The 134803-nt window shown below is 37.8% G+C and overlaps 5 protein-coding genes across 21 annotated transcripts in view; 1 reads left to right on the top strand and 4 right to left on the bottom strand.

Moving 5' to 3' along the window:
• Nucleotides 1-3449: 3449 nt before the first annotated feature.
• Nucleotides 3450-11998, bottom strand: sncga (synuclein, gamma a). The gene is made up of 5 exons (XM_060872855.1): nt 11685-11998; nt 8535-8576; nt 6763-6890; nt 5406-5462; nt 3450-4747 (listed from the first exon to the last, which is right to left on the bottom strand). The coding sequence occupies exons 1-4, from the start codon at nt 11803-11805 to the stop codon at nt 5406-5408; spliced, it is 348 nt and encodes a 115-aa protein (XP_060728838.1). The 5' UTR covers nt 11806-11998; the 3' UTR covers nt 3450-4747.
• Nucleotides 11999-20808: 8810 nt separating this feature from the next.
• mmrn2a (multimerin 2a) lies at nt 20809-38478 on the top strand. 3 transcript variants are annotated; one of them, XM_060872851.1, is made up of 8 exons: nt 20809-21236; nt 26411-26533; nt 26627-26733; nt 27067-27117; nt 27862-28020; nt 31320-31759; nt 32655-34152; nt 36938-38478. In XM_060872851.1, the coding sequence occupies exons 1-8, from the start codon at nt 20851-20853 to the stop codon at nt 37327-37329; spliced, it is 3156 nt and encodes a 1051-aa protein (XP_060728834.1). In that variant the 5' UTR covers nt 20809-20850; the 3' UTR covers nt 37330-38478. The 3 variants fall into 3 exon arrangements, with proteins under 3 accessions (XP_060728834.1, XP_060728833.1, XP_060728835.1); XM_060872850.1 differs by having other exon boundaries at nt 27862-28023; XM_060872852.1 differs by lacking the exon at nt 27862-28020.
• bmpr1aa (bone morphogenetic protein receptor, type IAa) lies at nt 37717-63572 on the bottom strand. 2 transcript variants are annotated; one of them, XM_060872853.1, is made up of 13 exons: nt 63279-63572; nt 54051-54154; nt 48026-48309; nt 43044-43203; nt 42846-42948; nt 42646-42742; nt 42352-42445; nt 41661-41799; nt 41364-41556; nt 40785-41082; nt 40262-40437; nt 39557-39687; nt 37717-39383 (listed from the first exon to the last, which is right to left on the bottom strand). In XM_060872853.1, exons 3-13 carry the CDS (start codon nt 48093-48095, stop codon nt 39258-39260), a joined length of 1587 nt encoding a protein of 528 aa, XP_060728836.1. In that variant the 5' UTR covers nt 48096-48309; nt 54051-54154; nt 63279-63572; the 3' UTR covers nt 37717-39257. The 2 variants fall into 2 exon arrangements, with proteins under 2 accessions (XP_060728836.1, XP_060728837.1); XM_060872854.1 differs by lacking the exon at nt 63279-63572 and adding an exon at nt 56885-57082.
• A 3622-nt stretch (nt 63573-67194) lies between these two features.
• ldb3a (LIM domain binding 3a) lies at nt 67195-118841 on the bottom strand. 14 transcript variants are annotated; one of them, XM_060872837.1, is made up of 16 exons: nt 118708-118841; nt 112324-112497; nt 102539-102690; nt 99194-99269; nt 94329-94351; nt 93279-93482; nt 91808-91837; nt 90659-90822; nt 89529-89565; nt 75712-75902; nt 74254-74304; nt 72888-73371; nt 72593-72773; nt 72369-72489; nt 70175-70290; nt 67195-70074 (listed from the first exon to the last, which is right to left on the bottom strand). In XM_060872837.1, exons 2-16 carry the CDS (start codon nt 112417-112419, stop codon nt 69985-69987), a joined length of 2016 nt encoding a protein of 671 aa, XP_060728820.1. In that variant the 5' UTR covers nt 112420-112497; nt 118708-118841; the 3' UTR covers nt 67195-69984. The 14 variants fall into 14 exon arrangements, with proteins under 14 accessions (XP_060728820.1, XP_060728819.1, XP_060728817.1 ...); XM_060872836.1 differs by lacking the exon at nt 118708-118841 and adding an exon at nt 112691-112747; XM_060872834.1 differs by lacking the exon at nt 118708-118841 and having other exon boundaries at nt 112324-112684.
• Nucleotides 118842-123488: 4647 nt separating this feature from the next.
• opn4a (opsin 4a (melanopsin)) overlaps nt 123489-134803 on the bottom strand; it is a 17706-nt gene continuing 6391 nt past the window's right edge. Inside the window, 8 exon segments of the mRNA XM_060871510.1 lie at nt 123489-123533; nt 124117-124312; nt 125717-125824; nt 126272-126433; nt 127734-127905; nt 129553-129756; nt 130707-130840; nt 131386-131528. Coding sequence (XP_060727493.1) covers nt 123489-123533; nt 124117-124312; nt 125717-125824; nt 126272-126433; nt 127734-127905; nt 129553-129756; nt 130707-130840; nt 131386-131528 — 1164 coding nt within the window.

The following is a 134803-nucleotide window of genomic DNA, read 5'->3' as shown; positions in this document are numbered from 1 at the left end:
AAAGAAAGACGTCTGCTCGAGTCTCCATAAATCTCATATCTCCTACTGAGTTTCAATAGAGATGTGTTTCTGTAGTCTGGACCAAATAAATAATAAGTTAAATTTCTTTAAATATAAGGCAAAATGACGAGAAATTACAGTTCATGATACGATAGCATTATGACAGCTAGAAGTAAACTGGTTGGCAAAAATTCAATTCAATTTTACTTGTACAGTATAATGCTCTTAACAGTGGACATTTCCACAAAAAATTCAACTTCTCAGAAATATTAATATTTAAATTTATCCTTAATGAGCAAGCCAGAGGCAATGGTGTGAAGGAAGAACTCTCTGAGATGATAACCAAGAAACCTTGAGAGATGACAGACTCCAAAGGGAACCCATCCTCATCTGAATGACCCCGGAGATGTGTAATTAAATACTTCCTTTCCAGACTCTATATGATCAAGTGGAATTGTGTAACCAGGAGCTTTTTTTTTTGAGCAACTCAATTTATTATAGATGAAATATATATTACTTCTTGCTGAAGGCATCAAATATTCCATGATGGAGACCTGAGCACGGCAGCAGCAGCTTAAAGTGATCGCCATGGTCTCCATGTGGTATTATGCACAGTAATCCTATTCCACATAAGCCACAGTAGTCGATAGTCCACATGGGGCTATATTTGAACTATTATTTTAATGTTGAAAAATTAGTAATTAATTAATTGATTTATTGAGTTTCATTCAGTACTCTAAAGATTTATGTCCAAAAAGACTCCATTTTATTCATACATCATATTGATTTAATTATACTGTGCAGTTCAACAGCAAAACTAGTCATAAGATTAATACCACTGACAGGTGACATTATCTTTTTACAATTTAGTTAAGCTGAACAATCAGCTCTTGAAGTTGATGTGCTAGAAGCAGGCATAATGGGCAAGTGAAAAGATCCAGATGAATTAAAAAGGGGCAAACAAGGTCTAGGTGACTGGGTTAGAGTAACACTGAAAACAGCAGATCTTACGGGGTGTTCCCAATATCCACTGGTTAGTACCTGCTAGCATAAGGAGATAAACAAAGTGGCATCAGGGACATGTGTCACTCATGCGCATGATGAACGAAGGCTTTCCTGTCTGGTCCAATCACACAGAAAAGCTAGTGTAGAAGAACTTGCAGAAAAAGTTAATGCTGGTTATGATAGAAAGGAGTCAGTGCACTCTGCTGCATATGAGCAGTGGCAGAATGAGGCTGTGGGCAGATCTGTTCTGCAGTGAAATCTTGGATCCTGGGATTCACGTGGATGTTATTTTGGACACATACCACATGCCTAAAGATTGTCGCAGACCAAGTACACCCTTTCATGGCAACAGTATTACTTAATGGTAGTGCCATTAGGTGGCATAGTGTTGTCTTGTCAACTTTAAATCCAGTTGATTTTAAGCTTCCTCTCTGTTTTGCCTCATTTTATCTCAGAAATATGTGATATGAGACATTATAATGGAATATAAGTAGAAACATATCTGACTGAAACATAAATAAAATTCCTTAATAAATCTCAAAGAGAAGCTTTTCAGCAAATACCCTTTCCTCTATTATTATTCTCTGTGATTATACTGAGCTTTTCTTACTGAATAACTAAATTGTATACATGTATATTTAAAAAAAAAAAGATCCTACTGTATCATCTCACATGGTCCTGTGCATTACGATGTGTTTGTTGTGATGATGATTACGATGGTGACAGTGAAAGTTGAAAGGTGTCCTCAGGGCAGGGTGTTGATTTGCTCTAGATCTCTGTACAGTATATTCACATCATGCCTGCACATCATATTAAGAACGAGAAGTGACGACAGTCGGTTTGGGTGTAAGCATGGAGACCTGTCAGTTTATTGCTTTGGAGAGAACATCTATTTATTGATTTTTACAGGCCAGGCCAATTTCTGTAACAGTCTAAATTAAAATTAAATTTATGTGTCTGTAGATTCATAGAAATGCCATTTGGGAGCATTTTACTTAAAGGGAATGTTTACTGGTTTACATAAAAACTTTAAATCCTCCCCGACATCCAGGATAACCTACATAAACATATAGAATTAGGATTATCGATCCATCCGTACATCTTCTTTACTGCTTATCCTGCACAGTGCCATGTGGAGCATGCAGCCTCTACAGACAGTTTAGAGATGACGATCAGCCGACAGACCATGTCTTTGGACGAAATCCAGAGGAAACTCCAAGTAGGCAGGAATCAAATCTAAATAATCCAGTGTGCTGCCCTAGCAAACATGACAAACTCCTAAAGATTGCTTTGTTCAATTTTGAATCAGATTTGTGTTGATGTTAGGTTTCCATGCTGATATACGCTTGTTTGTAGGTTAGTGTGTATCTCTGGTATGTCAGAGTCACATGATGATTCAAGCCCTACACAACCATTTCACTTTCATAAATCCTTATAAAATTAATAGAAATAGTAAACTAAAACACAATTTTGTTAAATAAATTTTAAAGAACAGCCACAAAGTAAATTGCTGTTTGTATTCAGAGTATGTTTTGTTTATTGGTACAATTAACTTTAAGACATTTACAGCATTTAGCAGACGCCCTTATCCAGAGCGACTTACATTTTTATACAACTGAGCAATTGAGAGTTGAGCCTTGCTCAGGGGCCAAGCAGTGGCAGCTTGGTGGACGTAGGAATCGAACTCACAACCTTCCGATCGGTAGCCCAACATCTTAACCACTAGGCTACCACATCCCCTTAAGACTGTTTGCTAGTTTAATGTAAATCAGGCTGGAACATGTCATAACAATATTTCTCTCAGGAAGTGGTAATGATTAAGACAGTAGATTACTGATCAGAAGATCATGAGCTCAAATCCCACTGCTACCAAATTCCCCCTGCTAAGCTTTTGAAACAAAGCCTTTATCCCTAAACTGGTCAGATGTATAAATGAAATAAATGTAAGTTGCTCTTGATAAGGCTGTCTAAAAAATTCTGTAAATGGAAATATTATATTGATACATCACAAAAAATTCAATATCTAGTGTAAAATATCTCAAACATAATCTTGATCTAATATCACTATGATATTGTGATGTATCAAATACATAATTATTAAGAATTTATTTCTTGATATTTGGAACTAATTTCAAGCTTGAAATGGTCTTATTTATGGAATTCATACTTATGGCCTTACTAAATAATCTTACTATGATTATGAAATGATTATGAATTATAAATGTCTTAAATAACTTTGCAATCTTGTAATGTTATCTCACATTGATAAATATTAGATGTAACCAAATCTTTAAATAAGGACTTTATATTTTGCACAGCATTATGTTTATCAGTTGTCATAAAGGGTTTATGTACTGTAGGTTTTAAATGTATTATATAAAATCCCTGATGATATATGTTTGATAATCTTTATTGTTTAAAATAAAATACAATACTAGTAGGCATTTTAGTTTTTAACCAAACATTTATTTCAGGTGCTATTTTTGTTTAGAAAAGGAAAAAAAAAATAGACTGGAAAATAATTTGCGGATAGTGCGTCACAGTACTAGTCAGTTAGTGAGTTGTGTTTAAGGCAACATGCATAGCTTCTGAAGAATGTTTCCATTTTTAATATTTCAATTTCGACTTATTTGTGTAGCACTTTTAACAATGTACAGTGTCACAAAGCAGCTTTACAGAACAAGTGCTAGGATAATTAAGAAAGGGTTGCCAGAGCAGGCAGATTAATACTTCAAGACAGTTGTGATTGTTGTAACCTCAGCTCACTAGCATTACTTGTTCTCAGACAGTGAACTGAGCCTGAGCTTTCTCTTATTATATTCATCCAGTCTTGTTTTATGCGTTCAATTCAGAAGCCCACTTCAATCTGTGAGGACATTTGTTTTACATTCCAAAAAAGGCAGAGATGTTTATAACTTCCTTTCTGAAAACCGAAAGCTTGACTGCTCTGAGGTATTAGGCACTAGTACATAGGGTTAGTAAGACACGTGGGTTCAGGAAGCCTTTAAGATGATACAGCAAAATACAGCAAGTGTATAACACTGAGTGTGCAAGCTGACTCAAGAGCGAAGTGTGTGCTGTATATATATATATATATATACGTATATATATATATATATATATATATATATATATATATATATAAATATATCTTTCTAGATTATATTTATATGTGTGTGTATATATGATAGAACCCTATGCATAAGCAGTTATTGATGAGGCCGATTGAGGACAGAGAACAGTGTAGATCTGTATGTGCTTAGTGACAGAGGACAATTACATGTAGATGTTTTACACGAAGTCCAAGAACACGCCTTCATGAAAGACAAAGAGGGACGAATGATAAAGGCAGGTGGAGTCGAATGAATTGATTTGGAGTTTCTAGAAACCATCTTCTAAGTGACTAATGGAACTGGGAGGAGACGCTAAGTGGAGTGTACAAATGACTGAAATACTAAATAGCTCTTGAGGGAGATTTGTGTCTTGATTTTCATCAGATGAAAGGCATTCAGGTATTATACAGTAGTACTACCAGTATTTCATCCCAACTCCAGCCATTTATAGATGCTATCAATATTTGGGAAGTGCTTTTCAAGTCACACTAAAAAGCTTTGCTGTTGGAAGGATAAAAACACAAGTAACAGTTGGGAACTGACTGCAGTTAACATGAATTCTCCTCTTAATATCCTCTTGAACACCCAACAGACCATGTCAAGAAGCCACTGGATTAGAGATAACAACTCTGCAAAACAAACAAGGAAATACTTTCAGTAAGGAAATGAGAACATCAGCAAAACTCAGACAAAGTCAGCAACTGTGTAAGGTTTTGATAAGGCATTACAGCTTAACCCTAGTAGTGCGGTATGATACATTAGCACTCTCTTTCTTTACTTTCATATAGCTGTGCATCCTGTGTGCTTTATTCCTTTACTAATAATTTATCTAGTCTTTTGTCTCGCTTTTGCAGTTAATGAGACGAAAATTAGCAGCATGTCATATTACATGAGCATATGAGTATAAACCTGTGATTTACTCTGCAAACCACACTGTTGGAACTGCTGTTATGTACATTAAAGAAAGAAATCGATCAGATTCGAGAACTTTCAAGAAAATTCTGGAATATAAAGTCTCATAAATAAATCATATAACTCGTATTATATGTAGAAAGGCTTCACTAGGAATTCTTTCATGCTGGAAGCAGTTCATGGCTGCAATCCTATGTCTCTCTAGTCCAGCAAGCATGTAATGAGCTGAAACAGAATTTAATAAAAAAAATTCCTGTAGAGCCTACAGCTGTGACATGTAGTATATGATGGACAGGTTCTTCTCCTATGTAGACTTCCAACAGTTTCACCCTTTCACTTTCACCAGCATGGTTCCTCCTCGTCTCTCTCGCTTACCTACTTTCCTACATCTGAAGCTGGAGCTGCTGCTTCTTCAGTTTGGGATGGTTCAGCCTGAAAAAGTGATGGAGAACAAGGGATTAGATATATTATCTGATCTTGAGAACTGTTCTACAAAACAGGATATTAGAGCATTTGCCTAGAGAGTTTAATCATTTTAACTAATATTACTTTCTCTCTCTCACACACACACACACACACACACACACCTGGCTGTGCTATAAAATAATAAAATAAAACCATCAGTGTTGTTGTCTGCAGAGTTTGAGAGCATTTCCTGGTTAGATGAAATGACACATGAGTTTAGAAGTAAGTAGAAATACAAAAACAATTCTATATCAAAACCCATGCATATAGATGATTAGATGATTATTACAATGGATTGATCTGTGGAAGAAAAAAGCAATGAGAGTTGAGGAAGAAATGAGAGTTAGTCTACAAGATAATTCAATCATGGGAATAATTTTGATCTCTTACTGTTTCTCTTTCTTAAATATATTTTTATGATGAAATCCCTTTGCTGAATGACTGAAAACTGGTCGGCATCGTTATAGTACTGAAGAATGTCCTCATTACATTCTGGAATGATTTTATAGTCTTGTCACACTGGTTAAACAGGGGTGTGGCTTTGTGTTGGGTTAACAATCTGCATATTTATATGACCTATATTTCTCAATCAAAAAGATGTCCACGCTTCTGGGACCTGTCTGGTAAGAAGTCATTTTTATGAAAGCAGCTTATCAGACAGCTACTTAATACAAAATAACTTCTGGTCGTCAAAACAAATCCAGAATGTTCTAAACTTTGCTATGGCATTAATGCCCCAAAGACCTTAGTGTTTACTTTTTATTTAAACCAGAGCTAAGCTACCAAACTGGACATAACAGAAAGCCAGATGGACTTCGCTCCCACTGAAATGCAGTTTCATCATTGACTGAAAGTCTGTATCGTTATTCTGCCAGGGGTCAGCTTTGTCCCTGTGTGTCTGGCTTCAGAGGCAGGAGAGGAAATTATTTTGTACTTCATGAGTTTCATCATCTAATTTTACTAAATAAATCTATCATCCTCATCTAAAGCTTAGACGTCCTTTAAATTCTTGAAATATCTTCTGTTGAGGGTATGAAATGGTTTCACGCTGAAAGCTTGGGAGCAGGAACATGAGATCATGCTGATTGTCTGAGCCCATGTGAGCACCTCTGTGATCAGCTGTTCATCCTGGCCACAGCCACACAGGAGGGAAAAGAATCAACATTATTAACAAAAGAAGTCCTTACAAAAGAAAATGCAACAAACTTGCTGAATTCTTACAGTGAGAAGTTTTACGCAAATCTTATTCTACAGTAGGTGTGTTTACCGGGTTGACCATTCCAGTAGAAGCCACTACAGACTCCAGACCTTCTACTGCCTTGCCTGACACCTCATTGGCTCCAGCTACTGCAGCTTCACCCACGAGATTCGCCTGATCAGTCGTCTTCTGGGCAACTGTAAACATGAGACAATACCTTCACTCACAATGTTACTACTCGTGCTATCAATAATAATTAGATTTATATACTTTCATCTAAAAGTTCATACTGTTCCAAAAGTTTTAGAGGTGTGAATAAAACCAAATCATAAAAAATCACACGCATCAAACAATTCATAATAAGAAATAATAATTTTTTTTACTTCCTTTACAGTATTGCTCAGAAAAGTGGAATTTCTCTATTTGAATAGAAGAAACACCAAAATATGTATATATTATGTTATTAAACTTTATTAAACCAAATTTAAAATGAATTATTAATGAATCGTTAACATACAATAACTATGAGAAGTAAAGCTTAAAAATAATCAACAATAGTATATTATAATGCCATTACCACCCAAAAGTTCTTTTCCTATAATATAACAGCACATTCCTGAAGTGTTTTAATTTTATTATACAACTTTATTACAAATTATTCATTTATAGTTCATATATTATCAGGCAAGTTTGTTGCTGTTATCACTTATGCTCTATAAAAAAAAATCCCTACTAGCATCTCTTTGTTTTTTCCATCTTATGAGGCAAAAATGTAGCTTGTCCTGTTCCAGAGAATCCCTAAACATATCCAACCCAGGAGATTTTCTACTTTTACCTCTGACTCTTACAAAGAACTGACACTGGGGACTGGAAATCTCCAAAAATGCTAAACAAACGTTTCCTCTCTTCCCAGTGTAAATGATTTCTAGAGAAATTATAATAGATTAGAAGGAATAGACATAATATAAACTATAATATCGGTTGTAGCTAACAGTGCTGCTCGTACAAATAAATAAATAAATAAATAAATAAATAAAAGGTTTATCAATACGTCCTGACCAAACTGAATCAATCATTCAACAGCACCGAGTTACAAACAGCTTTATTAGATACTTAGGTAAAATAGATTTGTGCTGAACAGGAATTTTATCCATAACACTGGCTTCCCATTATGCTGGCAGAATGGAAATCGATTTTTTCGACTTTGCTAACCAGTACAAACAAAAGCATTATTATCTGGCTGCAAGTCTGATATAAAATGAGTCAGGACCTGGTGGTGTCCAGTGTTTTTACGTCTGTTGATATAACCTTAGACAGACTTTTAGTGGTTGAAGATAACTACTTCAAATTAAGATACTTATCTCAGGGAAAGAAATGGGTTTGATATCGCCATTTACTTTGAAGATATAAACATTGGTGTATAAACTAACCTTTTTTTATACTAACTAACTTTCCTATGAATATCTTGCCTCTGTTAGGCTCGTTAAAATCACTTGAATATTCTATAAATGATACATTTCTAGCCAAAGTCAAAATACACACCAATGTGGAATGTAACATGACTAGGAAATTCAGAGAAAAAATATTTGGGAAAAAGAGTTAAAGTAAGTGATGGAGTGTGTGTTTTTATGTGGGGAGTGGGAAGTGGTTGCACTCTAGTTAAGGTTTTGGACTGCTGCTTGGAAGGTTGTGAGTTCAAATCCCAGGGCCACAAAGCTGCCACTCCTGGGTCCTTGAGCAAGGCCCTTAACCATTAATTGTTCAGCTGTATAAATGAGATAAATGTACATCTCTCTGAATAAGGGTATCTGCCAAATGCCGTAAATTTATGGCCATCTAACCTGTGTTCACGCTAGAAACCACACCTTCCTTTGTCTTTGTACCTGAAAGGAGAACAGAAGAATGAAGATTAAATACAAAATTTGCAAATTCACATTATTTAAAGTCAAAAACTTCAATGCAGCAGATTTTCCTATTACATGTCCAGATGCCACTCCAGTGTTCTGTTTATAATATGAAGTGAAGCCCTGGTTTTTATTATATAAGTAATGCAATGCAGGGGTCGTTCTTTCTGCACTTCTCTAAAGCTCACTGCAGCCTCCATTCTCATTGAAGTGTAGAAGTTCTGCCTAGCCTATAAAAGTAAATATCAATTATACACTTCCTCCATTTTACCCAACATGTAAGATGAAATCTGAACATGTCCCCTGATAATGTCTAATTCAAGACAACACTCGTGCAAGCCTGTGAAATGTTCAGATTCTCCGTTTCTTCTTCTGAAACTAAAATCCAGGGCAATGTAGGCCACATTCTTCCCCATATCACGAAAATTACAAACACACACGCAAACACACGTCAAATAATGCTTTGTTCTTGTTCTCCGGCACAACGGACTGATTTAGCACCAAGACATGCACATTCCAGCACTGTCCTGACTATCGCTAGGGGACAAACACAAAGGCCCGGGCTTTATAAGACTTTATAAGAATGCTGCAGTGATCACTAGCAAGAGACGTTTGAAAATGACTGGCACGATATCAGATGGCAAAATTCTGTAGTTTGTCCACAGATTACAGAAGGCTCAGAGAATTTCATTCTTGACAGAAATTCAGTAGTTTTCTGGTGTTTATAATAAAATTCCACTATTATATAATGTAGTTAAGAAAAAAGAACATTAAATTGTCTAGTGAGGCGTGGCTTCTTTTTTTTCTATTGACCCCAATTTTTTACTTATAATTTGCTCACCCTCTACTTCCCTCCATCCATGTAGCTCTTTCCTAGCATCCTACAAGCTACAGAGAGTGAAGGCTAACATGTGGGTCCTCTAACACTGGAACACCCTCGGAGGAAATTGCTATCTGCCCCCTTCCTCATACCTGATCTCACAGTCAGACAGAATTGGCTAGTGTCACTATAATGGAGAGACATCTATCCTCTCTAGAGATCACAGATTATTTAGCTCCGTTGTCTCCTGGCTACAGATGGCTGTGGCATGTTCTGGAAGGACACTGTTCTGTTTGTGACAGGGCTTGTGTATAATATAATAAACAATTTGTGTGAGTAATTCTATGTGTAATGTAGTTCAGGATGATTTATGGGGAATATCCTGCTTGTGTGTGTGTGTGTGTGTAGCATTAAATGGCCCTGTGGATAACAAAATACACCCCAAATGTAAATATATAAATATTTTGTATGTATTCAAAATCAAATGGCAAAAATACATGATTTGGTGTTATATAGAATATGTATCCTATAATAATCTAGTGTTTAAAATATATTTTGTAATCAAACATGAATTTGAAATGCATTTCCTCTATGAAACTATATTGTATATGCATGTACTGTATGTTCAGAGTTGTCTGAACCCAGATGCAGGCAGTATCTAAAGCTTTTACCTCAAAAGGTCTAATGCACTCACTCCACCACCGCTACATTCACTCGATCTATCATCTCTTTTTTTCCCTCTCCTCACACAGCTTTGTCTTTAGTCTGAGAAACCACATGCACACAAGCAGACAGCCTACACAAATCTGAAAGAGCAGACTCGAAGCAGCCAACACTGTCAGTGTCCTGTTACCTTTCTCTCTTGAAACTAATCTTCATGAAAAGGGATCTGTATTGCTCTAAAGAAACAGTCACAAGCTTTCATACACATGTGGATTAAAATATAACTGTTCTTTTACATGTACATGTGAGTTAAAGATAAAAAGGGTTAAGGGTCAGTATGGCATAAAGTACAACAGAATTTATTTGAAATGAATAATTTAAAAATGAATGTCTTAATATAAAATGAATACAGTAATATTAAAAGACAACAACTTTTGAGCCTTTAAAGCCTTAAAGTGGATAAAATAAGTTTAGTTCATTAAAATCTGATGGGAACAATTTGATTAATATTTTAATATCAAATATTCATGACCTGAGAATAAGTTACTACAGATATAGAAAAAAGTAGGTGCTGTATACATGGCAGCAAAAATATATAAAATGCAAAACTGTGGTTATAAACTTTTACAACTATTCTGACTTTTATATGTCATTGAAGTAGAAGTGGTTGATTTCTCATTTCTGCTCATTTATTAATGAACTAAATGATTTGAAAATGATACATGAAGCATCCTAATGTCAAGTATAAAACAAAGGAGTGTTTTCAGCTTTAGGATGCTTTGTATAACTTATTTAAAAATATTTTATAACGCTGCTTAAAAAAATATATTTCTTTCCTAAGTATAGTATGTGTTCAGTTGAAGCTTCTGGACTTTGCAAATCCATTAATTTGCTGCACCCTGATCATTCCGGCATGAATTGATCGCATCTCCCTCTGGTTCCCACCCACTGCGGTCAGTGAAAGTACAGACAGAGCTACAGGGCTGTACAGAGCCAGCACACTGAACATGACTCAGGGACCACAGCAGGGCTTTTTAATTGTGTATGTGTGTGTGTGTGTGTGCGTGTGTGTGTGTGTGTGTCAGTGGGGGGTGCTGATTACTAGGTTTGATAGATGAGCAGGTGATCAGAGTGACAGGCAGGTGGGAGATGCTGGTAAATCCACAGGCTTTACAGCTCTGCTCACATCATAACATCAACTTTAATAACGACATCAAGGACTGCATCCGAAAAACCTCCCAATTTATAGAGCACTAGAGCTCGATAATGTTTACACAAATGAAGACGTCTGAACTGAAATAGCTTTTCAGTTCTCATCATCTATTTATTCTGTATAAAAAACTGGACTCCTGATATCACAGATTCATACTTTGGCATGCAAGTTGTACCAAGGACTATTTTGAGGAGAACTGTTAATAATGCAAACTGATTCATCTACTGCTTTAATATTGAATTTGCTTGATAGAAATGTTAGAAAACTGACCACATCATGATACAACCTAAAATTGCTTTTTAATAAATGTTAAACCTACACATTTCAGGTTTAAATCTATAACTGATATACAAAAAAAAAAAAGACAAAAGCAACTTTATTCTGGACGTACCAACGTACATGACCCCCTCCATGGTTTTGGCAGCGGCTTCCTCCACCCCTGCTTTGGTCTTCTCTGCTGCTGCTACCACTCCCTCCTTGGCAATGGAAAATCCCTTCTTTAGAGCGTCCATCCTGATAGCTGTGGAAATCTGTGACTGACCTTCAGCTGCTGTGGACCGTGTCTTATAGCTGCTCACTGACGCTGTGTGTGTGTGTGTTGAACTGCTTGTTGGGTCCTGGAAGATTGTGTAAGAGAGTGTCTCTTATGAAAGCAGGCTTGGCACTGAGAGCTCAGACAGATTGAGACACCCTTAACAAGGAGGGCAGTGGAGTGGAGTGGGGTAGAGTAGAGAGGGAGAGAGAGAGAGAGAGAGAGAGAGAGAGAGAGAGAGAGAGAGAGAGAGAGAGAGAGAGAGAGAGAGAGAGAGAGAGAGAGAGAGATGGCAACTGAAAGCAAGGGAGAGAGAAGAAGGCAAAAAAGTGGGTGAAAGTCCAATTAAAGCAAAACTAATTAGAAAAGAATCAGATATTGTTCCAGCAGATGCTTGTAATGAACAACTGTTAGCTAGAACAACAATAACACAGCCATGCAATAGTCATTCACAAGTATAATATAATCATATAATATCTTATAAAAAACCCAATAAAATAATTTTGCCTTTCACCATTTAATATTAAGTCGAGTTTCTGTTCTTTCTGTTGTGAATCCCATTATTGGGTCCTTCAACAGATTGAACAGAACTGAACATACTGATATGATCTTCTTAAAATAAAGAAGTGCTTTAACAAGCAGAAAAATAATGCAGTTTTAAATGTTTTATTTTAATTTATTATTTAATTTTGTTATTTTCAAATTTTTTTTAAAGTTCTATTTTAATTGGTTATCATTTTAAAATGTAATTATTTGGATTATTTCACCTTTACATCTTGTATATTAAATTATTACTGTATTACTGAACATTTTTCTCCATGTTTTTTTTTTAAACATATTTTCTACACTGTGGTGACCCTGAACAGGGAGCAGCTGAAAGAACATTTTTCCTACTTGATTTTACATCACTTTGCGCTCCCATGTGTATGAAAAGTGCTCTATAAATAAAGTTTATTTTCATTCTTAAATGTACAAAGGTTTAAATTATAACTTCATCACTGCAAGCATGAGGATGAGTCAAATAAAAACCTTTTCCTCTGGAATTTTCCCCCAGACGAATCTAGACACTCATTAAGCTTTATAAGTCATAATCGCAAAAAATAATACAAAAAGTAAATAATGCATTTAATTAACTAACCCTTGATTGTATAGACACTAAATTTATAAACTAATAACTAAAGCCCTTGTAAATACTACAGCTGATTTTTAATGTTCTACACTGCTGTAATTAGATGAACTCTACAGTATGAAGAGCATGATGAAGAGCACAACCGAGGAAAAGAGGATGCGCTGAGCTATAAATAGACCAGTAGCAGCTAAACCTAAAGACTGTTATTTTAAAACATTTCTTTATTGGTTGTATAAGTTAGAGAAATAGAGAAATTAAATGTGGATATATGTAAATAACTTGTATATGAGGCTACATCTATGATGTATACATTCAGTTGAGATTCAAGCTTGGCATTTATGACATTGCTGCTTTTGATTATATACGTATTAAATGATTGGAGGATTATTTTGCGGTTATTTCTATTAAATGTATGTTTGCACATTTTGACATTTTACTACCCTTTTAATCCTATTGCATTAGTCTCTGCTATTTCCACTCTGACTGCAGATTGAGCATCGATGAAGCATCGAGCGTCTGTGTCTCTCAGCCTCTACCACGCCCTGTTCAAACAAACTGGACAAATGCCAATAGCTATATATAGAACGCTGCATTTGTCAGGACAATGGCAGAATGTAAGCTGATACCAGCTCCTGCATGGCTGTGCGCATCAGCCGCATGGATATAGACCTCAGAGGTCCTTACAGGCATCTAATATAGACATGAGAAAATTTACCTCTATAATGCACCTATGTGACATACAGAAAATGTCATCCTTCAGTAATGAGAAGCACTATGACAATGTGGGATGGGCACAAAAAATGAATTGAAGAGAGATAAATCTGCCATGGAAGAGTCAGGTGACTCTCATAAAAGGCTTCTCAGAAGTATCTGGAGTGTTGTCCACACCCTGCAGCATTTTCAGCATTTTCTGTAGTCTTTTATATGTACAAAACTGTTTTATGAACTGCAGCAAACACACTTTACAACAATGATTATTTCTTTTAAAAAGTACTATTATAAAAGACTTTTAACCTCCAAGACAAAAGAATTATGCCAGTGATTTTCAAACTAATCTCTATCCAATGTTTGTATATCACATGTTTGATTACCATAGAGCAGAATCTTCTGACACATTTCTGGGTACTGAAGAATTCAAGTCAACTCAAGCCAAGCCAAGAAGCTTTTATTGTCATTTCAAACATATATAGCTGTACACAGTGATATGAAAGGTTTCTCCAGGACCACTGTGCTACAAAAAAAAAAGACATAAAGCAACATAAAACAACACAGAGCTAAAGACTTACGTCCTAGCTATATAAAGTGTAGCGTGCAACCTAGTGCAAACAAAAAGAACTGAAATATAGACTAGATTTGTAAAGTTCGTCGCGACAAACTTTGATGTTGGCTTTGACAATTCAAGTATTCGCAAAGGGCGGTGCGTTTTGGAGGCGAGTGGACATAAGGGTCAGTGTTTTGTCACGTGACGTCATCAGAATACACGTGAGGAAGTTCCCCTCATTGTGCTGATTATTTTGATATGTCACATGTCCATGTTGTAAAAAGTTTTTTGATTTTGCATATTTTGGGGGCGGGGCTGCGGCACAACCGGAAGGCCAGTCGGTACACCAATTTAAAAGTTTGTTCAGAGTATCACCCTAAAGGAGCTGGCCGAGTTTGGTGTAGATAGTTCAAAAGCTTGCCGAGTTATAAACCTCCAAAATTTATAATGGGAGTCTATGGGAAAAAAGGCCAATTTGTGACCCGGTACCGGAAGTACCGGTACTCGGATCGCTTAAAAAAAGTAATAGCAACAAACTTCAGACCAGCGTCTACAACATATCCGAATTTAGTGCATGTGGCTCGAAAGCCCTAGGAGGAGTTACTCTTGATACATTTTTGTCTAAGCTTAAATAGGAAAACAGAATGTTGGCTTCTACAAAGCCAACATAATTACTCAAAATGTATAATAAATATCTCTCTGTAATTCTATCACAAATACAAAAAAAGGATAAAAATAATAAATAAATAACTAGCAAAAAGTCCAAGAAAGCATGTTCTTATGTATCTTCATGCCAGTAACTGTTCCATTTACTTTTACTTTCTCTTCACTTTTTTTGTGGTATCCATGTGTAATCAGGCAGAAGATACTGTATGTAATACACAACCAGATCTTGTTTGTGTTCCTCCACTCCACGCTTCACAAACCATTTCTTTATGGATCTCACTTTCTAAAGACAAACCTTAATATAACAGCAAACAAATACAGTACATCCTGCACAGTTCTGTACTTCCAATTTTATTTTATTTATAACAATTTAGTAAAGAACCATATACAGATGTGATGGCCAGGTTTATGTAGAGACCTGACTATCACACCTCTTGGTGGTTCCTCTACTAAACTGTCACCACAAATTTGAAGCACAGAATTGAATGCACAATTTAGTGACTGCAGTGTTATAGCTTGCCTTCATTGGAACTAAGCTTGTCTATATTCTAGCATGACGATACCAATGTGCATAAAGTGAGGTCCATATAAATATGGTTTGTGAAGCATGGAGTGGAGGAAAACAAACAAAATTCACTGAACCCTGACCTCATCCTCACTGAACAGCTTTGGAATGAACTGGACTCGACTAGACCCCAGTCTTCCTCTCCGGTCATCAGTGCCTGATTTCACTAATAGTCTGATGGCTGCATGAGCACAAATCACAGCAGCTATGCTCCAAAATCTAGTGGGAAACCTTCCCAGAAGAGTGGAGGTTATTATAACAGTAAAGGGAGAATAAATCTGGAATGGGATGTTCAACAAAACACATACAGGTTTGATTGTTAGGATTCCATACAGTATAACTCAAGTCAACTTAACTCAAGCTTTGTTGTCATTCTTCCACATACACAGTATACAAAAGGACAAAATATTCTTACCACGGACCAAGGTACAGCGGTAGACAACAAGTAACAAACAACAGTAAACAATAGAAACCTTTAAGCATCATAGAGCTATGGTGTTTTAAATATGATGGAGGTTTGAAATATAAGTTCATAAAATAGCATAAAAAATAAAAATTCTATTAAAATTTTTTGTCAGTAAAAAAAAAAATCACACATAGAGAAAATCTAAAAGATGTTACTATCTGTTGTTAATAATTGTTTTTTGCCTTCAGAAAAAAATCATGCCTCTGTTCACATTAGGACCAATTAAATCTCAGTCATCTTCAAGTACTGAATAACAGGAAGCTATGGGACAGATCAAGTACCTCAGCTCACAGCACTTACTGTAAGAGTGTGGCGAAGCAGAGAAAAACAACTGAGATGTTTAAGACACTCAACTAATATGAACCAGACACTTGGTGAAGGATCACTAAAGTGAGCGCTAAAGATTTAAAGTTCTTTACTTTTATTCCTCAGTGGATAGAAGCATGAAATAATCGTTACTCTCTTACTAACTGACAAACGAGAGAAGTATTATAAACGTTAATAATTTGATAGTCATAGAAAGGACCATATATTTCAACCTCTTATTTGTCTTCATTTATAACATTTTCTCCTTTTTCTTTGACAAAATGACTAAAATCACGACCTATTAAAGTTTCTTTAGAGTAAATATGCATTATTGTTTATAGATAAAGAACTGAGACTAATACAGTATACAGAAACAGCACAAGCTCTTCAGGGGAGTGAAACATCAATCAGGATTAAACATTAATTAGCGGAAACATGCTAAAGTACACAAGACTGTCACTTCGGTGTATTCAGAAGCCTTCGCTAATTATAATAAGAGCTGGTCACATGACTGGTATGTTTGTGAAAGGAGGTTTGTATTGTGTTTCGATTGCTATAATGTAATGCTAATTGTTTACTCTTTATAGTTTAAGGCTCTTGCAAGAGAAACCTTGACATCAAATAATTGAAATTCTATTAAAACCTGAAATAATATGAGGTAAATAAAAAAAACTTTATTACAGTGATTCTGCTCAGTAATTCTAATATTAGAATTAAAAACAAGTATAAAAATGTACATACACAGATTTAATGTTCCTGACCAAGTCTTATTGTTCCTTCAGTAGATTATCTCTTGTATGGAATAGATGTGTTCTTAATAACATCATAACCAGGATCATAACCATCTGATCATCCCAGGACTGCTCATACTGTACCATCCTTTCAACACCTTCCAATTCAACCTTTATTTTTTACATACAGGACCATACACAGTACAGTAAGTAGTAAAATGCTTTGTCAACTGTGAGTCATAAAATTGAATCAATATAATATATAAAGTATAAAAAATAAAATTACAATAAAATATAGAATTAAATTTATTTCAGTTTTAATTGTATATCGCTTTTAACAAAGGACACTGAATCGAAGCAGCTCTACATAATACAGAATTTCAAGAATAATATTAGATGTTTGATTAAATGTTTGTATTTATTCCCTATGAGCAATCGTGAGGTGACTGAGGCGACTGAGGTCAAGGAAAAACTCCCTTAGACTGAAGAGGAAGAGACCTTGAGAGGAACCAAAAGGGAGCTGGTACAAGCATAAGCTTAATCAAGAATTAACCATAGAGGTTAACTCACCTATCCTGCTTAGTCCTGTTCCCATATTATGCTTCCCATAAGTGTTGCAGGTGTAAACGCATCCTAGCAGGGAAGTTTAAAGCTTTCTCACCATGGTGTTAATGTGACAGGTCCAGCATGATGTGAACACCCAGGTACCTAAAACAGTTCACTGTCTCCACTGGGGTCCTGTTGATCTTAAAAGGATGGTAATTCCTCTCAGGCTTTGTGCTGAGGTCCACCATCAAGTTCTTTGATTTGCTGGAGGTTCAGGAGCAGATTGTTCTCCTGGCATAAGATCTCCAGGCAGGTTTCTCATTGTTGACCCGCCACAACAGTGTTGCCACTTACTGCTGTCTGCATTTCCTCTTCTATACTGTAAGAATTTATATTAACACTGTTCCCAGAAGACGACCATGTCTGGTCTCTCTCCTCTTTTGTCACCTGCAGCTTGCTCATTAGGGATCTATATATTAAATCTGCTTCATCCAGATTTACATTGATTTTAAATAGTTCACACAAAAATAGTGAATTAAGAATATTAACATAATTACTTATTTATTTACACTGAAATTCCTGTACCTGGTTCCCAATGAGTGTGTGTGATGTAGCCAGAGAATGACCTGCTGAGCCAGAGCAGGAACAAAGGAAGCTTGTTACAGAAAATCCTAAATGTTGGAAGAAATCCTTGGACACTAAGCCTGGGAAAACTGCCCCTCAGCTTAGTAAAATAAAAACAAAACACTAGCACATGTGGGGTATTCAAAAGATTTCCTCTTCATTTTCAAATATTGTTTCCAGGTGTGTAATTCTGCAGAGATTACTGGATGAAATGTACAGCAGTGGTTTCATCTACTGAACAAAAGTAAAAGAACCAGTAATAGTGTGCATGCACTCCTGCACACAAAAAGAGTGTTACATACCTTAATTATGCCAAAATGGAGCTTTAAAATGCTTCCAAAACAATTCTGCTTGGCTTTTAATCATCGCCCAGCATGTGTTATTAATGGCACCACAGCGTGGCTGAGGTTTACTGCTAACTTCCCTCACATATCAGGTCTCTAATGAACCATGCACTAATGAAAATATGGCATATGCTGACCTCAGTCACCCTCTGTGCACTATATCATCTGGTTTCTTACTACTGTGTGACTCTGAACTGTGATGTCTCTCAAGGTCTCAGTAAACAGACTGCAAAACAACTTTTAATATTGAATATAATGTTGTATGTTAAAAGATAAAGCACGCAGGGTTTAAAATAAAGGTGTCTAATTATTGTAACTGTCTACAGCAGTAAACAAAGTCTTTCTGTTTGTAGATATTTGTTTGTGACTGCTCTTGCTCTCAGACTGGTCACTTCACTCCCACTGTTTGAAAGTGCTGCCACCTACTGTCCATTATGTAGACCAGGGGTGTGTTAGGCCTGTCCTGGAGGAAGACTTAGTGATTTTACTTTTACATTTACATTAAAGGCATTTGGCATTAGTGGTACTTATCCAGAGCGACAAACAAAAGTGTTTTGAAGGCTCTATGAATGAATACATTAACACTAACTTAACTCTGTTCTGTTTTTAAAATATACACAAACTAACAGGAAAAATAAGTGCTAGTTTAAGTGTTTCAAGAAGAGGTAGGTCTTCACCTGTCTTTTGAAGAGATAGTGATTTAGATTTGATTGACATCTAGGGGTGAAGTTGTGGCCTAATGGTTAGAGAGTTTGACTCCTAACCCTAAGGTTGTGGGTTCAAGTCTCGGGCCGGCCACAAATGAGGTGCCGTTGAGCAAGGCATCGAACCCCCCGCCGCAGCATAAATGGTTGCTCACTGCTCCGGGTGTTTGTTCACGTTGTGTGTTCACTGCTGTGTGTGTGCACTTTGGATGGGTTAAATGCAGAGAACGAATTCTGAGTATGGGTCACCGTACTTAGCCGTATGTCACGTCACTAGGGGAAGTTTATTCATCCATCCTTATTTTCTTCTTCAGGAACTGCTTTATCCTTGTCAGAGGTGCAGTGGACCCAATGCCTATCCTAGCAACACCAGGCTCTAGGCTGGGACACCAGTCCATCACAGGACCATGTACCTGTGTACTCATAAATCACAGCCAATCCACATACAAGCATGTTTTTGGGAGTTGGAAGGAAACCCCAGAAGTGACACAGAGAGATCAGGTAAATCTGCACACAGACAAGAAACAATCAAACTGAGCACCCTGGATTGGGTTCTGAAATCCTAATCACTGCTTGTGAGTCTGAATCCATGTAACTTCCAATGAGCAGGAGACTTAACGCTCAACTACACAACTGTAAATAGCTTAGAATAAAAGCAAATGTAATGTAAAGCTATTATCAGAAATCAAGAAATCCTGAATTTTAACTCTTGGTCTCTTATCCAGATCATATCCCCACATTACAGATCCACAGAGCAGGATAGAAGAGGTTACAGAAAGTGACAAAAATGAGTGAAGGGTTCCTTTAAAGCCATTTAATAGTCCATGTTAAAAAGATGTTAACATTTTTTATGGAAATCACTCCGAAATAATGCTCCTTATTTTGGTGTGTTTATCTCTTCGGAAAATGTAATGCAGGCCAAAGTACACAGTCACAGGGTAAAGCTGATATAGTCATGGACTGTGGGAAATAACCGAAAACATGTTTCTGTGTCAACTAGTGCATAACAACTAAAATACCTATACAGTTACTTCCTGAATCATAATGAAAGTAAGCAACCACTTTCACTTTACTCTATACTGCAAAATAAGCTTGATTGTCTTCTAACCTTTTACCCCACACTAAAACACACAACCAGACTCAATAAAATACTGCATTTACATGACATTGCCTCTATACCTACCTGTAGTACTGTACATATCTCAACATTACTAAATGTCCAATCCTGCACTTGTCTCTCAACATCTTTTTCCTGATCCTAGCCAGATTGGAGCAGAGGAGAAGTGATGAGGACAGAAATGTTATTGAACTGCCAAGAGAAATGACCTGTTTCCTCATTGGCCCAGCAGTCCACCATGTGTGTGTTGATTATGGGGAAAAAGACAGGCTGCAGGAATGAAACCAGCTCAGTTGCATTGTTTCAAGTTCTCTGACCTTTCCAGGGGAGGTGGGTTGGTGGGAGGTTCATTTCCGTGGATTGTTGCAGGACTTTGAAACCATTAGAAGGAGGAGGAGGAGAGCAAAGGAGAGGAAAGGGGATGTGGAGGAGTACACATTGGGGCCTGACAGGAGGCAGGAGGTTACAAAAAAAAAAAAAAAAAAAGAAAAAGATTTTTGAGATGTGGGAGGTGTGTCCAAACAGCAACAGCTTTAAAGTATCTATTGCTCGGACTGAGGCACCAGATGCTGGAAAGACGGCACGTGTGTTTGTGTTTACACTGGAGAAGCCGTGTAGACATGATAGTGCTGAAAGTGTTTCTGTTCCTGCAGGGCCTGTTGCTGGCAGCACGGTGTGAAGTTTGGCCCAGAGACCAAGAGCTGAAAGATGGAGAGGACGAGCAATTAAACCAACACCAAAGTGGTTGGGATCATGGCAATCCATATAAACATTTTGGAACTGGTCATGACCGTGCTGGAACACAAAAACAAGGTCCGGTTGTCTCTGAAACTATCCATTACCCACTGGAGCATAGGCATTCTAACCCCAAACATGGGTCTCCATCTGAGGATGTATCTGTGGATGCAGAAGGTGGTTCAGCAGATATCAATATCCATCCAACGCGCACAGGGTAAGTGTACAATGATGAACTCTTTTGCAAGTATCTACCATTCATTCATAGTTCTTTCATATAAAGAATTCATTCCTGAAGCTACAAAGCATGCATGCTAACAAAAGCAGCAATGTGTTGCTTTTACAAAGAATTCAGAGTGGGCAGATTAGAAAAAATGAAAACAAACATTTATCTGAGTGATCTGTTATGATGTAGGTCATAAAAGGTGGAAATACTGCTACAGATCTTTGTTTTGGTTGGAGAACCACTCAGCTAGCTCTAGAACTGCTATTCTAGAAGCCAGAGCTGTAAAAACAAACAGAACAAGGGACAAACAAGCAAATCATGGGTGCCTTCTGAGAACACTTCCATCAGTCTGACCCTCTCACTCTGCCCTGCACAGGCACACAGTAATCTTCTTGATCTCTCTTATAATTGCTGCTAGGCTGACAGGGAAACTAAACAAAAGCTTACAGTTTATTAAACAAAAGCTACAAGCTTTTCCAACTAGCATCTAAAATTACCCCCCCCACAAAGCCTTGGCTGAAGTTTCCTTAAATACAGCTGTTTTGAAAAATTGTGCCTGGGACAGTTTTGGTCTTTGGTCTTAAGACATGAAAGAAAATCTGCATCCCAAGAGTGTCAGAAGTGCATGTGTTTCCTCTTAACTTAAGCTAATGAATAGCAATTCAATCCTCACTACTCCAAAAAAACAAGCAGGTTCCTTTACGTTTTGAACCATGTTGCTGCTGGTTTTTAGCACTAGACTCTGGATTCTGGCAGACCATCACTATCATAACTTGAGCACATCCATCATGTCACTGAACACTCTGTAACAAGACAGACTTTCTCACAGCGTGCTCCCAAATGGCTTTTTGCAAAACTGCTACATTTAGAGTTCATCAGAAGACAAGCAACTTGGATGTCTTTGACACTGTTCAAAAAATTAAGACCTTCTACGTGTCCTTGAAATGAAATGCAGGCTTAAATTTAAGGGCATATGGTTCATGACCTGTGCTGGAGAGCTAAAAAACAAATAGGATATTCCCTGGTGTATAATGTCTGTCAGTGACTATGCCAGCTCAAAGATTAACAACTAGCAAGATCTTTAAGTGTTGATGGCCCCATGGCAGAAGGTCTAGGTGATTGCAAAAGGCTCTGTTTTTGAAAGGAAGGCATTTTTGGCCCCGATATTGAATAAACTACAGTCTGAGTTTCAATATATCATTTTCAAACTAAGCATAGTCTCAGACTTTAAAGCCTTTCTAGTGCAGTGAAACACACTGAGTGTAATTTGAAACAAAATTTGCCTTCAGAAAACTGAATGTTTATAATAAAAGTTAAGTGTTGTTGAGGAAGAGCCTATTAAAGAACAGATGTGATCAGGGGAGGTCCAGGCATATGGGGACAGAGAGAAAGGGACTTTTCAGCATGATGTTCAGTATTTGCACGCATGGGAATCTCTGAATGAAAAAGTAAAGGATGGGGACAGTGAGGCAGCGGATTGCAGAGCATAATTACAAAAAACTGCAGTGAAAGATTGGAGGGTTTTATTGGGTGACTGCGGGAGGAAGTAGTAACTTTTGTGCAAATACATTCACATTCTTCATTTCCAGTGGATTGGAAAAGTGAATAAAAGACTTCCAGCTTCTGAGGGAAAAAGTCAAAACATGGTGGTACAGTATACACCAATGAAATGAAATGGTCAAATAATTTGGTGAGCACCGGGTAAATCGAATACTAATACTGGGCAAACCTGACTGCACAAACTTCAAACTTCACTTCTGCCTTTCGTTTGCCCCAAATTGAACTCTGGTCTGCCTTCTCTTTTTTTTTGCCCTGTTGCTATGTTCCCAATCCCTGCTTCATTCCCTCAATTTCTTGCACTGGCTTTATTTAATCTGCTTTCATTTAAAGTTACATCCCTATACATTTCCCCAACATTATACAGAGCCTTTTGGAGTTTATTTTCTTAACCAAGGCCTGAACATATCACAGTTGGTCATCTAGGTCTAACTGATCTTGTAGTTAAACCAACATTAGATCATCATGTGCAGCAATTGAGTTCAACAAAATAAAACAACCTGATTTTATCTCTCCAGGATGTAGATATCTGTTCTAGCCAGCGATCAAAACAATGGCAAGATTGTAACACAAAAGCTTAAATACTAGTACATTGTGAAATGCGTTTTTCCTTATGACATAACTAAGAGGTAAAGACACAGGCAGGAAAAGAGATCTGTGCACGTTATGGCTTGTGATATCCTCCTATGAAGGTATAATGCCTGTTACTACAGATTAGATGTCAAGTTTTTTTTAGTGACTAAATGAGGGTCATAGGCTTGTAGGTACATCTAAAAGACAGACACCAAAATCCTCTTCCTTCCTGTGAGGAAGCAATGCATCCAGAATAGGATGATCTGACAGAAACACAATGCCTATGACGATGTACAGTATATCCATGAGAGCAACAGCAAGCAGCAGGAAATGACTCACATGGATATAGAGTAGCATTCTCGGGGGTCAAGCCAAAACATATAGATCAGATACAAATAAAAACTATACAAACTTCTGTATATTGTCCTTGCTTATATTGTCCTTTATAATCAGACGTATAGGAAGAACGAACGTTGCTGGAACATTTTTCCCATACAGTTTTTAACAAGAAAATGCTGCCAAGATAAACTTTCCTAGTGTTTTCCTGCTGGATAGACTGCTACTTATAGAAGTAGCTCCTGATTTGACTGGGACCATATGTCTCCATTCAAATCTCCCTCATGTCTCCCGGGTGAATAAACCAACATGTCATTGGGTAAAGGAGGTACATATGATTATTAAATCCCTCTCAGGGTTTAAACATCAACAATTACACAATGACAATGAAGTCCAGGTGTACTGTGTTACAGAGATTAAAGCTGCCCTGCTAGAGGTCATTACGCATCTTAAACAGATTTTCCTAATAAAATAAAAAGATTCAGGATAGCTGGACTTTGTAAAAATTGGTAAATTCAGAGTTCTCTCTCTTAGGGCTAAAGGGAGGAGGACATATGGTCAATATAATGACTTCATCGCTTTATGTTGTGACATTGAATTTCAGGTGAAATTCAAGTTCAAATGAAGTCATTAGGTTTTAATGAAAGATTATTCAAAAAACTTTGAAATTTCATGTTACATACTTAATTGCATACTTATTGATTAAAGATTTTAATGTGTCTGTTGCAAGAAGAATCAAGATGGTTATTATTTCGCTCGATTTTAAATGAGTAACAATTAGCAATAATCAGTTGTTCAATCAAAAAACAAACAAACACAAGAGTGAGTCCAATTGCACACAAAGTGTCACACATGGCTGTTAAACTACACACATATGACACAAAGATTAGTCTGAGTTCCTCACACTCCCACACATAGAAAAATGAGAAAACATTTGAGAAGGAACTAGAGTCCTACTTAAAACAAGTGGAACCACAGTGGACCAGCGGATTTGGCTGATGATGACAGAATGGATATTAGCTTTCTCGTGCTCAGAGAGGAGTGAACAAGTAAAAACAACAAGTTGTTACTTAATTCTCATCTCCCATTACTCTCACTGTAAACACATCAATAAAAGAGGTTTGTACACACAGCACTTAGACGCTCACACATCTATGATATGACAGAGCCTCCACTCAGCTTATCAAAAGACAGAACTTCCATCTCAACTAACATAAATTACCCGCAGCCAGAATTTACGATGAACGCCAGATAACTCCCTAATGACCTCCACTAAGTGGAGAAATAACCCCTCGGCAGTACCATTCTGATTTCTCAATGAAGTTTTTGGACATTAGACAAGAAGCATGAAAGGCTGTTTTTCTAGTCAGGCCGAGAATCTTCCTGGAAATCTGTGAGCATGTACTACTGGTACATAGTTATCCTAATTGCACAGGTCACAGCTAGTTAGAGTCACCTGTGTGTGGTAGCCAGGGAAAATGTTTTTACATAGTGGAATGTCTACATCACAAAAGAGAAAAAGAAAAGAAATGCTTTTGGTAATGGTAGCTCAGTGGTTAAGATGTTTACCTAATGCTTGGAAGATTGTAAGTTCAAATCCCTATGCCACTAAACTGCCACTGCTGGCCCCCTGAGCAAGACCCTTAACACTCAGTTGCATAAAATGAGAACTTTTCCCAGGTCATCACACATTTAAATCAAGAATACAAAACTTGTGAATTCTATCCTTAAAGCCCACACAGCACACACAGATCCTCCAGAATTTTTCCTCACATCATATATTATACATAATATTTACTTCAGATCCTGCAGAAACTCAATTCCGACACAAGCTCCAATTTCCAACTAGATTTGTAAAGTTCGTGGAGACAAACTGTGATGTTGGCTTTGACGAGGTAAGTATTCGCAAAGGCCGGTGCTTTTTGGAGGCGAGTGGACATAAGGGTCAGTGTTACTTTTGGAGGCAAGTGGACAGAAAGATAGGGTGCCAAAACATTTCGAGGGAAGTGGAGACCAGCATGTGACATCATCCAAATACTCCTGAGGAAGTTCCCCTCATTGTGCTGATTATTTTGATATGTCACATGTCCATGTTGTAAAAAGTTTTTTGATTTTGCATATTTTGGAGGCAGGGCTGCGGCACAACCGAAAGGCCAGTCGGTGCACCAATTTAAAAGTTTGTTCAGAGTATCACCCTAAAGGAGCTGGCAGAGTTTGGAGTAGATAGTTCGAAAGCTTGCCGAGTTATAAACCTCCAAATTTTATAATGGGAGTCTATGGGAAAAAAGGCCATTTTGAGACCCGGTACCGGAAGTACCGGTACTCGGATCGCTTAGAAAAGTAATAGCAACAAACTTCAGACCAGGGTCTACAACATATCCGAATTTGGTGCATGTGGCTCAAAAGCCCTAGGCCGCATTAAATTTTATAAATTTTTGTCTAAGCTGAAATAGGAAAACAGAATGTTGACTTCTACAAAGCCAACATAATAATGCATCTGAATTTCCTGATATTCATCCAGAATCGTGCTGCTCGCTTGGTCATTACACCCTGAAGTGTGACCCCCTAACTCAGGTCACTACACTGGCTTAGTTTATCTTTATCTTATTCCAGGTAATACATCTCTCTGCACCACACACACTTGACATCCAAGGGCTTTCTTTCTTAATCTAAATAATTCTACTGCTGTTTTCTTGCAGAAACTGGTGTACATTTGTGCATAAACGTGTAGTCACCAAACCAGTGGCCTGTGGCACTGAGAAATACGTTATCAAGTCCCAGAGTCCCTGTCCTAACAGGACGCCAGACTGCCATCTGATCATGTAAGTGAGATACAAAACTTTTTATGGTGTTAATGCCAAATGCTTCAAGAACAAATGACAACAACAATCTAAATTTGCGTTTTTGCAATGCAGGTACAAGCTGTCTACTCGGCTAGTGTACAAAGAGAAGCAGATGATTCACACAGCGCTCTTGTGGAGATGTTGCCCTGGTCATGCTGGAGATACATGCGAGGATACTGGTACTAAATAGTTCTATGAGAATCATGAATTTTCTTTAGATTATTGCTCTAGATAAAAAAAGATAACGGCATATTGACAGATTTTTGAAAATACTTTGCTGTAGCACAGATAAAGTCATGACATGCTGGATGCACATCAAGACAATCTCGTGTTCTTGTCTGAATGCTTCCAAAAGTCAATGTGGAGTTCATCTTTCATCAGTTAATTTAGACCAGATTTTTTTTTTGGGGGGGGCCTTAAATATAGCCTTTAGTTAATCCATGGGAAAAGGTCATGTTTCCAAAAAAACCTAGGCAGGAAACCAATTCACCTTTTTCCTTTTTGTCCTCCAGTGGAAAATGGCCATGTCCCAGAGTCAGGAGATTCTCAGCTTGGCGATACAGGTATTTGTCCATGATTTAACCTGCCATTTATTACATGTTTACCTGCTTCAAGCAAACATGTTACTGAGAGCCCTGCTTACTCCATTGGCTGTCCGAGTTGCTGCAAAACAAAGTGAGGAAACGATGAAGCATGAGTCAGATCGTTAGCTGACTGTGGGAAGGTCATCACCCACATGGGAGAAGGAAAAGGGCGTGTGAACAACAAGTTCGACCAGGACTTATAGCAAGGCCACTGAGTAGGGTGTGTGACTGGCCTGCCATTGCTCCTTTGGAGAACCCAAAACAGAAACATCTCCAGTAAAGTGCACACAAAGTCAAATAATAGTATGTTTCAGGGCATTGAAAATATCACAGATCTAAAATAGGCCTAGGATTTTGGCATGTTACCATACAGCATACAGTAAGTCATGCAAAACAAAAGGCTTACTATGATGTCATGGAATGCACCAAAATACTGCCCACCATCTCTACAGAACACACTTTGTTTAAAAAAAGATCAAGACGAGACAAGACAAAAATGTAATGTTATTTATCCAAACAAGACTGATGTCATTTTCCAGACATGCCTAACTTTGAAATGTTAATGAATTAGGAAGGGTAAGAAATTCCTCATGTGACAATATAATTCTGAATCTCGTTTTCCAAGTAAAATAGGGAAAGGCATCAAAGTTCTAGTGAAAGTGAAAATAATTGCAACTTTTCAGATATTCTACTAAGCTAGCAAGCTGCTTGTATTCTCCTCAGGAAATGAATGGATTACCCACAAGAAGCAGAACGACCATCAAAAGACCAAACGCTCACTAATCGAGTCCCTGATGTCTGAGGAGAAACAAACGGATAAACAGCACAGACAAGACTACCCTCCAAGCTCACACACTGGTCATGAGCCTCACTATGAGAAAGGTGGTAAGAGATAGATTAAAATTATATTATATTTAGGACATATTTCAAGTAGACATGTTTAAAAGTTCCCAAGGGACTCTGAAAGGCCAAAAGTTAGAAAGGGCATTATCTTAAGATTCAAGTGCAAGAAATAAAATTTTGCTGGTTTATTTGTTACTTGCTCTGAATATCTATTAATCTGACAGATCACTGATGGAAAAAAGTATTTGGACACCTGACCATCACACCTACTCTATGTGTGTTCATGCCGAATCCATAGGTATTAACATAGAGCTGATGCCCAATTACTGATCCAACAGACTCCACTCCTCTAGGAAGGCTTTCTACTATATTTTGGTATGTGGTTTGTGGGGATTTGGACTTACTCATGCACATTAGCGAGGTCAGGCACTAATGTCAAGTGAGACGCTCTGGTGAGCAGTCAGTGTTCCAGTTCATCTCAAAGTGTTCAGTGAGGTTGAGGTTAGGGCTCTGTGCAGGACACCAGAGTTCTTTCACACCAATCTTGGCAAACCATTTTCTTCCATATTTTATGGATCTTGGTTAGTACACAGGGGCAAAGTCATGATGAATCCGGTTTGGGGCAATTTAGTTCTAGTGAAGGGAAATTTTAACACTATAGCATACAAAGACATTCCTGGACAATTGCGTGTGTGTACAACTCTGTGGCAACAGTTTGGGGAAGAATCACATGAGTATGTGACCATATACTGTAGTGTACATCAAGACTAAGTATTATCTGATTTTCACTAACTCCTTATTTTAAGATTATCTAAAATTAAGCATTCAGTATTTAGTTCCCACATGGGCAAATGTAAACACACCAATTATTCAGTATCTTATTAGAACTCAAGGTCAGGAAAAATAACTTGCAGTAAGTATTATCTATAATCGCTCAAATAATTGCTCACCAGTTTGACACCAGTCTTTTACAGGGCACTATGCACAAGTGTAAGTTAGCATATAGAGTCCAGTATCATGTCAAACATGACACTTAGCATGATGTTTGGGGAAGTCGAAGAAGAAACCAGTTTTCTTTTCACAACATATAAAACTCCATTAAAGCTGCCTGCTGCATGGAACCGTTCCTGAATGTGAAATCTTCCTTAATGGTTTCATGTAGAATCCTTTAATTTCCTTAGACAGGTAATATCAGGGTTCAAACATTTTAGGGCATTGGATTTGAAGCAAGCTTTTAGATTCATTAAACACACTGATCTAAACATGGACTCAAGGAAATACAACTCAGAGCATTTTACTGTCATAACGTGACTGAATACATGGTGGACATTCAGACAAGGATGAACTTTTGGCTTTATCCTTCTCATATTCAGTGAGGTTACATAAAAATGTTGAAACTTCCAAAATGAAAATAAGCTAGCTGAAGGTTTTTATCTGATAACAGCTGGAGATGATGAAAGTGAACAGTACAGTTCACCAGCATGATTTCCCTTTGTGCCTGGTGATCATCAGAACATCCAGCAGAATCGTCAAACTTAGAGGTGGTCAAAATGTATTGGCTATTAATGGATGATTACAGAGAAAAATACTGTTTTTCGATAGACTGATACAAATGAAATGTATAGGATATCACTTTAACTAGCCCTTTAATAACAATGCAAATGATCTCAGCTTGTCTTGATCAATAGTAGCTACAAACATACGATCACTAAAGGCTTATAGTTGTTAGCATTGTCCTGTTGTATACTTTTGATCATAGAGTGTCTGGTCTACAGCCTGTTTCCTGTATATCCTTACAGACACAGAGTTCCTGCAGAAGTCAGTACACGTTTTGGTGCCTTGTTTAGTGCCTCCTCCTGCTCACTGTCTCCCTCTCACGGCAGCTTCCTGCCCAGGATATCCGCTCTTTCTCTGGGAAAAAAAGTCTCTAAATGTATTGTACATAGAGAATGATGTAATGGGGTGTAATTGATATGCAGGCTGCGATATAGAATGAAAATATGTTCCATCCTCAAATATAGGATAAGCTGTGAGAGCATTTCCAGAGCAGCCAAAGGCATGATGTAATGGTATAGATGCACTTATGCAGAATGGGAGAGTAACAGTGCAAAAAAAAGTAGTTACCAGATTTGCTACCAGAATATGTCTGAGGTTGGATTAAACCTGTCTGAAGATTACTAGGAATCCAATGAAGGCCCTTATGAAAAAAAACATAGCTGGGTAGAGAAGAGTTTGTCATATGCCAAATTTAGAAAAATCTGACTTTGTTGTAATTATTTGGAGCTTTCTTTTTATTGGACTACAGAAGGGATTTATTTATACTATGTGAAAATAGAAAGAAACTTTGTGTTACAGAAAGTAAAAAAAAAAAATCATACGATTTTCTCTTACTGATAACCATTTATTAAAAATACATATTAGGGCAAAAGCTAAATATATGACAATATCCCATATTCTAATTGAAAGACAGACAAAAATAGAGCCAGTATCACAAAAGTCCGGTTTATTTGCCATTATCCGATACTTTTGTAAACATACCGTTCTACCTCACTGTAACTATAGATATTCATACCCACACTTCTATAGTATGTGTGTGTGTACGTGTGTGTGTGTGTGTGTTGCAGTGGCCAGACTGCTACACTCTATGGGAAATGCCTAGTCTCTGATTGGGAACAGGGGATTTCCTCTTATGCTGAGTTGTAATTCACTTAAATTAGAAAATACCCACTGGCTGACAAACACTTCCCTGTCAGATGCATGACACTTTAATGTGAAAGGAAATGCTGCTGGTTGGGCGAATGAGTCTGTCCAGATATGAGAATGACAGGACTTAAAAATATGGAATCCACCGCAGGACCCATTGCCCCACTCCCTGGAGGGTAGATCACTATTTTTTGCATGACTGAATAAACAAACACTCATGCCCATAAAATTTAACTTCTCATTTCACCTCATCGGTCTAAGGTTGTGGGATGACCTCTGGAAGACTCAGAGTGTGAAATTATTCTTGCATGAAATACCATGGAGATAAAATCACTGTTTTGGCAGCTGTATTTCAGAACAGATTCATTTGCTGGCATTTAACTGTAACTAAAAAATCATATGAACTTTTGGTGAATTTTCCTTTGCCTCTAATAGCTTTATTATGTGATACATAATGAATTTTCATGATGGTTAAATGCCAGTAACTGTTTTTACAAAGCAGTGGTTTTGCATTCCGTATCTGATCTCAAACTCGATTGCTAGCAAATGCTTTTTTTAGGCTCAAAACCAGGAGCTGGACTATTGATGCTATTGAGGTTGCTGAGTGAATTCTTAGACGTTGTTTCTTATTGCAGCACACTACAGTGTGGATAATGGTCATGGAGGTTCTCCAACAGAGAAGCATCACCCAAATTCTGGACTTGTACCCATCCATTATTTAAAGGATGTCATGATGTCTCATCTACAGCCAATATTTGACAGCTTCAACCTGACACTAGCACGCCTGTCTGAAGAGGTGCAGGACTTACAGAGGGACATGACCCAGCTGCAACTTGACCAAATGTTACAGGGAGAGTCCAAAACAGCAGGAAGTGGAATAGGTGAGGAGTTAAAGCAACATGAGGCAAAGACAGAGACCTTGCAACAAGTGGAGGAACTGACTATGCAACTTGACCTTCAGCGTGATGAGATGGAAGAAAAGCTACATGCACAGCAGGCCATGCTGCACTACAACCTCACCAATCTGAAGGCTGGCATGGATGTCCAGCACAAACGCAACCAGAAGATGCTACAGGTCAGGATGTAGTGGGAGAATATAGTTGAATAATTATTGTAATATATATATATTAATTGTGTCAGTGTATTTTAATAGAAATATGTATTAGAAGTATACAGTCATTATTGACTTCATTAGCAACACTTGTACATCCATGCAGTTATCTAATCAGCCAATCATGTGGCAGAAAGAAAGACAGAGAGAGAGAAAGAAAGAAAAGCAGCTTTTTTTTTTATCTTCAGCTGTTCAGTATTTAAGATGGTGTGCACAGCCTCAGATTCCTGTTCTTCACTGAAACGAGTGGATCTTCTGCTGTTGCAGCTCATCCTCCTCAATTTTGATGTATAGTTTATGCTGAGAATCTTTTCAGCTGATCACACTTATATGTACTTATTTGATTCGCTATAACAAGTCTGTTCTGACTTCTGTGGGTAGAAATGCTTGGTTGTTAAGAGAAATGTCTGTCGCTCAGTATTTCCCACACCTTTCTGTGTAATCTCTAGAGTTGGGTGTAAAAACCCCATTGAGTTTCTGCACTCCTCACACCAACTCATCTGGTACCAACATTCATGCTGCCAAACCTGATGATTTTTTTTGCACTGCTGGCAGATGATTGGTTGATTAGATACTGCATAAAAAAGTGGACCATGTGTAGATTAGATCAGTAAAAATACTAACATTGTAAAATTAGATTGTGTGCTCTGTATAATGTCTATAAATTGTCACACAGGAATTTTTTATTTCCTAAATCCAGAGTTCTTTCTTATGTCCCATAAGAAATGTTCTTATGTTCTTATGCTTTTTTATGTCCCATTCTTGGACTTTCTCAACAATATTAGAGAAATATAATATAATTTATTGCCTGTTTTTTTTTAAATATGTTCTTCTGACAGGATTTTTTGTTGTTTCATAGACGAGCCTTCATTCCATGAACTCCTCACTATCAGAGGTAAAAGACAAGCAAGAGCAGCTGGAGGAGGAGTTCCAGAGGGTTTTGAGACTTGTAAGTCAAATGCCAAGTCCTGAGAGACAACCTCAGGAGGACACAGCAGTCTGGGAGGCCATTAATCGTCTGGACAATAAGGTGGTCAATAATACTGTGCAGCTCAGTATCCTAAACGAAGACCACGTCCGAGCAACTCGGACGATAGAACAGTTGCAAACGGGCTGGAAGGCCTTAGAAGAACGTGTAACCAAGAATGATCGCAAGAATGAGGACAGATACATTGAGGCTTTCCTTGAAGTGGATGCAGCAAAGGAGGCAGTAGGAAAGAGTACTGATGAGCTGTCAAACAATGTCACCCTTCTCCAAAGTACAGTCCAGGAACTGGAGGAGGACCTGGACCATTTATTCATCCAATTCTCTAAAAACATAAGCATCGGTAGCAGAGACTGTGACTGCAGCGGCCTCAGCAAATCTGTGGGTCATTTGAAGCTGGCAGTAGCTAATATATCAGTAATTGCAAATGAAAACAGGCTAGCTCTAGACAGCGCAGCAGAAGAGAGGGTGAACATTTGGGAAAATGGTGGTTGGGGCCAACCAGTGGAAGAGATCAAATTGGGTTTACATAGTGTGCAGAACCTGCTGGCACTTGAGCAAGAGAAACGCAGGACACTGCAACAAACCTTAAGAACACTGCAGACCTCTGTTTTAAGCAGTCAGACAGATATTGAAGCTCTACAGCAACAAGACAGTCAGAAATCTGGTGAGATAAAACATCTTTTCAACTCTTTCAGCTCTCTGTTGCAAGATGCCATACGCCATTCCAGTGTGCTGGAGGTCCTGCTCGGTGAAGAGGTTTTGGAGTTTACTGAATGGTCCTCACAAGTCCAGAAGGCCCACTCCATCCCTACGCTGAAGATGATGATCAGTGACCTGCAGGAACAGATTAACAAACACAGCCAAAGCCTGGCCTCCATGCTTAACTCCGAAGACCCCACTGCAGGTGAACCATCAGAGCTGGCAGACTGGATCGCAGAGGATCTCAAAAGGAGACAAAAGGAACAGAAATCTGAGCACTTCTCAGGGAACCCTTCAGGATACAAAGATTTCTTAGCATTGGAGAAAGCAGTGGAACAGCTCAAAGCACAAGTCATCAAGCTCAGAGATCAGCAATGCCTGTCCTGCTGCGACTGTACCAAAGACACCACTTCCAAAGGTGTAGAGGAAAAACTACAAGCCGAGTTGTCCAGTGTGCACAAGAGCCTTGATGATCATCTCAGGCTTTTTAGTAGAATTTTTAGTAATACTGATGGTCTATCAGCATCTGAAGCAACAGTAAATTTGGATCACTTGCTTGCATTAATGAAGAAAAAAGAAGCCAAACTTCAAAGAAAGAAGCAAAAGAAGAGAGCAGAAAGACAGCATAGTGCACAGCGTAGCAAGCGGGATACCTCGCTACAAACGGCAGGTAAGAAATAGGAAGGAAATTATTTATAATGGGTTCCCTATAGAGTCTATTTCCTCACAAGGTTTCTTCCTCATATCTTCTCAGATGTTTCAACCACCTTTGTGTCAGGCTTGCTCATTAGAGAGAAATTAAAATTTTATTTGCAAACTTTAGTATTTTTATTCAGAAGCTTTATATTCCTGTAAAGCTCTTTGCAGCCAAGTCCATAGTAAAAGGATATACAAATAAAAGCGAATTGAAAAATAAAAAACAGAAAAGACATTTATACAGAAAGAGCACAAATGTCAGAAATAATGAACAAGTGAAATCTAACAGGTCACATGTTAACAAAAGCTCTACATGATTGAAGACAAAAGCCTGATATTTTATATACAGGTTTTTAAATCAAATGTAGGCCAAGGGACTAAAATATTCAATGTAAAATCTTGATTCTGTGGACAGTGAGTCATGTTTGTGTGTGATCTGGGACTTGACAGAAAATCATCTGTCCAGCTTTCGACTTACGGCAGTTTCAACCAGTTTTGTACCAACACAAGTCATATAGCATTTTCAACGTTAAGCACAAGCAAAGAAAAACAGCAGCTGAGGGAAATACCGCTACAGAACCTGAGACTCTACAGCCATGAAAATGACCAATAGTGTTGTCATGGTGGCATGATAACAGCAATATCTGTTTATGGCCTGTTTTGGTAAATACCTGCCAAAATTGGCAATATAATATTCTCAGACAAAAACTATATGTGTATATATATATATATATATATATATATATATATATATATATATATATATATATATATATATATATATATATATATACATACATATATATATATATATATATATATATATATATATACATACATATATATATACATACATATATATATACATACATATATGTATACATACATATATGTATACATACATATATGTATACATACATATATGTATGTATGTATGTATGTATGTATGTATGTATGTATGTATGTATGTATGTATGTATGTATGTGTGTATATATATATATATATATATATATATATATATATATATATATATATATATATATATATATATATATATATATATATATATACATACATATATATATACATATATATGTATGTTTGTATATATATATATATATATATATATATATATATATATATATATATATATATATATATATATATATATATATATATATAAATGTAAATATAAATATATATATATATATATATACACATATATATGTATGTTTGTATATATATATGTATATATATATATACATATATATATATATATGTATATATATATATGTATATATAAATGTAAATATAAATATATATATATATATATATATATATATATATGTGTGTGTATATATATGTATATATATATATATATATATATATATATATATATATATATATATATATATATATATATATATATATATATGTATATGTGTATATGTATATATAATGTTTATATATATATATATACATTTATATATACATATACACACACACATATATATATATATATATATATATACTTATAAACTATAAACTTGTAAACTATAAACTACAATAAACTTGCTATATATATATATAACAAGACAAGTTGCTTAAACATAGTCTGTTTTTATGGTCTGAGACATGTTGCTAGTGTTGCATGTTTTTTATTTATCCTGTTGCAACGTGTCCCTCTAGTGAACAGCAGTTCTAACTGCAATGTCCAGCTGTCTCTACTTTTAATAAGATAGAACAGAAGATGGAAATCTGGTTATTATTTATACAAACTATATAATTGTTAGCAATGCTAATCACAACTCTCAACAATTTAATCTGAACGTTAGCCTAAGACACAAAATCTGGCTGCATGTTTCGTAACGCTTTGCTTAACTGGAATGTGTGTTGCTCCGTAAGGGTTACCAAAAACTCATGAGAACCGACAAGCCTTCATAGACATTTATAAAATTTGACTCATACAGGTAGCCAGAGTTAAAAAGCTTGCGTTTTCATTTTGATGTGTAGATGACATAACATCTGAGTCATATGTGACACGTTGACTTGAACCAAAAGTTCTAAGATGAGACATAAATCCGACTTAAGTCGTGTCATCGGTGTCAAGAAATTCAAGTCAAAATATCCTCTATTTATCTGAGAGGGAAGATAGACAGGGAAAAGCACAGGGAAAAGATAATAAAGACAGGGAAAATGCACAGCAGTGTGTCATTGTGGATTTATCACATTTTCAGCATCATAATGCATAATAATGAATAACTATCTCTAACAAATGCTATAAGCATTCTTAAACAGGAATAAAAACATGACATTGCCTTACATATTGATATTGCCTTATTAACATTGCGTTACCAACATATCAGAAGTGCACTGAGCCACAAAGTCATGATGGTCTAAAGCATTTCAGCCTGGGGAGTGTCATAACAGTATCATGTCATGTGTTATGTCAACTTGAAGGAAACGTAACAGCTATTTAACAGCTTATGTAGGTGCCATTTAAATACCTTGTTATTTGATGCAATTCAATAAATTTTGATGTGTGTAAAGCTTTTAACTATAGACTGGCACAATGCAGCTTTGTGGCAACTCAGACAGCTCCAAAGCAATTCCTAGTAAGCAAGCTGGAAGTTTGCATGCTGGAAGGAAGATGACATGACATGAATTTAAACACACTGCCTGAATGCTGTCACACTGCACATTTACATTTAAGCCCGAACATCCATAGCAAATCAGTCTGTTCTGTTTCTTGTTTTAGTACACAATAAGCTTCTGGAGAACACACTCATGTTTGCAGTCAGCAGCAGAGACGGTGTTAACACACCTGGTACTGTCGTGTTTAAATCCACGTCGATAAACCACGGGCAAACATACTCACCTGAAACGGGCATGTTCCGGGCGCCTACCACAGGGGTTTACCTGTTCGTGTTGACACTGGACTTTGGGCCTGGGCCATCTTTAGCCCAGCTGAAGAGAGGAGAGAAAGTGGCAGCGTCAGTGTATCAGAACATGAGAGAGCCATCAGAACCTGTTACTCGTCATTGCCTGATACATCTGCAACAGGGTGAAGAGATCCACCTAGAACTAATGCAGGGAACATTGAAGCAGGAGAACACCTTCACCGGACTGCTGCTCCAACAGACCACATGAGCACACGGTCACCTCTGAGAGTAAAACACACACTGCACTGGAATGAACAAATGAACAAGCTTGATTCTTGATTTTCAATACAGCACTTTTTCATTTCTCCTGATCACTGATTAGTTACAAGCAGCATCTTGGGCAGCTTCAGAATCTTCTGTATTTCGATGTAATTGAAAATCAATACTATGAGACCTTTCCAGGCTTAGACTCTGTGTGTGTGTGTGTGTACAGTATGTGTGAGAATAGATATACTACTTCAGTGAAATTACTTACCATTTATCTGTACATTTCAGCTGCAACTTAAAACACAACTGCCAAAGTTAGGTCATTGTTACTGCATGCTGCTCACACACTTCTCACACACACATTTCAAATGATCCACAAGCACACGGATTCATATAGTAAATATTTACTTCAAATGAATACATTGGACAAATATCGTATGTATGGTAATTGCATTTTCTTGGCAAACTCATAAGGCACCCATTCAAACAGAAGTTACTGTAAAAAGGTGTGTAATAATTATATACCAACTGTTACCTTCTATTAGCACAGGGCAGGGCAATGCAACATTTAAATATCTACATCATGTTAGAGGTGCTAGTTCATTATGTTAAAGTGTGTCATTTTAATTGGAAAAACTGAGGTTTATTAAAAAAAAAAATAAAAAAAAATTATTATTATTTTTTTTTTTAAAGTGTCACGAATCACAGCTCAATTTTCGTGAGCAAATTAATAATAATAATGATTCAAGAAAAACTTTCTGCTTTTCCAAAATATCCTCTTCTAGCCACAGAGTGCACACGTTGCTTACACAGCTAATGTTTCCTGTAATATTTTATTGCATTGTGCATTGAACTGGTTTTTCTCGAGTTATCCCAATCATCTTTTACCTATTTATATTTTTAAAACAAATGTATTTTTTGAAGAGCATTTTTATGACCATTTTTATAATTTTTTTCAAAATCAGTTATTTTTCTGTAATTGTACCTTTGTATAACTTCATGAAATGTTGGCAAACTTTGACAAGGCATATTAGTCTGGCACTAAACTGAGGGCTGTTGGTTCATACTTCCTGTACGTATAAACCCCATGTCATAGATGTTCACTGCTTTTTCAGTGGCACGGAAACCAATAAAGGTAAATTAAGGCTGGTGTTTTCTTTCGTATTTCTGTTCACATGGTCTATCTATGGTCTATCTATGGTTGATTATTCCAGCAGTAAGTCCATATAAGGATTCCTGTAGTTTTCCATGAGACTGACATCTAAAAAAAAAACCCAGCAATTTACGAAAATAAAAAATTAAAAAAATCTAAATATTCCCTTAAAATACTGAAAAATACAGAATTTAGACTTGTTGTAGAAGAGCATTTCTTGATACAAGTCTAATAGCAGCCGGTGTGAACTCTTTGACTGCTATGCACTATCTACATTAAAGTGTTAACATACACGGGGAACTCTTTCATGACAGTTTTAAAGATTGAAGTGTTATTAGAACATTTCTTATTTTTTAGCTTGTGCAGTCTAACATTACAATTTTATTTACAAGTCTATATATAATTGCGCTTGGCAAAAAGTCACAAATGTTTTTCCGTATGGCAGGAATTGAGGTTCATCCCAGACAAATACATACACAGCTGAGACAGAAACAAGTAGCTTGGTGTATAATGCATTGTCCGTCCCAAGACTTCTAGAAGATTCACAGCTGCAGTCTGAATCTGTTCAAAGCCTGTGATCGTACAGCTTTCACAGAAAGCAAACAAAAACAAAACAACAACAACAAAAACTGGCTCTGTGTGCTCTCCAAAGGTCAAGCAGGGAAGGAGCAAAGATGCCATGGAAGTTCACGAAGAGTTTAATCTCTCTCAGCCCGTGTCTCTGTTTGATCCTGTCTCTGACTGGCCTGGTTAAACAAGCTCAATTCGGACATGGCTCAGATTTTGATGTCCTGCAATTCCACCATTTTAGCTAATGTCTTCTTGACTCGTAGACCAGTGAGGCGTGATTGTGGATTGTGGGCCCAGCACTCTGACATCAACCTCAACATAGCCCTCAAACACTGAAAATAAAAAAAAAAAAAGCCTTCATCACCATTTAGGTCTCAAACATTTTTTAGGCATTTTATATAATGATGCATAATTTCCAGTGTGAGTAATGATTAAATCAGATCAACATTAAATCAGAAAGAGAACAGAAAAGACCTGCTCAAGTAAGCAGACTTTAAACGCTCACCTCGTCGCTGTTCCACCTGTTGGACACTGTGGGCCGGAGGCCTTTCACACACACTACCTGCAACATGTCTTCGTACGAAGGGTCTGAGGGGACCATGTCATAATACGGAAGCTGGTACTCCTCAACTATCCCTGAAAAAGGGAAGAGAAGTACAGTGTTTACTTGGGTAATTCCTTGGGTTTAAGCCTTTCACAGTGCGTAATTTTTGTTCTTTTAACAAGTAAGAATGAAGCCTTATGACATCATACATTGGGCACATGCTGAAAAATAATCAGCACCAGGGTGGTCTGACATGACCCAATAAAAAGACCAGTTATTGCTGTTAAACCTAAAATGCTCTTTATATTTGTTTTAATTAATTAGTGAATAACACCAACAATTTATAGTTTAACTGTTAACTGCATTTGCAATACAATTTCCTTCCATTAACTAACTAGTTATAATACATCTATAACCAGTTCACTCTTATTGAACCAGGGGTGATGATAGGTCTTAAGTTTATTGTTCCAGGAACTTTTTGGTCCTGATACAGACCAATTTTCTCATCTGTAAAACATCTACTAATGTAATGAACGTGTTTTTTTTACAGAGCAAGAACAAGGTATTAATAAAACACTTATCGGGTGCAGCGTTGCACGTGTGTCCATTACACTTTCTTTTTGTAAAGAGATCTCTAGCTTCAGCAAATTCCATTAAAATCAGTACCTCCTGTGACGCAGCGCCTCGCCATCTCCCACATGACCAGTCCGTAACTATAGATGTCGGCCATGACGTAGGCGTGAAAGTGGTTCTTACACAGACTTTCGTCGAGGACCTCTGGGGCCATGTAGCGCCGGGTTCCTGTACGAGTACTCAGAGGGATGTCGACTTCATTACTGTCACTGAGAGACAAGAGAAAGTTGAAGATTAGATTAAAAATGAACAGATGTTCAGTAATTACTCAACTGGTCATTGATAAATATTACCAAGGACAATATGCTCAAACAATGCTGTTATATGCTTAACGTAACTTTTACACACGTTTTTAGATCACTATTACAAGAAAGTGTCTCGTAATTATTTGGCATCGGGTAGATAATTACTGCCTGTGGCATATCCGTTGTTAAGCTCAATCTATGATACCATTGGACCACCATGGATTTATTTAAAGCCTGTGTGTTTTAGACCAGTGCCGACTTCTGACTCAAAACCTTCACTATGCGGGGCAGAAAGTGGATGAATAAAGAACCTGTTAAATTTGACAGCCAATCCCAGGTCGGCGATGCAGCAGGTGCCGTTTCTCTTGACCAGGATGTTCTTGCTCTTCAGATCCCGGTGAGCGATGGCTGGTTTGCCATGTGTGCCATCGATCTCGGTGTGAAGGTGGCACAGACCGCATGCTGCAGAGTAGGCGAGTTTCAGCAAGGCCTGTGTGTCCAGGGTGGTGAACTTCAGGTAGTCGTACAGAGAACCGTTTTCATGGTAGTACGTGATGAGGTACATCTGGGAGGAGGCTCCTGTACCGTTTATATCTGCTGCTATAAAGCCTGTTGGGGACAATCAGTAAGATATACGATTAGACAAGAGCCATATAATGTGGATTTATGACCAGCTTAAAGACAATGAGACATTAGGTCATGTCTGTCAGCTCACATTATGTGCGACAAAACAAACTATGATTCACTGGTCATAAAGATTTTCACACCTGTGCCAATGCTAAACCACATTCCTTTAAATGACTATTTCTTCTTATAATAACTTTTCATCAGCCTAAATTCTGATTATAAATGAAGGGTATCTGAATCAATAATTTATTGGCTACACCTACACAAAATGTTTTCATGTCTCATAAGCACGGTCTGGTAGATCTCGGTCTCTCTGAACCAGCTGGCCTCTTCACGAGTGCAGAACACTTTCACCGCCACCTTCTCCCCCCTCCAGCGGGCCAACCACACCTCACCACAGCGGCCTTTCCCAATCAAACGCACCGTCTGGATCTGCTTGGCAATGGTACGCTGCACCTGAGCATAGCGACAGAAAGCCTTCAGTGTAAAAACAGTATTGTGCAGTAGCAGATCCCAGTGCTATAGGTTTATAACGATCGGGTGCATTTAATGCTGCTCACCAGCAGGGGGAGCCCAGAGCCACTGCCTGAGCTCTGAGACTGGTGGATGAGGTCTTTGATAGATTCTCCGGGAGGAATGAAGGCTTCGGCCTGCTCCAAGTCTCTGTGGTAGTGCTGCCTTTCTGTTTGCCACTTATACCTATAATACAACAAATATGTCCACAAATGACGTCACAACCTCACTGCCCTTCATCAAATCTTCTGGCCAGTAGGACACATCTAAACTAAATCTTCTAAGGTGTTACGTTATGTGTATTTCTCCTCTACGAGTTCGAAATATTCAAACTCACTTAAAGGGTGGAATAACAACAAAAAACACACACAGTTTCACACAAACACATCAACACAAAAACACCCCTATAACCTAAGAAGTACACTCTGGGGTCAACGTTTATTTGTTTTAATCTTCTGATTGCATTTTAGAGAGTCAATTGTCTGTAGCACAAGTCGTGACTACATAATTAGTAACTCAGTAAACACAACACTGCTGCAAAGAGTCTTCCTTCTGAGTCTTATATTCAGATAACAATTACTCCTCACACTTATTCAGGAACACATCCAGCACACCTTTAGTTTAAATTCTACTCTTTAGAATGAATCTATCTTTCTAACTTAAAATCTGAAAGCCTTTTTAAACAAGCACTGCTTAATCTGATGGATGTGATGAACACTGGGTAGATGAGGGTCGTACCTGTAGTAACACACCACAGTGATGCAGACGAGAGTACAGCAACACACTGTAACGGAGATGAACAGGGCCAGCCAGTGAGGGGCAAGAAATACCTCTGAAAGAAAGAAAGAAAGAAACAAACAAACAATAAACAGGGTGCTTTAAGGGATATATTATGCAGTAAGTAAAGTCAGTTTTTGAAAGCTAAAGTGTTTAAACTGCAGAATTGCCCTAGTGTCACAGCCCTATGTACACTGGCAGTGCTGTGATGTGTTCGGTTGTTACCCAATGTTATCTAATTGGGCAGAAGCTCACCTGACTCTCGTGGAGGCAGTTCAGGCTTCAGATCATGATTACAGAAGTCAGACTGACAGCACTCAATGGTTCGTCTCGCCTGGGCATACTGTGAATCCTGGAAAACAGATTTAATGTATTATTTAATGTGGCACTACATCACGAGTCGACTTTACACGTATTCAGACGGTCAGGACATTTTAATAAACATCTAGGTTTACCTTGCACTGAAAATGGGACCCCTCATACTTCATACAGCCTGAGCTTAAGAACACTTCTCCATTTTCATCTTCTTCAATGATGGCAAAGCACTGGCCATTTGTCCTGTAACACCAACAGGGCTCATCAACATTAGAGCACGTTTTCTGCCAACTACATCTTCTGTATCTTTCAAACCGTGCCGGGTGAAAGTCACTCACATGCAGGTGTTGTTCTTGGCATCCTCTGGGCAGTGGCCTGAGCAGTAACAGCTGAGAAAACGGGGTGCGTCCTCGGGCTCCACTGTCGAACCTGGTCTTCTGGAGTCTGAGCTGTACTTGCCACCGGCCCCCTGCAGCACATGGTCTGGGTTCTGACCAGCTGTAGGACCAAGAGCAGAGCACATCTAACTAACCACATAAATCGGTTCACTTGACAAATAACTAAAGCTGTGTATGGACACACCAAGCAGTTTCCACACACTTACGCACCTAATCGGTCATACGTCAGATAAATATGTTCACCACTAGGGGGCAGCTCACGTCAGATAAATATTTTTACCACTAGGGGGCAGCTCACGTCAGATAAATATTTTTACCACTAGGGAGCAGCTCAGCACCAAAATATTCCATCTTGACAGATAGTCTGTGCAATGTTTGCGATCTCATAGCAGCTCCTTACAGAAATCTTACCACATCAATGATTATACTTTTATCAGAACAATTGTTACCCAAGATTACTCAACTCTTTCTGCTCAGAATTAGAAGTGAGAAATCAGCACTGGTTGAACGCACTGCGCTGAATACCTGAAACCGTACGCTAATCCTCTTCTTAAATCCAACACAAACTCATTCTCAACACATTTCTCATTCACAAGATCAAATCTCACATTTCTTGAGTTGTTGTTTTATTTGGCTAAATCCTTAGTGCCCAACAGTGTGATTAATGGCTCTGTATATTGACCTAATAATGAACTTATTACTTTAGGTGGCTGTAATTTCACTACAATGTATAGCAGTGACTCCACGACACCTCATCTTTAACCATGTCTATGTGACCATCTCTATATTACATATGACCACATACAGTCCTGTTCTGCTTAGCTAAACCACTAAACCTCACCTCCTGTTAGCTGTGTGTGTGTGTGCGTGTGTGTATATATGTGTGTAAGTAAGACTGCTGCAGGCACTTCCTCTAGCGCATGACTCCACTCTAGTCTTTCCAGTCCAGACATGTCGGTAAGACAGCAAATCACTCCCTACTTGACTCTATAAAGAGCTTGGAGGCATAGCAACATGGTGCTCTGTTCCTCCGTTAAACTCTGCTCTCAGATCTCATTACTAGCCTGTCTGCTGTTTTTTTTTTTTTTCCCTGGCTCTCTACATCCATGTGTTGCTGCTGCTGATCTGGAATTCTGTTCGAATTCTACTCATGGAGCTAATTTTATTAGGCCTCAGTGATTAAATTGCGACCGGGGGAGATAAAAGAGCCTCTGTTGTGCTTCAGCTCATTTTATGCGCATGCAGAGACTACATTTGATGGTCAGAGCTCAATGGCAGTAAATGTGCTATGGTTTGGTAGACACCTTGTGCAATAAGCTTAAATAATCATTACCTAATGCAAATTCTGCATGAGCGAACCTGGAGTCAGTAAGGCAAGGTGAGTTTATTTATACAGCACACTTCAAGCACAAAGGATTTACAAAAATAAATGATAGCAGTATAATTAGGGTGAGTATTGTGTTCAAACTGAATATAACCAAAAAAAAACGAAGTGTGGAATGCCCTCGACACTCGCAGCTTCTTGCCCTCGACACTCGCAGCTTCTTGCCCTCGACACTCGCAGCTTTGTTTTACATAGCGGGAGAGGGGCGGAGCTACTAGGTACTGACACAGTCTGAGAAATTTTTCAAAATGTCTTACACAAAACCGGGTCATGTGATTTCTTTTATTTATTTTTTTTAAACATTTTATAAAATTCTCTGCATTCTGCTAAAGCTTGCAGCGTCATGCCACAAGTTTGTCGTTTGTCGTCGAGTTGGGAAACGTTTTACATTTCCGGTTAGTTTTAAACGTGACTGTGAGCTAGCCTTCAAAAATTTATACACTACAGGACAAAGTGCATAGTGTAAGTGCAGAGGGTGTAGTAAGTCATTTGGGATGCATTTGGGAGTTCAGTCCAGATCCATTAGCTTGGCTCCCATATCGCTTATATAACCAGGCAAAAAAGACTGCAGGAAAAACAAAACTGGACTAAAACACAACTTTTTAATTAGTTGGTGTGCAAATACATTAATGTATAACAGACTAACACTTCCTCACTGTGACTCTAGTTATCTTATGAAATACTACAAGAAATTAGCCCAGCTCATGTTGTCTCGAACGCTTTCCAAGCACTGATAAAGATCTAATCATGAACCTGCAAGGTGAGGCATCTGAAGTACACACAACATCGGGTACAAGTACAGCTAGACTGTCTAGACTTCACATAAGCACTCAGGGAAAGTAAATTAGGTTACTTCTATAATTTGAGCTAGCCAATAACCCTTACACAATAGGTGGGCTGGTCCTGATGCCAGGCTGAAGCAATTCAACTTAAGACCCGAGCACTAAAGTGAAGCGGAAAGCTCGAGTCAGGAACAACCTGGATAAGGGATTAAAAAGAACCAAAACTCAAATAAAAACCCAGAAAGGCCTCCAAGTTTCCCCTCGCTAGCTCAGACTCCCACTCAGTCACAAACCCAGAACTGTCCTGAAATAAGCAAAGCCTCTGTGGCTTCCTCTTGTATCTCTGTGTCATATCAACAGCTCCTGAATACTGAGCATCTTCCTTGTTCCTTTTAGTAAGGTCATGCCCGTAAAGCTCAGTTCAATTTATATGCGGATACAAGCGCCGGTTTAAATACCAAGGACAGCTCTGAATGAGACTGTCAGCGTTCGAAAGGACGGGATCTCTGTACAGCACAAAGCCAATGGAACTCGTCATGCTGACAGCAATGAAGACATTTTACTTCAGCCAAATGGCTGTTCTGTGATTGGCTAGAGGTCGAGTTGAAAGGAGCCAGGAAACATCTGAGCACACACACACACACACACACACACACACAGACACACAGACACACACACAGACACACACACAGACACACACAGACACACACAGACACACACAGACACACAGACACACACACACACAGACACACACACACACAGACACACACACACACAGACACACACACACACAGACACACACACACACAGACACACACACACACAGACACAGACACAGACACAGACACAGACACAGACACACACACACACACACACACACACACACACACACACACACACACACACACACACACACACAGACACACACACACACAGACACAGACACACACACACACAGACACACACACACACAGACACACACACACACAGACACACACACACACAGACACACACACACACAGACACACACAGACACACACACAGACACACACACAGACACACACACAGACACACACACAGACACACACACAGACACACACACAGACACACACACACAGACACACACACACAGACACACACACACAGACACACACACACAGACACACACACACACACACACAGACACACAGACACACACACACACACACACACACACTCTCTAACACATGTGGGCTTCATTCGGCTGCAGTCATAGTGGAGTCTGAGGTCTGGCACAACACCCTTCCCCCATAACGAGCCTCTCCATTTACTGCCAAACAGACACGCACACACACACGTGAACACACACACACGATAAAATAGCATTTGGGCGCTCTAAAACTACAACTTACAATGTGAGGTTCATGAAGCAAAGCGGGGCTCAGCAATTTTACTTAAAATTTAATTAAAATTAATTTAATTTTAAACAGTTTTGTTACAGTGGTGGAAAAGCACAACCCACTATTATAATAGTTATGATGTCGTTATTGCAGTCTTCAAGTTAATATCCTATTGGTTTACCTAAACTACAAACCTAACACGAAAATATTAAATCTGTTTGTCCAAGTGACAGATTTTTCCACCGCTGAAGCAAAACAAGCCAATTTGCAATCATGGAGTTTCTGTAAAATTATCATCAGGTAAAATGACACCCTGCTGAGTACTAAATCTTCATTATCAAGTGAGCAACACCACTAAAAGTGAATATTTCCTGAGAACAATGGTCTGGAAATGTCCGTGCCCTGCAGCGAGTCGCCCAGTGTCATACAGGAAATAGTCAATGTGCAGATAGGAAGAGAGAGTGACAACAATCAGCACAACAGCTTCCTCTAGAATGAATGGTGGGGGATTTAGAGGAAGACGTGGTTTATTAGTCAGTGAGCAGGACTTCAAGAATATCTTACTGACACATTGAGAGTTTTCACGCTTGAAATTGTGCAACTTTACACGACATGACTTCTGGTGTGTGCACTTTTTTTTTTTGTAAAATATATAATGGCTAAAATCACAGGTCTTATCAATAGAACCAGGCATCTTCATAACAGCTTATCTTGTTTAAGGTCGTTTAAACACGGCACTCAGGGCAATCGGCTCTCACAGACTGTTTAAAGGCTTTTATCAGGAGCACAGGTTCATCTTTACAGCAGTTCCAGGTGTGTTTGTGGTAACTAGCGAGTGTTCTAGTGTGCATTCCCAAAGGCAACAGCAGAACATGTGCTCTTTATGGACCTCTAGCAAACAATGTTATCAGTTGCGCCACACATCAGAGCGCACCATCATAAAAAAAAAGCACTAAAGCATAAAAGCGCATCTCAGACTTTACAATAGCTATTCCACTTTAACAAGAGACAAACACAAAGTATCCCAGTATTTGGTTTCAGATGCTATATTGACGTGAAACTTGAACGTATACAGATGAAAGTCTAATTGTGTTGGCGACTGTTTGGCTTCTAGTTTTCGAATCATGTGATAACTTAATTACACTAGGATGACCCTGTGTTATTTGATTATCTTTTAGAAAAGGACTCTACGATACTCATCTCGTCGTGCTCCTACTGGGCATCATCTAAGGACATGTCTAGATTAATTGTACATTAGAGTTATCATTAAAGACTGAATGCACAGCACTATCACTACAGCAGTGACCTGGTTTAATCTGCTACTTTAACAAAGTGACTCGGAGTCGATTTATTTACATTAAAAAAAGGTGTCCTTACCTTCGGTTAAAGGGAGGTAGAGAATGCAGACTTCAAACAGCACAATGGCGTATAAGTGAAAGCGGTTCATTCTCAAACAGCTTGGTAGCTCTTTTGGGACAAGCTCTTGGAAATGCAGATGTTCCTGCCTCTGTACACCGGTGCTGATGGAGTCGTCCAAGACCGTGTAGGCTGAGAAGCGACAGTGGTGTCCCAGGCAGATGACTGGAGAATGTGAGCAATGAGGGTGGAATTTCACTCGAATCTTAAAGCTTTGTTCTTACAAGATCCTCTAAGCCATGACACTAAGAGACACAGAAAAGGTACATAAGAGGTGTGTACATTAAAATGTGGAATATGGAAAATGCTTTTTTTTTGCACCACTCAGAAGCACATGCATACATTTTGTTACATTTATACATTGAAAGTAGCTTACAATAACCACTGCAGGGACAAATCAACACTGAACAGGTAAGGAAGTAAACATGAGTGTTCAGACATGAGCAGACACACTCTCTCTGATCAACAATCAAATGCAATGGAAGATGCGTTCATCACTCCCTCACCTTTAATTTGTATCAATACAAATTGCTGGCTATTGGTGTTTTCCAGACTTGACCCCACAACCCCTTGTCAGACTGGCACTATTCTTAAAAATTATAATATACGCAAACTATTTGTTCAAGGATATTCCACAATTAACAGCACTAGCACTATCCAGCGTTAATAACATGATGTGTCTGTTCCCTTGTAAGCGTCCATGTCTCTCTGCAATTAGTGGCTCTGAGCGGAGCCTCAGCCAAGCTGACCGGGTGCAAATTAGTGGCAGAGAGGGCCGGTGTGTGTCACTTTTAATTTGCCCAAGGGAGACAAAGAGCCCCGACCTGTGCTCCACTTTTCACACATCCCTGACTGGATAACAAGGGAACAAAGTAGGCCTCCTCAAGGCAGGGGAACAAGGCCACCAATCCCGCCATGAGGCACCTGTCAAGCATCATGACTGGATGGGCTTAAGTGTGTTCTACAGTATTAACACAGATTCTGAGGGTTACCTCTAGGAAGAGTTTTAACCTCCTCAGAAAAGCCCTAGGGATAAAAATTAGGATTTACAAACCCCACAATTTTAAATGACCTTTTGCGCTGTGTTTACACTTTGACCGCAAAAAACGTCAGAGCATGTGGTGGTGTGCAATGGCTGAAGATTTTTGTGGTTAGCTGAGGAACAAGACAGTTAACATCACTGTGGTGTTTTGGCAGGGAAGAGCTTTATTTTGTTAGATGGCACTGAATGTGGAAAGGAAGGTATTAAAAAAAAAAGAATCTTTACAATAAGGAATCTTGACCATTTTCTGTGTTGTCACATCTACTGTTTACTCCATGTTATTCCCTTATCTCCAATTCATATCCTGCTCCCTGAAGATAAAACATGTCTAAAGTTTCAAAAGAGAAAAACAACAATGGGAAATCACCAGAGGATTCAAGTCCATATCTGGCAGAGTGAAATGTATCTACAGGTCACATCTAAGATTTCTGAGTGTTTCCATGTTTTTCATTATTATACAGTATAAACGGAGCAGGATTGCATTGTCACTCTATTTACCCTGCAGCATTCAGTGCTGGATGAAGCATGACACAGGAACCAGGATCTGAATTTAAAAGAGCAACAGGTCAGATATACTGTATTTGTTCACAGTAACAATAAGAGGAAGTGACATTTCAGGTTTATTCTGCATTAGTTACCTTTTCAAAGTATTGAGTCACTCACTTTAAAGCTAGGGTCTCCGATTTTTGAGAAATGCTTCAGGAAACTGAGTCAGGACCACAAACTAAAAATCAAAACAAACGTGTGGCCAATGAGCAGAAAGGGGCGGGTCTTGTCAATATGCGGCGGAGAGTGTTCAGTGCGCATGTGTGACATTAGCAGAAAGTGGTTTTAACATTGACATGGAGGATAAAAACAGTAAGAAAGCGAAGAAAGGCTTACGATAAGGCAAGAATTAGGACCATGTTAATATAGGATCAGCTTTCCAGCACTGGAGAGGAATGAAGGAGCGGGAAGTTGGCCACATATACACAGATTCGAATTTCAATAGTCAATAACTTCTGAGCTAAACGCTGTTACTACACAAATAACACCTCTTTTATATCGTAGTAATGTAGAGAGGCAGCTACAACCGCGTTTTGTGTATTAACAGCGTTTAGCTCAGGAGTTATTGACTCAGGAAACTCGAATCTGTGAATATGCGGCCAACTTTACTTAAGACGCCGAGGCGCTTTTTTCCTTCTCGATAGGTGAGTAACGTTGGTTTTGCTTTGTTTCACAGAACTAATATATGCCGTGCTTTGCATGATTATGCTTGTGTGTGATGTTTGCTTGTTTGTTTATCTGCAATCGTATTGTTCTTCCCTTCAGCTATGATAGACACATTTCTTTCCATTAGTTGCCAGGGTTACGTAAGTATGTGTGGGCGGAGCTATCAATACAGGGGTGGGACCCATTTGGGTTAGGGGCGTGTTTCTTTTGGTGATTTTATATGTCAACATTGGCTTTCAAAAATCGGAGACCCCACCTTTAAAACGGGAAAAAAAAAAACAATAAATCCCTCGTCAAGCTCCTTTTATTTCCCACTTGGCACTTGTCATGTTCCTGAGAAATTCACCGGCTACTACAAACCACTCACAATGGAGTCTCCTTTAAAATATGCTACATAAACATCTGAATAAAAAAGAAAAGAGAGAGACAGAGAGAGAGACAGACAGAGAGACAGAAAGATAGAGACAAAGACAGAGAGACAGACAGAGAGAGAGAGAGAGAGAGAGAGAGAGAGAGAGAGAGAGAGAGAGAGAGAGAGAGAGAGACTGTAGCACAGTATGTTAACCTCAGCATGATACATACAGTATGTGCATGAAATACGTTTGTTTGTTAAATTAATCACATACAAAGTACCAAAGCAGGTAAAGTCTGGTCAAGATTGTTGTAATAAAAGAAAGCCATTTTTATGTTCAGCTGAAATATTGTGGCTGGCCATCAAACAGGGAAAAAAAAGACCTCAAGCCTTCCAAATGAAGCAGCGGAGGTAGACTGGGTAACAAGAGTGATCAGTGGCTACCGGGGCTTCTATAGCCGAAGCTCCAGATACACTGGTTCAAAACATGTCATTGTTGACGGTGTGTGAGGGGAACCTTCTGTAAGCACAGAAAACGGTCGACTTTTGCCGGTTTCAAGATAACATGACAAGTTGTACTTTATTCTTATTAAGAGATTGGGGAAGAAAAAAAGTTTATAACTGCTTTTAAATAAGCGATAACAGGAACCTTAATTCTCCATGCAACATTAACCTACACCATTAATTCTGTATTTAATTAAAAATACTACCTAATGCTACCTAACCCATACCAATTCCACCGCCCGGGTGTTGATTATTTTCATACAACCACATCATGTTTCACAGCATCATGGACCACAGATTTAAACAAAATGATCTCAGAAAGGAGAACCTGATGAAAAGTAGTGCTAGGTATCATGACTGAAGATGAGTATAATAAATAAACAATTTGTTTATCACGGTCTCCCTTTTATTTTTAGATTAAACATAACACTATTTACAGAAATCCTAGAAATGCCTTTAAATGGTCTTGATAAGATACTTAAATGTCCTATTGCACACCGCTAAACAAAAGTAATCTTTCCATCACATCACCTTCCTGAACGGACCGCGGTGAGGACGCACAGTGTTAAAGATGGAGTTTAGCATTTCATTGAAAGTTCACTGGCGCCATATGTTTTTGTAAAAAGCTCCACAATCAAAGAGGGTATTGTACAGAGTGCCCAGGGTTCACCTGTGGAGAATCTTATAGCCAGCCACTGATGCCTAGGAATCCTTAGGGAAGAAATATGTTCTGTGTGAAAGGATATACTATACAGGGGGAGCCTGAACCCGTTACCCCCTTTTTAAGTTGATTGTATATTCGCCATGCTAGTCTACACACACGTATGAACAATCACCAGTGAGCAGGGCAGAATTAAATGGCTTCATGACCCACAAGAGGTTTGCACATTCAAAAATGAAAGATTTCCATACAGATTTGTATATCTCTCTCTCTCATTACTACCTAGCATGTTCTGGTGTTGGTCTCCGACCTCCTCTCTTTAGCTTGGCTTGGCATGAAGCCCTGCTCCCTCCTAAGGCCCCTCCTCACAGGCAGCGCTCAGTGTCCTCTCCTCCATGGCGGCGTCTTGCCTCACATGCCTTTCAAGGCTTTGCTGTGCTTCATGGCAGACTTTCTGGCTCCGCTGCCATTGTCCGTTTGCCTGCTTTGCTCCTCATCCTGTGATTGGATTAGCATTAGAATACCGAGTTGTGCCCCCTGACCGGCCCTCACTCCATCATCACCCACTTTTCTTTCTTTGGCTTCTCCAAGCCAGTGCAATTAATCACCATAATGCTCCCTCCTGAAGAATTAATCACAACGACATGCTTAGATAATGAACAAAGGTTACTTTGGAAAGATCTCAGATGCAGTATGAGCTCTCAGTCAGCTCAGTTTAAGAGTACACTGAAGGCCACCGAGGACCCAAACTGTACCTAAGTGCATTTCCACACTTGGCCTGAATACATAGAGTTCAAATCCACTAAATCATTCTGGTCTTGTCTGAGGGAGTTACTTATAATTAGAAATTACTTCCTTGGGTTGATTGTGCAATTAAATTGGCACTTTTTTGTGCAAAGTTTCACAAAACGATAGCTACTACGTTATGTGCTGAAGAACAAGTGTTGAAGTATAAAGCTTTTGGAACTGGGGCATGCCATCATGCAAGAATACCGAAAAAGAGATAAGCCCTTTAAAATAAAAGCTCTTAGGTCATGCAGGACGGCATGAGACCTTTTATACGTCAATAAGGCATTTTGTCTCCATTGACCATAATGTTTCCCATGACACCATGAAAGCTTAAACAAGAATTAACGTAACAAGTTGAACAAATCAGGGTCCAGGGCACGCAGTGCTGAGGGGAGAGCATCCAGTCCTGATGAGGAACACACCAGAATTTGGCTGAAGCGATCCCCATGTTGCCATTTTAAAGAGGATCAGGAATCAGATCTCTGGAACACTCCCAGGCTTGAAAACAACTTCTCACACCTCACCAAACAGACTGAAATCTTGGGCACTTAGTGGCACTGAGCAGGAAAAAAAAAAAAATCAGATTTCTGCTGATGTTCACCAGTACAGAACAATCAAGTATCACCATCACCTCAAGAAAGAAAAAAAAAAAAAAAAAAAAAAAAAAAAACACAGCCAGCCAGACACACACAGCTTTTCTCTAGACATTGTGATAGCTCTGGTTCAGGAAACCAGAGATGCTTTTTAAGAATCAGTCTGCATTTCCACTGATTTAATAAGCAGGTGTGGGAGTAGACTAGAGAATATTGACTGTTCACTGCTAGTGATTTTTCATATTAAAATACCGTGATGAACTGTTCAGTCATCCAGAACCAACAAGAAGACATGAAAATGAGTATTTCCACCTTTTCTGCTTTAAGGGGAGGAGTGAAAGGGAGGTGCAGAATTATTTTCAGTGTAATGTGGACGCATCAATCACAACACTCAGTTGGATGACGGATTATTAGCTCATTGTGCATCGGTGTACAGCAAAGACACATCGTCTTCCACGTCATACACATGGCCGATATTTTAAAGAGTGAAAGACTGAAGAATGCCAATCCAAACAGAACCCTGTACCACCAACACCACCAACATTATGTAATCACTTTCTCAATATCCCCACCATTACCAATTATAAGTGTTAGATTTACGTAAAGACCTTCACTGTTATTCCTCTCCTCCTCGATAGCCGACATTACATTATAATAGAGATAAAAACTCATACTGTTTTGTTTGATGCTGGAACGCAAGGATATCATGATGAGTAGAACAGGCCTCTGCACAAAGGACTTTTTTTGTCCAAGACCTTTATAATATATATTAAAAAAATTATAATGTATTATTATTTCTTCCACTCACAAAGACACTGCAGAAATCAACGTACCATGAAGATGCCTCCATTTTCCACATCGATGTTGGTGAAGCACATTGTGAACGTTGAGATCACTCAGGTCCACAGAGCAGAACATCCAAGTGGCATTTAATTTCCTAAACAGAACAGAAAATCTGTATCAAGTCAATGAATAAACATAGAATCATTTACACCTTGTACACTCCATATGTACACGTGTAAACACATTTTGGCATAGGTTGCCAGATCTGCCAAAAAACAGTCTGATGTCACAAAACCGGACAAATACCAAAACGAAAACAAAGTGTTTATATTTAGCTGCTGGATGACATTTCTTAATTAAACCACTGGGTGCTCAGACTGCTCGATAAAAGCGTTACTCGCACCGTCATCTTCCTCTGTGGCATTTTGTGCAGCTTTTGCTTACCTAGTCATGTTTTGATGTGCATTCAACAATCACATGAGCTACAATGGAATAAAACATGAATCGAGAAAATTGTTCAAATGAGTTCAAATGTTGAAAAAGAAAAAAAAAAATCTCTCCTTCACAAATGCAGCTGTAACAAACTTGAGCAGAGTGCATATGTAACATTAGACGTTATTATAGTATTATGGGTTACGTATGTATGTGTGGGGCGGAGCTATCAAAACAGGGGTGACACCCATTTGGGTTAGGGGCGTGTTTATTTAGGTGATTTCAAATGTCAACATTGGCTTTCAAACATTGTGCACCCCACCTTTAAGTGTGTGAACAATGCCAGACACTCGAAAATTAGTTGTGCATGAAAAGTTAACCTTATATAATATTTCCTAACTATTCTTTGATGGTGTTTTTAAGGCACTGCCGTTCACACTATATAAGTAACCTTACCGTATGATAAACTTTATGATATATATTTATATAGATATGCTGGGTGGTTGAGCAATCGTGTAATCAATATAAAACAGCCAGAAATACATCAAAACGTTCCTCACAGGCAGCTATGCATATGTCAGCCAGAAGGAGAAAAAAAATAAATCAGCTAATCTAGCACTCTAGTCCAAACGTGCAGGAGGCATGAGCCGAGACTGGCACATATCACAAACATGACGCTGAAGGTGTGTTTAGTTCTCAGCTGCAGGAGTTCTAGCTGTTGGAACTTGCCAAAACTGTGCATTCCTTCCATCTGTGGTTGGTGCGGTTCTTTAGACGCGTCTGAATGATTGAACAATTAGCAAAAAACAGATCTGATGTGCAGGATCGCCACACGATCAAAATGCTAGTTATAAACATGAAGCGTTCGTACAGATGAGTTGATTGACAGCAACTGAAAGTGTAATCAACAACTTGGAAGTCATTTCAGTTTCAACATTAATCAGAAGTGTTGGGTTTGTTTTTGGCTCAGCTTAATGACAACTAGGATCTGCCGTCCGCTTGCATTGATTGATCTCATTAATCGTCCAGGTTGCTGTCCGTTCTGTAGTGTAACAACGTACACTCGCATATTTTAATGGGTAACAGTACAGGAGAATCAGACCAATACTCCAACACTAATAATGGTACTGATGCATCCTCAGTTTGGGTCCCTGTACACCAAAACCCCGTCAGTATCACATTAGTTAAAAGGTCACTTAAAAGCTCTTCCATGAGAAGATCACATGGGTTTTCCTTTAAAACAAAAGTACACGATCAATTCAATTAGGCAAGGACTCCGCAATCAGGGAGGCATCCCGAAATAATAAAATAAGTCTTCAGAGTTCTTACAAGAGACAAACATCTCTTTGGACTGCTCCAGGTTCCAGCTTGTCTTTGCATTTGATATATCTGGTGCCGCTCTAAATAATTTACTCTGATAGCTGAGAGTATTTAAAGCAGGATCAATACCATTAAAGGACAGCTGGGGGCTTTGTCAATACGCTGTGCCCATTCACATCGCAGGAGAGTTCGCACTCTGAGGGGCGCTGGGCAGAAAACAAACAAAATCACTCTCGCATCCTTCTCCTCCTTCACCACAAAACCGTCCTAAATCGCGTAAATCTGCTCGTGTAATAACGGGTTAGGCTCACGACTCACGCTGCGCAGGAGGCTCCTGAGCGGAGGTGGATGTTACATGTGAGGAAGGGAGCAAATGCTTTCGGCTGCTGCTCAGCCATCCTGTCTCCAATGTTAGTCAGAGCTGAGGGGGCTGCCTTTAAAAGGTGCAGCGGTCTAAACAACGCAGGCAGCCATGAGAAACCTGATCTTGCCGGCTTCCCCCCTCCACCACCACAATCGCCACCTCCTCCTATAACCACCATCCTGCTCCGTGCCACCACGCTGCAGGCTCCCAAAGCAACCTGATCCTTTGTGCTGCACAGATTGAAATACATTCCTCTAAAACTCCAAACGACGCTTGTTTTTTTTTTGCCCAGATCAGATTGGACTGAATAGCAAAGAGATAAATGGATCTCGTTTATCAAACTGAATGAGAACATATTTGTTATTGCAGCGTTTGTAGGAATATTTAACCATGAACTGTCTCTGTGTTTAAGTCTAGGCTGAAAACATGCTTGTTTAATTCAAAACTTTTGTGAATATTTTTTCTTATGCTAAGGAGAATATCTGGAAGAATTATGGGCAAAGGTTTGTTGTCCCCCTCTCTCATGCGTTCACTCAGGTTTGTTGACAGTAGAATGGCTGGATGCTTAACGTCTCAAGGCGCCCTCACGGCTGAGCTAAATTCTGGCTCTTACTTTTAATTATGTTACCAGAGTACACAATGTGCAATGTCCTTAACCATTAAGTTAAAATAAACATACCTAATATTCTTTAAGTCACACTGTCCAGCTATACAAGATCCTAGTGAGCTCTGAGAAGTAAAACTGCTAACAACAGTGTTAATTATTACCTGTTCAGCTGCAGCTCTCCTTTAGTTAACATCCGTCAGCAAGCTTTGTTCTGCCAGCTTTATTTACTTCACGGCTGCATGTTTTGCATATAGCAGTGATGTTGTAAAGACGTCTTGCTGAGCGTTTGTCCAAATTCTTATTTAATACTAGACTAACACACTCTCTCTCACATTTACATGAAGGCATGTACTACGAGTGAAGTCCTGCCTCTTCCTGAAACACATGAAATAGCACTTCATCAGTTCGTTGGATGTATATATTTATTACAAAAATAAGTAAATAAATAAAAAACACACCCTGAACTGAATTTTAGGTTTATGGAGGTTTATAAGTTTGTGACCTAGTGAAGCAGTGTTAATGTATAATGATAGAGCACTTAAAACTTAAAAGCACTTTTGTATGTCACTCTGGATAAGAGTGTCTGCCAAATGCTGTAAATGTACTACATGTAAATAAACAGAGTGACAGACACACACACACAGCGACAAAGACAGACATACACACACACAGAGACAGCGCCGCAGACGACAGCGAAACAGACAGCGCCGCAGACGACAGCGAAACAGACAGCGCCGCAGACGACAGCGAAACAGACAGCGCCGCAGACGACAGCGAAACAGACAGCGCCGCAGACGACAGCGAAACAGACAGCGCCGCAGACGACAGCGAAACAGACAGCGCCGCAGACGACAGCGAAACAGACAGCGCCGCAGACGACAGCGAAACAGACAGCGCCGCAGACAGACGCAGACAGCGCCGCAGACAGACGCAGACAGCGCCGCAGACAGACGCAGACAGCGCCGCAGACAGACGCAGACAGCGCCGCAGACAGACGCAGACAGCGCCGCAGACAGACGCAGACAGCGCCGCAGACAGACGCAGACAGCGCCGCAGACAGACGCAGACAGCGCCGCAGACAGACGCAGACAGCGCCGCAGACAGACGCAGACAGCGCCGCAGACAGAGCCGCAGACAGACGCAGACAGCGCCGCAGACAGACGCAGACAGCGCCGCAGACAGACGCAGACAGCGCCACAGACAGAAGCAGACAGCGCCACAGACAGACGCAGACAAGTTTGTATCAGATGGAAGAAACAACCCTTCCAATTCAGAGCCAATCAGAGCCTGTTTCTTCCTTTACACACATTATATTACACAAGTTATTTTAAGGTTTGTAATTAGCGTCCCAGTACCATCTGTATACTGATAATGAGAAGAGATTGATAAGTTACTTATACATGTGTGGGTTTGCACGCACACGCATTTAAAAATGTATAAGTTACCAATGGCTGCCAAGGCTCCAAACAATATGTGCAGACTGGTGCTGTTATTAAAAATAAGCACATGTACAGTGTGATGAAATGCTTTGCCTTGAGGGTCATAAATAAAAGACAGTAACCTGAGTCTGTACAGAGGAATATGGAAAAGTAGTTGAAAGATGTGTCAGTAACAGAAAAATATATAAATGAACCGTCGACAACAGCAGGAGGGTTGAATAAAACACGCTTTATCAGATTTCTAAAAGACTAAAAAACTTGCAGACATTCCAGGCATGTCTCCATTACAGAGCTCAGGAATTGCGTGCTGAAGAACTATTTTCTCCCAGAGACCCATGTTGTCTGTTGTATCGTCTGCTTCAAATACACTGCTGAATGGTAACATACCTGACTAATTCGCTTGTTATTGAGTCAGTTAAGGTTTTCCATGAAGCACCGGCCGAGTCTGTCCGCTTGAGACGGCCAAATCTAAAGGTGACTTAACTGGTTGCGATTTAACTGGTGTCTTGGGTTTGGCACTAACTTTTTTCACTAAAGAAACTCAATAGAGTACTCAGTCGTTTTAAATCAACTCCATTCTTTCATTAAATTGGACGTTTAAGTTAAAACACTGTACACAACAAAACCAATGCTTTACCTGACTAATAAAGCCTGCCATTAGCCAGGGCTGTAAAATTCATTCAGTAATAACAATAAGCCAACCAAACAGCATACTAAACTGCTGTGAGTTATAATGCTTTGTGGATTAAACAAACAGAAATCAGTTCTGCTCTTTTATGTTGTGCCATAACAGTCATTGCTTCGGCTGGTTTTAGGAAATAAAACGGCAAGTCGATAAATAAATCCAGCCCAATGTTGCAACGAACATCATCAATGAGGTTGTCTAAATGATGTTACGCATAACTCATGCATTTAAAGCATGTAGCAGATTAACGGAAGCACTTTCTAGTCCATCGATATAATATCCTCAGGCAAGTACTAATAGGCCAAGGGGTATAAATACCATCAAGGAGTTAGCACAAAATACAAGGGCTGTTTTTACAATGTGTTTGTACTTAGGACACCGTCAACTATACGTCTGGATGCTGAGCCTGAATCAGATCAAAAACGGTCACTGTGTGTGGATGAAACTGTGTGCATAATGCTCATTCAATGATTGGTAAGAAACACGATGACAAATATCGATGTCAAATGTGCCTAAAATGTCTATAATCACATGGCGCATGGAGAACACAGAGCTGCACTCAAGATATTTCTTAATAATTAAGGAAATGTCATTTTGCCTAATGCTTAAACGGCTTATTTTCTCTTTTTGTCTAAATCCAAGTTAGTTCAAATCTCCAGAATGCATCACATTAGCTTAGTCGTTGGGTGAAGTTTGCACCTCGCAGCTCAGTTTAGCAGCAACAAAAAAATGTCGCTTACAGACGAGAACACAGCGTACGCTCGCTTCACTTCCTCTATCAGCATCAGAATCACGATCGAATCGCTTTCTCACCACAACCAAACTATAGAGTATGCCTAGAATCAGACCTAAGATGGTCTCAGATCCATTTGACTGGCTTTCAATATTTAAAGCCCTTGAAATAAACAAATCAACATGAGCTTCTTCGCGACCGAATTCTACCATATTTTGTCCGAATTGACACACGTCACGTGTTCACTTTTTCACGTCTGTGACTCATGGCCACACTTTGGCTTGTGTGATACTGCTTCATTATATTGTACACAATATGGACACAGAACAAGAGCATTGTCTAAGCAAAGCACAAAGTTTAGTATTTAAAAAATAATAATAATTTTGTCAAAATGTCTTATAACTGAACACCTTTATGTCCTATAAAGAAACAGTTCTTCCACGAAGAGTAAAATTATATCCTGAAGCAACATGTGAGACGCTCTCCACCACCACCACAATCATCATCACCACCACACCAGCTTTGGAAATATCTACTGGATCTGTGCCATGTCACATTGAAGCTGCTCTGGTGACCGGAACGAGACTCCGTATTGGTTTTCCTTTAATTTGTCACTCGTCTCCAAGCAAGTAGAAATAACATCTGGAACGCTACAGCAATGCTTGAGAAGCGATTTTGCAATAGCATATGGATGCAACTAGTGATAGTGCAGTGAAGTTTTGACTGTGATCGAATAATGATAGTGTTTTGCATGCAAAACTCTTGAGGAGGAAATATGGAGCACATTTAACAGCTATAAAGCACACAGACTACAGACATTTGCATCATATACTTAATAGACAGAACACAAGAAGTCATGCCTGATTCTAGAAAGGTACAGAAAGCCTACAGAAAGCTACTCTTAAAACCAAGACATTCACGCTCATGCATCTGTATCACTCTAGTGAGAATGTCAGCTCTGAAGAATGCAGATAGGTCCTGTGTTTCAGCATTACACGTGGCCTGCTCTCACCTCTGCTTTCTTTTGTTCATTTTTTCCAGCGCTAATGCTGTTTTTCCCCAAATACAGACTTGCGAGAGAAGCTGTGGAATGTACAGCTGTTTGGCACATGTATACAGCCAAGCATCTAACTTTCGCTTTTGTAAAGGACTCTAACCTGCTGCCTGGTATTAGGCCTCATCTGGTTTTTGACCTTGTACCAGCTCATGCTTTAGGCATGGAACAGTAGGTGAAGAAGCAGATACACACAGCTCCCTCCCGCAGTCTCTACAAATTAAAACCAGCTTTTAGACTGCAAGCAGGAAAGGCCGAACCTCAAAGCATTAACGCTGCCTATCTAAGTCCTGTGGGACACACACTTTTCTGAGTAAGAAGGAATTAGCTTTAATGCAGTGTGTGACACACCTAAATGGCACATCACTGAGTAATCAAAGCACACCTGTGGCCAACTCTTAAAGCAATGAGTCAGAAATGGACAAACGACATAATTCAGTTTCTTAATCTTAGTTCATACAGTGTGTTGGACCTGACAGGGAGATTTTTAATAACTAATCAAATCTACAGCAAGAATAACTGCAGGGTTAAAAAAAATTATAAATTGCCTAGGTGAATAAATCAAATTTCACATATTTTTTACTTTTATTTTCCCCCTATTTAGGTACTATAGCTATGTCATCATGGTGGTGGGAGACCCACAATGCTCTAACTATAACACATACATCTGAATCCCACGTCCTGTTGCACAACACACATCGGATAAAGCAGGGCCTGTCTGACAGAATGAGCTTTACCTTTTGGATTAATCAGCTTGCACAGATAACAGACCAGAATCAGGAACACGGGTATGAAGAAACTAACAAATCTGATAAAAGTTGTCAACTTGTGATTAAACAAACCAAGATTAAATTAAGACTTTAGTCAGACGTAAATAATATTTTATATGCAAGATGCGGAGAAGTAAAAACATCAGCCGACAACTTGGCTTTATATCGAGGTCACAAACATTAGAAACATTGAAACATTGATACATTAGAAACTTTGATCATAAACGCATTAATTTGCATTTGCAATCTGTATTAATGCATATAAGCAGCCGTGTAGCCCGGTGTACATTACACACATCTCTGCACCGCTATAAACTTTATGTTTATTTACTGTACATATGTATACCTATACATACATACATTATATATATATATATATATATATTTTTTTTTTACATACTGTATATATGCTACATATTTGTCTGCACTTCTCTATTTGCACAATTGTTACTCTTTGCACTTCTGGTTGATGCCAAACTGCATTTCGATGCTGTGCACCTGTACTATGTAATAACAATAAAGTTGTATTTGTCTGTCTATTTATCCGTGTTTGTCTATTTATCTGTCTAGCTATCTTTCTATCTGTCTGTCTTTTTTAAATCCATGTCTGTCTCTCTCTATCTATTAGATTTCTAGGTAACAAAAACACAACTGGGCAGCACACAGGAGCTTCTACTTGTTGGGCCAGCCATTGTTTGTCACATATCCATTACATTTACACATATCCCAGTTAGATAGGAGTCGGGGAACGGTATCAGACGGAACACAGCATCCCTGGAGCAGGGAGGGTTAAAGGGCCTTTCTGGGGCTTGAAGCCCCAACCATCTGATCAGTAACCCAGAGCTTCGATCATTAAACCATCGCTGTCTTATAAATGTATTTATTTACAAAAATTAGGGCTTTTTTCACCAGTATATAAAAAAGGCTTAAACCTTTAACGTCAACAGCTTTTATATTCTCATATAGTTTATTAAATATATTCAGCAACATTCAAGCCTAAACACAGAGGAAGTGCAGAAACAACATTACTATCCAAACCTTCCTGTTTATATTTCCTTGTTGTTTGAAGATGACAGACACATTTACATATTCATCATACTGTATTTTAGCTTGTTTGTTTTTTAAGAAGTTAATTTGTACAAATGGTGAAATGTTGTTTTTTTCTCTAGGAAGAAAATAAGTACAACACTAAACTATACACCTGCACAGGTATCATAAAAACAAGCTGAAAGACGAAATATAACATAAAACGATATAAAATATGTTACAAAATGAAATATAAAGTGTGGATTTTTTTTTAACGAGTGGTTAAAGTAAACTAACTATCTGCTTTTGAACAAAAAATAATAAACCATCATGAAAATAAATAGTTAGCTAACTTAGTTGCTAGCTGGTTTTAAAAAATGTTAGCTATACGACGTTATAATACGATTTTAATCGTAATATATTTAAATGAGATGTTTAAAAAAAAAAAAGTATATTTACAACCGATTTGAGAAAAGTTAACCGTAGCTAACTAACTAACTAGCTAACTAGCTAGACTTGACCAAAGTTTATTTACGTTAGCATTAGCTAGCTCTCCACAGAACAATAACGTAGCTTAGCTTAGCTACCAGAACAGATCACACGAATCAACTTTGTTAGATGTAGAAAACAAAATAAATATAAATATATTAAAAAAAAGTGGTTAAAAGTAATAAAAAAAACAAAAGACGGTTCGTGAAAGAAACAGGAGATAAGTAGCTAGTTCAGGTAAGATGACTAGCTAAAGATAGCAAGGTAAACATAAAAATATAAACTTTCTCCGTCACTCTGGAAAAAACGACGAAAGATTAAACACCAAAGATTAAAAATAAATCAGTTTTAGTCCTCACCGGTTTGTTTTTCTTTCTTTAAATCCGTCGTGTTTCCAGGTGCATTCGGTGCCTCTGGATCTCCAACCTCTGAACAATCCGAGGCGTCTCTGGAGCTGAGGAACTTCTCAGTCTGGAGCGAATCGATCTCTCTGGAGAAGGAATACAGGGAATCGTATACGGGGAATTTGACTCAGTAGCTACCCGTTTAGACTCGTATAAACTCTCGATCAAACCCACGCTAACGTTAAACTGTTTTTACCACCGCGCTTTAGGTCGGAGAGACAGAAGACAAATGGATCTCATTTACTTTGGTGAAGATGAAACTCTGTAGCGCCTCCGTGCGGACAGATCTGTAATAGCGTCAGAAATGTTATTCATTCGTTCGTTCATCTTCAGTAATAATATGGTCAGGGTCACAATATATACAGCTAGCATACACATTATTTTCAGATTCAGAAGCTAAGTGTTAGGGATGATGTGTGTATTATTATTATTATTTGTTTACACCCCCTGGACAATGGAGTCTCTGCTTTACTGTCTGGCATGTTTTTAGCCAGAGCACCTGGAGGAACTTGATCAGACACTGAGGAAGAACATGTTAAACTCCACACACAGTAACTCATGTTCAGCATCAGACTAGAGACTCTGCTATCTGCTGCACAACAATACACACCTGTAATGCTTTAATCAGTAAACCTACCTTATTATCAGCTGCACCTACAGTATACCATATATACACCTACCGTATATCATATATACACCTACAGTATACCATATATACACCTACCGTATATCATATATACACCTACCTTATATCATATATACACCTACCATATATCATATATACACCTACCTTATATCATATATACACCTACAGTATACCATATATACACCTACTGTATATCATATATACACCTACCGTATACCATATATACACCTACTGTATATCATATATACACCTACAGTATACCATATATACACCTACTGTATATCATATATACACCTACCATATACAATATATACTGTACACCTATATTATATCATATATACACCTACCTTATATCATATATACACCTACCTTATATCATATATACACCTACCCTATATCATATATACACCTACCTTATATCATATATACACCTACCGTATACCATATATACACCTACTGTATATCATATATACACCTACAGTATACCATATATACACCTACCGTATACCATATATACACCTACCATATACCATATATACACCTACTGTATACCATATATACACCTACAGTATACCATATATACACCTACTGTATATCATATATACACCTACCCTATATCATATATACACCTACCTTATATCATATATACACCTACAGTATATCATATATACACCTACCTTATATCATATATGCACCTACAGTATACCATATATACACCTACCGTATACCATATATACACCTACTTTATTTCCTATATACAACTACCGTATATCATATATACACCTACCGTATACCATATATACACCTACCTTATACCATATATACACCTACAGTATACAATATGTACACCTACAGTATACCATATATACACCTACAGTATACAATATATACACCAACAGTATATCATATATACACCGACCTTATATCATATATACACCTACAGTATACCATATATACACCTACTGTATATCATATATACACCTACTGTATATCATATATACACCTACAGTATACCATATATACACCTACTGTATATCATATATACACCTACCATATACAATATATACTGTACACCTATATTATATCATATATACACCTACCTTATATCATATATACACCTACCTTATATCATATATACACCTACCCTATATCATATATACACCTACCTTATATCATATATACACCTACCGTATACCATATATACACCTACTGTATATCATATATACACCTACAGTATACCATATATACACCTACCGTATACCATATATACACCTACCATATACCATATATACACCTACTGTATACCATATATACACCTACAGTATACCATATATACACCTACTGTATATCATATATACACCTACCCTATATCATATATACACCTACCTTATATCATATATACACCTACAGTATATCATATATACACCTACCTTATATCATATATGCACCTACAGTATACCATATATACACCTACCGTATACCATATATACACCTACTTTATTTCCTATATACAACTACCGTATATCATATATACACCTACCGTATACCATATATACAAGTACCATATACCATATATACACCTACCGTATATCATATATACACCTACCATATACCATATATACACCTACCTTATACCATATATACACCTACAGTATACAATATGTACACCTACAGTATACCATATATACACCTACCGTATACAATATATACACCAACAGTATATCATATATACACCGACCTTATATCATATATACACCTACAGTATACCATATATACACCTACTGTATATCATATATACACCTACTGTATATCATATATACACCTACCGTATACCATATATACAAGTACCATATACCATATATACACCTACCGTATATCATATATACACCTACCATATACCATATATACACCTACCTTATACCATATATACACCTACAGTATACAATATGTACACCTACAGTATACCATATATACACCTACCGTATACAATATATACACCAACAGTATATCATATATACACCGACCTTATATCATATATACACCTACAGTATACCATATATACACCTACCTTATTATCAGCTGCATAATTACCGTGTTTCAGAGTGTGTCAGCTTTTAACTATGTTTACATTTTACAATATTTGACAGATGGTATTATCCAGAGTCACTATTCAGAGGTTCTTGCTCAAAGGCAGATTGGTGGTCCTGGGCTTTGAGCTCACAACCTTTCAATCAGCAGTCCAAAGCCTTAAGCACTAAGAGACCACTTGCCCAACATGTACATCATCTATAACATATGATTATTTTTTGCATGGTGTACGCTTTCTCATTTTTCTTACTCATACCAATATCACACATACCAGCAGCTTCTAGCATCCCGTCGTCACGGGTAAGATGAGAATGATCCACCACATCCATCTATCTATCTATCTATCTATCTATCTATCTATCTATCTAGTTATAAATAGTAGTAATTTGTCATACATCTAACTCAGAGACCACTTATAAAATAAAATGTGCAAAGTCTTTAGTACAGACTTATAAACATCATCTATCTACCAAATACTAAACTTCTTATTTAAACATGTACAGTATTTTATTTTTTTTCTGGAATCATATAACTTTTTCTTCTAGCCTTTCAAATTCAGCCCAAGCTGACATTAATTATAGGCCTTCATGTTGTTCAATTATTGAGGTTTGGATTAAATCCATTCAATTGTGGTAACATCAAACTGTCTAATAACTCTAGGAAACATAATCAGAGTAATAGTGGGTTTAAACTACTATTTAAAAAAGGTCATATAAGATAGACAGGGTAGAGGTGAAATATCGCCACAGACAGGCAATAACTGCATACTACGAAGTCCACCTATGAGTTTTACTTACCGTAACAAACCAGCTGCATTGCGGCTTAGTCATGGGAATGTTTGTGATCTCTTTTCAGTGATTCACTCAAACTAGCATCGTTGATTCTTTTCTACTTATTGTCATTTGTTAAGAAATCAGTCTGTGATCAGTCTTTTGACCAGCTTTTATCATTGAATACCCAACTACAAGAAATCTTAGTGTACATCCTAAAATAAATAAATAAAATAAAAATTATTTTCCATTGTATAAAAAAACTCCTATATTGGATTCAGCTCTCATCTTTCACCTAAAATAAGCATCTCAGAGCCAAACAATTGTGGCTATCTTTTCCATAAAGCAAACCACAATCAAATGTCAGTATATTGCAAAATAATATGTTTATTCTAATAATTACACACAGGAAGGAGTCATAATCACTCTGGACATTTCTGGCAGCTATAACAATACTAATCATATTAAGCTACATGGTAACTGGAGGCCTTAAAAACAAGTTAATGGCAATACATTTACGGAGATGTTTTCTCTCCAGTTAATACACCACATTTATCATGTTCATATACAGGTGTTGTGTAAAGAGTCGTACAGAACAGACATCTTCCTGCTCGGTAGTGTAGTGTAGTGTATGTAGTAAATGCTCAGAAAAGTGATTGCTCTGTGCATTATGGCATATAAGAACAATCATACAGCCTACAAAATAAATACAAGAATTCATACATTCTAAAGCCAACTATCATTTATCTGAATTAATTTTAAAACTTTTGTCTCAAACAAATAAAAAAAAAATGCTGGATAGGTTACTTATGTGAACCTGATTGTGGAAAAAAAAAAAAACTCTTCTGCTTAAACAATGTTAGTGTTATTACAAACACGTTAACATTTAAGGAGGGTGGCATGGTTTATCTTACGCTTAACCATAACTTCCGCTAAAATTTTATCAAATTAAAAACCATCAGCCCCAAGAAAATGAGTGTGAAAACATGTTACGATGTTCTCATTCTTTTATTCATTCAACTGCTTATCGGTTTCATCAGGGTCATGGTGGCTCTGAAGTCTGTCCAGGTTACACTGAGAGCACAGTGTAAGTTAGTCCAACACAGATGTTGGAAGTTAGTCCAACACAGATTACCATTCATACCCTCACTCACACCTAGAGGTGATTTAGAATAGCCAGTTCTGCATGATGTTGAACAGTGTGATAAAAACAGAGAACCCTGAGCATGAGCAACTCCAAGCCAAGAGTAACCTAAGCTCAGGATCGATCCCAGAACCCTGAAGCTGTGACGGGGCAATGCTACATGCTCCAACACAGCACCGCCTTATACAGACATACACTGTTTAAAAACCCTCAGTGTGCTGGAATGCAGGCTGTAGTAATGAGACAGGGAATCAAAGGCCTGCACATTCAACAAAGTAACTAAGGAAAATGATTAGGATTGAATAAACACATATATTAATATCATCTATCTTCAGTTAATGTGATCTACTTGAAAACTGGATTATGTTATACAAGTTCACTAAGTATCTCGATCACTGTTTCCCATTTATAAGTTAAGGGTTTGGTTGACACAGAAATGTCAAACCAGATGTGAGGCAATTATTAGTTCAATAAAATACAACAAATAAATATATGGTGAAAATGTACACAATATACTTGAACTGTAAGATTTTCCCATTGGTTTTAAACGTGCCAAGTTGTTCTCTTGCCTTAAACCATTTAAGTACACACTCAAAGTACACAATTTCACAACAATTTCTTTTACAATATTACCTAAATTGGTAGTTTATGGTGTTTTTTGTAAAAATTCATAGCTAAATAATACACACAGAAGTGAAATCTAACAAACTAAATGCCAAATCGACTCCAGAAACTGTGTAACACCATCAAAAGTAGTCACGATCTGTGTTACTGTTGTCTTCATTTTTTTCCTGTACAGTTAGCTTCAGTAGGCACTTTGTCCTGGTCAGGATCATGGTATGAGTTGGGAGGGAAGAACACAGCCTGAATAAACCCTCCAGTCCATTGCAGGGCACTGTACACACCCCACAGGATACTACAGCATAGTCGAGCCACCGCCGAGCATGATTTATTTTTTTTTCAGAGGAAACCGGAGAACCCACAGGAAACCCACAGGACCACGAGGAGAACACGCAAAACTTTCAGTTAAATTATTTGATGTAATTGGAACTGGAGCTGGAATTGATCCACACACACACACACATTATATATATAGCTTCAAATAAGCCAGGTGTTTCCCATCACACATGCACATAACAAAAATAAATTAGGTGTCAATTCAACTCAGCAATAAAACAGCGCAGCAGCCGACGTTTCAGCCATGCGTTACAATATTATCTCTTAGCTCTCATAAACCTTGATGTATACAAATAAAGCATCTTGTGGAAAGACTCATTAAATAAAAATATTATTAAAGTTCTCATTTAGGGCTTTAATACATTTCAGGCATTACCAGATGCAATCTCGACATCAATAATGACAAGACCTGGATAAAGAGATCAGGAACACTTTGCTTAAAATACATATTTCACACCCAACCACTATATTTTAGTTAACGCGCAAGACTATTCCTCATTCCAAGTGTTGCTAACTAAGATAAAGATTCTAACCTCTCTATAGGTGTGTTGCATTCATTTACCAATGAAACATCGACACAATCCACAATGCTAACACGATAAATTTGAAATATCAAATTCTAGTTAAATAAAAAGCAAGAAACAAAAAACAATTAAAAAAACAACAAAAAAAAACCCTCGATCACACAGACTATAAGGAGCACATTGCAAATGCAATCAAGTCAAGTTCAACTGAAATGATTTTTTTCCCCTCACAGAGCTCTGTATGTACACGTAGAGCTCGCTCCATAGCAAACTGCATTAAATGTATTAAGATGATCTATTTATCTATTCTCATTGCACACACTCAATTCAGCACTTCTGTATTCAATTAAAACATACCATGGCATCAAATCAACTTGTCTTTATATTATTAATAGTTTTAATATTAAGTATATAATACGTAGGTCGGGCTGCATGATTTGTAGAATCCGTATTTAAATTGGTTTCAATTCCTTCTCTAAGCGATATTAAGGCAAAGGCAGCGACCAGAACGATCGCTGTACTCCTGCTGGATCTACACGTTGATGGCGTGAGCGTGTTTCTTGCATAAAGGTTTGTCCTTCTTAGAATAGAACGGCTGACCTTCCAGATTTATGTGGCAGACCTGAGGAAGATAAGCGGTTTGACCAGTTATGAACAGAACCTACATCAGACTACACAACAGAAAGCAGATATTTCTTTGAAATATTTCAAGTTGTTCTTACCGTACACACAAAGCAGGTGTCATGCCATGTGTAGCCAAGAGCCTCAATAAACTTGTCCCCAGCCTCCACTGGGAAATCACAGCCGTGACACTTAGTGCTGAAGAGCGCAATATAATCTGAGGGAAAAAAAAAAAAAAAAAACACGTAGGTGGAAATACAGAAAATACAAAACTTAAAACCTTCACTTAAGGGAAGCGGAGGGTTGAGAATTTGTTACAGAAGTAATGAAACATTTATTTGAAATAATCGGGTTTTGTTTTTGTGGATTCTTTAATTTTTTTAAACTTATCACATTCTAATATTATTTCTATAAGCACAGCTGTCACGGTTGAAGCGCCTGCCTCGCCTCCCGAGCACCAACACAGAGAAGCGTCTCCGGAGTACTAGTCCTTTCCGGACTGCAGTTCCCATAATCCCAGCACCGGGACTAATTACGCCGCCACCTGTTTCCTATTTCCCACGCTATACAAGCTGAACTTGAACTTGACCTCAGTGCGAAGTCTCGATCAGCCATTGCGATCATTCTGAGCGTTTTCCTGTTTGTCTCTAGTCCCGCTTTTTTCTACTCTGTTTCTGTCTTTTGGTTTGTTGATTGTTTGCCGCCTGCCCTGACCTTCTGCCTGTATTTCTGACTACGAGCTCTGCCTTCGCTACGTTATTGTGTTTGCCGACTTTGACCTTGCCTGTGGTGTACGAGCTCGTTCAATAAAGCTGCAAATGGATCATCAGCCTTATGACGCGTCATTACAACAGCTCATTCCCAGGGACTTTCATACAAATTTCATGTAATCGAAAACCAATAATCAAAAAGTTCAAGACATGTTTTATTAATTTAATTAATACATAAAAAATATTAGTAAAGTAATTTTTTTTAAATATTTTTTTTTAGAAATACAGGTTTTTATTTCAAAAATAAAAACATTTAATCAGCAACATGTCCTGATGTTTTGAAAGAGCATTTATTTAATAATTTTGGAAGGAGTCACGAGGTTCACTGTTGCTGTCACTTTGGAAAGTGTTCAGGTTGGAGGATGTTATACATTTGTTTGTTCATTCATTCATTCATCTTCTACCACTTATCTGAACTACCTCGGGTCACGGGGAGCCTGTGCCTATCTCAGGCGTCATTGGGCATCAAGGCAGGATACACCCTGGATGGAGTACCAACCCATCGCAGGGCACACACACACACTCTCATTCACTCACGCAATCACACACTAGGGACAATTTTCCAGAGATGCCAATCAACCTACCATGCATGTCTTTGGACCGGGGGAGGAAACCGGAGTACCCGGAGGAAACCCCCGAGGCACGGGGAGAACATGCAAACTCCACACACACAAGGTGGAGGCGGGAATCGAACCCCGACCCTGGAGGTGTGAGGCGAACGTGCTAACCACTAAGCCACCGTGCCCCCCTACATTTGTTTGTTTTCAAGAGAAAGCAGGGAAAGGACTGCAATAGCGGCTATAACATAAGTGATAACAGCAAAGCTCTTGATTTGTGACGGGTTTCATCACACTACTCTTCTTGTTGTTCCTGTTTGGGGTCGCCACAGCAGAACACATGGTCCACATATTAGATTTGGTGCAGGTTTTACGTCAGACAATTTTACCTCCTATTTTATCCGGGCTTGGGACCTGGACTGAGAGTTAACTCTTCCGTGGCTGGGTTAGCGCCTTGCCTGGGTATCGCACAAATGCTACATATACACGTGATAGAGATCACGTTGAAAATGATTGAGTATTCCTTTAAGATGAGGACCGTAGATTTATATCCTAAGATGAAATTCATTCATTTGGCAGATGATTTTATTTCAAGTTCTTCTATCCAGGAATGTTATAACACACATAATATTGCAGATCTATATGTGTAATGTGAAATATCAAATTCTAGTTAAGTGAAAAGCTCAATGAAAAAAATTAAACTCGATCGCCTGAGTAAAATTAAATTCAGGTTCATATGAAATGCTTTTTTTTCCTCATACTGTATGTTCACTTCATAGCAAGTTATAAGGGATGAACAGATACAGCTACAAATAAATATAAGGGTTGGTCTAATTGTGAGCACATATAAGTGGACAAGTTGTACAGCAAGGAATAACACGATCCTTCAAATGGAATAAATAGTTAGACACCAGATTCATTACTACCAGAAAACATCATATAGAGCAGGTCTTCCATTCTCACACTACCTTTCTCACAGTAAGGTTCTCCATCCTCCATATGAAAGAGGCTGTTTCCAAACGGTTTCCCACATGCAGCGCACACAAAGCAGGTAGTGTGCCAGGTCTGCCGCAGAGCATGCATCACTTCCTGTTTAGGACACAGTGGGCAGAGTGACTTCCTACACATGTACCATGTTTAGAACTAGGTGGGTGATTAAGTGTCTTTTTTGCATGTAGGTGCTAGAACTCACTCCCATGATCTTAGTGCTGCAGCGGGCACAGGTAGGGGCAAAGAATTCCCTATAACAGTTCTCACAGTAAACATTATTCTGCTCCTCCACAAAGCTGACGTCAGCCAGTGACGTGTGGCAGTAATGGCAGTTAAACTCCTCCGGGTGCCATGATCGGCCCAGCGCCACTAGGAAGGGCCCCCTACAGTGGAAGAGTGAGTAGTTTAAAAATAATAGAATTTTACATATTGTTGAGTCAACTGTATGAGCTTTTTGTGCTTTATGATTATGTGTGTGTATATTTATTATTTTGCACCTGATGATGTTGTTGCAGGACCCACACATCGGGGTCCTGTTGCTGGCAGCAAAGCGCTCCGCTCTCTGTGCCACGCCACGAGCCACAGGAGGGAAAGGGGCAGAGATAGCAGGTGCTGGGGCAGGGCTGAGGGCAGCAGGGGCAGAAGAAGGGTTGGGGATGAAGGCAGGAGGTGGTGGGGCTGCAGTGGGAAGAGGCTGCACTAAGATGCTGGTGGTGGTCTTGCTGGGTTCAAACTTATGGGCAAAAGTGTCATCCATGACCCAGGGGGGTCTGCTTGAGGATTGGGCAGGGCCTGGGACAGGAGCAGTAGGAATAGGAGCGGAAAAATTACTTGGGGCAGGAGGAGGAATATAAACTGGGGCAGGAGGAGGAACATGAAATTGGGTAGGAGGAGGAACATGAACTGGGGCAGGAGGAGGAACATGAACTTGGGCAGGAGGAGGAACATGAACTGGGGCAGGATGAGGGGCTTGAACTGGGGCTACGTGAGAAAAAATAAAAAATATTCAGACACCCAGAATCATCCTAAATTTTATGAACAATACCTTTTTAAAAATTACTAATGTTTCTCTTTCAGTGCAGGCAGCAATGCTGTATACTAATTTTGTTGGGATAATCTTTTCCAACTTTTTTCCAGTTACTTTTTTAGAGTAACGAAACAGGACAAGTGATTCCAATTTGATCAAAACTGCTTTACAATCAAAACCTTTTTGGGACTGTCTTAGCATTAGGACTGTCTCTTAGAGCACAACCGAGGGACTCCTCAGAGTCTCCTAGTACCCTCTTCTGGCACTCACACTTATTGCCCTCTCTTTAAATAATCTTTTGGGATTCTCCTTTGAGAGCCCTTTCTAGGGACCCTCCTCTTAGAGCTCAATTTTAGGATAATATTCTTAAAGCTCACTTTTGGGACTGTCTCTTGGAGCTGACATTTGGTCCCCTCCTCCTAGCACTCTCTTTTGAGACCCTCCAATTGGAGCCCTTTTTTGAGACTCTCATCTTAAACCCCTCATTTGGGACCCTTCACTTAGCACTCTCTTTTGGGACCCTTTTCTTACCACTCTCTTTTAGGGCCCTCCTAGTAGTACTCTCTTTTGAGATCTTGACTCTCTTCTGGAGCCCTTTTTAGGGACCTAGGCTTAGACCCCTCATTTGGGACCCTCCTCTTAGAGCCTTATATTGAGACTGTCTCTTAGAGGCCTCATTTCATTAGCCATCTTAACATTAACACACATAAAAAGTTCTTGCTCACTAGGAAATGGCACTTTAAAAAGTTGAATTAGGTGACACTGCACAGCAACCGATATAAACTGTTCAGGACAATGTGAAGCTGTGTAACAGGCTAGTTCAATAGAGAGTTTACCTTCACTGAAATGGACACCACGCTGTGCCCTTTGCCCCTGAAACTCACACCCTGTAATCAGAGAATATTACAAGATGAAAAGTATTTCGGGTTTCTATTAACGCTCGAAGATCAGAAGCGCAGTATGTTGAGATATACAAGATCTAAGTCTAAAACAATGTCATTCGCAATAAAAATACAAACTGTAACAAAAGCACTTGTGGGTTTAGTGGATATGTAATGTTAGGTACTATTTAACGCACTCTGGTACCCTTTTTGTTGTGTTCAGGTTATGCCTGTAGATGAGCTATATTACTTAATGCATTGTGTTTTTTTATCTGCTGTGTCTGTTACAAAATGTGTGTGTGTGGTGTGTGTGTGTGTGTGTATGTGTTACAGTAAACATCTGACATTGTGAACTGATTTGAATCAATCTCATAATTACTAGCCTTTGTGCTAGCATGAGTTTTTATTAAACCCTTGCCCACCCTGTTTTCCTCAGGCCCAGCCATTTCAGTTCAATTTCTGGCCTCATCACCTCACAGGCTACCTTAAGTCAACCTCTAAATAAACAAAATTACATATGACCTGAAATGTTTTATCTGTAACAAATAAGAATAAACAACTGATATAAAATGTTGTCCCAGAGCCATAAATGTGACAACATCCAGAAATGTTGTTCTGAAAACACATTAGATTTGTTATATGGTTTCTACAATGTGGTGGCTCAGTGGTTAAGGTGCTGGGAACTGATCGGAAGGTCAGGGTTCAAGTCTCTGAAATGCCAAGCAACCATTGCTAGGCCCCTGAGCCAGGCCTTTAATCTTAACTGCTCCAGAGGTGCCACACAGTGCCCTGCACTCTGACCTCAGCATCCTAATAAGGTGGGATATTTAAAAACTGGGAAAGTGTTGGCTCAAGTGGTTAAAACTCTGGGTTGTTGATTGGAAGGTCAGGGGGTCAGGGTTTAAGCTTCAGCACTGCCAAGCTGCCACTATTGGGCAATTGTACAGGGCCCTTAATCCTCCAAAGAAAAGAATTCCACTGTGCTGTAATGTATATGTGGTGATAATAACGGCTTCTATGCCCCAATTTCATTCATTTTATTGACATGAACCATTTTACACACAAACAACCTGAAAGTTCTGAATCCTAAGTTCACAAACTGGCCATTGTAAAATGTGTCACTAAAGCATTTAGACAAATAATCACTGAAGAGGCTGATTTATTGCAAAGTATTATTACATTAGAAAGTATAAGATCCTATCAGATTTCAATATGCAAATGAGGGCCTTGAAGCACTAGTTTGCATATTCATATAATCTGGATTTATCGATCCGGGAAAAAAAAAAAAACTTAAGTATGCCTTTGTGTCCGTTATTGTTGATATCAAAACATAGACCCTCATGTGTGATTTTATGTCTTTCAGAAAAAACTTAACACGATACAAGTGTGCTGGATTGAGTGTGAGGTAGTTACCGGGAGCACTGGGATAAGCTGTAGGTACAGTGGTGGCAGTACTGACTTTAGTTGAAGGTGGACCTACAGGGATGTGAATGGAGCTCTGCTGCATGGGTGGGGCCTGTTGAAGGGGTGGAGTGTTTTGAATGTGAAAAGGCTGTTGAACGTGTGGAGCTTGCTGCATAGGTGGCTGCTGTGCATACTGGCTGCTAAAAATAAAAATAAAAATAATAAGATAATACATGGACTGACATCACACCCGTTTGGATTACTAACTATTTAGACAATCATCGTATCAAAAACACTTATAAAAACATATAAAAATAAACACAAAAATGGTTGATCGTATCCACTTGAGGGGGTCCAGGTGTCACATGACCTACCTGAGATTTTCTGTTCATCTGTTTTAAGGTAAAAAATTAGTATTGTTTCTTAAACAGTAGAAGAGCCTGGTGTCAGTGTTTAAATAGAAATAAATAAATAAATTAGAGATGCCATTATCACAGTAAAACACGGTCAGCACAGGTCTTTCACACTTACATACTGGTCAGAAAGGGTTAAAAGACAAATGGTTAAAGGAACATCTTTAAAGCATAAGTATCGTCCTTAGAGTCAGCAGGCTAGGAACAGAGAGGGAGGGAGGGAAGAGCAAGGTTTGTTATTTACTCTGACACTGTTATGGAGGGAGAGAAAGAAAGTTGCAGGGCTGGAGAAGAAGCAGTGCTGAACCAGTACCTGGTAGCGGAGGTTTGGTATTGTGATCTGAAACTGGATGAGGACTGCATGGTGAAGCTACAATGCAAACAGTGAAAGAAAGTGATAGTGCAAGTGTGTGAGAAAGTGGCAGCATCCAAAATACTGAGATTTCCACAAAAAAGCCATGTACACCCATAGCTGTATACATTCGACATACAACTTTATCCATTACCTCGTCTTACGATTGTATTCAGTAAGCAAACCGTTCCACGGTAACTCATTTCCTTACATGATAGTAGTCTAACTTATATATCCAGTAATTTATGTAGTTGTACTGCACTGTATATCAGATCAGATTTCTTTCATAAACCATACAGTATGTTGCTCCTTTACATGCACATACAGGCAGATGTTTTCATATCTGGCTCTGCTTGGCCTGACGGTGGCCAAAACAGATGTCTGAAAGTCACTGCACTATGTTACAGTATAAGTGAACATGGCAACAAAACAGGATGAAAAAAAAATGCATTTCATCTATGGAAAACATGCACTCACTCACTCACTCAGCATGAACTAAACAAACATATACTGATGTGTCCATGTACACAAGTTTGTCAAGCCAAACAGGAAATAGCTCTCCATCACTGGCTTGCTGACTAAAGCGACTGTCTCATTACTAATCCTTACAGAAACTGTGCTATCTCGGTCATTTGTAAATTGTCATTTGTAATATAAGATTAAACAGAAACACCACAGTAAATCCATGATACTGTCATGGTTAAGAGTGTAATAACAATCGTTACCATTATGTTAGACACCACGGTAAAGTTTTATGTAGTCGGCATTGTAAAATACATGACAGCACAATGCTTTAATATACACTCACCAGCCACTTTAAGAGAAACATCTGTATACTTGCACATTCAGGAAAGTATTGACTGGATCGTGTAAATCGTGTGAAGGAAGGAGCACAATACCTTAAAAATCATGTAAATGCAGACCAAGAGCTACAGTTTATGTTCACACTGTTGCTGAGCTTCTGAGTGAACAGCAGTTCTGTTGGTTGAAACCCCTTAATGAATGGTTCGAGCTGTGCAGAAAAGCATCTCAAAACACACAGCATGTCAAATCTTATGGTGTATGGTCTACAACAGCAGAAGAAATATAAGGTTCCACTCCTATCAGCCAAGATGATTTAAAAAAAATCCTTTTTCCGATCTTAAACTATCCAGCCCCTGTTGTGAGCCTGTACCTAATGTGATTGGCCGATTGGACGGTGTAGGTTTCAGGTGTTACTGTTAAAGTAGCCAGTGCGCGTATAACAATCTTCCATGAAGGACCACAATATATTAATGGTGGTATCATAGTCCAGAGTTTCAGAGCTGCTATAATGTTCCATGGGACATTCTGATAAAACTTTGAAATGGAAGACATGAGGTAGAAGTGGACAATACACTAAAAGATACTCTATTACTGTCAGAGCATTATTTGGGGAAGTATTATAAATTAGTATTTCCAAATATGAAAGAAGTGTTGTGATTCAATAACAAATCTAAAGTAATGACTCTTAAAGGGGGAAAAAAAGCATATTTTTGTAATCATTCATTGGACCTTCGGTAACGTCTTTATCTTGGTTAGGATCCAGTGGCTGTTTCAGGTATACTGGGTGGAAATTCATAGCATGGATGGCATGCGAATGGCAATTTATAGACACCAATTCACCATATGTGTTTGTAGGAAACTGGAGAACCCAAAGGAAACCCACTCGGGTATAAGGAGAACATGCAAAACCTAGCATACAAAGTAATCCGAGCTCAGGAACAAACTGAAAACCCAGGAGCTGTGAGGCGGCAACACAACCATCTGCACTGCCTTATTTTAGATGCCTTAGCATATGCTAATTCTGGTTAGAACAACTCTCTCATTTCATATAGCTAGTGTGTGCTTACAGAGAAGCTGTATATTACATTAAAATCAGTCTTCAGTCTTAACTGGTAGAAGCAAACATATGAACAAATCTATGCATATGTTTAACATGTTTAACAAAATGTCATCACCCCACACTGGTTTCGTTTTCACTCCAGTCCACACTGCATCAACCTCGAGGGTTGATGGAGTCATAAAGCAAAGACAAAGCAGAGCAGGAGCATTGAAGAAGCATGCGTGAAGCCTCCATCAGATTTCAACATTGTCAGCGAAATCAGTAATTTTTAATGAAAGTACATGGAAGGAAAAAAATAAATAAATAAAAAATCTTGCCGCCACTGTCTTGACTCATTTGAGATGTCATTATTTAACGTAACCCCTTAATTTTTCAGAATCCTTTGTTGCATCCAGACATTACTCTTAACATATCATAAGTATGAATTAGCTGAACAATTCGTAGCAGTTTTAAGATAAACGGTTGGAACGTTAAGGGGTTAATTAGCAGTTTGTTTGCACTAATAAACAAAATGTACACACATTCAAATGAGACAAAGGCAAATATTTTCCAGATGCTATTTGAGTAAACTCAAGCCAATGGCTTTTACAGTTAATGAAGAGCTGCTGGTTAGTACGGAGTGTGTGTCTGTGAGTGTGTGTGTGTGTGCAGAGTGCAGGGGACGTGCAGAGTGAATACTGGTGAGCGTGGGATGGTGGAGCTGTACGCTACAATCACTCTTACTGTCACACCGGGATACTGTATTGTGACATCACACCATTTGTGTCACCCTGAGGATAAAAATGATGCATTTAAAAAGTGGCAAGTATGATTTGTGTAAAAATCACAGCCTTAGCAAATGCATCCAGGCCTTCTGATGTTATCACCACCACAGAGGTTACTGATGTATTTTATGTGACATCATACACTCGCCGGAAAAACACCTGAACCGTCGCCCTTTCATGCAGTTATCCATACAGCCAGTCACGTGATAGCAGCGCAGTACATAAGGTCATGAAGATACAAGTCAAGAGCTTCAGTTCACGTTCATATCAAACATCAGAATAGGGGGAAAATGTGATCTCAGTGACTTCGTCTATGGCATGGTTGTTGGATGAATATTTCAGAATCTGCTGAACTCCTTGGATTTTGACACAACGTTCTCTTGATGTAACTAGTGTTAATTTTGTCACCTATTTTTAATTTAGTCTTAGTCTTGTGCCAAATGTCCTTGTTAGTTTTAGTCATATTTAGTCATTCACATATCTTTTTTTGTTAGTCAAGTTTTAGTGGACTAAAAGTCCCGTCATTTTAGTCTTGTTTTAGTCAAAAGAAACCTCAAGGTATCTTAGTCAAGTTTTAGTCGACTAAAAGTCTTTTAATTTTAGTCTAGTTTTAGTCAAAAAATTCTAGTCTTTTTTTAAAATAACACATTATTACTGAGATTATTACTGATAAACATTTCAGTAAAAAAAGTGTTTCACACATCTCAAACATTGGTTAAATGTCAATTACCTGACAAAATACACTTGTTGAATGATTTTTGTTGAATGCAAATGTTAAACGTGTCTGGTTTTCAATTTCTGATTTAGGAGACACATTCACAAATGATTAACCTGTTCTGAAGAGTATTTTACTTTAAACAACACAATTCATAAACTGGGGCCCAACAGACTAGACTCCGACTGACAACTTAAGTTACAAAGGTTTTTAAAACTGTTTTGGTTGCCTTGTGTCTCACGTTTCTGTTCAAATCGGAAATAAAATAAATATACTCAGAAAAACTGAAAAGAATAGGCCTACTTTACTGTGGGCCTAAAATACAACCTATTTACAGACCGCGAATCACAAAAGTATCAGTGAGAAGTTGAGAACACTCGTTTAAACAGTGCATACACTCGAACTTGACTGCACATCACATTTTTTACTTTATTGATACTGCTTTTAATCGTAATGCAAAGACCGGTCATCGGGACATAAGCTGTCATGTACAATAAAGGAGGCTGCGCAGCGACAGGAAATATAATTTAACACAAAAAGCCTGCCTAGACCTAGGGTGGACTTGCGCTCAGGATTTTTTTTTTTTTTTTTTTTGAGCAGCGTGTGGACGAATTCTTTCTATGCACACACTAAACAGCGCGAAGTTAGTTTAGATTTTATACAAAACATTTTCGCCTCGTCTTTTTTCGTCAACAATAATGCATGTTAATTTAGTCTTAGTCAGCGTTTTTGGACAGTGGTGCAGTCTCGTCATAGTCATGAAAAAAAGGTTGTTGACGAACATATTTCGTCTCGTCTGACAAAATTAACACTAGACGTAACTGTACGATTTTCTGTGCTGCGCTACTGACACATGACTGGCCGATTAGATAATTGGTGTGCAGGTGTTCTTATTAATGTGGCCCCTGAGTGTAGAACGCATCCTGCGTTTTCATTTATTGTTGTTATACTAAATGAAATGATCAGCTGATTTGTAGAAAAGAAGTCATACCACAATCTCTCAATCAGTGCTTCTTTTAAAGTCAAGGTTTTTAGAATTTTATCCCTTTTTATCCTTTAATGGTTTCTTACAAAGCCAAACTATAATTTAGCACAAAACCTTTGGGCCAAGGCAGTAGAGCACATGAAACTCTTTGGATGGCCAGATTGCAAAAAAAAAAATCGCTAGCTAAAGTTGTGATTCATCAGGTTTTGTTGAAGTCCTTCTTGTATTTTGTAGCCCTGTATCCCAGCATCCTCAGCCACTCTGCACAACCCTCTACTAAGTTAAGCCAGATGGATGTCTGTACCTCACTTTCTTTGCTTTTCCTGATTGCTTGCGTTTGGGCAAAGCTCTGCTGCGGAAGTAGGGAGTGATTGGCAGGGCATCCAGCGCAGAGGTGGGCGGCGACCCTTTCTGATACACATGGTTTCTTAATGGGAGCCAGTGAGAGAGGCATGAAAGATTGACTGAGGTTCAGTTTAGAGTTACATCTTTCTCTTGCTGCTGAATGTGAATGTACTGAATGTGTGGAGGAATATAAGTCGCTAACAGTGGATACCCTTTATACTATATTCAGGGTGCGAATTACAGGAGTGGTTTAGGAATGGATGAGGCCTTCTAAGTTGAGACTTTAACGTCCCTAAAAGAAAGTAAGCCAGCTAATAACCTAGCTACTTTGAGCAAGATTGTTAGCCCTGTCCTATAGTACAGTATGTATCTAAGCTGCTGGTCATGCTTAGATTTACCAAACACGAGATGGCGATAGTGGCTAACAACAGAAGGAGATACATACATGATTGTCAATTTGCTTATTATAACAAAGGTCTAGCGGTCATGCACGTTTTGTTGTAAACTGCTAGGTGATTTTGAGTTCTGTTATCAAAACGGACCATTTACTAGACTTATACATCTTCCACATGAAAAAGAGTGGTGTGGGTAAAAATGAGCGGCATCGTTTTGGATAGAGGGCCGAGTGTACCTAGATTGAGTAGTCAAAGCAGTTGAAATGGTTGATGCAGCAAGCGACAGGTGGCGTGGCCCCTCAGGGGGGTGAATAGGGGCCTCTGAGGCCTCGTGAGCCACAGGGTCAGCTTGAGATACAGCCTGTGGTTCAGAGGATGATACAAAGCTGCAGAAGACAGAGTTATAAAAGAGTTATGAAAGCCAGTGGATCAGTGACTGATGAGGAAAGCACCTGTGGGGTCTGGAACTGCAATGTTATGACCTGCTACTAGCGGACTCACACAAAACCAAGCTAAGCTATGGCATAAAATGCTGTGCAAGAGTTTAAACGTTTGTTTTTTCTCCCTTAGTCTCGGTCAAAAATGATTAAGTAATTAACCAGTGTATGAGCTCCAAGATTGCTGAAAAGGAACCATCATTGATTAAGCAAAAAACACCCACATTATGTATATAGTAATAATGATACGTTGATGTAGTATGGAAGCAGCATCGGACTGTAATTGCAGTTAAAAAAAAAAGCTGAACATGTTAAGAGTTAAAAATCAATTCAAATAAAAGTTACAGCATTAATTGGACTGGGTGACTGACTGAATTGCAGCAGACATGCACTATGATTTCATTCACGTAGGATCTGTTCCTGACTGCAAAACTCTCAATACCTTCAAAGATTTCTAATCTAACTATTTAGACAATCTCTTGATTCAGGAAATCTAACATTCTCTAGAAATTTAAGGAGCCAAATCCATGGGTCTTGACCTACTGTACATGAACACTTGTACACATTTACAAACATCAAAATATGAACCATCAAAAAAAATCACAAATGAAGCTTTAATTTAAACCTCAAACATCACACAAAAGGTTTATTATAAATCACACACATACCTGAGGTCAAAAAACAACAAACCACAGGAAAGTAGGCAGTGACACGGTATGACAAGCAAAATGGAAGCATGCAGCATTACCTGACGTGGCTAGAGCCTACAGAGGCAGGTTTAGCAGTCTGCTCAGGCACCTGATTGGCGGCCAGCTGACTGGGCAAAGCTGCAGATGCAGAAGCGGACAAAGCGACATGGGCCGTGCCGGTGGAGACCGCAGCATGCTGGACAGGCGTACTGCATAGGATGCATTGACATCATAAAAAAGCCTTATACATATAGACAAACAGCAAGCCTTGTGTCAAGTGTCTGTCTGAATAAAAACAAGCAACAAACACCGTGCGTTTACATGCTTTAAACAGCAAGCGCACTTCTGCATTAACATCATGCAAAGTTAGAGGACCCAGTTTTCCTCAGTCAAGTGCTAGGATATCCATCAAGGAAGCAGGTTAAGGGGAAGGAGGGGTAAAAGAAATAAATGAAAACTATGAAGACTAGATGACTAAAACACAAATCGCTACAGAAATAGTGAAATAAAATGCGTAGGATACGTCACGCTTCACCCAGACTTTGAAGACCTACTATAGGTTGAGCAAGTAGAGATCTGTGGGCTTAGAGTGCTTTGCTGTAAATTATTGGCACCCTTTGTAAATAAAGTAAGCATATACAGGTTACGAATGGATCCAGTGGACACTCATACAGGGCTGTATTCAAAGCTACTTCATCGTGTGAGTGGATCGGGGAATTTTATGCAGGTTTAAATAGATTTTTTTTGTCCACACTTAATTGTATCTAGAATACAATCTTTACAACCATTACATAAGGCAATAAACATTCTCACAGCTTATAGGAGAATAATGTGGTAGCCTGGGAAACCTTACCGGATGTTTCTGTGACCAGAATTTTGTTTTTCTGCCTATAAAAACTTTACTTTAAAACCCTTATTATAATTACTAATGTGTTATCATTGCTTGCTTGCTTATTAATTAATCGATTAATCAATTAATCAATCAATCGATTGATCGATCGATTAATTAATTAAAATATACATATATATATATATTCTGTCTAGCCTTGTTTTTTTTTTGGACCCTGATTTATTGAAATTTAGAAACCTCTTCCTGATGTTTTGAGACCTTTGTATTTTTGGCACCTAATTCTTCAGAAAAACCTTTTTATAATCCACCATCTGTAACACACAGTATTTGCAAAAGATGCCAAGAATTCAACAACACTGTAGCTACATTTCCCTCTGAACAGAGAATCTATGACTTGGAGAGATTTTTCAAAACTGTTCATCACAGCTGGGCAAGAGTGAGCTAAACTGAAAATACATCCCCTCAACGCAGTAGTAACTCTTAATGTTTCTCACATAGCTGTGCTGTTTCTGTTACAGAATCATCTGAATTGTGTAACACAGTCAATGGAGGTCGGAAGGAACCAAAAGAAAGTGAATGGATGTGTGGGTAAAAAGGGAAGACTGAAGTGAATGTAAGTGCAACACAAAATACCTTTTTAGTGGCTAAAACAAACTAGTTTCAGTATTAAATCTGTTGGCTGATAAATATACAGTATGTCGGTAAGTGGTGCGGAGGCAGAGGAGTGGAGATGAACAGCAGGCGTTTAGCAGCAGCAGCATGGTGGTGGACTGATGGCTGACCCCTCTTACACACAACCACCTCTCCAAATTCTCAATATAAACAAAGCCATTGGTGTAATAAGCAGGACAAAGACAGAACGAGAGCGGAGTAGAGACTATGGTCTCTGGTCTTTACAAATTGCTTTCTGAGGTGAACTTGGATTATTCGGTTTGAAGTGTTCTAGATGACTAGATGTGTAGGATGAGTGTGTAAGCTGCGAGTGTGTTAGGTGTATTCAGTGGGTGTATGTAGGACATGTGTTCTCATTAGTGGAGTGGAGGCAGAATGACAGTAGGGAAGAAGTGAGAAGTGAGAACAGGACACACAAGAACACAAAACAAGAACAAGAACTATTTCTACTTCGGCACAAACACGAGGTTCTGGCTGATTATTACTACATAACATACACAAGCACACAGACACAAAGTGTGCAAAACTACTGTGATGGAGATGGACAGATAGATAGATGAATAGATAGACATACAGACAGACAGAGAGACAGAGACAAATAGATAGACAGCTTTATAGATAGATAGATAGACAGACAGACAGAGACAAATAGACAGACAGACAGACAGAGACAAATAGATAGACAGCTTTATAGATAGATAGATAAATAGATAGATAGATAGATGGATAGATAGATACTGTAGAAAGATCAACAGACAAATATATAGATAGCTTTATAGATCAATACAAATAGATAGATAGATAGATAGATAGATAGATAGATAGATGGATGAATACTGAATTTAAATGAATAAGTGCTTTATAGAGATTATAAAGGTGGATAGTGTATTCATGCTGAATGAATGGGACACAGGAAGACATTTCAGGGACAGATGAAAGAACAATATACAACAAATGGAAAGAAATGCCAAGTGTGAGTTTAGAGAGTTTAGAGAGATATTTGATGGGATGTTAGTACATAGATCACTACAGTACAGATAAAATAAATATATGATGTTACGAAAATGTGTGAAAAATTACAACAAATGAACAAAAACAAACGTTCTACCAATAATGATTTTAAAATCATTAAAATGATTTTAAAGATAGATAGATAGATAGATAGATAGATAGATAGATAGATAGATAGATAGCCCTGTTCTTTGTATAAAATATTCCATTTTTGACAAGAAATACGTCTAGCTAAAGTCTGACATTTTAAGCAATACAGCTCCACCTGCTGACTAATTTTCCAAGGCACATGCCCAGAATACTACTCTTGAGACCTGCATTGTTCTTGTAACAGTTTCACCTTTTCCAAACTGAACGCTCCTCAGAATCAGTTTCAATCCTGGACTAGCACTCGACTGCACTGCTGATGTTTTTCTTTCTTGTGGAAACCAATTAAAGTATTCAGTAGTATGAAGCAGTGGTACACCAGGAGAATTTAATTCCCACATACAATCCTTAAACTAGATCTGCCTGGAAAGCCATTAAAGCCTCAGTAAGTGTCCGTACAGCCAAATTATATTTAAACAAACTCGTATAAATTCAACTTCTACATTAAAAACAAACAAACGAGGTCATAAACCTTGGATATCTACAACAATGTCTAAATGAATAAGTGCTTTATAGAGATTATAAAAGGTGGATAGTGTAATCATGCTGAATGAATGGGACACAGGAAGACATTTCAGGGACAGATGAAAGAACAATATACAACAAATGGAAAGAAATGCCAAGTGTGAGTTTAGAGAGTTTAGAGAGATATTTGATGGGATGTTAGTACATAGATCACTACAGTACAGATAAAAGAAATATATGATGTTACGAAAATGCGTGAAAAATTACAACAAATGAACAAAAACAAGCAAATGTTCTACCAATAATGATTTCAAAAAAATCATTTTAAAATGATTCAAAATCATTTTAAATCATTAAAATCTGCATTTAAAAATATAGTAGACAACAATACAATTATCAGCAGTATAACTTATAAAATAGAAATAAGGAATGTCTGATCTAAACTACTGGAAGCAAAAACAAAATAAAAAATAGTCCAACTTGTGTCTTGAATTTTATGACATTAAGAAGTTAATGTCTAACTTAACATGGATAGATGGATAGATGGATAGATAGATAAATAGATAGATAGAGAGATAGAGAGATAGATGAGTAAGGGGCATGTTGTGCATGTATGTATGACAGGATGAGGAAGAGGAAAAGAAAAGGAGACCAGAAGAAAGGTCAGCCATCAAGATACACACGTTCAGGTGAAGTTCCATGCAGCGCATGCATGTGCTGTGGATGAAGGCTCAGCCGAAACAGAAGATGCCTGGATGAGAATGGCCAAGCAGTTTAGTAGTGGCATCGATTTAAACCAAGACCAAACAGCAGCCAACAACAACAACAGTCCATGGCACAGCCATCAGTATTTCCCTGTTACAACCAGACAAGCAGAATTACCTTCAGAAACAAGATCTTGAAAGGTTTAGCGACTCTCTACTCGCAAATACAGATTTTCTTCTTGACTCTATTATCTCTTTTGCTGGAAGGAAGCCCAGATGGCCACCGGTGCAGAGATTGTATGGTTTCCATCTCTCTGTTAAGTCCTCAGCCACAAAAGCAGTTCTACAGAAATGTTGCTATTCCCAGGATTAAAATCTAGTTCAGTTCCTATAATAACTGCTTGAAAAGCCTTGTTTTTTTTTTCTTTACTTACACTGTATCTGGTCAAAAAGTACTATATCTCACCAAACAGTGTTAAAATACAGCTATTCATAAAATATAAATATAAACTCTACAGCTAATCTACAGTTGAGTGCAAAGGTTTGCATCTTCTATAGTTTCTGTTGTTGTATAAAAGAAATGTATCTAAAAATCAGTTTTAGCTAAAAACATAGTTTACACGAATCTACAGATAAAATCATTACTGAGAAACACAGTGGGTGAATCATGGCATGAAGCAAAGTTCTTTAAAAGAATGGCTGACCCTTTCATTACAACTGCTCATAAAAGCTGCACAGGGAACATGAAAGAAGTTGGAGACAGATGTTACAGGAATAAATAAACCCTGAACAACTTCCGCATTAATCTTCATAACATTTTTAATGCCGTCCAAGTTCAACTTATTTTGAAATGAATTGGATATTACTTCCTCTCTACCTAGTTCTTAAGTCGACCCAGCTCCCTCATCTGTACACTGTTCTCCAGTGTAGCAAGTTTTCATGCTAATACTCCCATCAACCTCACTGTGCTTACGGTTATGTAAACTTCTAAGAGGCTTTCGGTTCACTGTTTGTTCTGTCCACTAACTTCCATGTTGGATTTTTCATTAATAAGACATTGAATATTTCTGGAAAATGGTGCGCAAGTTAAGACACCCTTTTGAAACAAGACCTTTATCCTTTGCTTGAGACCGATGCCATTTTTTCCTCAGTGACATCAGCTAAGCACACAACTGTTAACATGTTTAGAGAATAACAATAACACGCCACCAACTTAGCAACAGCATCAGTAAAGAAACACAAATTTTGATCACCATTAGTATTCGTTCATCCAACATCGTTCATTTAAAACCCCTGAATAAAATCGAACAGCTAGTGAACACCTGAGCTGAGAATCAAACCCACAATGCTGGTGTTTTGCAAAAGCCACCTAATCTCTGCGTTATTCTACATCCTCATGAGACTTCAGTGTACTGAGTGAATTGGTCACACTCACGCTACACCATTCAGTCTAATAAGTAAGAAATATGTTGAAGGAATATTTTTATGTAAACTATATGTAATTTTTTTTCACTTAAATCTGACTGACCACATATTTATTTATTCAGCAACATATAAGTCAATAGAAATATATTTAATTCGGTTCTGTGTGAAGGTTTCTTTAAAGTGAATGCAATATCTTCAGGAAGCAAAATCCAAATTGAGGTTTTTAAATCTTTTTTTTTTTTTTGTCAGGGAATGCAAACCTTTGTACTCAACTATAAACTCTCAGAACAGCTTAGTGGCAAAGTCTGTATTCCTAAATAAAGGAAAGACTGGATTAACTTCAAGTGCCTTCAAGAAACAGATATGTCTAAGGCTTTTAATAACTCTGTCTAGCACCATGTGTTTTTATGAACTTCTACTTAAGATCTGCAAAAAAGAAGCTGGAAGCTGAAGGTCACGTGTCTGTACTGCATGCTACGAGCACTAAGTATCTGCTCTTGCTATTAATCTAAGTAATCAATAATTCAGCAATCAAAGAACAAGTACATTTCTTACAGTAAATTTATTCACTAATCCAATCACAATGCACTTACACTAGTCACACGATCTATAATATTGGACTGAATTTTACACAAGCAAATGAATAAAAACGTACAGACCTAATAATCTCTATGAGCAGTTGATTAATTAAGTTGTTAAATTTAATCTTTTGGTGAAGGGATGCTTTGCCTATCAATAATTAAATAATACTGTATAAGCAACTAAAGACACATTCCCTTTTTTTTTTATTTTTTTTTATTTAATAATCCAGACCTTTTTTTTTGCAGATTTAAACAAGCAAATTCAATAAAGCAAGATGCAGAGAAACCTGCCTGAAGTTTTTCAGTTAAAAGGTCCGACAGCTTTTATTTGCTGATTATCACAGACTCAGGTACAGAGACAGCAGGAGAAAACATTACACAACGGCCAAGACATTCCATCAAACGCTCTACGATCCAGCCACAGCACAGAGAGAGTATACAGCACGAACAAGAAATCTGTCCATGGGACTGTGCTGAATGTGCCAACGTTGTCTTCTCTCTCAGTCCTTCTCTCTCACATGCTTTGCCTGTCTACTTTCCATGACATCATCTTCATCTCCCTACCGCTGTCTGTCCTGAGCTCTTTAGGGTGCTATGTTAAGGATTTGGGCAGACAGGCCGTTGTGCCAATTTTTCAGTTTGGCAAAACGTGGGCCTTTGGCTCCTGATTCAAATATTTCCCTGTGGCATAAAGAGAGGTATGGAGGAAAAGACAGACAGAGAAAGAAAAGAGGAGAAGACAGAAAGAAGAAATGAGTTAGGGATGATGACCTCCACTCCAATATGAGTGTTCAAATACGCTGCTCGTTCTGTAGCATTCGTCCTTAAATAAGAACTCTGCTATCTAAGGTTAGATCTTACACTCGTGATTGTATGACTTTAAAATGTGCTGAACGAGGGGTCAGGATATGTTGGTGCAGTTTGGTCAGTCCTTTGTTTCGAATCATGTTTATTCTCAACAAGTCAATAATACGATGTCTTTGGCCACCAGATGCTGCTGCTAGCTGCCTACCTCGCTCTGGCAAGAGCTTCCTCATCTGGGTCTTGCACTGCAGAAAAAAAGAGCGAGAAGAAAAGAGAGAAGAATATTAGAGACCTGTAATCCTTTACCATAATGAGTTTATTAATTAATTAACCAGTTACTTAGAGCAACTGCTGTTAATTTAATGTATATTAATTTATATTAAAAATTAATAATATATATATTTAATGTATATTAATTTAATATATATATATATATATATATATATATATATATATATATATATATATATATATATATATATATATATATATAATTGCTCTCTGTTTTAGAATTTTGGAATTAGAATTTTATTACAAAAACCTGCACATCATCTCATTCTGACACATGGAATGCAAATAATGAGATTTTCTAATATGAAACACCTCAGCTTTTAAATTTAATGGACTGTAATTTCAGCTCATTTTGTTCAATTAAGCACATATTGTAGTTTATTGGCATTCAAATCTTAAATATAACTATGGAATTGTGTGTGTGTGTGTAAAACAACATAAGCTAGGAGCAGTATTACTTCTGACAGTTTGACGTTATCATGACGCATCACTAAAATTATTCTGGAAAAATATTACATGCACGAATATAAAATATGAATTACTCGATCGTAACATCACATTGTTTAATGTCACAGAAGACATCAAATGAGACAGCTACTTAATCAAAGACATTGCCTATCCCAAGGACCAAATTAAATCTACATAAAATAATGTCATTTAAACTGTTGGAATATAATCTTTATAATCTCTCAGATTTATATATATATTATATTTGGCACTGTAGAAAACCGATTTATTACTACAATGCACTTAACGTAATTAAAATGAATCACTGAAAACCTTCATTAGATTCATGTCATTTGACTCACATTTGATCTCATTTATACAGATGAGCAGGTGAGGGTTAAGGGCCTTGCTCATGGTGGCAGGTTGGCGATGCCAGGATTTGAATCTTCTGATCAGTAGAACCGTGTCTTTATTATTGAGCTTTGTTATTTTTTACAATGTTCAACTATTATTATTAATGATAGTTTATTGTCCTGAATAGAACAAACAACGAGTTAAACAACGAGTGTGTGTATGGAGAAGTCTTGAGTGCACACTCACTGTATTCAGTGCCGGTGATGTGGGCGAGAAGGCGGAAGGACTTGGACTGCATGTGAGCGGCTCTCCGTGCCCACTCAGCAGGCTCCAGCACTTCTCCGCTGGAATTCACAGCCTGATACACTGGGGAAGCACTGTCTATAACACGCTCTTTAACAGGCAGACTACTGCAACCACAGAGAGAGCCGCAACCGTAAAGCACACACTCCTCAGCCGGCACGGCCCGAGGTTTACGTGAGTGTACTGCGTGACTGGGTTAACTACAAATTGATTGATTGTGATATTTACTAACAAATGTGTATTAGTAGATGTCATAGTGTTAACAAAGGTAAAGTTACTGGGTTTTATCTGCTGTACTATTTTAATTTGTCTTTTTTTTTTTCACTTACTAAGGTACAGAGGGAAAAGGCAGCACTTTTTAGCATAAGCTGACAAACGTAAGAGGAAAGGCATGGGACATGATTGCTTTCTAATCAGCAGAAGCTTGTCTAGGGTATCGCTACCAGTGCAAACATTTGGTTCACATTAATCTCTTGCCCAGAAAGATGACAGAGTTAAGCAGTGATATTGTGGTTCCCACACTTCATTTTTTTGACATGTAAGTGAAGAAAATCATGAAACAATCAACACACCAAAGAGCGAAAATTACTAAAGCCCATTTCAACAGACCCTCCTCCACAATTTTAATGCTACTACAACAGAAGAGTGTTCAACATCCACAGACAGGAGTCAAAAACTGGTCATGATGAAGTGTCACTGTCTCCTGTCAGTCAGAATGACACTAACCAATTACTTCTGAGTGTGTACATGAGCAGCAGAATTTGAGGAAGCAGGTGTTAGCCCCCAGGTTGCTAGAGGAGAACTAACTAGTGGGGTAATTGGTAAAATTGCAAGGGGTTAAAAAATATTAGCCCATATGGAATGAAGGTGACAAATAATGTATGTTCTTGTGAGCAACATCAAGTACATAATTCAAACTCAGACCTGGAGACAATGGGAGTATGAGAGACGGACAGAAGAGAAAAGTCTGTCAGGGTTTAGAGATGAGGTGTTTGAACATGCGGAGTTGCATGATGATGAAGACAGAGAGACTGCACTGTGGGAGAATGAATGGCCAAAGTGAATAATGAATACGTGAATTGAGCTACTTACGAAAGGGGAGAGCCAGGGAGAGCCTCATCGCTGGGAAAATCACCCAGCCGAGGCAGCAGAGGGGCAGCAGAGGGGCAGCAGAGGGAAACAGAGAGAGGGTGGAGCCATAGATGAACATGAGTGAGGAGGGGAAGAGTGTGAAATGAGATGGACCTAACTGGCCCAGCAGAGAGACATTTATGAAATTGTTTTGTGTAGCTTCCTACAGAAACTAAATATCTTCAGTATTGTCTTAGCAAGTAACAGACATACACCACATACACACACACATACAGTACAAAAAAGTGTTCCTTGTGTGTTCTTTGGACAGGTCAGGGTTTCAACTTTTTAAAAGGAGTTCTACGTGGAACCCCATTTATTAGTGAAGCTCTTACAGGTTCAAGGTAGATCTCCACAGCAGAAGGTTTTCACTATCAGAGACGGTTTTGAAAGGGTTCTGTGAAGGGTTATACATAAAGGGACATAGTTGTTTTTTGTTTTTGTTTTTTAAACCAAGAGCGTCTCACTAAAGCTGTAATATGTACAACATACAGCATTCACATACCAAACAAGACCAAAACTCATGTGATCGTGAATGTTATAAATCATAATAATAATCAGACATGTAACATTAATTCTAAGCTTAAACTTGGGCTACAACATCAAGTTATTTTGTTGTGATCTAGCTTTTAGAAAGCGCTCAACTCATCCAGTACGAGTCCGCTCTAACTATAGGGTTTAACAACATTACCAAATTTCCCCAAGGTGATTGATAAAGGACAAACTACTCTAATTTCATGAAACCAACGCATCTACACTGACAGCAAAAGTATCGGACACACTTAAAGAAGGGTCATCTTCACTATTTCAGAATAACAATAATTGAAACAACACTGATGAAATTGGACAGGGACCGAAAAAAAGCTACACAAATCAAAATTATTGAGTGTGTCTGGCATGTTCTCTACCAGCTTCATGCAGGAGTTCCAAAAACGTTTCCAAATAAGCGAGTGCTTCTCTAAATAAAAACGACTTGAATATAAAAGCTTTCTTAAACAAGTTTAAAAAAAAATACTATTAATTTAAATACACACACAGGCATTAAACTTAACTATTTGCACTTAGAAATAAAATTCAATCATAAGCTTTTATCAAACTTTTGTGTACATAAAACTGCACATCTAACTCATTAATAACAAAAGTTAATATCCACAAAAACAGTAGGGTTCATTACTATGTTCCCCAGCATTTTGTACACACTCAAAGCAACAGGAAGTCTTACTAAATCCATTCAGAATTCCCCTGTATGTATCCAAACTAAACCATTAAGAGAAATGAGTGGGTGAATGAGATAGAGAATCTTGATGAAAATCTAGAGCACACGGTAGCAGCTGAACCAAGCACAGCTATTTGACCAGCACAAAGGGAGGACGGCTCATGCAAGCAGGAGAGAAAAGACAAGAGGAAGGCAAGGCGGTGCGTTTGGTCTTACCCGGACATTTCAGCCCCTCTGGCCTGAGACTGACCAGCGATCGCGTCCATGATGGCGTCTTGAGAGTACATGCTAATCGGAGTGTTGTACTGGGCGTGGATGATGGTAGCCTTGCCTCCCGGCCCCTTCACTTCAATGGGCTTGTTGGTGGAAAGAGCTGTGTCCTTAAGGGCAGTGGGGTTGAAAGCGGGTACATACTCGTTGCTGTGGTGGTGGAGTTAGTTGAATGTGGGGTAAAAATAAAATAAATAAATAAATAAATAAATAAAAGAGAGGAAAGAGGGATGAAGTAGGAATAAGAGAGGAAAGATAAAGATGTGGGGCAGTGATCGCTAGAAGATAAGACATGCAGGAAAGAGAGCGTAAAAGTTTCTTTTACAGAAAAGGAGGCTTTAAAGGAGCTACAGAACCAATTTATGAATGAGTCATCAGATTTCTTGCTTTATTTATTGCTCTATGTATTCTTAATTTCAAATCAAGTGTCTTTTAGATATGTCAAAAGTTTGAATTGCCTAAATGAGGTAAGATGATTAATGCATTTACAACAACAATCTGAATTATATGTTCAAATTAGCATTACAATGTATTTAAATGAGCTCCTTTAAATAGCAGAATAAAAAGCATCCTTCACAGGTCAACTACCAACCATAAATTCTGGCCTTAACTCTTGTCACAACACTGTCACTTCTATGTCATCATCATGCTGGCCACAACCAGTGATCTGAATGTAATCTCTGAATATGACAAACATGCAGCTAGACAGATCATCAGTATATCCACTCTACAGTCCTGTCATTCCTGAGCACAGCAAGACACGACACGACACGGCGCCACACACTGACATACAGTATACATTAAGCATACGCTGGTTTGAGCCAGACAGATTCTGCGTTTTCTACTCTACAAAGCGAGATTAATCACAGACTCACTGACTCTAATAGACATATTTTGACTGGACTGCACAAAAACCAAAGGCCTAAACATGCCAGAGACTCAGACATGCACATATAAATGACACAGCACTACAGCACACAGTGGCATGGTACTAACTTGATAGGCATGTTGGTAATAACCTAGGGTTTTAAGGATAAAGAAAGAAAGAAAGAAAGAAAAAAAAAAAAACATCTGTTAACATCTGTATTGTGAGTTACAATCTGATTCCTTGTCTGAATTTGTACCTTAACCACATAGTGCCCTGTTTGGGGTGCAGCCATTTTATAGTGTTGTCTAGACTTTTAGTGGACATCATATACAATCACATATTGTATATTATATTATATATCCACACATTACCCACAGTACACTGTAAATCCAGTGTACACTATATGGCCAAATGCTTGTGGACACCTGACCATCACAACAATATGTGGGTCTTCCCCAAATTGCACAGAATTTCCCGTAAAATGGACCAACATGAGTGTCCTGCACAGAGCTTTGACCTCAACCCCACTGGACATCTTTTGGGATGAACTGGAATGGCAGCTGCACCCCTGACCTTCTCACCCATGAGGATGCTTTTGAACGTGCTGAACATGCGAATCCCGACAGACATGGACTAAATCTGGTCCGTGGTCGGGTGTCCAAAAACTACTAGTGCTGACCCTCTATATGTAATGATCTATATAGAACAGTGTAAATAGTAAATAAGCAATTAGTCAAAGGATTTCAAGAGAAAATCTGGAATAAAATTGTAGACAATCCTAGCATTGTGTATACATGTGTATAGTTATGTGAGTGCAGTGCACACTTAATACTCTAAACTATACCAAACTATAATTTCAAAAATAGACTCATATAGTATAACTCATAATTAGCAACGCTATTTCCTCATGAAGTTAACACTGATATAATGGTCTGATTGGGCTATACCGAGCTGCAAGTTCATGTTTCATCTTAAAAACACAATATACACCAAAAAAAGCTCTCAAAGCTCTCAGGGTGGACTATTCAAATGGTACATTATTCATTGCTTAAAGGGTGAACTCTAGAGGAGATGAGTTATGAGAGGGAGAGGGAAGGAAGATAAATTGGTGTGACAGCTAGACACCTGAACCTTGACAATCCATGGCCTTTTATAGCAAGAGATGCAACAGGTGCACTGTCTCTCTATCACTGCACTGATCTCTGTAAACTGTCTGAAACTTCTCAGAGCTTTTATAGAACAGAATCAGATCAGATGGAAACACTGGCATTTATGTGTTACAGGAACGTAAAATGATATTTGTGCTACATTTAGTAAATCAGTAAGAGTATGTTGATGCCATGGTGCAACTTTATATAAGCAAAATATAACTGACCTGACAATTCCAGCCATATGAACATTTCCTTGATTTAGTAATGCAGACGCTGTTTTAATATCCTTTACGCTTTTGGGAAGGCTTTCCACAAGATTTTGGAGCGTAACTGGAGCGGATTTGTGCTACAAGAACTTTAGTGAGGTCAAGTCAGGAGGCTCGGGGTTGCAGTCAGCGTTCCAGTTTATCCTAAAAGTGTTCAGTGGGGTTGAGGTCAGGGCTCTGTGGAGTCATCTCAAATTCTTCCACTATACCTTTTAGTAATCCATGGGTTCATGGACATAGCATTGAGCACAGGGGCAGTGTCTTCAAAATGAATGAAGTTTCTCAAATGTAAAAATGAAAGAACATCTGTGAAACCAAACTGGTCACTTTACTGGTTTATCTCTTGTGAGCATGTAGTGACCACGACTTCTGTCACTTATGGGAATGCAACGTCCAGAGTATTACAATTCCAAACACACTAAATATTGTTTAACATATAAATATAACATAAATGTCTGTCTTCATTGTGCTCTAAGGATATGTAAACCTTTGCACTATACACCCAGTTAATTGTGGAACATTAACTGAGTGTACCCTTAGATTAGACCCATTCGTTTTTCCCATATTTTAACTGCGATCCATATTTTGATTGGACATTTAGGTTGATATTCAGATGGCATGATGTGTGTTTAACATGGCCTCCAAAGGTGTTCTTCAGAACCTTAAACACCTTGAAAACAAAAAAATAAAAAATTGCAAGAGTTATGTCTAGAGGAAATGGACTTGTGTCAGAACACCTGCTGGAAAGCAAGCGATCTGCCTGCAACTGTTTGTGGTGTGTATAGTGCATCACACATGACCCTGATGCGTGTGAAGCCAGGCCCGAAGAGAGTTCATGGCCTAGACGGTATGGGAACCACTGCTGTATTAAATTACGGACTGCTTTTTACACTTCTGTCATCCTTCTGTTATATAACACATGCCAGTTAGCAGCCAGGTGGGCCTGACCCCTTTGCCTTAAATGTATTTAAGACGTTTACATCCTAATTAAGGAACATGTACGTACACCCATGTATAAACATTGTATTTATTTAATTTGAGCATCTTGTAAATTATAATCAATAATTGTTTGTTATTTAAAGTTTAATTCTACCCATTAATGTCTTATTGGGATCTGCTGGGAATCGCCACAACCACAGCTGGCTACTGGCATGTTGCATGTACTTAATACACCTATTTACATACCACAGTGGCTCGCCTGAGCTCAGGCTTTTAGCTCTTTCCTGAAGCAGGGCCATTTCTTTCAGCGTTTCTGCTGAGTACAGTCCAATTGGGGAGTTATATTGCTGCTTCTTTTGTGCGCTAGAGGACTGGCTGAGCTCCTGTGTGTTGCAGTGGTAGGAGTTTGTTTCAGCGCAGGTGGCAAGACCACCATTCATTTGATAAGGATGACCCTTAAAGGAGGAGACACATGGATTAAATAAAAAATAATAACAGGGGGTGAGGACAAGACTTAGATGTGTAGTTTTCAATAGTGGGGTCCTGAAGGATTTGCTTATTTTTAATTAAAAAAAAAAAATATTGTTATCATGGTGGCCATTAATGACATCTACAATAATTATTACTATTGCATAGCTGTTATATTTAAAATTTAATTACAATAGATATAAGACTGTAAAACACATAGAAATGTCAACATGAATCTAACTGCTGATAATGAAGCAAACGTTTAAAACGTTTCCTTTCTGTGCACTTCCATGATTATGGGGCCATTTGTATCCCACTGATATTACATTCATTTGTAAATAAATACAGTAATACCTCGAGATACGAGTTTAATTCGTTCTGTGACCTTGCTCGTATCTCTAATTGCTCGTATCTCAAAGCAATTTTCCCCATTTAAATGAATTGAAATCCCATTAATCCGTTCCAGCTCGCAAAATTCTACTCCAGTTCTTTTTTTTGTGTTTTGAATATAAAAATGTACAGTACCTGTATTTATAAAATGACAAATATTGTATAAAAACATACATAGAGATATAAAACATTTAACATAGAGAATGTTAAAAAAATAAACTGGTTTTACTTTACGGAAGATGCGCACGGAGGTTGAGGGAGGAGTAAACAGGCGGAGGAGTTAGGAGGAATTACACTTTCACTGTCGTTCACTTACTCGCTACTTTACACTCTTAATGCTACTTTACACTTAAATGGAACTTAACTAAACTTCACTAAAATTAATGAACTTAACTGAAATTCTCTTAACTGAACTGAACATAATTGCTACAATTTCTGTTTTCTGTTCTATTTTCTTCATCGCTTTTCTCTTCACTTGTTTTTGCCTTTTTTTGTCACTCTTTACTCACTAACATCTGCCGGTCGTTTTAATAAAACCTGTCCAAGGAGGTTTGTTTCTTCCTCCCTTTTAAAATGTTTCGGAAATGTGAAAGGCAAGTATCATTAAACAACGCTGATGCACGACCAGTTGCAACTATTTCTGGGATGTTCGTATCTCACACGTGGTTGTTAGGGGTCTTTGTTTAGGCGGCGGTGGCTCGGATGCTCGTATCTCAAAAATGTGTTCGTATCACAAGGCAAAAATTTGGTCGAATCACAGCTCGTATCTCAAAAAATTCGTATGTCAATGCACTCTTATCTAGAGGTATCACTGTATTACCTAACGTTAAACGTCATCCTAAAACACATTGTCTCCCAAAAATATTTGAAGAATAAACTAGTGACAGGTCCAACAGGATCAAATTCATTATTATGTGAAGAAGAAAGATAATTATTAAGTTCTGTCACCCCAAAAACACAATGATACTGTGACTGACAGTCAATTTGAACGTATAATCCACTTAGTATAAACCAAATTACAGAGTCAAAGCAAATGAATAGAAAAGTAAGAATATTATTATTAAATATAATGTACTCGTTGCATTAGCTTGGATGTAAACTGCATTTTCAGTATTTAATATAAATCCATATCCCCGTTACTCATTTATGAGGCAAATGCAGGCACAAACAGCAGAGACACAAGTTGAGCAAGATGTTTCTATGTAATACGTGGACACATTATTTTATCATTTATTATTTTAATAAATAAAACCAAAATTATTCAGAAGGTTCATTGTTTAGGCAGATTCCATGATCGCAGTGCCATTCAGACATTTTTTTAATTTTAATAGTTGGATTATGCTTATAATATAAATCCTTTTTAAACCTGGCTAAAACAGAGGAAGACCCCTAATCTAGATGCTGTTGAAACTTTTTCAAAATAGTGCAATTAACTGATTTTCTGAATAGACTGCACCTTATTTATTAACCACTGGAGGGCATTATTAGCATTATCAGATATTCCAAAAAAATGTTAAATGGGCATTTCACTGGGGAAGGAAGGTTTCTTCGTAAACCTCTTGTACCCAGAGACACATGTTCAGCATGTAGCATCCTGAAAAGACACTCCTGTGTAAGCTTTTGTAATAATCTGAGCATAAGGATTATCTAAAATGACCCTCAGGCAGCTGTACCATATGAGAGAATCTCTAGAAAACATCATATTCACTTCTAGGGCTACAGGGAGCATGACTTCGGCTGCGATCGGTAGTAAATTCTTTACACTTGGCCAGCACGTACCTTCTGATGAGGGATGACAGGAACTGAAGTGTCGATTCTTGGTGCAGTCATTGACACAGGGACTGGGCGCTTTGACCTATATTGAAATAGATGTAATTCAGAGTTCAATCATAAGAAACACTTATATCAATCTTTATGATTTTCAGTCTGATCTCATCTGAAGAGGATGGAGGCAGAACTGAACAATTGAGTAAATTTGCCCATCCATTACATTGTGCAATATCAGGAGGACTTTGAGCTACACCTTCATTCCAATGAAGTAAGCCAGCAAGACTTTGGGAGAGCTTTCCTATAAACTGTTGTCATAATCTGTGATTTCTCCTCCCAGCATGATACCTTGTCGCCAGCTTCTCAGTATGGGTGACGAGATGAAATTTCTAACACTATAATCCACATCCCACAGAAGCACTACAAAGCAAACAAATGTTGTATTGTTGTTTCCTGAATGTACTTTGGCTTTGGGAGCGTGTGTGTGTTTGGGTCCGTAAATGTCCATGAGTATTTGGCCATAAATATTGTATCTGTGCCCAATCAGAATGGATCTGAAATGAAGCCATCAAGATGTGACTGTGTGAATTTTAGAGTTTCCATTTTAATTCAAGGGGTTTTAACAAAAACATTGCACTAATATAATGGTAATATATATATATATATATATACTTTAAATCTTAAAATCTTAAATCTTACCGTTTAGAAATTGCAGCCATTTTGTTCATAATCTGCTCATTCACACAAGACAAACTAACAATTGTGAATGTAAGAATTATTTGATTGGACACATGGAGGCAAATCCTTTGCCTTTAGAGGCTGCCTCTGTACACCAGCGTATACTGTGAAATAAAAGGCTTCTGAGATATCTGAGATACAAGGAAATCATTTTCATGTCAAAGCTGACAGAGGAAATACAAAAACACCATACTGTGTTGGCACTCATGTCAAGCACTCTGCACTCAACATTGTTTCTTTAAAATGTAGTAAATCATGAAAGATTTTCCTTTCAGACTGACAATAACAAAAAGTAGAAAAAGCAGAAAGCAGCCTATGATTTGAATTGAAGCAATGCACTTATGAGAACAGAATTCTTAAAGAAGGACGTATCGTGTTCATGCAAGTATATCAAAAATACTGTGAAATTGTAAACAGACATTAGCTGTGACACTGCACAGGGAAGCAGGATCGTTTCTCTCACAGTGTCTCAGATTGTGTCTCCACATCATATATGTCTATTAAACTGAACTCGCTGAGGCATGGCTAATTGACTAAAAGGAAATATGAGAGAAGTGAAACTGTGTGACCTTTATCTAACAAAACGCTGCACGTCTTCTTAATGCAATCACACACATACACACGATACACAATAACACGTTCACTGCACTTACAGCTACTGTATCTGTGAGACCTGGAGGTGATAAATTAAAGAATTGCTCTAGAAGTTACACTTTATATTTAGGATTTAAAAAAAATGTGTTTTGCAGAAACTTAGTCTAAATTACAATGTAATATTTATTAAAATGTTAAAGGATGCAGAAATAAAGGCATAAACAGACATTTTGATGTGGTGTAAATCGACGGATCATTCTCTAATGCAATAATACAATAAAGAAAGTGTGAAAATACTAAAATGTAATGAAGTGTAAAAAAGAATCGTCAGGATGGCTGGACGATTTCTGGTTGTTATTTCTTGCCATGTGCTTTGTTTATGTTGTGTCTCACGTATGTTGCCCCGTCTGATCCTGACTCCATCCATTTCAGACTTCATGAATCCATTTCAGACTTCATGAAAGCGCCCCTGGACTGGCTTCGTTGGTTGGGTTTGTGGAGCCATTTAGGAATTAACTTCTAGAAACCAGAAATCTCTCTATTCACCATTACCATTATTACGGTCTGTTCACTCTCCTGACATCTGGCAAGAAGGTACGGGAGCATACATGCCACCACCAGCAAGACAGAAACAGTTTCTGCCCTGAGGCAATCAGATAACTCAACACCCTGCTGCTCACCAACACTCACCCCTGTATGACTAAATACCACTTTATAAAGCTTCAACCGACACTTCATCGACCACTGAAAGCATTGCTGCTACCTTTCCATTAGTTTACAGTTGACAGACCATGACCTGTGTATTTAAAGATTGTTCTGTATGTTTATTCTCCCGCACTCATCTTACACTGTTACGCATCTGGACTCTATATAGTGTTTTGCACAGTTATGTGTTACTGCACCATTGTCATGGAAAAACAACATTTAATTCCAATGTCTACAAAAAAAAAAAAAACAAAAACAAACAAACACTTGACTTGATGATAAAAAAACGAACCTCACTTACAATTTAATATCAGCACCCGACCCTTAGCTCTTAATCTGTCTCTCTGATCACCTTTATTGCCACAATAAACATGACTGGCAGTGGCTTAAGAGTATGTCAGTAAAGCAACTGTGGCAGTGACACACACACACCAAAAGAATTACTGGCACCGTCATGCATTTTTAAGTGCAATTTATACGAACTTTTCTCAGTACCACTACAGCAAATATGTGACTAGGACCTATAATGTGACTTGATGGCTATATCCTTCAAAACATCAAAAGATGTTTATAAGTTTGGGTACATGCCCTGAGCAGTGCAATGTGGCCACATTTAACCTTTATAAAAGCTCAAATAACACCTTTTACTGTCAGATTCGTTCAAGCTGTAGTTATGGTATATTACCTATACTAGCTATTGCACATACTGTACAATATCTCAGCCATTTCGCACATACTATATTAACACATACAGTATTAACACTGGTCGGTCGGCGCTGTTTCTGTGACTGTTTCTGTGACTGTTTACTATTTATTGTCTTTTGTGTACTGCATTTTTTGTACTTTTTGTATTGTCTTGTAACTTGTGTCTGCACTGTCATTGTCCTGCACTGTCTTGTCCTGCACTGTCTGGTCCTGCACTGTCTTTAGTCCTGCACTGTCTTTTGTCCTGCACTGTCTTGTCTGTCTTGTTTGTCTTGTCCTGCACTGTTTGCACCAGGTTGCACAGTTGCACTTTATGTGGCTAAGACTACTTACAAGTCTTTAGCCCTGTCTTTGTTTCTATGTAGCACCTTGATCCTGGAGAAACGTTGTCTCATTTCACTATGTACTGCAACAGCTATATATGGTTGAAATGACAATAAAAGCTTCTTGACTCTTGACTTGACTTGATAACATGTGAATGGTATTATAGTAAATACGTAATACACCATAATTATACTATGATTCTAGTATAATAATACTTATTAAAGTAAATATTACTGGGTTTTACTATTATAAGATGGCACACACACACACACACATCATGGGTCACTGTACCTCTGCATGGTGAGGGCCAGGTTAAAGTTGGCACCCTTGATCTTGTTCTGAGCCTCCAGGTGAGTCATGCCCTCAGTGCTGACCCCATCGATGGCTACAATGATGTCACCCTGGGTCAGGTTACCTGAAGCTGCTTTGCTCCCAGGAGTGATCTGTGTAACGACAAAACAAACCGGTGTTCAACATATTTGCAAATTTTCATTTAGTACATCAAATGAAATGTTTCATTATGCATCATAATCATTATAATTTTCACAAAGTACAGGTCCTGTCTATCTATAGTATCATTTATGTTCGCCTGTTTCCTTCGCATCTCTATAGTTCAAAAGAACAAACACACAAAATTAAATTCATAAACAGAGCATATTTACATCTATGCCATTTGGCCCTTATCCAGAGCGACGTACAAATGTGCTTTGAAGTGTCTATTGATGAATACATTAACACTGGTTCACTAGGTTACAGACTTCAGCATCCCATCAACCTTATACTCTGTTCAGGTTTTTTTTTTCCCCCCCAGATATACACATAAACAATGCATATGATCGTAGTCGCGTACTATTTTAAGACCCCTTTTGGGTTTGTATTAGGCACAGGTATTAAAAAAGAGCATGTGAAACAATGCCATGCTGTCCTGCTTAAGTCATATTATTACAAATAAACTATCCTCAGGTCCAGGTGTCTGTGCTGACATTTCTCTTTAAATCTGCTTCATCCTCTGGGCTTTTCAGATGGTTATTTCTGTGATCATAGTGAGTATACAAATTGTCCCAGAGAGTTAGTCATACTGCATCCAATACACCTGAACTATAAACAACACTGAAGAGATATACAAAACACTTACTTACACAGTAAAGAGGGGAAGAAAAAACACAGAAATCTACAATATTCATACAATAATCTGGTTCACGAGACGGAAAGCGACAGTCAAAATAGCAAACAAAATTCTTCTTCTTCTTCTTAATAATAATAATAATAATAATAATAATAATAATAATAATAATAATAATAATAATAATGTGTTAATTAATGAATGAATTAATTAGGTTTTTTTTTAACCCCACAATCCCACTCTTTCTAGTGTCTGACAATACCAAGGATTCTTAATCCTTGTCTAATAACCTCGATAAAGCTGAAGTGGCTCCACTTATTAACTATAAGAAAAACAGTTTCTTATATCATTGTGTGAAAAATTGCAAATGCTAAATTCTAAACTGTCCATGCTGGTATATCTGGAGATTAAGACAAACGTGAGACATTTAAGCATTTACATTATAAACAGTTGGTAGTGTGTTTACGTCACAGTCTTTATGATGTATCAGTTTTCACCTTGCCATAGCTTTGTCCATACAATAGTTGTAATAAGACTACTTCTGCTTGTGATGGTTGTTTCCACTTAAAGCAACATGGAATGCTGAATGTACCTTAAAACACATTGTCAATCCCCTTTCACTATAATGCTTACACGCATTTTGGAAAGGATCAGATTTCCAGACATATGACTTCACGATGCATGCAGGTTTGTCACGCAAAAAAAGTTCACAAAATATAGAGAAGTTTTTCCCATACGATATAATGGAATCTTGACCCACGTGCCATGTGTCGGATTAAGCAGAATTAATAAATGCATGTCTTTATATGTGCAGTCTAAAATCTTAGAGAGAGTTTCAAACAAGTGCATACATTTGCCTGTTGAATTTTTGTAAAATAAAATTTAGCACATAAATCACTATAAATATAGTCATCTGGAAAACCCATCAAAACCTTCGCATAAAAGTCCTGGCTGACTTTGCTGTCTGTTTTGCAACTATTTAAAATACAGCTCAAATTCAAGCACACTGCTCATAAATCTTAAAAAAGAACCATAAAACAACAAAGCAACTAAATCATACAAGCTGTTACCTTATTTCAAGTCTGCCATGTCAAAACTAACCAAGCTAAACAAATGGTATGCAGAATGAACATAATAAACCTTATAGTTTGGGGGATTTTGGCTGTGAAGAGACACAGAAATACCTAAAGCCTGAAACAGATACGTGAGTGGAAGCTCTTAAGCCAGGTCTGTGAGGCAATGAATAGGTTTTTTTTTCCCCAGGGCAACAGTTGAACTCACTGGCTCAGTGTTGGAACGAACCACCTGACCTGCTTTATAGAGACCATTCATCCTCGGTATTGTAAATGTCATCACTAATTGGCTCTAGGAGCAGCCTGAGACTCCTGACATCTATGTAAAGGTTACTGTGGTGACAGTGCTGCTGATGCCGGGGAAGCCTTCAGGAAGCCTAATGACTCAATGTCTTGGAGGAGTGTTCCTGGAAACCCTCTGGATGACCTCTTCAGGTGCGGGATCCTGATTTTCTCTGACAGACATCATGTGGTGCAGCTTACGGTTCAGACAATAGTTTGTTTTCCTTAGATGCACAGGCGACTACTGCACTTCAGCACAGCACTGCCAAATCTAAGGGAGCTTTCAAATATGTGAATGAATTTGATCTTTGAGACATTTCATTCCTTGTTGTGCATCGTTCTCTCCACAATTGCACTGAAATGTTGACAGAAAACCAGGTCAGAGACCACTTATGAGAATTACTCCTACACCACCATCAAGGGAACCCTAACGTGATTCAATGCCTAGAAACACTCATCAACCCCAAAGTGAAGCAAACGTGTTGTGTATCATGGGTGTATGTGTAGGATATTATTGACAACTAAGAGGTCTCAGGTGACATGAAAGGAGAAAGAATGAGCCAATAAGGTGAGAGAGGACTGAAGGATTACTGAACTGAACAATAATAGCAAAGAAATGTTCGAGAGAGTTCATGCATCCATATTCTCCAAGCTTCTGGGATTTCTTATTTTTCCCCATGTCCAGCATTTAGCAGACAACCTTATCCAGTGCGACTTGCATTTTATCTCCTTTTTTATACAACTGAGCAATTGAGGGTTAAGGGCCTTGCCCAGGGGCCCAGCAGTGGAAGCCTGGTGGACATGGGACTCAAACTCACAACCTTCCGATTGGTAGTCCAACACCTAAACCACTAAGCTACAACATATTCCTGAGCTTGCAAAGTTGTGTTACCAATGAGCGAAAGACTTTTTTGAGACCTTATTAATCAGTGCTCCATTTAAACATCTATAATACGAAAACAAATCATACCAAAAACAGAAAAGAATTCAAAATCTAAAACTTCACTTTAATCCACTGTACAGAATGTTAAGTGAAAAGAGCCTTAACACAGATCAGGCTGCAGTGAGAAACACAGGATGTCCTTCAAGCGGATTGCACAGGACCAGTTGAGACCTGATCTGTTATTAATTCATAGTATGGACCCTAAAACAAACAAATAAATGCCTAATATGATGCTGTAGAAATGGGAAATCGATTAGCTGGAAACTGGAAGCTATTGGGTTTCTATCTAAACCTGAAGACAAGCTGCCACCGGTTCATTTGTGTTTCTCTGCTCTGAATGCACCAGTAGTTCTGCTTTCTACCCGATTTAGCAAAACTATCAGGGTGAGGAAAACTAAAGTAACATGTCACAACAAAGGCTTTGAATGTGCTAGGAAAGGATTAGCAGCACCGGCTCACGCTTTAACTCGGCTCATTCCGGCTGATGCCTGAGTGAATGGGAGGCTGATATGCCAGTTCAAATCTCCTGTTCCCTCACAAACACACACAAAAGCCCCGTTCTGTGCTGCCAAAGAAAGCAGAAAGAGGGAAAAAGTAGGCCAATGAGTGACAAGAAAAAAGAGAGGAAATACAGACAGCTAAGAAGACAACGGTTGAGGTTGGATTGTGAGGGAAACTATTCTTGATATTTACAGCCCTATCGTTGTTAAGGCTGATAAGAGGAACTAAAGTATATGAGCCACTGGTCAACATTACGCTTACGCCAGTACATTGTGTCTAAATATCTGAAAGAGTAAAAATACTTGCCATTTAAATCTGATACCACTTGGTACCGTCCGGACGATTTAGTCTGAGGTAGAAATATGACAGAAAGTATGTATATATTAGGAAAAATGTTGCTCATTTCTTCTAACAGGACATGAATAAGTATTTTCTAAAAATGTAAAATGTCATGCTGAGTCACGATGTATGATCTGGCACTGTTGATTTTTTAATTTTGATTAAAATTACCAATTTTTTCCAAATCACCTGTTCATATTTTTACCCAATGAGGCTACTAAATCCAGTGGCTCTCATATGTGTTTAGCTGTGACTCAGGAAAAAAATTAAAATATTAATTAAAAAAATATCTGAATGAATAAATAAATAGATTTATCTTCTAAGAATTAGGGTATTTGTGGATATACAGATATTGACTGCCAGCTCTTGAGTTTATAAATGGTCAGTTTATATAGTAATATTTTGTAGACTTGTGTGTCATACCATGAAAATTTTAAACCATATTTCCCCTCCATTCTGCTACAGTTTTCCAGTTTTAAATCAAGCCTGACATGAGGACAATGTCTAGCTAAGAACTATATAAAAGAACTATTTCGTGAACAAGCTTTCAGAAGCTATATTCACCGCAGGGAGGATGGAGCAGGCTGGTTTGCCTGGGTGTGGGAGCTCACTGTTGATATATATAACTCACCAATAATGCTGAACTGACCTTCAACAGCGTACTAAAAACAACCGTGCCTGTCAGCACACTCAGCTACTGGCTCTCATGGCACAGGACAGACTGGGTGTTCTCTTTAGTATACGCGAACATAACCAGCGTGTTATCTAATGACTGTGTGGAATGGCTGGAATCACAGAATATACAGCATAGCTTAAAAGCTAGCATTGCAGAGGGATGATTACAAGCAGAAGTGATCATTTCTTCAACACTACTGACTAATCTACTGTATATCGCTAAATGACAGACCGATATAATCTAAAGAACACTAGGAAAAATAAAGAACAAAAGGTATTGAAATTCCGGTAGAGACGTCACAGAATATTTACACTCAGTTTTGTCTGTGGATGAGGCTGAACCAAAGTCATAAATAAAAACCTTAAAAAATATGAGGCTAATGATATTAGACCAACCCCTAAAAGTCACTCTTGTGCATCAGTGGAGAAAATCAATATTTTTTCTTGGAAATTATGTAAAAGAATAAAAACCCATACAATAAATAGCTAGAAAAAAGCCCAGAAGAAAAAAATACTTTTCATGACAAGCTTCTCCAAACTACAAAACTATCTATCTATCTATCTATCTATCTATCTATCTATCTATCTATCTACCCAGCTATCTATCCATCCATCCGTTCACAAGGCTCTCTTTAATGCCTGAAATTCCCTGAATGCCCCATGCACACATCACTTTCTTTGGCAATTGTCTTGGACACTGTACAGTTTCAGTTATTTCCCTGCAGTGCTGCTAGAAACGATTTCCCAAATATCAAGTAACCAAGTCCTCTTCCTTCCACTGAATAAAGACCCCTGCCGTTTTAATGCATTGTTTTTTGCTCTTGGAAGAAAGTCATAAAAATTCTGATTCATGTCACATATCAAATACCTGATACAGACCACATAGTGTCTCAGATCGGATTTTGATGTCTGCTCAGTCTTGAAAAATCTGTTCGGTGTCACAGATTCATGTCACTTAAACCAGAACATGGGATTGTAGCCTAATCCACCACAAAAATCACAAAATCCTTAGAAACCTTCTCATACGCTATTCATTCATCCTAGACTTCATGCAAGCAAGCATGAATTCATAAAACCTGATCTTAATCTCTTTTTGGAAACCTAAGATCGGTCCAATAAATGTCATATGTATAACCGTTACATGCTTTAATACCAGTTTAAAATATCTTAATGCTCAGAAGCAGAAGGAATGGTATGTGGTATGGGGAGAAAAAAAACTTTAGAACCGTTAGGTCGTACATACCAGTGTGTCACCTAGTGTGCACACACTCGCAAACACACATGCTCACAGACACATACACACACATGTTTGTAATTTTATATTTGTAAAGTGTTTTTAATGACGTATGTGCTATAATGCCGGTCTATTAATAATCCTACATGGAGATAATATTAACCCTACCCTTAAACTCAGGAATTTAAATAGAAGTTGTAATTTTCCTCATGAGATCCAGCCAAATATCTCCCAAGAATAAAAATGATCTCGTATCCCCAACATAATAGGAATATTACAGTCCCCATAAAAACAATAATACAGAATGTTCATGTACAATTGTAAATATTTAGCAGAACATAGATAGAAAAGCATTACAGATGGAGCAAATCATAAAACGTGGACGCGATGTTTGACATTTCAGTCTACTACCTGATGACAGGAGAACACATTTCTAGTGCCACTGTCCTATTGGAGCAAATGTCACAGGGCTCTGTTACAGAAGATCAGGCAATACAAAGCCTACAATTTACTCATCACGTTCTGGATCCACACAACATATGTTCAGTAATGTTAAGTACACTAGCTCGAGTCCAGTCTAAAATCACTGTGCTACAGTTACAGTGTAATTACTTCACCCATTTACACCATTGTTACCAAAGACCTTTCCAGTAAGCTAAAACCTAGCGTGGGATTCAATGGAATTTACACTGAACAGCAAATTAAGCTTTTAGGAAACTGCACTGAATTTTTTTTTTTCCACATTCTTATTTGATTAAACTTGATATAATTAGGTCAGAAAAGAATAAACTCAATTCTCAAATGCCTCAGAAGTGTCCAGAGCCAAAAATACCCAAAAATAAAATCAGTTTATAAGCCAAAAATAAATAAATAAATAAATAAATGAAATAGATAAAATGAGGAGTTTAACAAAAAGGCAAGCTTTTAAAAATAACCAATAAGATGGCTAAACTTTTAGAAGGATTGTATTGTCATCAGTTTCTCTCCAAACACTGGGCGTCGTTAATCAATAGCAATAATATTCAAGGTGTGTTACTGATTTTCTTTGTCATCATATGCACATGCTTGTAAACACCAACCCATAAATTACCAAGAGGCAAATAAAACTCTCCACACCACAGCTGATTTACACTGTACATTTAGTGAAGTCCACAAGATTCTGGAAAAAGTGCTTAAAAATGATGATTAAATGGTGAAAGAGTGCTTCTTAAGTGTCCCGTGTGTTAAATCCTCCAACAATGCAGCTCAGTCACTGCAGTGTACTCGCTACCACCTCCTCCTTTTGTAAGGTGCCATTACTTTTGTCCTCACTGAATGACTGTTTGCCTTCATTTATAAAAATAGATTTCTTCAATCCAAATTGAAACACCCGAGTTTAATATTTTCGATTGAATTCATGAATGCAGTTGTGATTAATAAGTGATTTAAACCTGGCAGTGAAATCCTTATACACACTTAAATATCCAATTATACAATCTGTACACACTTAAATTACCAATTATACAATCTGTAGCAGCTTCTTTAGTCAGTTTATTCCTGATATGTAAATTTAAACAGACTCAGGAGTTTAATACTATATGAATATTTTCCCCAGCTATCTAGATATTCATGAATTTCTTGTTTGCACTAATGCTCCTTTGCAGCATTTACAAATATATTTGTTCATACACGGCTTGATAAACATCTCGGTATCTTACACGCTCTCTCATTTTCACCCTGAATGCCTCCTGAATGACGCTGCTGTATACCAAACCAGCCTGGACTCCTTCAGTAGGTTTTTTTTTTAATCCAAACTTCACACAGCAGTATTTATATCCGTCATCTGCTGCTCTCGATTATAAGAGCTGCAATCTAATGCTTCCTAAGAGCCATCTGTTTGACCTTTTTTTTTCAGGGTCTTATTTCCAAAACTGGACTTTTAGAAATGCCAAATGATAAACATGCAGTCCCGTTAAAGATTTAGTCAAAAAAGATAAGCAAGCAGGAAAAAATAATGGGTAAAAATCACTGTAACTGATTTGAGGGCTTGACCGGCAATTCAGCTCTGTGAGTGATGTGTTATTTTTAATTAAACAGGAATATAGCTAAGTTAATCTAGAATTTTAGGGATTTTTCTGTACCTGGGAGAATGTTATAGTGACCACTGCTAGCTCAGTAGCTCTCTTTCAACACATCAGTGTCATCAATGTTATGAGGAGTATTTAAATTATTACTGGATTGACTATATATTCAGAACACAATCCAAAAAGCAACCGTATCTCAGCCCCATTCCCCACTGGTTAGTATCAACCAGGATAATATCATGAGCATATTTCATCCTTTTAACGGTCACATTCATAATAAATCATTTTGTATTACAGTGCACAACTAAATATCCCAAAGAACACAAAAACAACTGGCACTTAGCAGTAGTAGTACCCCCATGCCCTCAAGTGTGTAGGTGAAATTGCCATTATTTGGGGGTATTTTTAGCAGAATGCCACTGAGCCTGTTTGCAGAGAGTCAAGCTTTGCGTCTCAGCTGTCACTGCAGTGACTGACTTGGCCTTCTGCTGCTGCAGGGGGAAAGCCTTCACGCCTGACTCACACATCCGAATTTAACCACCACACTCAAGCCAACTACCGTCCAAACTGAAGAATCCTCAGACAATCAGTGCATCCAACTATGTTTACTGTAAAGCCAAAATACTGTACCCAGGCACTAACGTATCATGGCTACGGCATTGTCTTTTAGATGGGCAAAACTTACGCAGGCCACAAAAGGGGGTTAACGTCACAGAAGAGATGTTAACTAGGAAAATGAGTGGACACACATTGTTCCTGACCACAAGGCATGTGAGGAGTGGTGACAGAATGGGAGAGGATCAGCGTCATGCAGATCGTTTCCAACTGCTACTGTTTGCCCCTTATCCCTTTACACACGGCTATTTTTCCAGAAGCCTTTCAAGCTAGAATGACAATTGAGTTGTGAACTTTTCCTTTCTGGAGAGCTGAGAATAGAAAAGTCCAGAACTCACAAAGACATGTTGATAGACAAACACACACACCAACCACTACTGTGCCGATACCATAAAAGATCATAATAACTATTATAGCACATTCTCAAATCTGATTGGTCAGAAAGTGCTTTTGTGGTGTAAAATACTGACACTTTCTATTTTACACTGGAAATTGAGTTCTCCACTTTCTCTGAATTATCTAACTTACTGACTCTAACTAGGTTTTCTAAATTGACATGTACTTAAGTAAAAAAAAAAAAAGTCATCATTGGCAAATTTAACAAAATTGGAAATTAATCAACTTCAGGGCATCACAATTCTCTATCAATGATGAACATGTCCTATTGTGTTTTATTTTTTACTTATCATACAAGGGATTTGATTTCAGGAATCACACATAAGAGCAATAATAAACTCAAGCAGAACACAAGACACTTAAAGTAAAATGCTATTTATGTCAAATATGGTGTCAAAAGGAAACATCTGATAAAAATAAAAACACTGTTTTGAGGCCAGCCATATTAGCCATAAACCTTCTTCACCAAAAACCTTCTTCACATAATAGAAGCAGATAAAATGATAATATCAGTGGCTGTAAACCATCAAGTATACCAAACGTTCCAATAGAAAAGGTCAGTCACATAATCTCACAGTACAGTCAGCAGTTGATACCAGTTGATAAACTGAACAAAACCCATGCTGAACTCAGAGCATCCTGAGCATGTGACCTGAATGTTGTTCATCCTATTTTGTAGAGTAAATAAAGAAACTTACTCTTTCATTCATTCATTCTCTCTCATTCAGGCCACACACACAGACACACACACACAGTATATCCATATAAGTGGTTTCTAAACAATCAGTGAGAATGAAGTGGACTTGAGGTGTTTGCTTTTTGACTTTCTTACCCGGGAAATAGTGAGGGGCATGTTGAAGTCCTTGCCTCCTTGCAAGCGGAAACCCCATGGTGCAGGTCCGGGAAGTGTCACAGTGTAAGTGCTCATGGTTCAAAATATTGCTGTATTATTTGGTTTCCTCCAAACGGTTGAAGAAAAATGGAGGTGAAGATCAGGATGATGCCTCTGAAAGAAGACAAAAAGTAAAAAAAAATAAAGATGAGAGGGGGAAAAAAGAAAACTGTTCTTCGTTGATAAAGAAAAATGCAAAAATCGATACTTTAACAAACAATACAGGCCAAACAAAAACTCTAACTATTACTAAGAATGAGTGCAAGAGACAGAAAAGAGGTGAGACTCAGAGGAAGAGGGTTCTTGCCTGCTCAGATGAGCTGGACTGACAGCCTAAGAATAGGCACCTCTCTGTAGAAACTGATAGCACAGGGGTATTGGGGCAGTGGGGTGGGGTGAGGGGTCCTTATATGGTGTGTAACAGGACACCCAGAATGCCAGGCCTCCCATGATTCACAGGGCTAATATAGTGTACTCTTATGCCAAAAGAGATTTCTAGACCCCATTGCTAAGGTGCTTCACCAAACTGAAGAGGTCTACAAAGTGGACAGAAATGAAAAAAGACTATGGAGATTATCAGTTAGTTTATCATAATGAGTAGGAATAAAATCAGATTATAACTTTTGCCATTTTGAAGCGCTCTGTATGTTTAATATCGTGACCCTGTAGTGCATCCATCATCCCCATAGAGCAAATTTCTCAATGTCATTGTGGTGCATAATGAATACTGCATGAAGAAAACTGACCATGTAGATACATAAATGCTAACGATGTCAGAGTGGTACAGAAATGCCACAGTTAAGGATGATGGAGTATAGGGAATACTGCAATGAGATGAAGACAGTATTTAAATGACCAATTTGTCAGGGTTTGTTCCTATAATATGTTCCTTCCCCACACATTCATCCTACATAAACAAACTCACAAACTCAGGGTCAAAGCAAGCCTGGAGACACATCCTGGACGGGGTGCTAAGCCATCGCAGGCCACAATCACACACAAACACACACTACAGACAATTTAAAGATGCAAATCAGCCTACAGCACCTGTCTTTAGACTGCAGAGGAACCTTTAATACCCACGGGAAAAAAACATAGCACAGGAAGAACATGCAAACTCCGCAATCAGGCCGAGGCCAGAATTGAATCCCAGACCGTGGAGGTTTGATGCAAACATTCTAACCAATAAGCCTCGTTATTATCAGTATATCCTTCCACAATACTGATATTTAAGCCAGACTCATTAGAGAGAAGACCTACTGACCTCTATATTGTTTTTGCCTATGTATATAAACCCACATTATTATTTTATAATAGTCAGCATGGGCAACAAGGCAAAAACACAATATGATACTTGACGGCATTTTTATAAAACACAAAATAAAGCATGATATTTACTTTTATTTACTTTTGCTTGATGCTTTGAACAGTGGTGGTGCATGGAAAAGCGCATTGATTAAAAAAGATTTAAAAACACACAGAAATAAGAAGAGGAAATAAGAGAGAATTAAAAGTCAATGGCTTAAAAAAAATCAATTAACTTGGTGATGTGAGTAATAATAAAGTCACTCTTGTAGAAATAGAGTACTTGAGATATTTTTAGAAATTGTACTGTGATGTTACCAATCATATGGATATGAACAATATTGATATTGTGATCATATTTTCTAGTAAAGTAGTTTGTAATGTAACTCAGAAATCCTAATCAAGTGTCAGTCTTGCCACTGAAAAATAAAATGTAAGCATAGCGAGAAATAACTTTTACATTTTCAATTTTCGCAGAAAGTAATTTGTAGTTATTTTTAGTGAATACATATTTCCTACTTTAATTACATGTGAAGGTCTATTTCAGACATGAATTAAAATGTAAAAAGTATCAGCAAATATTTTAAACTAATAATAAATGTGGTGGGTTTATTTTATAAAACAAATGTTTAAGGTAATATCTCTTGACAATCTCCGTCTATGTAATTCCATATCAATAACACAATTAATCCATGTGTAACTCTAATATACAAGTCACTTTTGAACGATCTAAATATCTCTATTCTGTTTAAAATGTCAAATAAATATGTTGATATGAAAAAGAGAAAAAAATCTCACTGCCGCTAAGCTTGTACAAGCAATAAGACATTATTTCCATTCAGCATGTGTAAAATGTCCTATAACAATGAAACTGCTCAAGCAAATTACAGAAATGTACTTCTGCCAAGATCGGATTTTTTTTGCTTTTAACTACAAAGAGATTAGACAAAGTTTGATGAACCACCTCACGTTGTTACATGTGTAGTGAGCACATCCATCAAGAGTTACGCTAATTAAATTAATAATACACCAAATGCCAACATTTTCTATGATCAACTTTTGCCGAAAGGGATCTTCAGGGATTTTTTTATATAGTTAAACATTCCTAGATTCCCAGAATCCATTCTAATATAGAAACGCTGTGTCCCTTTGCGTAATTATATACTATTCACAAAATGCATGTCTCCTTTTTTGTGAAGAAAAAGCACATTAATGTTGAGTGTGTTGCAAAAGAGTATGTAGGAACTGGGACATATTTACACATCATGTAACAGAAGAGAACGTCGCTGCTTAGTTGCGCACATGGCCAATGTAAAAACAATGCATTGCAGCTTTCCTTTATTCATTATCCCTTATATAACTTACACTATAGAATTGAACTTAACATTGATGCATGTTTGTAGGATGAATTCAGCAAAGCAAACTGTCACAAAACTGAACAAGGAGTTTAGCTATTAATAGATTAGCTAAAAAGGAATTGTCCACAGATCCACACTAATATACATGTTAAATAGTAAACCATCCAGGTACTTTTAGGATACTAATTTCAACATACTACAATTTGGGACACAAAAATTTTAGTTTCATTACTAATTAGGATGGAAAACAGGTGAATTGGAATGGTTGTATGGTACTGCATGAATTTGACGTTGATGATTATTTGAGTTAGTTTGGGGGTGAACTGTTAATATTGGGTGTGTTTTACCCACAGTGTGTCATGTGCAAAGTAGGGCAAGAACAGAAAATGTAAAAGAGCAGAATCTTTGAACATGAGCTGAACACACCACGAACACACAAAAAAAAGTGTTCAAAATTTCTAGATTTGAGTTTTTCATCATTTCTAGGTAGTGTATTACATATTAATAAGCGCTCAACCGTTTATCAATGATCATTTTGTAACGCATACTCTTCTTAAATCATTTCATTATTAAATCTTACCCAATAGAGGAAACAACCTGCAGATAGAAGAACAGCTTATAACAGCAGCTTTTTGGTTGGTTGTATTGCTCACAATTGCCTCTCCCAAATCAGGTTTCAAGCTTCGTAAATCACATTGTACAGTAAATGACCCACATTGCAAATTCCTACTAATATGAAAGACACAATCGTCAGCAGACCCTGCTAGTAAATCAACTTGAATGGTTTTGCAGGTGTTATCAAGTTTCAAACCCTTGTGTCTGAATTAAGTTCGTTCCTTATTTAAACCCAGTCCTCTGTCCTGCTGCTCTTTAATAACAATCTCTAAACTTACCATTTTCTTAAAGTGAATGAATTCTGATACTCCTGTGCTTTTAATATTATATACACTACAAGCCAGTAGGTACAGTCAGTGTATGAGTACGTTTCCCTGCCTCATTAAGGTGAAAAGTCCTCATATGGAAGTCTCTGAATAATGTCAGTTCTACACTCTGCTCCTACCGTACAGATAAGATGGAGCTGGTGTGCCGTCACAGGCTTGATACATGGATATGGAGGAGAGAGATAATCGTTTCAGCCCTGCCTGTTCACCCTGCCTAATTTGGGAGACCTCTATTGAGTAGCTAAATTTAGGGCTCTTTGTCAATGGAAGAATTTGAAGTAATGCTGAACGGTTCTGTAATCAAGGTCCTATACTAATGCCAGTGTGATTATAAAGAGTCAGCTACTGATACTGATAGGAGAACAATAAATACAAGCTGTATATAGGAATTTGTTAAAAAAAAAAAAAAAAAAAATTTACGTGTTTCTGTTCAACATGCCACCTAATAACAGTAAACACTGAGAGATACAATAATTGTAGGATATTAGAGGACTTTTTGATATATTTTAGAAATGTTCTGCTCTGCAATTGCCGCAATATCGTATTAATCTTTAATGTCAAGTCTAAAACAGTTATGTTGTTTGACTTTAACATCTTGACAGTTTGACAGTTATTTGAAGCAATATGAAGCAATGTTACACATTTTCCTAAACAATAGCATACCCTGGAGCCTTTTACAATTATTCATGTCACACCAGTCATTTGCCAGTGAATTCATCAAAACACAGCTTTGTACCAAGAACTTTCAGAAAGCAACGTCCTCCATTACACATGTTCTGTGGTGGAAGACATAATGGAACAGTTTTACCTCTGACAAAAGAGCTGACAGTCACTCAAAACTTGTTCTGTGAATGTTACAAGAATAAAGAAGAATAAACCTGTGATTTAGCAACAGAAAAGCAATCATCCTATCTGCAGTTTGAATCCTGATGATGACAAAGCCATCACTGGCTGAGCTCTCTGGGTGGAAGTGATGACACCCCCTCTGTCTACCCAGTGATATGGAAAACCATATGGAACAGCTTTACCTCTGACAAAATGCTGACACTCGAGTTGATCCATCTTCTCACATCCGCATATAAATAAAAAAACATACATTTTTCTGTTTTAGAATGTACTTGGATTATTATTATTCAATTTGGACCTGGCTTATAAAGAGCATCCACTAGACATGTCCCTGTGAATGAGCTGTTAGTATAGAAACGATAATGTATTAGAACAAGAATAAACCTGTTATTTATCAACAGAGAAGCATTCGCCCTGTCGACCTTTTGTACCCCAATGATGCCACAGCCATCATTGGCCGAGCTCTCTGGATGTAAGGAACGTCATACCATCTGTCTACCCTCTGTTGATGAAAGCAGCATTAGCCAGTCGCAGGCATCCGTGAGCTCAAACATGCAGAAATACTTGTCTCTAAGTATCCAGTCGCCCTTTGTTAAAGCAGGAGCAAGCAGCAGTTTTAAAGATTCACATCTAAGAGTTTAGCATGATAGCCTTCATCCTGCTTGCAAGGTAGCTGTCAACAACAACAAAACATCTGCTGCTATATATTATGGTTATATGATATAATAGATATATAATGACATCAATAAATAAAAATTGCACTAGTTTGCACACTGGTGGTATAAGAGGAATAAAACGCTTTGGGATCCACATAAAGCCCTAATGCACACTGCAGATTATTTTCATATTCATTAGTATCAGAGTTAGACAAGCATTTTGATTATATAGTGAAATAAGGGGTACAGTAAGTGGGATAGATGCATTCATGTGGTTTAGTATAGAAAAAGAAATGAAAAAGAAACATCCAAGCCTTGTGTTGAAGAGTTAAATAAAAATGACATCATTTTTGTTAAAAAGTAACACAGTCATAAAGTATAACATAAATAAATATGTAAAGTTTACAAAAGACAAGATGTAGTGAGTTAAAAAATAATATCAAAAAATAAGGTTAGAATAATTATAAATATAAAAAATAAATATAAAAATAAGGTTATAATAATTATAAATATAAAAAAAATATATAAAAATAAGATTATAATTATAAATAGAAAAATAAGATTATAATAATTATAAATATAAAATTATATAAATATAAAAATAAGGTTTAATAATTATAAATATAAAAAAACTAAATATAAAAATAAGGTTATAATTATTATTATTTTATAAACTCGACATACAGAAATCTAGAAATCATTCCAAATATACTTATAAGTTTAAATATCGTTTTTAATTTCTATACAAATATTTGACTAACATAATCTATAAAACACTTTAAAAAACAATTAAAATGTGTAGTTTTATACAATAACAGTTGTCACTCCTTAGTGTTTATCACTCAGTGTATATTAGTGTTTATATTAATCCAACTGGATACAAACAAATCACTTTTATAAGTTAATTTAAAACTTTATTCAATCAAAACGCCTTTTTTTGCTCGTTTCTGTACTGTATAGCTACTTTAAACAAGCTGCTTATAGCTATCGTGTAACTAACGGGAAAACAGTCTAACGACTACTAGTTAGCATGATGCTAACCGTAAACAGGTGCACGCGCCGGTCGCGTCCGATTTGGCGCCTGATGTAGGCAGCCTAACTAGTCAACAAGTCGAGCACTAAACCACCTGCTGTTTGTCCTGTTGCGTTGAAAAGTTTTTGAAAAAAGTAAGTGGAGATAAGTGACTCCATTTACAGTACGTGTTTCTGACTACTTGCCCGTAGAGATGTGGAGTCGTGTCCCCAACTCCGTCCTTCTGCTGATCCGATTGCAGGACTGAGCGCTACGGAAGCCGCGTGAGAAGGACGGGGCACGTGGAGGGGCATCTTCATCAACACCCGTCACTCCATAAAGCCACACCATCGTCTGTGGTGCTTAAAGGGCACTTGCAAGGAAGAAATACTACCCACGCTATTCAGTGTGACCCACTCTGATGGTCATTTACTGCCTACGCTATAGGTGTTAATTAAAGTTCCATAACAGGTGAAGTGGAGCGTCGTGATTGGTCAAATTAACCCCAGGGTGGTGACGTCATCAACCCAACACAATAAACCCCAACACATGGAGGTTTACATGGAGGCCCTATTTCTGCCACGTTTGGTTCTTATAATAATGACTTAAGTATCTAATACTAATGAGATTATTCATTATTTTGACTTAGTATCTAATAATAATGAGAAACTAAGTTGAAATTTCAATATCGTATCTCATAATAATGAGAAACTTTAGTATAATAATGACTTATCTCATAATAATAAGATTATTCATTATTTTGACTTAGTATCTAATAATAATGAGAAACTAAGTCAAAATTTCAATATCGTATCTCATAATAATAATAATGAGAAACTTTAGTATAATAATGACTTAAGTATCTCATAATAATAAGATTATTCATTATTTTGACTTAGTATCTAATAATAATGAGAAACTAAGTCGAAATTTCGACCTAGTATATCATAATAATGAGAAACTTTCTTATAATAATGATTTACAGTAAGTATCTCATAGCAATAAGATTATTCAGTATTTTGACTGAGTATCTAATTATAATGAGAAACTAAATCGAAATTTCAACTTAGTATCTCATTATAATGAGTAACTTTCTCATAATACTTTTTCACTCTTCTTACTTACTCTTCTGAAGGAGGTACATGGTGTTAAAATGCACAATTATTTCCTTGAGCAACTTTAAAGCAAATACCAGCTTTGGAGGAGGAAGAATGAGGAATTAATTGCTAATTTTAACACCATGTACCTCCTTCAGAAGAGTGAGTAAGAAGAGTGAGTAATTCACGATTAGTTAAATTAGTGTCAAACATATTGATACATGTCTGAAATCCATGGATCACCATAACTGGATTAAGCGGCAAAAGACAATCAAATAAAATCAAACCACTCTTGCAACTTCACTGTTATGCGTACAAGCACATGTCCAGATTACATAGAGATTATTATTACAGGAACATTTTGATTATTATGAGATACTTAAGTCAGGAAGGAAGAACAAGACTGATGAAGCTGGTGTGGCAATACATCAGCTTTATACTAGAACAGTTACAGACATCAGGACAGCCGCCTAGTTACAGGTGGATGCATCAGAAATGCTGGCTTAACAGAATTATCAGAGAGAGAGTGCAAGTTATTTTACGGCTACTAGATGGTGACAGCGTTGATCTGAGGTCTAGAGATCGACTTCGCCAGTGAGAGTATTTCAGCCATGGACCCAAATATGTGTGAAATCCATGGATCACCATAACAGAAAGTTTCTGATTTTTATGAGATACAAAGTCATTATTATGAGTCATTATTATGTCAAAATTTTGACTTTTTTTGACTTATAATGTCATTATTATGACTTATGAATGTATTTGTTTGTTTATAACAATATTTGTTTATAGAACTACTAAAAAGTTCTAATATAAAGTAAATCAATAAATGTACATATAATTATACATTATATAAATAATTAACTTATATAAACTATTATTATTATTATTATTATTATTATTATTATTATTATTATTAAATAATATATACCTAATCAAGATCTGGAGCTTATTTAAGGACCACTGGATTTTAGCAGCTTTACAGAAGCATATAAATTCAGCATATACTGTATATTTAAAATTAAAATATGTATGAAATTATTCCTAATAAGCAAACCAGAGGTGATGATGGCATGGAAAACCTTTCTGCAGTAACATGAGGAAGAAGCCTTAAAAGGGACCAGACTCAAAAGGGAAGCCACCCTCATTTGGGTGACAATGCAAGTGTCTTTAGTTCCCTTCTAAATCCGTGATGATTGGTCAAAAATGTATGGTGGAAATTCAATCTAGTTTTAACATGAGGCCTGTTTTCTTGGAAGTTATCAGCTGTTCACTGATGTAGTGCTAAACTAACGGTGGCAACTGCAGTCCTAAAGCTGCACATACCTGCATATTTTTGGAGGTGGGAGGAAACCAGAAGACTAGGAGGAAACCCATGGAAACAAAGGAGTAACAAGGACCTCCCCACAGGTAGTAATCCAGTTTATTTTTACTTGGATTTTCTTCACTTTATTTGGAGGGGATCCTGGGAATCGTCCTGGATACCAAGACATTCCTAATTTAACTGCAAGTTATAATCTCTCCAGCAGGCCCTAGGTCTAGCCTGGGGTCTCTGTCCATCAGGAAATGGCCAGATTGTTGGACTCCTCTGTTATTTACTTTCTGTACTCACAGCCATATTCTCTCAGTTACTTCCCCCAGTTCATGACTGTAGGACAGGATACAGATGTAGATTGACTGATAAACAGAGAGATTTTTGCACAAACAGAGCTGCAGCTGTTGTTATATTAAGACACTTAAAGGATGATACAGCTGCATCATTGCCATGTCACATTTGGTTAGTGTTGTTTCTTTTTTTATTTTTATATTTGTATACTTTATTTTGATGTATTATTTTAATTATTTTATTATCTTTAAAAATTTTGTATTTTTATTAATTCTACTTCCATGCATTAATTATGTACAAATGTTGGAAATAAATGGATGGTCAATATGAATATATATGATCATAATGAATATAATTTACTTACACACAAAAACAAACAAACAAACAAACAAACAAATAAATAAATAAATAGATCTCAGGTCATTTGAATGACATCAGTCACCAAAACAGACTGAGACTGGAAACAGCCCTAAAAGCCAAATTTCTGGAGTTATTACTGGAGTGTGCAGTTCACACGCTGGCCAGTGGAGGTCAGATTTGCTCAACATACAGTATACATTCATCTCCCAGAGAATTAAACAGGATTATAGGACTAATTTTAAGAGAATGGGAAGTGAATGATTACTCTGACAATGCTCCAAAATAAAAGACTTACTGATTAAGTCATGTGATATTAGGATTTGATTATTAAATGATGAAAGATGTCTAAAGCAAGCCTTAAAATAATGATAAATATGAATCACCTAGTTGTGCTGTTGTTGTTCATCTATCTATCTATCTATCTATCTATCTATCTATCTATCTATCTATCTATCTATCTATCTATCTATCTATTTATCTATCTATCCCCCCCCCTACAATTTAACTTAATGTGACTGCCACACAGTCTCCAGTGCCTCTCTTTGAGCTGACAGATACAAGGTGAAAAATTAAACCATTCCCTTCATTTCTTATTTACACTACTACCTGTGCACACATATATCTGCCATCAGAAGATTCGCTGTCTATCAAACACGTTTGGAGGTCAAACATAATGCAGAAATGTTGACATTCATCCATGCTCTGTAACCTGTATGGGCAGGATAGCTTTGGCCTTCAGCATGTCAACCTTCAACAATCAGCAGACTCTGAAACACTACTTCACTCAAAAGATTGGATTCAAACATATCTGGAACCAAAAGCAACAAGAAATGTAAGAAGTAATTCAATATGACATATATGGGAGGCGAGTATTACAGTACAGACATGATTACTGACTTTCTTCAGTATGCCTGTAGGTTATATAAAATAACATGCATTTCATAATACTTATATTATTTGCCCTCCACCAAAATGGTGAAATAATAATTCACCTTTAATCCTTCCCCTTTCCCCAAGAACTCGATTTTAAACCCTCCAATTTTCCCTACATATCACCTCAAACCACCCACCTTATATCCAATAGTTCTCCTTTGCATCTCCTCTTTTCCCCATTAACTACTCTTAACCCCTCCCCTTTAACCCCCTAGTAACTCACCTCTAACCTTTACAATTTTCCAAGGTACTTTATCATAAACTCCCCACCCCTTTCCCAATAACTCACTTTTAAAGCTCCTGTTTTTCCCCAATAACTCATTTTAACCCCTAATTTATAAACTAGGCTCCACCTGGTACAGTATGTACAATATGACCTGTGTTGTACTGTGAGGTTGTGGTATATATATATATATATATATATATATATATATATATCCATTTCATCTGAAATTCGATTTGATCAGTTTATTGTTTTTGAATAAATACAACTAATTTGGCACATTATGTAAGAATTTCCTTGAATGAGTTTTCATTAATAATTGTTATTCCATATACAGGGACAAAATTCTGGAATGCTCAAAGAATATCAGCTTTATTTAGAAGAAATTATATTAAATAAATAAGAAGAACCACATTTACAGAACATTGATAAATCCACATAAATTCCTGTTTGATGTGATGTTCAGTACATGCTTTGACATATATATATATATATATATATGTATATTATCTTACCCTTAGAGTTACACAAAGTATAGACAAACTCCAGCAGAATTAGGACAATACTTTACAATTCTTAATGAATGAAATGATAAAGTAATGATAAATGACATCATTGGGTTGAGATGCTGGTATTATATAATAAATCACTTCTTTGATTAAAGATAAAAAGCATTATGAATATGCGAACCAACAACAAACAGTATTTTATCAACACAGCATGTAGTACAATTACACAATATTCCAATTCTCATAAGTCAAAAACAGGTCAGGGGAGCTGCATTGCTGTACCATCACTGCTGTCATTTGCATCCTAAAACAGAGAACTTCAGATGTTATACATAAATCATTAATAACATTCATTTAAAATGAGGTCTTATATGCCAAACGTCATTCACACTGTTCTGAGATGCTTTTCTGGTCACCCCAGTCGTAAAGAGTTGGTATTTCAGTAAACTACTGTAGTCTAGCCATTATTTTCTGATCTCTCATCAATAAAGCATTTAACTACAGCTCATTTGAGCTAGAGACTGTCAAGACTGTCCCAGAGAATTTCTAAAATACTCAATCTGGCATAAATACATTAGATCATTATTTTAGCTAAAATATTTCTAGTATAATTTAGCTACTGCTGAAGATTTTCAGCCCTCACACAAAATGTTGGGTTGGTTACGGTGGTAGCCCTAACTACAGAATACAAAAATATTAAACGGGTTAATGCATGATGACATGGGCTAATACATGAGTTACAGACTTCTCAGATGGGTTAGTTAATGATGACGTGATGATGAACAAACATTCTTAGCTTTAAAATCCAGCTGTTTTTCCTCAGGCCCTGGCTTCAACACAGACCCCTAAACATGACTAAACATACAGTGAAAGAACAGCAGACTTACAGATTCACCATCAGAGGCAGAGGAGATGTAGGATTTTACTGTACTGCTTTGGGACAAGTTCCCAGACACATCCGAGGCTCGGTTGGTTATAGTTGAGAGTCTGGTAGATATAAAACTGCTGTGGAGAGAGTGAAGCTCACTCTGAGGAACACACAGCAGCACACGCAGACACGGGATATACTTCGCTATAGCTACTCTGAAACACACACAGAACAAGTGTACAAGACTCAGAGGTGGGTGCACAGGTGTGTACAGGGTGTAAGACACTCTAATAACAATTTGCAACTAAAAAACACTTTTAAATGGCCGGTTATGTCCGGTGCAGGTGCCTCTGTGGAAACAAGATCCAAACCCAAATGTAGAGATAGAAGGCAGATGAGGGTTTTATTAAAAAAAACAAAATCTAAACCAACAGACAGGGGAAAACACTAGGTGTCAAACAAAGGCAACAAAAATACAAACAAGATCCAAAGAAACAGAAATCCAAAAATCCTAAAAACGCAGAACAGGAACCCCTAAAAACAGGACACAAAATTCAGTGTGCAACAACACACACACACACACCATTCATGACAGGTTTTTTCAATGCGATTCATGCAGACACAAAGAAATCATCATTTTGACCAAATTTCTGGAGTATCAGGATCTATAGATCATGATAAAGTAAAAAGATAATAAAACAATGTCATATGGCTGCCATTCATTTTATACTAATGAAGAAGAATGCTTTCATTTTTGTTACACATACAGTACAGCACAGTGAAATTCTTTTCTCACATATATCAGCTGATGCGTTTGGGGTCCAATCAACCACCCGGAGCCATAACCGCTTGAACGAGTCTGAAAAGTCAATGGTGCCTTACAAATAACTGGAAATGAAGCCATAGGCTTTGTGGACTATTGATCAGAAAATTGTGAGTTTCAGCAACACAAAGACACCATTCTTGAGCACCTGAACAAAACACTGAACTGCTCATTTATATTCTGTCTCAACTGTTAGTCACTCTGGAGAACAGCTTCAGCCAGGTAAAGTGAATACAGAATGCAATTAAAGGCAATTAAAAATAATTCAAGATAAACAAACAAACAAACAAACAAACAAATAAATATTGTTATGAATAAGATTATATAAATATATTTTAAATATAAATAAATATTCTTGTTTGAGCTTACCTGAGGCAAAGATTAGGCAAATATGCTCCTGACACAAACAGTTTTTCATTTTAAAATCATTTCCAATAACGCCTAGGGTGAAAGCTGTCAGGCCCCCGGATACGGACGGAAGGAGACAGACCCATCGACAGGATAGCTTAAAATGATAGGGGTTTAATACATAAGGAAAACAGACAAACATATCCACACGACACGGGGAACTAACGTAACTAAACTATACTAATGAATCCGCGCTGCCATCGGCAACACGGCTCACATATATACACACAAGTCAATCATACGATGGGGAACAGGTGAGGAGACAGGGAGGAGCAGACGAAGGCGGGGCAGACACGTGACAATAACAAAAACATTAGCACGTGTCCAAAAGTCCGTGCTGATCCCTGACAAAAGCGCTCAAGGAAGTATAAAGATGCTCTGTTAATACCTGTATTTGGGGTGTGTGATAGCATAGATGATGGGATTGTGGATTGCTGAAGCTTTGGCTATGACCGCAGGTACTGAGTTCATGTATGGTGTCAGCATATCTGCATACCTAGAAGAAAAATACACAGACTGAATAGGTCAGAGAGGTCATCTTTTGTTTATGGTATGAATTCTATGAATTCTGTTTGAGTTCCTTTTCAATTCTATAAGACTGAAAAGAAACAGTTTGGAATTTTAGTACTTCCATAACTTGAATTGAATAAATAAGACTTGAATAAGTTACATGAAGTGAAGAGAGAGCAGTACTGCATTTTGAGTGAAGACTGGAAAGAAATAGTCTTCAGTTCTAACATTCATTTTGTCAAACCTCGAGTGGTAAAATCTAAAGCGTATCACTGATTGTGCAAGAGCGTGTGTGTGTTTGTGTGTGCATGTGTGTGTGTGTGTGTGTGTGTGTGCGTGTGTGTGTGTGTGTGTGTGTGTGTTGTGTTTGTGTGTGTTTGTGTATGTGTGTGTGTGTGTGTGTGTGTGTGTGTGTGCGTGTGTGTGTATTCACCCAGCAAATGCTGTAAGGGCCACAACTGAATAGGGAGACCAGGAGATGACATAGAGCAGGATGACAATCAGAGCAACCTTGGCCATTTTCCACTCTTTCTTCATCTTGTTGAATCTCTTCACAGTGTCTCTGGTATTACATCTGTCAATCTTCCTGACATTCCTTTTACAAACAGTGAAATAACATGTTAAAGTGTTCTGTACATAAACGGTTGTAACCTAGAGTACAATTTAATATTAGTCCTTATTCATCATTGTTACATAGACTTGTGGTGAATTAAGCACAGAGAAAGACGGATGGAGGACTCTAAATCATCTGATTCATAAATCTCTCATACAACATCAAAATGAGCAGTGATCCAAGCACAACCAATGAATCAGTTTCAGTTGTGTGGGAGCAAACATCTGCCCACTAGCACCTTATTTCCATGTACTATGTTTAAGCCACAAACCAGTTTTCCTTTACATAGAACAAATTTAAACTAGATTTGTAAAGTTCGTCACGACAGACTTTGATGTTGGCTTTGATAAGGCAAGTATTTGCAAAGGCTGGTGCTTTTTGGAGGCAAGTGGACATATGTGTCAGTGTTACTTTTTGAGGCAAGTGGACATAAATCTTGTGAAATCTAGTGGAGTGCTAGGGTGACAAAACATTTGGAGGCAAGTGGAGACGAGCATGTGACATCATCCAAAAACCTGTGACGCAATTCCCCTCCTTGGTCTGAGTGTTTTGATATGTCACATGCTCATGTTGTGCAAATGTATTATTTTCATATGACATCACGTGACGTCACGTGACGTCATCAGAATACCCGTGAGGAAGTTCCCCTCATTGTTGTGAGTGTTTTGATGTCACATGTCCATGTTGTAAAAAGTTTTTTGATTTTGCATATTTTGGAGGCAGGGCTGCGGCACAACCGGAAGGCCAGTCGGTGCACCAATTTAAAAGTTTGTTCAGAGTATCACCCTAAAGGAGCTGGCAGAGTTTGGTGTAGATAGTTCGAAAGCTTGTCGAGTTAAAAACCTTCAAAGTTTATAATGGGAGTCTATGGGAAAAAAGGCCAATTTGAGACCCAGTACCGGAAGTACCGGTACTCAGATCGCTTAGAAAAGTAAACAAACTTCAGACCAGGGTCTACAACATATCCGAATTTGGTGCATGTGGCTCGAAAGCCCTAGGAGGAGATACTATTGATAATTTTTTGTCTAAGCTTAAATAGGAAAACAGAATGTTGGCTTCTACAAAGCCAACATAATTAAACATTAACTACTTAAGCAGGTGTTGTGAAAGATATTCAATAGAAAATAAAGCGAAAAAAAAACATTCCTCAGAGCACAGCTGTCCAATATCTGAGAAAATGTCAATTGCGTTTGAAGCTGAGTTGGAGGCATGGTCAAGGTTGCTCCAAAGGAAAAGAACTTTAAATAAAATGGTTGCTGTGCTAATTTTGTTTCATACTTACTGATTGCTCTTACGAATGGCATCGAAGATGAAGACGTAACAGTAAATGATGATGATGAGAGGAATGAAGAAGACAAAGATAAAGAGCAGCATTGTGTAGGCCCGAACTGAGGGAATAAAGGTCATGTAATCCCAAGTACAAGACGTCATCAGACCTTCAGGAACATAAGCACCTAATGACAAAGAAAGAGAAGAAAAGATAGGGAGAGAGAGAGAGAGAGAGAGAGAGAGAGAGAGAGAGAGAGAGAGATTTGCTTTCAGTAATGAGGACTGCATAAAACTTATATTCCCTCTACAATAAAAAAATATATAATAATAAAATTTACTTCCATAAAAAATGTATAGATCTGAACAAAATTCAATAGTTAAATGAAGGACCCGTATCTTGCTCTTCACACACGAAATTGGAAAACAAATAAGAGAAAAAGTATTTCAACAGAATCGTTTAAAAGGCTGTACGTTTACTGTCTTACTCTTCCTAAAGCCAAACATCACTGATGGTATTTATGTGCAATGGACAATACTTTTTTTTTTTATGTGTATGTTTCTCTCCCCATTGCCTTCTCTTTCTGTTACTTTGGTGGACAATGCTGACAGATTTTTTTTCTGTGCAAACTAAGCAAACAAGTTGCCAGAAGTATTTAAAGACATGGCACATGACTCTTACAGCATGCTTTATCTTGGCAATGAGACTCAAAGACATAATGAGCCTCAGGGACCGATGCATCAGCCAATCCTGTCACCAGTAGTCTCTGTCCGTGAAGACATTGAAGTCTTATCCACAGACAGCACACTGCATGCAAAACCTGTCATTACCTTCTGTTTCACATCCCAGGGTTTAGAACATTAAATACATTACAGTAAGCCTGTACTTGAACATGGTGAGGATGTAAAATTAATAAGTTTCTTTTAGTAACCCAAAGGTTTAATCCCTAGTTTCTTAATCTGTTTAACTGTAGAGCTATTTTTTTTACATCTGGCTTGAAAATAACATGCTCAAATTAAAATGAGTTTATCTCAAAAACTACAAAGCGTATTGGAATAATTCTGGTACTTAGAATAATTATATATTACCAGTTTATATATAGAATAAGTATATATTACCAGTTTATATTATTTATATACAGTATTACCATATTACAACTATATTGGTAATTTATAAAAAAAAAAAAAAAAAGTGTTTTTTTGCTTCTGGATCTTTATCTTTATACCGTTGGAATCTGATTGTGTTTAAAGTGTAGTGGCCGATTGCTTGTGTCAGTTTTATTGCGTCTGTTCATTTAGCCGCTTGGTGCTGGAATTGTGTTTTGTTTAGGTGGAAATGGTATTTTAAGTTTTATAGCTGAGCTTCTTGCTGTACTTCTGCTTTGCTGCATATGTAGATAAATTCAGGTTTAAGAAAGGATTCATAATTTCTGTCCTGGCTGAACTCAGCAGGAGTGAAAGGGGTTTAACCAGAATATAAGAAATTGGACAGGAGTTTGAGTTATACTATTTTAGCTTCGTTTATATGCTAAAACAACTTTGATAAATGATGATCTCAATGCCATTTTGCATGGGTTGAGATATAGCACAGTATCAGCAGATTTTATGTGGCAAAAATGAAAAATAAAATTAGCTAAAAATGAGCTCATGGCCAATCAATCAAATTAGCCAATTGTCAGTGTTTATTATTACAATTAAATTGTGCTGGCAAGTAAATAGAGCCACAATTTGCCACTATTGAACTATTTCACTGTAATCCATAGATCTTTATCTTATATCAGAAACCCTGAATTATTGTGAATGACTCGCTCCACAACTTCCCTCAAAACACTCACTCCAGCCAAAGAAGGGTGGCAGGCTCCAGCCCAGAGAATACAGCCAGGCACATATCAGGACAAGCAGTGCCTTCTTCTTGGACAGCATACCGATGGAGCTCAGAGGTCGCGTGATGACGAAGTAGCGATCTACTGCGATGACCATTAGAGTGATCATGGAGCAGATCCCAAACAGAGCTCCACAGAACGCATATAGCTCACAACCTGTGCAGGGACATAGAGCAACATGTGATGCAGATTTGAGATTTTAGTCACAAATGAACTTTCCAGACCTTTAAAAAGCATTTCACAGCAGGAAGAATAGGATTCAAGTTTCACAGACAAAAGTGTAATTAATTCCAGAGTAATTTTGCTTGCTTTCATGCCAAAGAAAAAAAGGTCCTTAGGGGCTGGCTTGTGTAAAAGCTTATGAAACCATGTTGACCTTTCCACTATCACTTTACAGCTATTTCTCCACTCCGAGCCAGGGGCATCCTGTTAGAGTGAACCGATTAGAGTGAACCTAGATCTCAGCGTACTCTACATACCTGTAGGAACCATAACCCAAGCCAATACGCACTGTTCTACATCTCCCTCATAAAAGTCTGATTAATTTATATTAAGATAAGATATTTTATGATCAGTTTCTTTATATATATTTTTTCAGCATGGTTCTAAAAGATCTGGTGAAATACAATCTCCTGCCATGGCAAAGGGAGAAGGCTCGAATAAATTTAACACAGAAAGCACACTTCATATTAAGCCTCCCCTTCCTGATTCTACTCCATGAATCTCAGTGGCCTGTGCTCTGTTCCTCTTAGCCCAATGTGCATGAGACTCATAACCTGATCACCAACTAAGTGGCAAAATACAACCAAGGTGAGTCCACTAAGTCTGTGGTCAGAGAAGTATGCAAAATGAATCAAATAGTCATCCTTGTAAAGCTATTCTCAGCCTCGGATACTCCATCCACAGCTCATATAGTGCCTGAAAAAGCCTAGAAAATCTTAATAAGGAAAAATATTCATTAATGAACCCAGGCAATAAAACAAACACAGCAGTGTTTGTCATTGGAGATTTGTTTATTTATTTGTTTACTAACAAAGTACTAAAACGAATTAAGAAGCAAAAGTTTCTTTTAAACTATTCCATTCTATTCCGTCTGTGTCTCTCACCTTTCTCTCCAAACACCCATCTCTTGTGCATACTGGTTATGAAGAATATCGGTGATTGAGTGGCACACATGAAGAAGTCTGTGATGGCCAGATTTATTATAAACATGTTGGCAGGAGTCCTAAGAGTTTGACTCCTACGGGCAAACAAACACAAACACACACACATACACACACACACACAAACATGCACAAAAACACCTGTCAGCGTCAGTATCACCTTGTGGCATAAAGTTCACATTGACGCGTATCGCATCATTCAACTTAGCACAGTGGCAGTGTAAAAAGCATACATAATTTCAGACAGGCTTTTCTGCATCTGTCGCCTCATGCAGTTAATTACTTAATCATGACTTTGATTAAATGCAAACCTTAGCATTGTTTCCTAATTGAAAATATGAATCATCAGACATCTAAATGAATAACAACAGAATGACTGGCAATGGAAATAAGCTGGAAATATTGATGCGTCTTATCAAAAGAAATATATTTGCTGCAATTTTCTTTTGCATTTATAAAGTTAATGCAGTTGAATAAAACTTTCAGTGGTTGTCAAATTGAAACTAACTTGTAAACTTAGACCCTTGCAGAGATAAAAAAAAAAAACCCACCGTAAGAAAAACATGGTTGATCTAATTAAGATGTGTGAGTGAATTGGTATAACAGTCATCAGGTAGCTTACCTGGTGAAAGCGTAGATGACCAGAAGGTTGCCCACGATGCCTGTGATGCCAATGGTGAAGATTATTGCACCAACAGAGTAGTGTGCATGATCAGGAACATCAACTGTAGGGAAAAGCTGAGGGGGCTCATGCACCATAGCAACCTCCAAATATAAGCAGGAGATGGTACAATTAATAACAGTTTTATAATGATATACTGCACGGCCAGCCCGTGGCATAGGCAACATAGACAGTTGCCTAGGGTGCAAAATGACTAGGGAGATTTGACCACATACACACATACAATAGGCAAAATTATTTCTGCCAGTTAATATAATTTTATTACTGATCGATCATTAAAACTTATTAAAACATTGTTAGAATAAAATAAAATTGACACTTTTTGCATCATGATGTGATTATAATGCATCACTATAATGCTTTAATTATGCCATGCATGATGCAGAGAAAAGCTTTTCAAAACTCAAGCTGATTAAAACCTACTTGAGATCTACTATGGCCCAAGAGCATCTCAGTGGACCTGCTGACATCAGTTTCAATAATAATATTTCTCAGAAATGATCATTTGATGCAGATATTGATGACTTTGCTGCAAAGATATCCAGAGGTGTCCATGGGAAACTGTTCTCTAGTTCAGAAAATATAATAGAGTTTGTCGTACTTTTTTTTTGCTGATTTTCACTTGTTGCTTATTTATTATTACAGTTATTTACTACTTATTTATTCTTATGTTTATCAATGCTTATCATTATTTATGTTAGGGTATATTATAGTATAGTTTTGCCTAGGGCACCAACAAAGCCTGGGCCACCCCTGATATACAGGATGTGATGCCTAACGATTCAAATTCTTGCTAGCACCTGTAGAAGTGCAATAAAACTTGGATGAACAAATGCAGACTGTCAATGGGGCAGTGGTGGGGCAAGTTGCGGCTCAAGTTGTGGCTCGATTTAATGCTCTGGGTTGTTGAACGGAGGATTGGGGTTCAAGCCCCAGCACTGCCAAGCTGCCACTGTTGAGCAAGGCCCTTAACACTCCCTGCTCCAGAAGCGCTGTATCATAGCTGCCCCTTGTGGCCCCCCTAAACCTCCTCAGTTGGGATATACGAAGAAAAATATTTCCATGTAATGTATAAGCGGCAATAATAAAGGCGTTCATGCCAATTCATTCAATAACACTATTAGACATACAGTGAGGTGAGCATTACAGACGTCTGATGGATTGTGATATTTTGCACAATGTGTTCCCCAAAAGTAAAATGGAAGGAAACAAACTGGAGAATAGACAATAGAGCATTCTTGCAGGGGACCATTAATAAATATCGTAGACATCCTGTTTGACCGAGACATTGTCCCATTTGTATGTGTTATCAAACTATCTAAAGGAAATCAGGTATTTATCAAATAAACACAAAATCTAGACCTACATGGAAATGTCTTTGTTAGTTTGGTTACAGTTCTGGCAAAAACATTAAAATGTTGTTCCTTCAGATTCCCATGTAGATTCCCTCAAAAGACCATTTATCAACACACCATTATAGGTTGTTTCCACTAATTTTAAAATTAAATGAAAAGCATCTTGGTATCTTTTAATTACATTTCTTAACACTTTTATTTATCACACTCATTTTCATATTTCCTGGTAATTCAGGAACAGTGCAGTTTGAAAATGATAGTGATTAGCTGTGGGCTATGAATATCTATACCTTGCCCCCTGATTAATAATCCTTCACCTCATCTTCATTTCATTGCTAACTGCTCTCCATTTTAGCTGACAGCAGGAGGATCTCAGATGAGTTGTAGGTTCTTTTGTCACCTCTGTCACTAAAATTAATAGGCTATTTTCACTCCTGATGCTGAGAAATAACAGGAAGACAGGAACAATTTTCTCTGGCCCTGATTCTAAATGCCAACAGGGGGAAAAAATTGATCCTGAGGCTAACAATAGGACAACTGCTATATGGTATGCATCTAGTACTGTATATATACAGAATTTTCCAGTAAATGTATACAGTATATAACTTCTATTGTCTCAAAAGAATCTTATTTAATATTAATATTTTACATCAGACTCTTTTAGCAGGCTCTTCTTCCAAACGAAGCCCAGGTACTTCATTGTATGACTACGGGGCAGTTTTATCATTCAGGCACCTCAATGAGCTGATTGTAAAGGCTACTCTAATCACAGGACTGAAATTAGACTCATTATAAACAATCACAGAGATAGTTTAAGTATTTGGGGTCAATCGTCCAGTACGATAGGGAGTATAGCTGAAGAGGCGAGTGCAAGCGAGTTGGAGTGGGTGGAGAAAAGTGTAAGGAGTGTTGTGTGTCAGCAGTAATAAATAAAAAAAAGTTGTACAAGACAGTAGTGAGAGCAGCTCTGCTGTATGGGTTAGAGTCTGTAGCAGTGAGGAAAAGACATAAGGCAGAGATGGAGGTAGCAGAGATGAGGATGTAGAGGTTAGGAGTCTTTAGGAGTGACGAGGATGGACAGGATTAGGAACGAGCACATCAGAGGGACAGCTCAGGTTAGCTGTTTTGGGACAAGGACAGAGAGACTAGATTGAAATGGTTTGGACATGTAGAGAGGAGATAGATGCTTATATAGGTAGAAGGATGTTGGAGATGGAGCTGCCAGGTAAGAGGTCAAGAGGAAGGCCAAAGAGGAGATATATGGATGTGTTAAATGAGGACATGGAGGTAATTGGTGAGAGAGAAGAGGATGCAGAGGATAGAGTTATGTGGAAACAGATGATTCGCTGTACAGACCCCTAAGGGGAAAAGCCCAAAGTAGAAGATAAACATATCACAGCGATGGCAATGCAAAGCACTGGATCCAGTGCAGCTTTGGACTAAGATCTCTTGATGTGAATAAAGAATCTATGTTAGTGTTCATTTAAAAAAAAAGTCTTTGAACTTCTTTAGGTTTAAGAACTTTCTAATGGAGTAAGTCTCGCTGCTCACGCAACATAAACTAGACGTTGTGTCAAAACATACCTAAGCTATTGACATGTCTCATATTAACTGAGACTTCCAGACCCAACTTTCCTAAAACCCATCTCTTTTCTTTATCATTGCACTTAGTGAAATGACCTTACTGTTCGGAGAAGACCTAGGACAGGCAGAGCAGCGGCACAGAGTGCTTTAGACAATTGCACCAACTAAGAAAAGAAACAGAGAGATTTACAACCTGTTATTTTACATTGATCCGGTGCACAAAACAGATCTAGAAGAATTCAGCAAACTTTAATCTCTCCATGCTGATACAACTTTCTTTCTTATACATGACAGTCATAAACATAAAACAGAGAAACAGATTGCATTGGATAAAAATTCTTCCGAGATTGATTGCACGTGTTTAAAAATGACCCATGCTACAAAAGCCTAGTGCTTTAAAGGATGCTTTAAGTGTTAAC

Source organism: Tachysurus vachellii, chromosome 6, assembly GCF_030014155.1.
Source record: "Tachysurus vachellii isolate PV-2020 chromosome 6, HZAU_Pvac_v1, whole genome shotgun sequence".
Lineage (NCBI taxonomy): Eukaryota > Metazoa > Chordata > Actinopteri > Siluriformes > Bagridae > Tachysurus > Tachysurus vachellii.
This window is presented reverse-complemented; position numbering and strand designations above follow the sequence as displayed.

Excerpts from the sequence above, each read along its gene's own strand:
- bmpr1aa (XM_060872853.1), bottom strand. The coding sequence starts at position 48,095 with ATGAACCGCTTTCACTTATACGCCATTGTGCTGTTTGAAGTCTGCATT. Across the intron at positions 42,949-43,043 it reads GCCAAGAACAACACCTGCAT|GACAAATGGCCAGTGCTTTG; the intron begins GTGAGTGACTTT and ends TTGGTGTTACAG. Across the intron at positions 42,743-42,845 it reads GGTCCCATTTTCAGTGCAAG|GATTCACAGTATGCCCAGGC; the intron begins GTAAACCTAGAT and ends TCTGTTTTCCAG.
- mmrn2a (XM_060872850.1), top strand. The coding sequence starts at position 20,851 with ATGCTGGAAAGACGGCACGTGTGTTTGTGTTTACACTGGAGAAGCCGT. Across the intron at positions 31,760-32,654 it reads GCAACCAGAAGATGCTACAG|ACGAGCCTTCATTCCATGAA; the intron begins GTCAGGATGTAG and ends GTTGTTTCATAG. Across the intron at positions 34,153-36,937 it reads TACCTCGCTACAAACGGCAG|TACACAATAAGCTTCTGGAG; the intron begins GTAAGAAATAGG and ends TTCTTGTTTTAG.
- sncga (XM_060872855.1), bottom strand. The coding sequence starts at position 11,805 with ATGGACGCTCTAAAGAAGGGATTTTCCATTGCCAAGGAGGGAGTGGTA. Across the intron at positions 8,577-11,684 it reads GGAGGGGGTCATGTACGTTG|GTACAAAGACAAAGGAAGGT; the intron begins GTACGTCCAGAA and ends TTCTCCTTTCAG. Across the intron at positions 5,463-6,762 it reads CTACTGGAATGGTCAACCCG|GCTGAACCATCCCAAACTGA; the intron begins GTAAACACACCT and ends TCACTTTTTCAG.
- ldb3a (XM_060872837.1), bottom strand. The coding sequence starts at position 112,419 with ATGAGCACTTACACTGTGACACTTCCCGGACCTGCACCATGGGGTTTC. Across the intron at positions 72,774-72,887 it reads TCCTGCAACAACATCATCAG|GGGGCCCTTCCTAGTGGCGC; the intron begins GTGCAAAATAAT and ends CTTCCACTGTAG. Across the intron at positions 72,490-72,592 it reads GCAGCACTAAGATCATGGGA|GAAGTGATGCATGCTCTGCG; the intron begins GTGAGTTCTAGC and ends TGTCCTAAACAG.